The sequence below is a fragment of the Hipposideros armiger genome, unplaced genomic scaffold (genome assembly GCF_001890085.2).
Source record: "Hipposideros armiger isolate ML-2016 unplaced genomic scaffold, ASM189008v1 scaffold_137, whole genome shotgun sequence".
Lineage (NCBI taxonomy): Eukaryota > Metazoa > Chordata > Mammalia > Chiroptera > Hipposideridae > Hipposideros > Hipposideros armiger.
Genome location: NW_017731487.1, coordinates 2854957 through 2975835, shown reverse-complemented (window position 1 = coordinate 2975835; position 120879 = coordinate 2854957). Strand labels below are relative to the sequence as shown.

At 42.8% G+C, this 120879-nt stretch overlaps 4 protein-coding genes and 1 pseudogene across 5 annotated transcripts in view; 2 read left to right on the top strand and 3 right to left on the bottom strand.

Moving 5' to 3' along the window:
* The window catches only part of CPSF3 (cleavage and polyadenylation specific factor 3), a 33084-nt gene extending 29094 nt beyond the window's left edge, over positions 1 to 3990 (top strand). For both annotated transcript variants that reach the window (XM_019650034.1, XM_019650035.1), the window contains 2 exons: positions 1937 to 2033; positions 3795 to 3990. In XM_019650034.1, the coding sequence (XP_019505579.1) occupies positions 1937 to 2033; positions 3795 to 3896 (199 nt within the window). In that variant the 3' untranslated portion in view covers positions 3897 to 3990. The remainder of the gene's footprint in view (positions 1 to 1936; positions 2034 to 3794) is intronic.
* Positions 3991 to 6610: 2620 nt separating this feature from the next.
* Positions 6611 to 18746, top strand: IAH1 (isoamyl acetate hydrolyzing esterase 1 (putative)). The gene is made up of 6 exons (XM_019650017.1): positions 6611 to 6738; positions 8109 to 8161; positions 12009 to 12157; positions 14167 to 14328; positions 16947 to 17068; positions 18402 to 18746. Exons 1-6 carry the CDS (start codon positions 6661 to 6663, stop codon positions 18582 to 18584), a joined length of 747 nt encoding a protein of 248 aa, XP_019505562.1. The 5' UTR covers positions 6611 to 6660; the 3' UTR covers positions 18585 to 18746.
* Positions 18747 to 19481: 735 nt separating this feature from the next.
* Positions 19482 to 62270, bottom strand: ADAM17 (ADAM metallopeptidase domain 17). The gene is made up of 19 exons (XM_019650016.1): positions 61974 to 62270; positions 51338 to 51470; positions 48903 to 49033; positions 48004 to 48092; positions 44814 to 44982; positions 43648 to 43781; positions 41319 to 41408; positions 39371 to 39484; positions 36649 to 36793; positions 36451 to 36539; positions 35122 to 35274; positions 33082 to 33281; positions 31333 to 31436; positions 26774 to 26908; positions 25238 to 25368; positions 23911 to 23989; positions 22588 to 22676; positions 20998 to 21048; positions 19482 to 20527 (listed from the first exon to the last, which is right to left on the bottom strand). The coding sequence occupies exons 1-19, from the start codon at positions 62068 to 62070 to the stop codon at positions 20195 to 20197; spliced, it is 2466 nt and encodes an 821-aa protein (XP_019505561.1). The 5' UTR covers positions 62071 to 62270; the 3' UTR covers positions 19482 to 20194.
* Positions 62271 to 69505: 7235 nt separating this feature from the next.
* On the bottom strand, positions 69506 to 71042 carry LOC109386647 (40S ribosomal protein S11-like; annotated as a pseudogene).
* A 5885-nt stretch (positions 71043 to 76927) lies between these two features.
* On the bottom strand, positions 76928 to 107295 carry YWHAQ (tyrosine 3-monooxygenase/tryptophan 5-monooxygenase activation protein theta). Its single transcript, XM_019650045.1, has 6 exons — positions 107188 to 107295; positions 106380 to 106735; positions 83033 to 83156; positions 80425 to 80588; positions 79691 to 79786; positions 76928 to 78018 (listed from the first exon to the last, which is right to left on the bottom strand). Exons 2-6 carry the CDS (start codon positions 106671 to 106673, stop codon positions 77959 to 77961), a joined length of 738 nt encoding a protein of 245 aa, XP_019505590.1. The 5' UTR covers positions 106674 to 106735; positions 107188 to 107295; the 3' UTR covers positions 76928 to 77958.
* Positions 107296 to 120879: the final 13584 nt, after the last annotated feature.

Genomic DNA, 120879 nt, shown 5'->3' with positions numbered 1-120879 from the left:
GATTCATAACAGTAGCAAAATTACAGTTATAGAGTAGCAACGAAAATAATTTTATGGTTGGGGGTCACCACAACATGAGGAACGGTAAAGGGGTCGCGGCATTAGGAAGGCTGAGAACCACTGTTCTAGACTCTTCTCAGATAGTAAGTCAGTAAACTACAGATACCTTCAAATTCAGTATACTAGGTCTGTACTCTTTAATCCTGATTTCAGAATATCTTTCCAAATAAAATAATCATAAAACTGCTTCTCAATTGAATTTGAGATTCCACTGTGTTTAAACTTTCAAGTGTAAATGCAGCTTATCATTCCATTTGTTTAAATCCTTAGGATTATGTGGAAATAAATGTATTGGTATCTTTAAACAATCTGCCAAATACATGCAAATGAAACCTTTTTTCTATCCTTTTGAAAATATTTCTGTAGTTCAAACTCAGTAATTTTCCTAAGTCCCAGGTTACCCAGCCAGGTTTATTCAGATGTACAGAGGGTGCCATAAAAATGTTTTTTAAGAAAGGAAAAAACAGTATTAATTGTAATACTCAATATATACTGATAACAAAAGATGAATACAAGTCACGTTTGACTTCTGCAGTTACAAGAGGTGCTCAAAGTGGTTCCCATCAGCGTCCAAACACTTCGGATTATGGTGAACTACTGCTTGAGCATAGATAACGTCTCTTTTTTTTTTTAAGATTTTATTGGGGAATTGGGGGAGGGGAACAGTGTTGGGGAATTGGGGAAGGGGACCAGCCAAGTTGTTGTTCTTCAGTCTTCATTGTGGAGAGCACCAGTCGCCATCTGGCTGCCCGTCAGCAGCTCATGACCTCTAAGCTCAAGGTGCCGGTTTTGATCTTAGTTGTGGGTGGGCGTAGCCACCATCCCATGCGGGAGTCGAACCAGCAGCCTTGTTGTTAAGAGCGCATGCTCTATCCACGGAGCCATCCGGGCAGCAGCTCAGCTCGAAGAGCCAAGTTCAGCCTTAGTTGCAGGCGGGCATAGCCCACCATTGTACAGGCAATCTTGTTACACCAGCTGAGCCATCCTGCCACCTGTTGGCAGCTCAGTCACAGCTCAGCTCAGGCGCAGCATCTCTGGCCCATGTGGGAATCGAACCAGCGGCTCTGTTGCTCAGAGCTTGCGCTCTATAGCCAACTCTTAACCAACTGAGCCACTTGGCCGGCCCAGCATCTCTTAAAGTGTATACATTTTTTTAGCATCTCCAGTATTTATTAACATTAATGGCCCCCACCCCTCCAAGATAATGCCTTATTGTCAGTGCTCAGCTGCCGGCCAGCCAGCCTCTGGAGTTTTAGATTCACTGGCTCCTTGCCTGCGCCCAGCATGCTGATCGGCCTGCTATTTGCAAATGCCTGTGACTGATGGGGACAGATGTGGGAAGTAGCTCCTCAGCAACAGAGGCGAGGTCTTCATGGTTTCTGGATCCCAGCACCTGACACAGCACCTCGCTTGTAGGAGATGCTCAGTGACTAGTCTTAACTCAAAGGAGGTGTTTGGAGTTGATTAAAAGGAATGGACAGCCAGTGGGCATGGGAGCCATTGCAACCTGGATGCCTGGGTCTGAATCACAACCCTACTGCTCTCTAGCCATGGGGCGTGGGGCAAATCACTGTCTTGTTTTCCTCCTTACCAGAATTATTCTAGGTGATGTATGTAAAGCGCCTAGTACACTGCCTGCTGAATAGAGCATTCTGAATAAATGATAGCTGTGTATTTTACCTGTTTTGTAAGATGAATAAAATATATATGAAGGTGAATAATTACGTATACTTCAGGAGTAGATAGAAGTATAGGTGTAAGTATTCTTCAAAACTAGGGCCTATCTTCAATATCATTTTTCCCCAAATATATAAAACTCTGCTTCACAAATTTTTAAATGCACTTCCACTAATATCGTGTCTTTGTTTATCTTAAGGGACATATTTGGAGAAGACTGTGTAAGTGTAAAAGATGGTTCTGTTCTTAGTGTCACAGTGGATGGAAAAACTGCTAATGTGAACTTGGAGACGCGGGTATGTAGCTATTCCTATGTTTCAAGACATTTAGGAAATAAGGTAAAGGCAAAAATAATCTCTGATCCCACACCTAACAAATTGTTTTTGCATTTTGGCATTCCTTCCAGTTTTTTCCTACTAGTTTTTTACAGATTGTGTTTATATTATTATATGTGAAGTTTTACATTCTTGTTTTTTATTTCCCATTCTGTCGTAGTGTTTTTCCATGTTGCTGCATAGTACGCATTTCCTGGGTACATATCACTCCATTGTTTTCTTTTTACATAATACACCTTAATCCACCACAGTGTTTCTCTAATTTGGCATCCAGTTGGTTCCAGATTTTTCAGAGAAGCTGCTCTTCTGTTTATACCAGCAAGATCCAAGTGGCTTTTCCAGACAATAGGATTCACGAGTCTGGGGCCAGCTCTGCACTCATACCAGTAAAACCTGTATAATTATTTCACAAGCATGAATCAATAAGTATATTTCCTTGCAGAGTTGTTGTGAAGATTAGAACAGTTATACTAGACAAATAACATGTTTTAGATTTCTTTTGTATGTTCCTTGACTATTTAGGTGCTTTGAGAAAACACTAGATTTATTTTACTTCAATAGAAAAATAAGAACATAAGCAAGTAATTCACTAGAGAAGAAACATAGATAGCTAATAAACATATGAACCAAATGTTCAGATCCACTAATAATTAGAAGAAATACAAGTGTAAAGTATGAAATATCACTGCTTGCTTATCATATTGGCACAAATTAAAAAGAGATTGCTCTGACCCATTGATGGCAAGACAACCAGGAAATAAATTATTCTCAGGTGCTGTTTGGGGTACGGGAGGAGGTTGTAAATTAGGTGGTACATCCTTTCTGCAAGGCAGCTTGGAGATTGTCATCAAAAGCCTTAAAATGTAAATACCTTTCTCCACCATCCCACTTATAATATTAAAGTAATTAGATAAGAGAGCAAAGATATATATACAAGGATGTCTATTTTAGCATTGATTATAACATGAACAAAATTGCAAGAGCCCTAAGTATCCTAGAGTAGGAGATAATAAATAGAACAAATGAATACATAATGTGTATGGTGTATCCTCATACATTAGAATACTATAAATACAGCCATCAAGGATGATGATGTAGCTTGATTAACATGCAATGTTGTCCACCTACACTATTTAGTAGAAAAAAAGTTACACAACAGCAAGTGTGATAAATTATCCCATTTTTGTTTTAAAGAAATATATGTGTATAGCCATATAAGGTTAGAAGGTTATACACTAAAATGTTAATAGTAGTTATTACATCATAGAATTAAGGGTGCTTTTCTTTCCTCAGTTTTTATATGAGGAATATTTAAAGTATGATAAAAAATATTTAAACATCCTAAAGTATTTTATAGTTGAGAAGAAACTAGAAGATAGTGAGTCTAAATCCATTTTAATACTGAATGTTGACCAGATGAGTAGGTGACCACACCCACTGCTTACCAAGTAATTTGTGGTGCACAGAATGAATTCCTTGGAGTATCATTTACTGGATCAAAATATGGGCTTTGAAGTAAATACACTTCACTAGACTTTCCATTCTTTTTTTTCCAAAACTACTCTCTAATTAGACCCAGTCATTGTGCTGTCAGGACTCGCTCCACAAGCACTGGGGTGACCACCCCGCTAGGAAATGATTGTTCGAAAGTCTTTGTTGATGGTCCATGTAATCATTGTAGATTCTTGGAGTTGAAAGGCATGTTTGTGCTTTCACTTTCAGTCGGTAGAATGTGAGGAAGGAAGTGAAGACGACGAGTCTCTCCGAGAAATGGTGGAACTGGCTGCACAGAGACTGTATGAGGCCCTCACGCCTGTCCATTAAGAACCTGATGTCTCTGTGTTATGTTGAAAACTTTTGTTTAATTCTTGACTTTACTTCTGTTACTTATAATAAAATAACTAATTTCTCTGGAGTACTTTCGATGACAAATGGCCATTATTCGAACAGCTTGAATACTGCTAAGTTAGCAACTAATTTGTCCCATTACTTTAGAACTGCTAAATAAATTGCCTGTTATTTTAGAACTTAATTGGCTCTACTTCTAGGCATGTACTGACACCTTAAAAACCTGCTCATGGCAACTGAATCAGAGTGTCTTCTTGTACTTTTTAAGGAAAGAAAATAAATGATTTGTATTTTTATATTCATGTTCTGAATTTGAATAATTTGAGATTATCATTTAAAAGTTTTAAGCCCCTTTTCTATTTCTTCCCTCCTTATTCTCTTGCCAAGTTCCTTAATTTATACATTTGTAAAACCATGACTTTGGGGGTTCAATAATATATTCTTTCTTTAATAGCTATTCAATTCAGAGATATTCAGAATATAATTTTTATGACTCAGGTTTAAGGGTATTCAGGTGTCGGTTGTTGAAGTGTTTCGTGTGTAAAGTAATCATTAGTCCAGTTTCCTGAAGTACATGTGATTCAGACTTGGAAATAGCTGGACACCAGAGCGGCTGGTGCTGGTGCTGAGGGAGCAGACTCTGCTGGGGGCTAACTTGGCACCGACCTGGATGAAAGGCCTGATAGTTACCTCTGCCGAGGGAAAAGCATGTGCCTGAGCTAGCTTCTCCCCCTCACAGCCTAACTGAAGAGTTGCTGACACTCACTGTCAAGGTAAAGGCATCAGTTATCGCCACTGAATTCCCCCGACACTATTTAGGCCTCATCCTTGCCTCACCTCTTGGTGACTTATAACCATTGGCCACTCCTTCCCTGCGCTTTAATAACAAACTTCAACGTGTGAGCCTGACTTTTCACATGAAACGAAATACACTTATTTGTATAATATAGCCTACTTGGTCTTTGGCCCAAACCGAAGGTCTACATGTCACATAAGATTTTTTAAATTTATTATGATAGCTTTTAAAACATTTTAAAGTTACAAAAAATACACACTTGTAATATCTTAACAAGCAGAATATGTACAGGGAAGAGGGCGAGTGTCCTTTCCCTGGCCCTTCTCCCTGCAGTAACCAATTTAAGGGTTCTAAATGGCTTTTGAATCTGCCTGTCATGTTTCCCTGGGGCTCTGAGTCCGAGTCTTCCTTTTTCCTCTGGTTCCTGCCACGACCTCCCTTCTCTCCGTCCATAGGCATGCCTCAGAGATACTGCAGGTTTGGTTCCAGACCATATTAAGCAAGTATCAAAATCTTTTTGCTGGTGCAGGGTCTTGCTTTCAACTTGTAAAAAAAGTGCAACATCTGTGGAGTGCAATCAAGCGAAATGAGGTATGCCTCTGGTTGATTTCTAAAACATGCACAGCTGCCCTCAAGCCTCCCCTGCTGAAAATCCTTCAGGGCTTCTTCATTGTAATTCCAATGAAGTCCAACTGGGGAGCATTAAAAATATAGTGATGCCCACGTGTTACCATCAGAAGTTATGTTGGTTGGTCTGGAGTGAGGGTCCTTTATCAGCACGTTTTTAAAGCTCCCCACGTGATTCTAGTTGAAGCCAGGGAACTAGTGGCCCAAAGATTTGGTCACGCTCTGCATCTCCCTGCCTCCACGTCCAGCTCCAGCCTGTCTCACACCAGACGCCCCACACCCAGGTCACAGGAAAGGTATGTCAGCTTTTCTGTCATGCACTGCTCCCCTGGCCCTACAGGTTTTCACCTTAAACTTAACATGTTTCAAGACAGACTTCTGACTCGTTCTCATCATGGCCATCACACTTCATTGCATGGTTGAGATGACAAGGACTCCCCTTTGAGCAAACTTGAGTTGCCGCCTCTGAAAGTTCTCTGAGGCGGCCCCCACCTTAAGCTCTGTCCTTGCTCCCATAGTCCAGTTTCAGCAAGAATCCTGTTAGGTCAAGGTAGCCAAGAATTTCCCTATCAGTAATTTTACATCCACCTGTCCCCTCACCCTGCTCCTTGGCTCTAAATCCCCACTTTTTGTTGTATTCAGAATTGAGCCTAATCAGCCTCCTCTACCGCAAAACCACCACGGCAGTCGTCCTTGAGTAGTCCGCTGTACTGTCTTTAGCGGGGGTCATGAATGTATTTCTTTGAGGTCAAACCTTCAATAAATAGTTCAGTTTTTAACAAGAGGTGGTCCAGTGATGAATGAATCCCTTGGAAGTACTTCCTAACGTTTCTTCTCACTATTGCCATTTGCTGAATATTTGCACCAGCCTGCGAGTGGCGAGTGATGCTGCTTCTGGTGACACCACCAAACCACTCTCGTTTCGGGGATGGTTTCCACCTGGGGAACTGAACAGCGACAGTGGCCAGAGGGCAGTTCAGGCCGACCTCAGGCCTATCCTCCTCCCTCCGGGGGTCAGTGGGCTCCCGGAGGGCCAGGTCGCTGCCGCACTTAACGACTCGGTATGAGTGAATGCAGGAGGCCGAGCTTTCGTAAACGGGCCAAATTGAGCTTTCCAAGACCCAACAGCCATTGCATGTCTTAAAGATGGCCCGTGGCTGACAAAGAAGCCCTGCTCAAGGAGCCCCGGGAGGCGGGGACCGCGGGACAGGCGATAAGGCAAAAAAGACATCAGACTGCGCAGGCGCCGCTCGCCCCGCCCCCGCTCGCCCCGCCGGGCGGATATCCGGCCTGCTCCGCTTCACAGCCGTCGGGGCAATGGCGCTGTGCGAGGTGGGCTGCGGGAGCGCTCTGGTGTGGCCTCGGGTGTTGCTCTTCGGAGACTCCATCACCCAGGTACCGCTGCTCGGACCCGTCCTGTCCGCAGAACCTGGCTCGGCCCTCACAAGGCCGGGTCTCAGGCGTCCTCGGCGACGCCCCCCCCCACACGCCCCTTCCCGAGGGTCGCGGGCCTGGCCTCGCTGACTCCCGGCTCCTCTCCTCACGCGGCCCCCGTTTCTCCCTTCTGTCACAAGGTTGTCGAGGCCGTCTTCCCCCAGCACCTGAGGCGGGGTCACTTCGGTAATGCCTGCCGCCTCCTGCAGCGACCTCAAAAGAGCGTCGTGTGCCCAGCGCCCCCCGAGCCCCTCCCTCTGTAACACCCTCGCAGCGGTTCCCGTTTCTAGTTGTTCGTAGCTTCGAGATAACCGTACGCGACCTGCCGCCCTCGCACAGGCTTTAGTCTTAGGCCCGTTTCACAGGTGCGACAAGCGGGGAGAAGTGAAGTCCAGGTCACGCCCTGGGAGTGACACAGCCTGAGGGCGCTGCTCTGCTCTAAGTCATTTTTCCTGGGGATTTTAGGAAGCCCTGGTAGGCGTGGAGGCGCATTGTTTTGTTGTTAGTATCTTCCTGGGCCCGGCCAGTTGTGTTGCGCCGGGCGTGCTTTAGTGCGTTGTACTCCCCGGAGGGCCGCCTGCACGGACCACGCTGGCTGGCGGCGAGTCACTTCCAGCGGCTCTGCACTGCCGCTTCGTGCAGAAAACATTGCAGCCAGTTCTCCGTGCTTCCTCGGGTGGAACAGGTTGGTCTGGAATAAAATGCCTCCAGGAATGAACTAGATCATCCTTTCACCCAAGAGCATGTCAACTCAAGGAAAAATGTTGGGAAATACATTTTCTTCAGGGAGGGAGCACGTTTTAAAAATGACTTTCCCGTGGCCCTAAACCGATTTTCTGTGTTTACGGCAATAGTTGGCAACACTCTTTTTAGGCATCTGGGCAGTGAGGGCTTTGCAAATTCCATAGGAATGTGTATCAAAGAACGTCCCCGGAGTTCTGTCATTTTCTTAGTCTTTCAGCTGTGGAAAGGGAGCCCAGCACGGCCTTCGTCTCCTAACTGAGTATACAGTTGATTTTATCTCTCACAGTTTTTTTTCCCCCACCCCCAGATTTGTTAAAGTCACTTTTCTGGATAACAGCGACCCGAATATTAGGTTTCAATAAAATGGAGACAACTGACTCAAATCCAATTGATAGAGAAAATTGCTTCTGCTTTCCAGAGGTGCTGAGGTGTGGCGACAGTAAGCCCTAAAGCGACCCCCTCAGAGCAGAGCAAGGGATGAAGGCCAAGAAGTCAGGAAGAGAACAGAAGGGGAGTTGCCGACCGAAACTGTCCCTCACTAACATGTCCTAGTTACACCAAGGAGTAATGGGGTTTTCTTTCTTCAGTTTTCCTTCCAGCAGGGTGGATGGGGAGCATCACTGGCTGACAAGCTGGTCAGGTGAGAATAGTTTCTAGATTGATACTTGAGTGTTTATTGATGGAAAATATAATTGCCTGTCAGGAGAAAAGAGTGAATGGTACAGTTTCAAACAGTAAGCTATGGGGTTGGGAGAGGAGGAGGGGTAGGCCACAGGGTTCAGTAAAAAGGACTTTGCCACCATGTGAAATCAACCCCTAAGTTATGAAAAACATTAGGGGGTTGGATCCAAAGAAAAAGACGACTTTTCACCATCTAAAGAAGACAAGTTCTTATTCATTCATTATGGTGGGTATGGCTTAAACCAGCGGTTCTCAGCCTTCCTAATGCCGCGACCCCTTAATCCAGTTCCTCATGTTGTGGTGACCCCCAACCATAAAATTATTTTCGTTGCTACTCTATAACTGTAATTTTGCTACTGTTATGAATCGTCATGTAAATATCTTTTTGTTTCCCGATGGTCTTAGGCGACCCCTGTGAAAGGGTTGTTCAACCCCCAAAGGGGTCGCAACCCACAGGTTGAGAACCGCTGGCTTAAATGATTAGCGAGGAGTTAAAAGAATATAGTCTTAGCCCAAAGTTGGATTCATTTTGGATAGAGTTTCTCCCCACACCAATTTTGTTTATAAAATATATCAGAAATAGTGATGATTTTGGTATTTTATTTGCCAAACTTAAATGTATGCTAAGAAAGTCATTAAAAGGGAAACAGTGTTCTAATTGAAAAGGTTAAAAAATAGAAACATTTTCCTCATTAAAAACAGGAGACACAAGTATTTGTGTTAGGGTATCAGTAAACTGGTCAGCAGAAGTTTTCTGTTCCTCTAGAAATAAAAAGCTGGGTGTACTACCAATTTATCATTACCTGATAATTTTTTTTATCAGTGTTGGCACACCAAGAAAATACATTTTATTTCTAAATGTAAAATGTGTTTTTAAATGGCTTCACTTTCTCTTTCATTTTTATCCCCTAAACTAGAAATGAACATTTGACCTTCCAGCCTTTTCTATTCCCAAATGCTTTCACTGTTTAAGTGGACTTAATCTAAAAACATGAAAGTATCATTTCGTTCCTAGTTTTCTCTTCTGTAAAATGGGGGGCGGGGGGCGCAGGGAGGGGAGTTGTAACAGCTTTTATTTAATGTTCACCAAGTGCCAGAGATTGTTTTAAATGCTTCATGTGTATTGTCTCATCCTTCTACCCATTTTAAATCTGAGAAAAGTAAGGTGGAGTGAGGTTAAATAACAAGGTCACACTAAGAAGTAGCAGGTGGCTTGGCTCCAGAGCTCGTGCTTTGAGCCTCCGGTGATAACAAGGGTGCCCGCTTTCCTGCTGGGAGAGTGCATAAGGTCCTGTGTGCTTGGTCAAGTGCCTGGAACATAGCAAGTGTTTTATTTTAGTAATCTAATAACTGTTGAATTAGTCCATTAACCTTTTCTGAGCAGATAGAAGACATTGAAAAACTAATTATTCAAATAGCCTGAAAGACTCCAGGCATTTCATATTCACCAACATGTAAATGTTTCATAAATATTAATAGTTAAATTTAGCATGAGAATTTTGTCAGAATTGATAGTTTACAGGTGTGAGTGCTAGAAGACCACTTAATTAGAAGCTATTTTTCAGAATCAAAGAGTAATTACAAAAAAAGACAAAGTTGGAAACATGTATGGTCTGTTGTGCCTTATTATGTAACTTCTTAAAAGCCTCATGCTGAGGTACAAAGCACAAAACTGAGTGGCTGCTGGCTGACCCCCACAAAGAGGCCTGACCTGGGTGAATTCTCCCCCATTCAGGCTCCACCCACAAAGTGCCTCCCTCTGTCCTGGGTGCACACACCTCAGCCAAGCTCACAGGAGCCTATTATAAACTAACACTACAATGGACCAAACGATAGGAGCTAGGCAGAGTGGATCCTCACACAGGTGTAAGGACCCGTTTCTTCCAACAGGCAGGTCACTGGGAGAAACTAGGAGGCTGTATGGGGCGCAGAGGGCTACATTATAGGGACGCTGGAGGGGTGACTGGCGTCAGATGCATCATCTGCTTTCACTACCAAGGGACCAAACAATTCTAAGTGCACCCTCCTTTTTATGTGCTGGACTGACACTTTCTCTTCCACACTGGCCAACTGCCCTTGTGATGAGCACATTCAGTCTGCAGCCATGTTAATACTCGGGGTGAATGTTTTGTAGACATAGGCCCCTAATGTCTGTTTCAGCCATCTGCACAGCCCTCAGCTGACTTAGTTTTCATTTAACCTAATTTCCAAGTCTGAAAGTTGAGACACTACTGTAACTGCCCTCCTGTACTGCCTGCCTAGCTAGTGATACATTTAAAATATATAATTGAGTGTACCCATAGTGACATCTTTGTTTTATATTTAAATAAGATATATGCTCATTACAAAAAGCATTTAACAATTCTTAAATCCATTTAAACCTTCTAAAATTTATTGATATTTTCATAAAAATTTTTAGCCTTATCAAAGTATTTCTTTAACAAAAAAATTACTCACATTTTTCAGCTTTTAAAAGCTTCCGCTATGTGCTATTTGCTTTTAAAAAGGTCCCTTTGCCTGTTGTCATTTATAAAACACCTAATTTCTATTTTTTCTGGAAGGCAATCTTTCAGAGCCTAGATGTTTGAAAGAAATCAATTCCATCCTTTTCCTGTCTTCCCCTGAACTTGAATACCTGTTATTAGGCATGAATTTATGTAAAAGCCTTTAGTAATTTTTCCATTTCTCCAGTGCGTTTAATAACTTAGGCACTGCCGATTGTTACTCAGTCCAGAGAAATTCAGGTATTCTCCCCCTTTCAGAGGGAAAGTTTCAGTTTCAACCCTGAGCCTCACTAGCGCTTTTTCCTGGTTCACAGCCTTTGTAAGGATGATTTTTTTCAAAAAATCTGTAATGGCTGCCATTTGTTGAGTTCCTTCTATTTCTTTTAATCTTCACACAACCTGGTGGATTAGGCTTGAGTATTTGTCTTTTACAGTTGGGGACAGTGAGGCTCAGAGAAATTAAGTAAATGGCCATGGCCTCATTGCTGGTCCAGGGCCGAGATCCCAGCATGAGCTGCTCTGATACTAGAACTTGAGCTTTGCTGTGGGCACCACACCAGCCCCAGGGAGGCGGGCCTGAAGGAGGACACTGTTGCGCCTTTAGTTTTGTAAGTGCTGCACTAACCCATTGGATGGGTGTAAGGGAGGACTCACCTTGTCAAAACTTTCAAGTATTCTATTTGTGAGTGTTTTAAGTGGAGTTTTTTAAATGGCTAGACAGCTTTTTGTAATCATACATAAAAACACTAAATCTGGCTGAATTTTTTTGCTGTTCTCAGGATTTATAAATGCTGAGCGCTTTCCGAGTAGCATCAGAACCAAGTCGGTCCCGCTGCCCTCTGGTGTCTGTCGCCTGGCCTGTAGCCTGCAGCTACTCTGTGGTGCCCTAGCTTCTCGGCTTAGTTGGTCATATGTAGGAATTTGAACCATACACCAAAATTAACCACATCGTTTGCTAATCATATACTGAACTCCCGAGATTCATTTTTAAAATACCTTTTTATTGTGGACAATTTTAAACATCTACAAACGTACCAGTGGTCACAGGTATCTAATTGATGGAGCTGGGATTCACACCCAGGCAACCAGCTCAAGATCCATGGTTGGTTTTTTCATTATACCACACAGGGGCCTGTGAACCAAATAGTATATTTTTAAGAAAGAAATAAATACCTGCTAATGAACTGGTTTAAACTGAAACAATATATTTACTAAAATTACTTAAAGTAATTGGTTGATAATGATAATGGTCAAAATAGGTTTGTCACTTGTAACACCTTCCTTTAAAATTTTTCATTTCAGAAAATGTGATGTTTTGAATCGTGGATTTTCAGGCTATAATACCAGATGGGCCAAAATTATCCTTCCAAGATTAATCAGGAAAGGGAACATTTTGGACAACCCAGTAGCAGTTACAGTTTTCTTTGGTGCCAATGACAGTGCGCTAAAAGGTAAAGGTATTTTTGTCTTTTCCTAGTTCATTTTTCAATAATTTTTATGTTAGCAAACTTAAATGTATATAATGTTTACTTATCTCCTAGTAGATAAAATTTTGCTGAATTTGTGAGTTCATTGAGTACTTTTGTGTATTTCTTCTAGTTTAACTTATTTTCTGCATGCCTGGGTGGTCAGATTTAAACTTGCAAACACTTGTTTTCTCCGGCCCTGTGCTCAGTGTCCGGTGCTTTGCTCTTTAGTTGAGGTAGGTGGCAGCAAAGGGCTCAGACTGCACACCTTGCAGTGTGAATCACACTGATGAAAAAGTAGCTCACGCCGGCAGCCCCTGGACCCAGGTCCAGACGGGAATCCTGGGTGATGGTGAGCATGTTTGGAGCAGAAAGCTCATCCCTCATGTGTTTTTTGGAAGAACTGGTCCTGCAGAGAGGACTTTGTCTTCCCCTCCTGCTCTGACAGGAGCCCTCTGCATGCTAGGAAGGAGAAAAGTCAGCCTTGATTTTGGAAAGTTGGGTAGTCAGCTTCCAGAGGTTTCTCTGGGGCCCTCACTTCTCACAGCAGTGGCATGGTCTGCTATTCAGAGGCATGCTGCGGGGCGAGACATCTCAGGGGAGGCTGGAGATGAAGAAAGACTGCCCCGTGAATGCGAGGGATTCTTGCAGACTACAAGAAAGGAAGTCATACCTTCACTTATATCTACACCAAAAGAAAGAAAACTCCAAAAAGTAGAATTTTTTTGAAAGGTGAAGTTTTATCAAACTAAGGACAGGGAAAAACACTTTCTAAACATAAAAGCAATGGAGAAAACTGCAAAGGGAAAAATAGGTTTGTGAAATAAAATAGCTTATGTAAAAAAAAAAACAAAACTAAAAATGACAGGAAAATACGAAAATATGGCAGACAGAAAGTTAATGTCTTTAATGTAGAAATCGGTAAGAAAAATATTAACTGCAATAGAAAAATGGGCAAAGACAAGAATAGGTAATCCCAAAAGGAGGAATTGAACCACCAGTACGTAACAAGGGATTTTGGTTTTTTGATTCATATAAGACGCAGTTTTAAGCAGTAATACTTACCAGCTGACAGGTATGGAGTAAGACGGACTCACAGCTTCGGTGGGCAAGCTTGTTGACTTTCTAAAAGCTTTTCGGTGTTGTGCATCAAGAAACTTCCCTCATCTAGAAATCCTTAAGGAAATAATCAGGTGTCTTAAGGAAATAATCAGGTGTATGTTCTTTATAACAGCAAAAAAAATAGAATGGTGCATAGCAAGGAATTAGAAGCTTCAACTATGTCACCCTAACTAAATCTGTTGTTTTTGAGGCCTGTTTATGGAAACAGAAATGCTTGTAATATGTGAAAAAAGCGCAATATGGTCATTTATTTTCAGTGTGATCCCAGTTTATTTTAAAGTATACATATCTCCATGGAAAAGACTGGAAAGAAGTACATCTAAGTGCCAGCAGTGGTTTTATGGGTGGTAGGATGAGTGATTTATGTTCTGTGATTACACTTGTGTGTGGTCCGCACACGGCCTGCAGTGAGCGCTGTAATGCTGGTGTGGGGGCCCTTCCAGAAACAGTGCTTTGCAGCCCCACGAGCAGTAGCCGCAGTAGCCTGTCGAGTCGCCGAGTGCTTCCTTGGTGGCAGGCACCTTGCTGCAAGCGCTTAGTATACTTAGCTGACTTACTTTCCATAGGAGCCCTATGAGGCTATCATCCAAGGGCATGTGGCTGATGAGTGACAAAGCCAGGATAGAACCTGATACTCTCACTCCACAACCTGGGCTCGTTTCTTTACCAATTCCAGCTGCCTAATAGCCCATGGCCATGACTTTCAAGGTCCGGAGCCAGAGCCTTTGAAGTCTGTTTGATGAAGTCCCTTCTCTGTTCTTGGTGTAAACAATTCCCCAGCAACATCATGAGTCATACGCATTTGTGACCGTGTGTCGTCTTAACCGTCACCTAAACCTTTGGGCTGAAGTACCGGTGTTCCTCCTTAACAGAGGAGAACCCCAAGCAGCACGTCCCCCTGGATGAGTACGTGGTGAATTTGAAGAGCATGGTGCAGTACCTGCGGTCTGTGGGCGTCCCCGAGGACAGGGTCATCCTCATCACGCCGCCCCCGCTCTGCGAGGCCGCCTGGGAAAAGGAGTGCCTCGTGCAAGGTAAACAGTCAGCACCCTCATGGGGCCTGGTGGCCAGAAGCGGGGAGGACATGGATGGGGCGGTGTTTTCCAGCCTGTGGGCCTCAGGTTCTTAGAGGTCCATAAATCCATACTGGTCTGTTTTCAATCAATTAAGGTTAAACAGAAAAAAGTACAGCCTCCACTGTGTCATAACAGAACTTTTGGCACAGAAAGGGGAGTGTCACCTTGGGTGCGTGGGTTCTTTGGCCTGGCATTTGCTGCCTTATTTTCCAAACTGCAGGGTGCTCACAGAGCCACTGAATTTCAGGGCTAACGGCTGAGTGAGCGTCTCAGAATAGCCATACACTTGGTTGTCTGCGTTGGGCTGAGGCTTCCGGAGTCTGTCCCTCTGGCCCTGACATCCACAGTTGGGGTGCCTACTCCTCCTTGCTGTGCCCATTTCCGTCTGCATGTGGCCCTTTCTCCACTCTGCCTCACCTCACCCTGTTACCCACTTTTCCCCCCAAGCAAAAGCTCCTCTGCAGACCACTGACAGGCGCACACGTGCAAGAGCACTTCCGCCTCACTTGTGACTGAGTGACGGAGTGCAGCTCTCGGACACCTTGCCTTGCCAACACCAGAGGCACATCTGTCCCCATGAACTGTTCATCCTGGCACCTTTACAGGTGCTCAGGATACAGAAATAACTAGCAGCCCTTTCTTGCCTGTTGGGCTAGTGAGGGAGACAGTCGTGTAAATAAGTATTTGCAACAGTGGGATAAATGGTGTAAGAGGGATTTATCACGGAAGGTCTGTGGCAAGGAGGGAAGCAGAACCGAGCGCTGCCCAGGATACTCCCAAAGGAGGTAAACAGGGAACATTCCCCTGGAGAAGAGAGTACAGGGCGGAGGAGGGAGGGTGACAGGCCCTGCTGTCGCCAAAGCAACGGCCCCAATGGTGTCTTCTGCTAATGTCCTGCCATCGTCGAGGATGGCTCGTCCGGTAAGTCCCGTCGCAGGACACGTTCATGCCAGGATGACTGAGGTGTGCAAGGTAGAACTGTTCGTGCATCTTAAATCGCAGGTCACAACCCTTTCGTGGCTCATGAACAAGTTGCAGCACACTTTTTTTTTTTAATTGGGTAATTGGGGGGAGGGGAACAGACAGGTAGATAAATTGCTGTTTTTGTTCTTCAGTCTAGTTGTAGAGGACGTCGCTTCACTGGCCCATGCTGATATTATCATTGTGCTCTTCTCGGGTGAGGCAATTGGTCACCGGTCATTGGTCGGCCGCTCACGGCGGCTCCCAGCAGCTCACACTGGCTGCCAGCCACTCACATAGCTCACAGCAGCCCACTGCAGCCCCACTGCAGCCTACACCATCGCCAGCCGGCGACTCACAGCAGCCCAGCAGCCTAGCTCCAGGTTGAGCTGTTGTTCAGCATCTTAGCTGTAGAGGGCAGTGTCACTGGCCCTCATATGTGGGATCCGAACCGGGGCCCTGCTGCTCAGAGCTGGCGCTCCCAGGTGAGCTGTTAACCAGCTGAGACACTCGCCCGGCCCTGCAGCACACACTTTTTAATGGACTATAATGGAAAAATCAGTATCTAGAATGCAGGAGGCATTGTTTTGTGAGACTTACTTCATTTATGTAGTTTTTGTTTTTTTTTAATTTTAAGGTGAGCCATCCTGCCACCTGTTGGCAGCTCAGCTCGGGCCGGGAATCGAACTGGCAACTCTGTGGTTAACAGCTCGCACTCTTGAACAAACTCTTAACCAACTGAGCCACTCGGCCGGCCCCTCATTTATGTATTGTAGATATGAGTGTACTGAATGCTGGTAAAACCTTTATTACTGTTTTTCACCAGCCAGGGTTAGAAGCCGTCAGGCTGGGTTCTGTGTGGTGCTAATTAGCAAATCAGCATCACCTGGAAACTTGGTAAAAATGCAAATTCTTGGACCACCCAGACCTACCGAATCAGAAATCTCGGGGTGCAGTCCAGTACATCTTCCCAGTGATTCTGACGTCGGCTTGTTTGAGACAATCGCCACATTAGATTGGGGGTCGGCAAACTGACTCACTGGCTACCACTGAAGTTCAAGGGGAGGACAGGCAGGCCCGGTGGTTCCTGTCCTGTGACTGCCTTTGGGTACAGTGGCAGGTGGAATAGGTGCCCAGAGACCACATGACCCCCAAGCCTGCAGTCTACTGTGCAGCCCTTCGCAGAGGAAATGTGCTGACCCGCATTCGCCCAATGACCTCTGTGCGCCCTTCCTGCTTTCACCATCTCTGGTGCAAAGTCCACGTGATGTTCCCTCCTCATGTGAAAATTCAGGAGTGTTGGCACAGCATTCCTCTAGCGTGTACCCCTTATCAGTCACCAGCTCGGTCTCCCCGGGCCTTTCCTGCCTCTGGTCCTCTGTTCAGTGTCCTCAGGAGGCAGTGGTGCCTTCTAGGGCTCCCTCCCCACCGTCCCATGCTGGCCTGTCCTTGTATGACTCCCCACACACCCCCGCTGGCCTAGGTCAGGTCTGGAAGTCCATGCCTGTCTCCTGGAGCCAAGGAACTAACTGTCCATCCGGGTTACTAGTGCCTGCACCAGGACCAGGCAGGACTTGGCGTTTATCAGTCGCCTCCTGATTTTCTCTCCCCAAAAGGTTGCAAGTTAAATCGCCTGAATTCGGTTGTTGGTGAATACGCCCGTGCGTGCCTACATGTGGCCCGAGACTGTGGGACTGACGTGCTTGACCTGTGGACCCTGATGCAGACGGAGGGTCAGGTAGGATGGCTTGCTTGGTCTTATTGGGGTGCGTAGGATCAAACAGTGTGGCTCTGAGTAGGCAAGCAAGTTGTCCCTCTCACCAATTAAACTTGGAGCAGAAAGGAGTGGCGAGGCCTTGGGACAGCTTGCAGAGCGCACCCTCTCTGGCCTGGCTCCTTAGCTGCAGGAAGCAGGGGCCCCTTTAAGTCCCTGAGTTAGCACAGTGAAATGAGCGAGAAACGGCTCGTTTGAGAACATCTAGGCCAGGCTCTTTTGTAAGATGGAAGGGGGAAACTTGTTGCCAGGCAAAACACTGAACGGAAGTAGAATAAGGTATCAGCTAAAATTCGTATAGTTTCATATGTGGTTCCAACTAAATTACTGGGTTTAAAGCCAAAAAGGCCACTTACAAATATGAAGGGTAAGAGGCCAATCTCCGTGCAGAATGGAACAGCCACACAGGAACACTGACCACTTCCGATAACAGTGAAACATACGCTTACACAGGACCCGGCAATCTCACTCCTGGGTGTTTACACGAGTGAAAACTGTTTCAGTCATCCTTGGAAACCTTGACTAGATTGGACCGTTTCATGGATTCCCAGTAGGAGCAGCCCTGGCAACTGGAGTGCTGCAGGGGACAGCAACCCGAGTTCTGTTTTTGTCTGCGTTAGGCTTCCACCTGAGGTGGGTGGGAAAAGTGCAGCTGAAGACAAGGAAACTGCAAACCACGGGGCCAGCTGCTCTTACAGTCCTTTTAGATTTAACACTAAGATTCTAGAATGAGAGGGTCTTACTTAGCAGTCCTCTCATCTACAACAGCAGCGATGAGAAAACGAAGGCCCAGGAAAAGTGCCTCTAGAATTGGAATCCTAGTCGGAGAAAGGCTAACAGGGATGGGGCAACTGAGCTGAGGGAAGGCTCTTCCCAAATGCGAAAGGGCTCTAATGGGCAGTGTTCCTGAGCTCAGGGTATGGGGGGACTGGACTCCTGTTCTAGCCTGGATGGACGAGTCAAAAACGGCACACTGAGCTTTAGCACCAGATTTCTCATTTTGTGGATTAATGTGCCATATTCGCTCATTAAGCCTCTTCTCTGAACGGATGACCTAGAAGGACGTCTCAGCTCAGATGCTCAGGGGTGGGAAACTTTATGAAGCTCCACCTGTAATATGCACGTAACTTGCAAACGGTGTGTGAACTTGGGTACACTGAGCACGAGCTGCTACACCACTGTCCCAGGAGACTGTTGGTCGGGCTGATGATGTGCCAGTCGGGGCCACCGCTGGGGAGTAGGACACCAGGATTAGAACACACACACCTTTAACTGAGTCCTCTCTTTCTCCTTACAGGACTTTTCATCCTATTTGTCAGACGGGCTACACTTATCACCAAAGGGAAATGAGTTTTTGTCCTCACATCTCTGGCCTTTGGTAGAGAAGAAAGTCTCCTCCCTCCCGTTGCTGCTCCCTTACTGGCGGGATGTAGCAGAGGCCAGGCCGGAACTCAGTCTTTTGGGAGACGGGGACCATTAGTCACAGATGAAACCCAGGCTGGCTGTTTCTTTACAGCACAAGACGTCACCATGCACAGAAACCCCCAGATAAGCAATCAAAGAATATTATTTTCTCCTGACTGTGGAACAAAAAACTCTGACGTTTGCTAACAAGTTTAATAAAAGCATAATTTTTCAGGAAGCTTTGTACCTAGCTGTGTTTTGATACTTGACTGATGCAGGTGTCATCAGTGCCACAGCTACAACATACACCCTGAGCAGCTTGTTTATTCTGTAAATGGAAAACAGGTAAGCACAGTTTTGTTTTTTAAAAAGTTATAATTTTATTAAAAAAAAGGGTTTCTTGCATTCTGCTGGGAGCTGCTTCACTCATACACCCACACATCCCACTTATCAGATTCCAAAAGTGTAATTAAAATATAAGAATATCACAACTAGTTAAAAGACAGCCAATACCACAAGGTACAAGTTCAAGTATTAGTGTAACAGGTATCTGTGTCACAAACATCCTTAGAAAGTAAGACACCATTTGTCACAGGTTTGGTTAATTGCCCTCAAAGTTGACCAACTCTCATTTAAAACGTGTTGACTGGTGAGCACATTTCAGTACTTACAGGGAAAAAGCTTTAACTATAATTTTAAGGAAATCAGAATTCCAATGATTGATCCTTCACACAGTAAATGCACCCCGCCCAGAATCTGAAGCACTAAAGCAAGAAGTAATGCAAAGCCCCACCTGCAGGTCATACAGAGGAGTCTTAAGATCAATCACTTGTGTAGAAATCAAGCCCCAGGGAAGCAGCAGTCACACCTCGGCCCATTCAAAACCACCTGTTCTTTACCATCTGTTCTTTTGAGGTGACTTATCTACCTCTTAGGCTAGTGTTGAAAAAGAGGCGACCATACTCTTATTTTGAAGTAGTTTGTTTACCCAGCAAATTAGGGCCCTAAAGAGTTGGCAAGGTTCTGTAAATTCGTAACTCAGGTAAACTAAATTGGTTTAATTCTAGAGCATACTAACCTTAGAATTCTAAGAAACATTAACCCATACTCGTCCTTAATTTATGTGTAATTCTCCTTGCTGCTGAAAGCTCTGGGTAATACCTAGAACCAGAACCCCCATTATGGAGCTAATGTACAGCTTGGTTTTCTCCTGTCTTTACTTGAAGGCAAAAATAAATTATGTGTTCCAGTTGTCCTCACAAGTAACTGCCAAATGCCTCATTATGTTCAGCGGATCATTACAGTGTATAAAAAAGAAAATTGACCGTTTCCCTAATCAGTGCTATTATCAATATAAAAGGTTAATTTACAAAAATGTAAATATTTATAACCTAATCCAGCTATATTTTCTGCTTTTGCACCACAGGTTGAAGGATATTTTAAAGATCAAAAACACTAAAACCTGAAAGCCTCAAAATAAGCTAGATTCACCTTACCTGTTCCCAAGGAAAGGGCCTGACCACACAAGTACGACACATGGGAGGGGTCCAAACAGGGCCAGCATGTGCTGGCAAGTCACCTCCTTGTTCTCCCAAATCTTCACAAAATACATGCAGTGATTTTAGGTCAAATCTATGAGAATATTTTGCACACTAAGTCCAACAGCTCAGAACGTCAGTCCCTAAACTAGCACTCTGTCTCTTTGCTGTCAACACGATTCTGACGCTGCAGCTTAAATGATGAGGCCTTTTCGCTTCTCGTGACCGGGTGGTCCGTGAGATCCTCAAAGGACTTGGCGGCTGTGCTGCTGTTCGGGAAGGGGTCCTTCTCAAAGCCATCCTCGTCCATGTGCGAGTCCATGCTGGGGTCTTCCTGGATGGTGTCCATGCGCTGGTGGTCCAGTTTCGGAGCCACAGGTATCACGGGGGCGGGCTGCAGGCGTCCAGGCGTCTGGGGTCCAGGAAAGGGCTTGATGATGCGAACCGATGCGGAGTCCATGCTGCTGAGCATCTCGACATTCTGGGAAGACATGGCAGTGAAAGGTGGGTAACAGTCCTACAGCTCCCACGTTACCAACCAAATGGCCTTACACTTGGTGCCATGACCCCTCACGCTAAGGAAAGCGCTAGGTGAGGCTCCCTCAACTCAGAAATGACTTGAGTAATTAGCTTTCAAATGTCCTGACAACGTGGCATTTGAAGACCCCCAAAGAGAACTCATAAGAAATAACTCTCAAGTTCTCAAAATATTAACCACGTTGGTGCTAACAGCTAAGTCCCTCACGGCTAAGGGGACGGGCAGAGCAGCAGCGTTGTTACATCTCCACCGTCACTGTGTGAGGACTTGAACATCCAGCCTAGATCCTTCCTGCTGCAACATGGTCTCCACTAACCAAAGCAGGTGTAGCTGGGGGGCCAACGGAAGGCCTGCACTCAGCAGGGGCCCACGGTGGAACCCACAGGCCCATCTCCTTCCCGTAACATACTTACACTGGGGTGAAACAGAGACAGGGACTCGTACTGCTTGTCCAACTTCTTATCCTAGAGGGAGAAGCAACAGGGAAAAGGTCATTCCCACAAACGAAATTCAGTTAAACACCTTTCCTTATCGGCTCGTCCTAATACTGAGTGAAGAACTTAGAACCTGAGTTCGAGATATGAAGGTGAACTTGACATAAACTGAGTTCTGCCACCAGCTCAGAAGTGTTTCCTTTGTGCTTGTAAGACATGTTTTTTGGCCAGGTGTAAGTGCTGTCTTCCTGATCTCCATGGCAGGAGGGTAACAAGGGCATCACCCAGTGTCTTAACCCTGCCTGTGCCAGGATCGGCTGGCCTCGGGGCCGCTGGTGGAAGGCTATAGGGGCTGTGCTTGCTGTCACCTGGCTCTGGCTTCGGGCCCGGGCCACCACATCCGGAATCCTATTGGCTGTTTCAAGTTTCTGTGGCCCAAACTTGAAGAGACTGGGCCTCAGAACTGACATCCTATTTATGCAAAAGGCTGCAGACACATTCCAGCCACTGCCCCCAGCCTCTGCCTGTGGCTGACACTAACCAATGACAATGGGCACCAGGCAAGGGGCTGAGCCTGCAAGTCTAGGCCTGGCTTTGAGTCCAGCTGCCCTCAATGTATTCTGTAGTCAGAAACCAGCCATCACCCTCACTCCTGTCAGCAGCTTTGCTGGTAAACCAAGGGTCAGGCCTCACGGTTCCCTGGAAACAAAGTAGGTTCCACTCCCAAGTAAAAGCACCCATAATGGAGGACACTGTCACCCATCTGTCAAAGCTTCTACCACCTCGTCGCTTTGCTTTAGCAGAACTGCTCGCTCCCTGGTGACTTGCCTCCCACGCCCACTGTGCTCATAATCCTGAGGAGCTGCCCAGTGAGGCAGCGCAGGCAAGAGAGGCGGAGCGGTAAACACTCGTGAGAGTTGGCTGTGCTGGAATTTTCCAAGCGCTCACGTGAGGGCCATTGCAAGAGTGCCCGAGTAAAGTCTGGAATCCTGGGTCTGATTTCCTTGTCTTTACAGCAGACAGAGAAGCAAGGCAAATGGATTTGTAAGAAGAATTCTGAAAAAGCCCCAAGTTTATCAAGTACTTGGAGTTCCTCAAAGCCTAATTCAGTTGTTAGCAATTACTCATTTCGAATGAGAATAAGAAAGAGCTCACTCATTAGCCTAGCTGGAAGGGTCTGATAAAGCCAAAAATCAGTGTGGCACAGGGTGCCATCTGGGGGACGTTGATGTTTGCTGTTTGCTCTGTTATAACCATGACAGCCTGAAAATACTCCTGGCAGGAGCTTCACTCAGCAGACAAATCTAGTCAGTCTCCTGCGCTTACAAGTACAAAATGCCCAGACACTATACATGAAACATCAAACATCCACACACAAAAAGTGGAATTCTTTTAAGAGACTATCGGCTAAGCTTTTTACACGATATGCTTTCCTAGGGATAACACCAAAAAATGTGATTGGAAACATCAGATTCTGTTAAGAACAAATTTATCTTTTCCAAAAATTATATGGTTGGAGCTGCTCAAAATTTTAAGAAAATGTTTTGTTACTTAAAAATGGTGACTTACCACACAATGGACAAGTATGCTGAAAGGAATCCAAAATATCAAGGAGAAAACCAGGACGGAACCTACGATGTTGTCTGCTAAAAACTTCCCTGTGAACAATTTCAAAACGTGAATGTCTTGAACACTTTACAAATCTAAAACCAAATGCTCTTAGAATGTTATCATTGTGACAAATGTTGTGGACTGGCTACAAACTACTACTGACCCGGTACACAGAGGAGTGTCTGTGCCACCTGTATGAGACCTGATCATCTCCCCACACCACACAGGTCCTTCCAGAAATAACCCTGACACACAGACTATAGAGTGTTCAACACGGTGCCTAAAGTTACTGTTTGAATGGAGTGATCGCATAGTAGTAACTGGCAACGATGCTTATGAAGATACTGTTGTTGCTATCTAGGGATTTTTGTGACTAAACTCTAAATTATAGGCCCTAGAGGACATAATACGTCCTTGTTTCTGTAAAATCTGAGGCCCCCCCCCCTTTTTTTTTTTTAAGATTTTACTGGGGAATTGGGGAAGAGGAACAGTGTTGGGGAATTGGGGAGGGGACCAGCCAAGTTGTTGTCCCTCAGTCTTAGTTGTGGAGGTGCAGATAGCTCAGCTCCAAGTCCAGTCACCATCCTGCCACCTGTCGGCAGCTCGTGGCCTCTAAGCTCAGGGTGCCGTGTTCAGTCTTAGTTGCAGGTGGGCGTAGCCACCACCCTATGTGGGAGTCGAACCAGCAGCCTTGTTGTTAGGAGTGCACGCTCTATCCACTGAGCCATCCAGGCAGCAGCTCACCTCAAGGTGCCGAGTTCAGTCTTAGTGCAGGTGGGCACAGCCCACCATCCCATGCGGGAGTCAAACTATAAACCTTGTTAGGAGCACATGCTCTCACCAGCTGAGTCATCTCGCCACCTGTTGGCAGCTCAGCTCCGGCGCAGCTCACTGGCCCATCTGTTGCTCAGCACTTGCATTCTTAACCAACTGAGCCACTTGACCAGCCCGAGGCCCATTTTTAAATAAATAATTCTTACATCAAACAGGATTCGGATTTACAATCTATGGGACTGAACCACACTTATGATATTACATGTCCATTTCTTAGTAAGAAAGAAGCCAATATTTTGACTAAGTATTGACTTCCCTGGTCTGAAAATTTATATACACGCTACAAAGGGGCAAACCTATGAGTCCATCTGTTTTGAAACAAAAGCAGTGGTTATTTCCATTTCCTGCTGCAGGATTGGAGCATATGTGTCTGAAGCAACACTATTCAAATGTCATCCCAGAAATCGGCTCGGTTCTACGCAGACCGCCACCAGGGGAATCACCTACCGAAAGTATTGATGCTCAGCTGGTCGATGAAGTCCCAAAACCGCTCGATGACGTCCTGTACTCGCTTCTCACATTTGCCCTAGTAACAGAAAACACACAGCATTACCCCAGAGAACATACATTCAGAAGCAACATGGCTTTATAAAAGTAACTAATATGTGACAGGCCTCATTCAATCAAACATCGGGGGCCCATTTTGACACAGGCAACAATTCAAGTGTAATGAGTGCCTGAGAGAGCAGGGTACTGTCACTGCCACTCCACAACCAGTCCATTTTTATTTTATTTTTTTTATTTATTTTTTTAAAGATTTTTATTGGGGAATTGGGGGGATGGGAACAGTGCTGGGGGATTGGGGAAGCGGAACAGACAAGTTGCTGTCGTTTTGTTCTTCAATCTAGTTGTGGAGGACGTTGCTTCACTTGCCCAAGTTGGCACCATCATTGCGCTCTTCCCGGGAGAGGCAGATCAGTCGCCGGCTTCTGGACGGCCGCTCACTGCGGCTGCTGGCCGCTCACGCTGGCTGCTGGCTACACACGGTAGCCCATGGCAACCCACTGCCACAGGGACTGCAGCCTACACCGTCGCCAGCGACTCACGGCAGCCCAGCTCCAGGTTGAGCTGTTGTTCAGCATCTTAGCTGTGGAGGGCAGTGTCACTGGCCCTCATATGCGGGATCCGAACCGGGGCCCTCTGGCATCCCAAGCGAGTTCTTAACCATGGCGCCACAAGGCCGGCCCACCAGTCCATTTTTAAATGAGTGAATTTAGAATTACCAGGAGACAAAACCAGTTTGTTAGACGGGGCACTCCAGTAAGGGCTCCACTCATCGCACACGCGCACACAAGGGCACCCAACCAGGCTGCCTTGGAGAAGCCGCTAGCCCTCGTCCGTGTTCTGCACAAATACAATTAGGTTTCTGTACAAAACAAAGGGCTGACTTCAGTGAGTCGAGCTGCCTTTAGATGTTTCCTACTCACTCGGCACCTTGCATTTTCACAACCCTAATTTTATAATTAACCTAGAAAACCAAATAATCAGGACCCACAGCCCCAAACCAAACTCTGCCAAAGCCCCCAGAGGTCCTGCGCAGTCTCTGGGCTCGGGTGCCCTGCTCTGGAGGAGTGCTCGAGCTCCCTGAGCGCTCGGCCTTTCCTCTGAGGTCGTGCTCACACACACCTCACCAGACTCAACACAAGAACAAACGGGGTTAGAAGGACATGGCAGCATTTGCGTTTTCATGTTCTTCCATTTGCAAAACCAAGTGTTTACAATATAAACTTTTCCATGTGACTCTTACAGAAAAAAGCTGTACATAAATACTCACATTCATGTCACAAAATCCTACTGTACAGGGCTTCCCTTTCCTCAGAAACAAGTTCTTCTGTTCGGCATCGACGTAGGGCACGCACCGGCCCGAGGGGTCCCGGCAGCACACCTTGCATGAGTTGTCAGTCTCTGAAACGGAGCGTGGCGACAGCTGGGGTTTGCTCAGACACATGGCGCTCCTCCTCCCCTTCTCTCCGCCCTCCCCTGCTCCCAAGCGGGAAGGAATCACATTGATTCGTTTCAAAAGCTAACACTATCCATATTTCACCCCTTGAGAAACAGCTGCTGCGTTCACACTCCTTGGTCCTGAGTTAGGCCACAGGTAAGTATTTACACAGAAAAGTGTCCTTCACGGGTAAAAGCCCAGTTATTCTACTTTAAACTTCCATGAGGCTGAATATTTCCCTTCGTCCCAACGTTATTACCCTGCTGCCTTCACGCATGCGCTGGAAAGCCAGGGCTCCAGCTAGAGCCGACCAGCTGAGACAGAGCTGGAACCTCCCGGGCGTGCGTCTGAGTGACCCGCGTGCCAGGAGCACCGCAGCCTGCGCATGACGACTTGCTCCATGGAGGCCGGCCTCTGACGGCACGTGGGGGACAGAACCAGCTGGGCCTCAGCTAAGCCACTGGCGCCGATATGACAGCAGTCAGCTGGCATGTGCCTCAGGGCGGTTTTCACCTCACCCAGGGCAAGTCCACGTTTACACGGAGGGGAACTCAGAACCCACCAGAACACCAAAACAGGAAAACCACAAGGAAAACAAAAGTCTCTCATCGCACCTTCATTCACCAAGTGTTTCTTGGGCATTTACTATGGCTGTCCAGGGCACCCAGGGCTTCCTGCCACTCACCCAGTAAATTATTTATTTGGCTTCTATTGTGTTATCGTCTTTATTTTCATGTTCTCCCACCCGGAAGAGCTACTGACTCCGTAGTATGGATTCTGAGTTCCCAGCCCAGTGGTTCTGACTTCTGGGCTTTTTGCTCTGAAGCAGCAACTTTCTCTGAGGCCCCTCCTCAGACCCAGGGGTTCCTTCGAAACATAGCGTGGGAACCCCAGGACAAGCGTCTGAGAGGCCAGCATGATGCCGCCCACCACTGCTAGGCGAGGCCCGCCCAGGCAGGTGGCAGGACACAAAGGGCGGCAGGCCAGCCCTGTCGACAACAAACAGTCCCAGAATCAGCTCTCTCCGGTGATGTCTTAAAGGAGCATCACAGTTCAATGCCAGTGGGACCCAGACAGCCCCCGCTGCTTTCCTGACGAGTATGACATTGTGGGGGGAAGGCATCTACTCACTCTAACAAACTCCCCTACTGCCCCCCACACCCGCCGCCACACGGTCTGCAAATGTGGCAGAAGGAAGACTGGTGGGGCCGTCTGCAGAGACCAGCCTGCACTCCCTATGACCCCACGAGGTCCTCACCACTATACGGCCCAGCAGTGAACAGCTGACACCGCCGGGCCCCCGAGGATGGGCCAGGGCCAGGGCCCAGCAGACACGGACTGCAGGAACGTGGCAGGGGAGTCGCTCACCATTGCATGCGCAGGACTCCAGCTGCTGTTCCCGCTCACAGAAGGGCACGCACTTCCCATCTTTACACTTGCCCAGGTCCAAGCACACCGTGTCGTCCTCAGCGTTTCCAGGAGGGGGGCACTCACTGCTGTTACCTGGAAGCACACAACAAGCACACAGGAGCCTGAGTCATGGCCCCCAGTTCTGCAGGGCGGGACACACCACAGTGACCCGCACAACAGTGAGCACCAGGCAGGCAGTCCAAGGTGACCCACAGGAGGGGTACAACCAGACAGGCGCTGAGTACAGGGCTGTGCTAAGCTCTCCCAAGTGTCTACTCAGGCTCCATGGCCTCACCTCTGTAACTAGCTACCATCTTCCATGTATGCTGCTTTTACCTTTTACTGTGGAATGTAACATACACGTAAAAATATGCACGTACTGTTATCACTGATAAGACAAACGCCTAGTGCCTCGGTTCCTTAGACAGAGCGAACTCCTCTGGAGGCTGACGAGCTGTGACCTGGCCCTGGCACCCTGACCTCAGCTACAACGGCTGCCTTCAATTTCTTCACCCCTCCAAGGTCCTCCTCACCTCAGAACCCCAACATATCCTATTTCTTCTGCCCCGAATGCTCGTTTCCACTTTTGGGAGGGTTGGCTAGCTTTTTCCCACCCTTTAGATTTGTCTCACAGATCCCGAGAGCTCCCTGAAGACCTGACCTCAGCTGGTGACCCCTCACCCGTCATGCTCCATCACTACACACTACTTCTCACCTTCTGGCACGTTCCCAATCAACGTCTATTTGATTATCTACAGTTCTTTCCTATTTCCCCTTCACCTTTCTCGGGTACGCTCCCTGAGAGCACAGATCAGACCTATCAATGATTCAACTTACGTCCAACCCCATCACACTGTACATACACCAAAAATGTTTCTTGAATGAATCAGTGCGTCTTAAGGACAAAGAAACATCATCAAAGGATGTTAAATTCGGGGGAGAGGATGGAATGAGTGACTCATTCTGGAAAATGAGCAGCACAAGCAGTTAAAAGTCAACACAACAAGGGAAAAGAAAAATTGCATGAGAACAATGGACTGTGCCCAGAGCTCTGGAGGCCTGGCCGCTCAACTGAGGCATGGAGCCAATCGAAAGAATTCCAACTTCAAGGTCTATGGAACAGTGACACAAAACTTAAGGAAATCTGCCCTATTTCAAACAAAAGCAGCCTTTCGTTAAGAACCTACTATATATACACTTCCTTGGGCATTTCACATTTGCCTCTGGTCTTCTACAACCTTTTACGGGGCTGGGCAGTCACTGTGTCAACAAGACAGTCACTTAACAAACCTGCTCCTACTAAAAGCAAGCTCCAAGTTTGGGGAAGGCTTATGTTACATTCTGTATCATCCTTGTATTTTCAGTTATGATGCTGCGCTCAACAGATACAGAAAAAGGCTGAATGGATATCTGCTGACCTCTGTTCTGAAAAGACTGAAAGTATCAAACGTGGGAAATTCGTTAAAAACACAGCATCACATTTATTGTGGTTCTCAAAGTTTAGCACACTGCAGCTGACCTGGGGACGCTGTGACACAGATCGCTGGGCCCTGTCCCCAGAAGTGCTGGTGCAGTGAGCCCAGGGAGGGGACCAAAAATTCCCATTTCAAGCCAGATTCCATTCCTAACATGACGCTGACCTGCTGGCTTTTTTCACCCTCTGTTGCTGCTGCTCCACATAAAACATCAAGCGAACAAAAGGCTGTTGACAAAACAAGTTTTTTTGAAGTGTTTTACTTGTGCTTATTTTAAAAAATAAAATCGTTCTGAACCTGTTTTATTTTTACAGTAAAGACCGAGACACTGAGCACAGCTAGAATATGCTTTTTAAAGCCTGCCTGAGATATTCAAGTTCCTGATGTTTCACAAACTAATGCAATACCAACAGATCTCAGAACATAAAAATCACAAGTAACATTTTATAAAATGCACCTTTAAAACACAAAGGAAAAACCAAAAGGAGATACCACTTCCCCCCAACTTTGGATGGCTACAATTAAAAAGACAGTAACAAGTGTTGGAGAGGATGGGGAGAAATTCGAACGCTCATACACTGCTGGTACGAATGTCAAATGGTGCAGCCGCTTTGGAGAACAGGCTGGTGGGGCCTCAAAAAATTAAACGGAGTTACCATATGCCCCAGGGATTCTACTCCTGGGTATACTCAAAGGGAATGGAAACATGTGTCCACACAAAACCCCGCACACAAATAGTCACAGCAGTATTATTCATGATAGCAAAAAAGTGAAAAGAATCTAAAAATCCATCAATTAATGACTAAAACAGAATGTGGTATATATCTACACAATGAAATATTATCAGCAACAAAAAGAAATGAAGCATTGGTTCATACTACAGCGATGAACCTTGAAACATTATTCTGAGGGAAAGAGGCCAGACACAAAAGGCAGCATACCACATGATCGATTCCATTTATGGATGACTCCATTTATGCGAAATGTCAGAACAGGCAAATCCAGAGACAGAAGGTGAGTGGTTGTCTGGGGCTGGGGATGAGATCTGGAGTAATGCCTAAAGGGCAAGGGGTGTCTTGCTGAGGTGATCAAAATGATCTAAAATTGATTGCCATGGTTGCTGCACAAATGTGAGTATATTAAAAACCACTGAACTGTACACTTTAAATGGATGAATGCTATGGTGTGTTGATCATATCTCAAGAAAGCTATCTCAACCAACCAACCAACTAAAAGATAAAGGTGGAAAAATACGAGAATGGAATAGATATAACAGACAAATAAGACAAAAAAAACCCTCATGTAGCAAGTTGAATATTAAATAAAGCGTCGCAAGGGTCAAAAAGTAACATCACACACTTGTAAAGGAATAGCAGACGAAGGTGTGAGAACGTGTACAGCTATGCACCTGATAGTATAGCTTTGAAATGTTTAAAGGAACTGACAGGACTACAGAAGATATGGGTAGTTTAAAGACTAGATCAAGATGGATTAAAGTCCTAATGTAAAAAATAAAATTGTGGGTGACTGGTTAGCTCAGTTGGTTAGAGCGTGGTGATGGTTCGACCCCCGCATAGGCCACTGTGAGCTGCGCCCTCCCTAAAATTCAGCTATGCCATTGTAGCATGAAAGCAACATGTAACCAATGACCATGGCCGTTCCCAATAAAAAAAATTTTTTTTTTTAAAGATATTATTGGGGAATTGGGGAAGGGAGACAGCCAAGTTTTGTCCTTTAATCTTAGTTGTGGAGGGCACTGATAGCTCAGCTCTAAGTCCAGTCACCATCCGGCCACCTGTTGGGCGCTCAGGGCAGCTCAGCTCAAGGTGCCATGTTCAATATTAGTTGCGGGTGGCCATAGCCCACCATCCCATGTGGGAGTCGAACCAGCAACCTTGTTGTTAGGAGCACGTGCTCTCACCAGCTCTCAGCGGCGACCGTGTTGCTCAGAGCTCACCCTCTTAACCAACTGAGCCACTCGGCCGGCCCAAAAAAAAATTTTTTTAAAGGTAAAATTGTGAAGCTAATAGAAGAACCTGTGAAAAATATCTTTGTAACCATCCACAATTCAAAAAAATAAACACATACGTAAAACAAAATGACAGATATGATTACATTAAAATTTAAGATTTCTTTTCCAAGAAGGACAATAGACAGGAGTAAGGTAGATGCAATGTTTAAACCAACTAAATTATTAATATTCTACAAAAACTCCTCCAAATTGATAGCAAAAGGAGATGAAACCCAATTTTTTAAAATGGACCAAATATATGAACTGGCTGGCTATTCACAAAAAGAGAAATCTGAATAGCTAATATAAACAGATCTTCAAGAAAAATGTAAGGAAGGATGAAAAATCACTTTACAAGCATTAGGTTGGCAAAGAATAAGACAGCACTGGCAAGGACGGTGGACCTGATGGTGGCGTCCTGACGGTGATACTGACCCCAGTACTTCTGTTCTAGAGACCAACACAGTGCTGCCCTCGTGACCAGGCGACCCCACGCCTTCAGGCACCCAGGGAACTCTGACAGCCCCGGGGGGCGTCGTATCGAGATGAAGGCAAGCCAAGCGCTCGGTGAACAGAGTAAAACAGTCTCGTGACTAAACATTCGGCAGGTGCCCCAAACAATGAACTAGATGCCAACAGACACTGTACAGCTCAAGGGAGACGATTTGGAAAAGCACGGTACTGAGTTTAAAAAAGATCTAAGGTAGAATACCACTGTGGCACGTTAAAAACACACAGACACAAAGTAACACATGTTGCAAGGACAAGCCCATATCCAGACAAATGTTAAACACATTAGAATGGATCCTATGAGAGGAAGGAGCATGAAGTGGTAAAATGAAGTGAAGGAAAGGGAAATAAACAATGAAAAGAAACCACAGACCAGTGATGAGTGTGCCACAAACTAAGGAGCACAATCAACTCAATTCTCCACAGGGTTAAAAAGGGTTGCTCTGAACCAAGTGAAACAATCCTGCCTCCCAAACACACATACGCACTTGAGGAAAGTATTGCACGAGAACAGGACGTACCTGTGCAGTAAGACACGCCTTTGCAAGTTGCATTAATAGCCTCTTGGCACTTCTTCTGGGCAGTCTCGAACTGACAGTTTTTACAGCAGGGACTGTTCCTATCACTGCAGGAGAGCAAACAGGGGTGGTTTAAGTCAAAGGACAGTGCCACAGCTCACACCATGAAGATAGCAGGTCTGGCTGGGTCACCCACTCCCGCATAAACAGATTTCCCAGGGGCTGGCGCACCCCACACTCTGTCTGCCCTTCCTAACGTGGAATCAGGCAGCAGCAAAGCAGAGTAAGTACAGGGTGGTCTTAAGTGACTCGTCCTTAAAAAACATCTTGGGGGCCGGCCGAGTGGCTCAGTTGGTTAGGAGCTCACGCAAGAGTGCGAGCTCTGAGCCAACAGAGGTTTGAGTCCCAGCCCGAGCTGAGTTGCCGCTGAGCTGCCAATAGGTAGCAGCATGGCTCAGCTAAAAAAAAAAAAAAAATCTTGGTGTCCTGAGTTTTCATTAACTTAACATAATAATTAAAAGAAAAAAGACACAGGGCCGGCCGAGTGGCGCGATGGTTAAGAACTCGCTTGGGATGCCAGAGGGCCCCGGTTCGGATCCCACATATGAGGGCCAGTGACACTGCCCTCCACAGCTAAGATGCTGAACGACAGCTCAACCTGGAGCTGGGCTGCCATGAGTCGCCGGCGACGGCGTAGGCTGCAGCCCCTGTGGCAGTGGGTTGCCATGGGCTACCGTGTGTAGCCAGCAGCCAGCGTGAGCGGCCAGCAGCCGCAGTGAGCGGCCATCCAGAAGCCGGCGACTGATCTGCCTCGCCAGAGAAGAGCGCAATGATGGTGCCAACTTGGGCCAGTGAAGCAACATCCTCCACAACTAGATTGAAGAACAAAACGACAGTTCTTCTTCCCCCAATTCCCCAGCACTGTTCCCATCCCCCCAATTCCCCAATAAAAATCTTTAAAAAAAAAAAAAAAAAAAAAAAGACACAGGCCTAAACAACAGGTGAAAGGCAATGGTCAAGAAACTAGGCAGCCGAGCCCTATCCCCATCAGCCCTTACAATGCTCAGGCGCACGGTAGGCAGTCAAACCTGTCATTCACACGAACCAAAGCTTCCCCTCCCACTTCTACAGCAGGCGCTGCTCTCTCAGTGCACATAAAAATGGAAATACAGGCACCTTCTAACTTGTGACCTGCTTTCTGCACATTTAGTTCATGCCATTCAACAGTTCTCCCCATCACTAAGCTACTGCAGACACACAATTGCTTTATATCCCAACTGTCATTTTGTTTCCAACATTTTTGTTTGTTTGTTTGTTTTTGTGGAGGGCAGTGTCACTGGCCCTCACATGTGGGATCCGAACAGGGGCCTCTGGCACCCCAAGCCAGCTCTCAACCATCGCGCCACTCAGCCGGCCCTGTTTCCAATATTTTGCAGTTATAAAAGAATGATGCTGCGAACATCCTTGTTAATCATCTTTCCTGTACATCTGTTTCCTTAGGAGATTCTTTGAGCTGTGGGATTGAACTCTGTTATCAAAGAGCATAGAGATTAAGGATTTCATTACATAATGGCCAGCTGCTTTCCGGAAAGCATTTCTCTTGCTGTAAGGGCAAAGGAGAGGACACACGCACACACATATGCACACGTGCACAGACCACACCCTCTCAGGGACTCCAAAGCCCCTGTCTGCACTTTCAACTGCCATGCCCCGGGAGCCCTGCCACCCGGCTGCCCGTGGCGCAGGTCTCACCTGCACTGGACGCCCTCCTTCAGCGTGCAGTTGTTGTGGCAGCAGGTGTCGTTGTTCAGGTACATGATGCCGGGGTCGCACTCCTCGCCTTCATCCACCCTGGAGTTCCCACACACTTTGTTGCTGCGCTCTTGGAAACACTCCTGGGCCTTACTTTCAATGGTCTTATAGATGGACTGTTTACTGCAGTTTGAAAACATCTTAAGAGAAAAAAGGCCACAAAGGACCCAAACTAACATAAAAATTCATTCCCATGTAAGTGTTTATACCACTTCTCTAGGAATAAACCCTTAATGTGAAAGTCACAACCAGAGCCACCTGAAGGTTTGTCAGGTTCCACTGCTGTCACTTTAAATGCATTTACATGGAACTGAGTTATCCCCTCTGTCAGATGCTAAAAAGCTGGTGAGGATCTGGTGAAGAGCCTAAAGTGCTTCAGAGGAAGGGAAGCTACACACAGGCTGAGGCCAAACATCCCTGCCAGGTTGAGAGGACAAGCGGTCCAGTATGAGCAGACAGTCGTGAGCTCCACCAGGCTCTAAAGCGTCCCCTCCTCAGGCATGGCATGCTGAGGTGACATGAGAATGGGGCACAAACCACTGTCTTCCTAAACATAATGATTCGGGCACACAGAACAGGGTCTGTTTCCGGTTCACCTCCTCTTTCCCTGGCTATTTGTATGAATGAGTCATGTTTAAAGTTTTTAAATAGTTGGGCTTACTAAGAGGCATAATATTACATTTACATGTAGTCTATTATAGATTAAATTCCAAACTGTTACCTAAAAGTTTTCATGGGTCCCCAAGATTTTAACAGTTTTTCTGAGTTTTCTAAGGTGACCAGTGTCTCAGAGGAGGTCTCTACCTCACCTTCCCCACTTGCGGTACAGAACCACGGAAATGGCCCCCTTCTAAATTTGGTAAGTTTAACCAAAAGCTCTGAAACAGAATCTACTTTCCAAACCACCTGAAATGATCAAGAAAAGGGCTAAGAGACTCGGAGAAAACGTAGTGTGGTTATTTCTTAAGGTAGGGTATCCACAGTTCTCAGCAAATTGCTAAAATGGTTTTCACTTTCACCCCAGACAAGAGCCACGAGGCCCCTGAAGAGCAAAGCGCACAGGACCCTCCACAGGTGACTGTGACCACTGATGAGATACCAAAAGGGAACACTTTCAGGAAGATTATCCAAGACCTCTCACCCTAAAAAGAAATACTAACTGGACTTTTTAAAAAGGATCTTCCAATTAATGTTTATAGTGAAGACATTTAAGGTGCCTGGCTCAAAAGAGAAGTCAGGACAAATAACATTACCGTCTTTCCTGATTGGAGACAGACTCTCCTAGCCCCTTCCCCCAGCCCTCTTTAACTCAGCAACGAAACCAATGTTTTCCTTACATTGCCTGGTGCTGCTAAACTTCAAGTAAAATGAAAGGACTAGACATCTATGAACACTTTTAGTTCAGATTCTAAGATCACAGCCACTCTTAAAGTCTGAAACTGTTGCCAAAATCCCAAGTCAACTAGTATACCCTATCAGAAACGCTCAACAGTAAATTGTTCACTCATTGACTCGACACAATTATGAGCCACATACCCTTAACCAGACACTGGAGACAGAGCTGTGAACAAGAAAGGCAAAAAAAAAAGCCTTCCCACGGGAGGCTTTCAGCTGGCAAATTATGTATTTTGTCGCAATAGTTTATGAAAACATGCAAACTATGACATAATAGCATTTAAATGAATAACTTATAAATGAAATGACAGGAAGTTTTTAACTTAAAGTTGCAATCTAGAACTCCAACACAAGCTATCACTAATTTTCCATCTAGCCCAAATCTCTACATGATTAATCTTAATACCAAACAGTCTAAATGACCGTTTTAACCAGATTTAGATGGATCATGTTTCACTCCAAAACACCAAGTTTCAAGGTGCTTTGTCACTTACAGTTCCATCTCTAAAACAGAGCTTTTCTGAGCTTCCATTATAATTAGCCTCTTTCATTCCGAACCACATAAAGACACTCCAAGACACACACCTTATTGTTCTCGTGGTCTCCACTCACAGCGATGGGATACATAACGAATTTTCCTCCCTGGTCCTCATTTGGGGCACATTCTGCTAGACCATCCGGATCGTGTTCTGCTCCAAAATTGTGCCCCAATTCATGAGTTGTAACCAGGTCAGCTTCCTAAGGACCATGTAAAGAAAACATTGTTTCCCGATACCCAACGTTCCCCTGCTCGGCCAGTTGGGCCCTGCTATCTTAAATCGGGTCCTGATTAATCAGATCTTAATTAACCAGATCCTGAAAGGATCCTTAATTCTGCTCAGGCAGCAATGTACTCAGCTAAAATAGCCACCTTCCCATGTTCCCTTGAGGATATGGGCAGTCTTGTGACCTGGCTCTGTCCACTGAAATATAAACAGAAGCTGGTGGGTGGGGCTTCCAGAGAAGCTTTTTAAAAGGGACAGATTACTCTTTGTCCTCTTTTCTGAAAAACAGAAGGGAACCATCTTGTGACCCTGAGATGGTAAGCATCAGGCAGAATGGCTGATAGAGTGGGGAAGGTCCTGGACCCCAGGGCATCACCCAGCTGCTGCAGCCCCCACAGGATGCTATCCACAGACTTCCCGCTGACTGAGGCAAATATACTCCATTATTTAAGTCACTGCTTATTGGATTTTCTGTTACGTGGATTTTTCTAGAATATGCCTAACACACTCCTAATGGATATATCTGGGCAAAAACAAGATCCTAAAATCTTCCAGAGGAAAAAAACTGGTCATATACAAAGGATAAAAAAATTGGGAGTGACTTCAGAATCTTTAATAGAAAAAAACACTAAAGGACAATGGAGCCATGCCTTCCAATACGGAGACAACTGAGAAGACACCCAGCTAAATCCTCAATCAAGGCTGAGAGTTAGGGTAGACATTTTCAGATATGCGAACTCTCGAGAATTTGTCTCTTATGTGCCCTTTCTTAGGAGGCTCCTGGAGGAAACGCCACACCAAAATGATGGTGTGAATCAACAGGAGGAAGAACACGGGGTCCAGCAAGTAGTTTAGGGAGGTCTTCAGACAACAGCAGCTACACTGCGGGGCCAGGAACAAGCAGCCACAGGGCAGCTGCAGGACGAGAGGCTCCCAGGGGGACGCTGTCAGGAAAAACAATGATCCTGAAGGGTCTCAAAAGAAGTCTGACAGGTAGCTTTTATTTTCATATTTTCCACCAAAGAACACGTGTTTTTAGACAGAAACCAACAAAAAAGCCAGTATGTATTACTTTTTAAAAAGATACCTACATAAATACACAACTATAATAAACACAAAATCTATCCTTTTAAAAAATAAAAGAACATACCTTTGTAAGGATGGTTTTACCATAATTTTTTGTGCTGGTCAAACCACTATTCAAATAGATATTTTTCTTTCCAATTTGACTATAATATGCTAAAGGAGAAAGGAAACAGACACATTGCTTGTTTAGTACAGAATTCTAACCCAATCAGCATGCTAGTCACACATGTCACATTTGTCACACAACAAATGGAAAGCTTACCCTTTGGACAAACACCTCCGTGACTATTTGCTCTGGGAGAACCAACATAAGCTAATCCAAGAGTCCCCATATCAAAATCCTGGTATGTGAATAGATGTGCTAGGCAGACTTTAGATGCTTCTTCAGCTATATCAAAGCTAAATTGCTTTAAGAAAGAAAGTATTCTTAATTAGATTAACAATTCCATGAAACTGAAAGATGTTTCCTAAGTCCCATTCGATTGACTGCAGGTCTGCACCAACTCGTGCAGTGCAGTGCAATGCTCCCTACCCACAGTTCTCACCCACCTACACAGGTGAAGAGCAGACTCTCATCTGATTTGGGGGGTGGGGGGCACAAAAGGGAAATGCTTGGGAGCTTTTTATAGCACTTTTAAAAAACTAAGAGTGAGGGCTGGCAGAGTGGCTCAGTTGGTTAAGAGTGCGAGCTCTTGAGCAACAGGGTCGCTGGTTCGATTCCCACATGGGCCAGTGAGCTGCACCCGAGCTGAGCTGCCGCTGAGCTGTTGGCAGGATGGCTCAGCTGGTGAGAGCATGTGCTCCTAAAAAGGTTGCCGGTTCAACTCCCACATGGATGGTGCTGTGCCCGCCCACAACTAAGATTGAACACGGCACCTTGAACTGAGCAGCAGCGAGCTGCCGACGGTTGGCCTGATGGTGACTGGACTTGGAGCTGAACTAGCTGCGCCCTCCACAACTAAGATTCAAGGACAACAACTTGGCTGTCCCCATTCCCCAATAAAAAATCTTAAAAAAAAAGAAAGAAAAGAAACTAAGAGCCCAGCCCTCGGAGACCTTACAGTTCTGTCAGACTCGGCGCTCTGATATCTCCTTCCAGGGGGTCTCAGCACCTCATAGCAAAACAGATCCTTCTGAAGTACTTGAAGGATTCTGTCGGTCTTGTAGGGTTTTTTAAGTTTGCTTTGGTTTTATAATGTATAGGAGTTATAAATATCAACTCATAGGAAAGCATATCTATCTAGTTTTATGTTACTAAAATTTAGATTAAAATCCATTTAAGTCAGCACTGTTGCTTTTTTTTCTTAAAAGGGCTCCACGTCGTACTTTAAAAACCTCTACTATAACAAGCCAGAGCCTCCAATTTAAAAAGGCCCTGATGCCTTGAAACGTGCGGTCAGGAAGCCCTGTATGAGGAGTAAGGTACTCCCAGGAGATGCCGCCCTGGTCACACCGGGATTTAGATGGTTCCATGGTAACAGGATGAGGCTTCCGGGAATCTGCTAGGAGCCTTGCGGAAGAGAACTGGAGGAGCATCTGTAGAGTCAAATGCATCCCTTTTGCTCCTCCCCAGAAAAGCAGAGAGGGGCAATGGTTCAGCTGTCCTAGGAGTCAGGAGATCTGGCCACTTGACTCTGGCTCTGTCGTTAAGTTATATAACTAACCATGGACAAATCATTTAACCTCGCTGTTACAGGCTGAACTGTGTCCCCCCCAAAATCCGTATGTTGAAGTCTTAACCACCAGCACTGTGGAATGTCACTGTATTTGGAGATGGGGCCTTTAGAGAGGTAAGGTACAGTGAGGTCACATGGGTGGGCCTCATCCAACAGGACTGCTGCCCTTATGAGACTGGGGTACAGACAGACAGAGGAAGACCACGTGAGGACACAGGGAGAAGACGGCCAAAAAGACCAGACCTCAGAAGAAACCAACCCTGCCACACCTTGATCTCAGGTTTCCAGCCTCCAGAGCTGAGAGAAAATAAATGTCTACTGTTGAAGCCCCTGGGCTGTGGTACTTTGTTGCTGGCAGTCCTGAGTCTCTTTAGACGAGTAATGGTGCTATCACAACCTACCTCTCAGGGTAGCTAGTGGGTCAAATTAGATAAGGTCAGAGTACTTACTATACAGAGTATTCATTCCATGGGGCTCAAACTGGATAAAGAGTTGATAACATCCCGTAACTCCATTCAAGCTTTGAAATCTTGATTGCACCTTATGAAACTCACTAGAGAATCCAGATGAGCCCAGCTCTGCCTAGACTAATCCAGGAGACTATTAGATAAACAAAAGTGTTGTTTTAAGCTGCTAAATTTTGGGTAACTTGTTAGAGCACCAAGAGGAAACTAATATATTACCAACCTATTAAAACATAAGCACAATCACTTCATAGAAGGTCATGTTACAACGAAGCAAGAGGACACACAAACTCATACACTGAAATCACATGGCAAAAAGGATAAGTCATATCATATTGAGGAAAGAATCCATACGCCATAGAATGTTTAGGTTAACTATCTTTAGATTTATTACCAGAATAAGAACACAAAAACTTAAAATTCTTGGAGAGAACTTTCAGCTCTCCAAGTTATATTTCTACTATACATTTTCATACCATCTGATAATTACTGACCTGAGAGATCCACTGAAAAGTTTCAGAGACCTGAACTAACAAAATGGGTGTGAAAAATTTATATAGTGGGTATCCACCTATTTTCTAAAGTCCCATTACTTCATTAGGTTCTCACAGATATCTTGGATAAGGAGCATTGCTTTCTAGCATTTTTTGCTTTCACAGCTTTTCTGCACATGGTACTGTGCCCTGCTGCAGGGGATAAGGTCACTGTTGGGGCAGCTGGCTGGGCCGCTCCTGGTTTTCAATCACCTTTTCTAATATGACCCTTTGTTAATGCAGACATGACCCACGCATTAGAAATCACAAAGTGGTGTTAACAGCATCATATCCAGGATTCCACAACCTACCTCTAGTAACATCTTCACATCCCAAGCATCCTTTTCTTCATTTGGATAACTTTTTGCCATATTGTAGTGCTTTTCACCAGGTTTTACCTCTTGTGGAGACTTAAGAATGCGAATCTATACTTAAAGAGATAATATACTCAGAACACTTCAGAAAAATTCACAAACTCTGAATACTGTATTGTTTTAGATTTTTTTTAAAAAAGTGTGATTCTAGAAAAAATGTTTAGAACCAAAATTCCATAAAATTCTTCAGCTCTAAATATTCAATGCTTAAAAACAAAGTGAAAAGCATATGATATGGAAAACATATGTCAATGATTTATAAATTTATAAATGTACTCCCAAATTTTCATTTCCTCTATATTTAATTAGAAAAAATGAGGACTTGGGTTCCATGAGCCTAAAACATTTATTTCAACTATAATCAATGACATAGAGATACAGAATAAGATGCACATCACTGTGTACCACAGGAATAAAAGATTATAAAGAACAGGGGCTTTTCCTTGCTCGTATAGTGCAAATACATATTAATCCTGCTTAAAAAAAAAAAGAAACAAAGGCTTTTCTCCAAAGATGAACTATATCAACTGGCGAGTTTGAGGAAAGGAGCAAAGCCGCACTCAGCCCAGCTGTTTCTGGCATCTGTTCTGGCTCTGCCTGCCTGCCTGCAGAGGGTATATTCTGATCCACTCTGCTCACTGTGCTGGGCTTTGCAGCTTTGGTGGTGCGTGGTCAAAGTCAGTTCTGGGATAAAATAGGGGGAAGCCCACAGTGACTGCACAGCCAAACCACATCTTCCAATCCATCTGCTACCATTACAGCTGATATTTTTATCTCCTATATCACACCTATTTTTTGAAGTGGTTCTAAGTTCTAAAGCAAAAAGGAGCTTCATTTATTGGTCCCCTAAATCTCAAACATGTTGCAGCTATTTTAAACAAGTAAGGCAGTTTTATATGTATCATAATGGAATAGTCACCAGCATATTCATGAAATGAAAAAGCAAGGTCCAAAAGAGTACAGCATACCACCAATGTGTCAAATATACATACATACATACACACATGCTATACATGCATAATTATCTCTAGAAAGATACACATGAAACTAATGACATGGATGTCTCTGGGAAAAAAACGATTTGACAACGGGCAGAGATTGAGGAGACTTACTTTTCACTGGCTTTTGTACCATGTGTATCTATTACCTATTTAAATAATAACTTAAAAAAAGAAAATGCAAAACAGTAAAAGAATGGAAAAGGGAAAAATAATTCTTAGTTTTATGCAAGTGCTATAAAAGTTTAACATTTATAAGTTCGATGCATGATTTCATGTTTTTTAATCTTGAAATTCTATCTACAGAATCTAAAAGAATATGGTTAATTTAGTACAGAGCGCCTAGAAAAAAATCAAAACAATAACTTCCATATCAAAATGTCTGTCCAAAGCAATACCCAATTTCAGAACAATCATTTTAATTAGTCTTATCAATTTGGAACTATTTTTACTATGAGATATAATTAAGATGACATTAATATATGATTGGACATACTCTATTAATAGATTGTAAGAAATCAGGAGATTTGGGGGGAAAAAAGATCTAATGGTTCTATATGTATAAATGCCTTGCAAAGTACACAGTATTTCTGAGTAACTTTTCTAAGGATTCAATAGCACATGCTAGGATTCTAACTAAAGACAAAGTATAATCAAAGAAAAAGAAAGGAATGCAGGTAATAAAAAGGCCATGAATTCAGAGAAAGGAGAGGTCACAACAGCATAAAAAGGCTTTCTACCAACAACAACTCTAAGGACAGAAAACTTCATAATCTATTTATTTATGATTAAAGTTGAAGATAAGTTTGGGGGTTTGAATGTAAGTGACAAATATTTACATCACATAACTCAGCTGAATAATCTAAGCCACATCCATTGATAAATACCTGCTCTATCTGTATTCCATAACCTTTAAAACCTGCATTGTCCCACGAAGTGTTCCGGTAGATGTCATCAACTCTGTCAATCAGCTCTATCTGTGTGTATAAAAGAGAGAGTGAGAGAAAGACATTATGTGTATCTTCACTACTCTGCAATGTTACAAGTTCTGCAGGGGTTTAAAAAAAAATCAGTTTAGAAAAAAGGCCATGGTAAAAGTTTCTACCAATTACAAAAACTAACTTTAAGATGTTATTCTTTATCACTGACAGTGCTAACAAATGATTCCTAGCCCCAAAGTGTTGTTACTAGAATCAAACAGTGGAACAGTTTAACGCAAATCCAAGTAATCAACTGTATATGGAACCAAAATACCCAGTAACAGGCTTTCTAAAAACTGCCATTGTAGTCAACTATGAAAGTGCAAGTTAATAATCAATTAACCTAAAATAACCTCTTCTAAAAAGTATTCTGTCTTTGCGCTCTCTTGACAAGTTCCTCCAACACCTTCCCCAGAAAGAGGTAAGGAGCAGTGCCAGACACTGCTGACTGTTCCTGGCCCCTCACTGGACGAAGGTCAGCACTGAGGACCAGGTAAAAGGAGAGCCAGAGAAATGAGGTTTCGATTCCTTCTTTCTTCTGTGCTCTGATTTGGAAAGAGGGAAAGGTGGGCAGAGGGACAGTACAACAGCAAAGGACGGCTCACGGCACATAACAAAATGCTCATTACCTATCATCTCAAAGAGAATAGTTTATTGCTCAAAACTGGGAAGATGAGGGCCGGCCGAGTGCCACATTGGTTAAGAGCTGGCTTGGGACGCCAGCTCTGAGCAGCAGGGCCCTGGTTCGGATCCCACATGAGGGCTAGTGATGCTGCGCCCTCTACAGCTAAGATGGTGAACAACAGCTCAACCTGAAACTGGGCTGCTGGGAGTCACTGGTGACGGCGTAGGCTGCAGCTCCTGCTGCAGTGGACTGTCATGAGCTACTGTGAGTGGCCAGCAGCCAGCATGAGTGGCCGGCAGCTGGCGTGAGCTGCCGTGAGTGGCTGTCCAATGACCGTCGAGCGACTGCATCACCCGGGAAGAGCACGATGATAATACCAACATGGGCCAGTGAACCAACGTCCTCCACAACTAGACTGAAGAACAAAAGGACAGCAACTTGTCTGTTCCCCTTCTCCAATTCCTCAATAAAATCTTTAAAAAAAAAAAAAACTGGGAAGATGAGGTATGTTCGGGCAAATGGGAAGTACATTATAGGTCTAGGGAACTTCTTTGCCGATAGTAACTGCAGGACTAAGAAATGCAATTTTTAAGACTAAACCTCTCATTATATTCATATTCTTGGTGTAAGGAACAAAGAAATAAATTAAGAGGAGCTCCTAATACAAGGCCCATATTAAGAAACTTCTTCAAGCAAGAAAGGCTCTCTCTTACTAAGAAACGAGAATTACAATGACTTCACACACTACTTCTAACCTCATAATGAATTCTTTCACTCACATGGAAGAGAAGGGAAAGAAGGGTGAGGGAGGGCACCAGTAAACACAGAGAATGGGAAAAGCAAGGCAAAGAGAAAGAAGTCTTAACTGCACTGGGCTCTAGGTTCGTGAATAGCTGCATTCTCTTTTTTTTCCTAAACAGTATTTTGGTCAGTGCCAACTTATCATGACAAATGAAGTCATACCAACAAAAAATGGCAGCGCAATATGACGCCCCTGACTTTTAAAATTACAACAGTAAAAGCTTAAAAATCCAGTGTCAGTACTTCAGTAATCTTTCCTTCACATCTCTGTCTGAAAGTTAGTTATGACCATGAAAGTCCCATCTATTTCACACAGTTATAGTCCAATAATTAGTTATTTTATATGATATAAACCAAACTGACCATCTTCTCTGAAATTTACATGTAAGCAAAAATAATATACAGGTTCAAATACTTTTTTTTTCCTCACTCTAGAGCATTCACCCATGCTCTAGAGTCCAGTATAGATCCCTGCCACTATTGCAGCAATGTTTTCAAAGAATTCACTTGTATAAAGAAGGGAGGCCTATGTTATGAACGCTCCCTAAACCTAAAAGGCATAAAAATTCTAATGTGCAGGAAATAATAGTTCAAAGGTAAAATGTGTTTTCAAAAATTTGAAACTAGAATCGCTATGCAGTAATGTAAGAACCTCAGGGGATAACCCTCAAATACTTTACGAAATAATATAGCATCTGAAACAGATCTGGTTTCATTACGTTTCAAATTACAGCAGTCTTCTCTCAAATGGAATTTGTCTACCTACATGATTATTTTGTCCAATTAGCTCATCCAATATCAAATACTTACTAAGTAATTGGTAGTGGTACTCTCTTCCCCTCTGCCCATGTATTTGTAAAAGCGATGATCTGCTACCACCAATAATTTACACGTGTTCTTCATGGGATTAGGGTCAGCTCTTCTCTTCACCCGATGAACAAGCTCTAATATGAATTTGTATGCACTATTAAATCAAAATTCATCAAAACAAGGAGTTTTTTATAGTAACACTTATAAATCTAGAAAATTTATGAAACAAATATTATTTGAGTTTAGTATCCTTAAAGGTATCTTGAACAAAAAAAAAAATCAATTTGGAGGAAGACAGAAAAGGGAAAAGTAATATGAGGTTTTAAAATTATACAATGCAAAACCAAGGAAAAGTCCCTCAATTTTTAAAATGAGAAAACTTTACAAAGTACTTAAGAGTAAAATAATCACCTATTCGTTGCTGGCCTATGAGGCTGTCATTTTATTCTAGATGAAGTCCATGAATTAACCAAAGTTAAGGGTAAAAGTATAAAGATAATCAAACATTAAAAGTGAGTTGGTGCTAATAGGTCATTTTTCTTAAATAATCAAATTTTTAAGTATTTCTTTATATACTAAAATGCTACTAATATTTTCTAAGGTTTTCAAAAATGAACACAGTACAATATTTCTCCAAGATGGCTGTTTATATATGATTCTAAATTGATCTGTCCCAACACTGATAACCTTCTTTCTAAACAGCATAGAACTCTCTTGCTACCAACTATTTCTTATAAACTTATCTAAAGATTGTTTTTCAAAAGTATTATTTTTGTCATTTTTAAATACCAGCAAATCAAAAATATTTTCCCTCAGATTATTCAATTCCCCTTTCCCCAATCTTATTTTCAGTCCTATCTTTATTGTTACCATTACGTTCCAGTTTTCATTATTTTTTTTTGAAATTACATTATTTTATTAGTTTCAGGTGTACAAAACAATGTGATAGACATTTACACCCCTCACAAAGCAATGACCCCACTTAGTGTTTTAATTTCTTATATTATAGACAGAAGAATTAACTTAAGAATTTCTTAACAAAACTCTATTTTTAAGCCAAACACTATAGTTACTTGATAATCACATTATTTTTTCATCCATTAACAACCACCCCTATTGAAGACAGATGTAATGCTTGTTTCTCATGAACATTTTTTAAGTCTTACCATCAGGGGGCTCGCTGTCTTCTAGCCCATATGGAAGCAAATCTTCGTTATTGGCCTTAATATAACCACACACTTTTGGAGACTGCAAACGTGAAACATTCTTGATATCTTCAGATTTATAAACTAACATTCTTCTGTCTTTAGTATCATTAATTAGTCTCCAAAGTGGCTAAAATAGAAAACATACATAATTTAGATGGAAAATACAAGAATTCCTAAACATTGTTTTTAGATTAACATTCATTTCCAGGTTAAGTACAGTGACTAGTCATTTTATTGAAATAAATCATTTCAATCTTTATCATAGAGTTTCTATGCTGATAAACACATGGATTATTTACTATTTGATTTTACCTGCATATGAAGAAAAACATTATTTTGCACAAGTTAGAAGATCCAGAAGAGAAATTACATATCCTTTTCCATTCATTGATTCAAAAATATTTACATTAACACCTATTGTATGCTGGCACTGTTCTTAGCTGATGAACATACAGCAATGAAAGTTAGACAAGGTTTCTGTTCTTGTGCATTTTCATTCCGCTTTCCTTAACATCTTTTTGTGTACAGAAAAGAACAAACACATTTTCATGAGAGAAGACTGAAAACTTTTAACAATACGCCTAAACTTATTAGTTTCATGGAAAGCAGTTTTTTAAAAAATCTTCACTTACAATATTGCAAAGCCACAGTAAATCTGAACTAACATACACGGAAGGTTAATACCCAAGTAAAAAGGAAGTTTCTGTTATTTCAAAAACAAGTTTTTCTCTGTGAGGACACCAGTCTCAGAACCGAACAGTTTGTGAGAAATGTACAAGAAAAGATATGAAATGTATTTATATCTCTATCTCCATCATGGAAATGAAAATCAAAACCACAAGATGCTACTTCTCTTCATACCCACTAGGATGGCTGTAATAAAAAATACAGATAACAAGTACTGGCGAGGATGTGGAGAAATTAGAACCTTCATGTACTGCTGCTGGTGAGAATGTAATATGGAATATAAAATGCAGTACATCTAAAATGGTGAGATGTAAAGTGCAGCCACTATGGGAAACAGTCTGGCAGTTCCTCAAGAGGTTAAAAAAAGTTACCATATGACCCAGCAATTCCACATCTACTATATACCCAAGAGAAATAAAAATATATGCTCACATAAAAACTTGTTCACAAACAAATCTAAAAAGACAGATTAGTGGTTACCTAGGGTGGGGGTGGAGGGTGGGGTGGGCTGCTAAAGGGTCTGGGGTTTCTTTGGAGGTGATGAAAATGTTCTAAAATTGATCATGGTGATGACTGCATGATTATGAACCTACGAAAACTCACTGAATTATATACTTGCAAAGGGTGAACTATACAGTGTGTGAATTGTATCTCAATAAAGCTGTTAAGTGTGTGAGTGAGTGTGAGAGTGTGTGTGTGTGTGTGTGTGTGTGAGTGTGTGTGTGTGTGTATCTTCTTTCATAATCCACGTATGAGGCAGATTTAAGAAACAACGGTTACAGAACCTCAGGGCTAACAGAGACCTCAAAAAGTTAACTACTGGGTTGTCAGAAAAGTCATGACACATTTTTGCAACGAAAAACATAGAAAAAATACCTCATGATTTTTCCGACAACCCAGTAACTCCTCGGCTGCAGAAACCTTCATCTGGCCCACAAGCAGGAAAGCAGGAAATTTTTCTTTTGGATCACAATAATAGCTTCCTAATATAGCCCACTTAGCACAGAGAGAGAGAGCAAGCTTTAGGATTAGACACCTGAGTTCAAACCTCAACTGTACTCCATCATGTGCCTTGGACAAGTAACTTGTCTAAGCATCACTTTTCTCATTGGATAAAGTAGTAATAATGTCTATCTTGAAGATAATGGATCCAGTTATCTATTTGTAAAATAATGAATACAGTTATACATTAAGATTTCAAACTAAAGGTGGTTACTATTACTACTAATAAAAGCAATCCTATTATCATACTAGTAAGTTGCCAGAAAAAAAAAAAATCTGATGAATAACTAAATAGGAAGCAAGAACCTCAGCTAGACCCTAAATTAGAAAACCAAAAAAAATCTATGAAGGAGATTTTGAGGATAGCTGGAGATTTTTTTGATGATGCACTGATTATCAGCACTCAAATATACTTGAAACTTTCACTTTACCCAACCTTATTCCAGTTTTCCCACAACTGTTTTATTTTGGTGATATCACCACTACCCAGAGTATTCTCATTTTCCTAGAAACAAATCACTCTGATCCACAAATTTGTGGCAAGTTGTGTTTTCCAGACTAGTAGCCAATACATGGCTATGTCTCGCACAAATGTGGCTGGTACATTACGGTCTTGGTTTCTACTGATAGTACTTTCATGAAAGAGTGGCCAGGGCCTGAGTTGCCTATAGTTTCCTCTTTTAACCTCTCAGACTATAAACTACCATCGTTTATGGATCTTGCATTTCCAGAGCATCTAGGAGAGAAAAGGAGAAATAAGACCTTGCCTTCACCCTTATGAATGTTTACACTCACAGTAGGATTATTAAAGAAATAAGGAAAAAATGAGTCAGGAGGAAAAGAAAGTTTTCTCTTCCTATTATCCACCCCACATGTGACTTTTTCTCAACTATGGTACTTAGACACACAGGGTGGACCTTATGACAGCTTCTTAGCTATTTATAAAAAATGTCTCCTTTAAAAAAAACAACTATCGACTTTCCTGGTTAAAAAAGAAACTTTAACTACAAAGAGAAAAGAGATGTAATTACAGACTTTTGTCTTCTTAAAACAACTGAGAAATAGCTTTTAAAAAATCAGAGATGTATCAGTAAAATAAGTCAAACAGAAAAGAACAAGAACCATATGATTTCACTCATATGTGTAATCTAAAACAAAAACAACAAATGAACAAATAAAACAGAAACCTAACTCATATATAGACAACAGAATGGTGGTTACCAGAGGAGATAGGGGATGGGGGGAGGACAAAGAAGGTAAAGGAGGTCAAACACATGGTGACACAGAAAAGTAGACTTCCGGTGGTGAGCACACAATTGGCATACAGATGCCATTCATATTACAACGCTGGACACCTGAAATTTGTTATTAACCAATGTTACCCCAATAAATTTAAAATAGAAATTTTAAAAATAATCAGATATATGTTCCTAAGAAAAAAATTCACATGTAGATTTACCTCTATATTATATTCTGCCCCATCTGTGTTGATCCTTATTGTAATATCATCATCTCCTATGTGGGCTAAAACCCTAGAGTCAGGCTCACCTGAAGAGAAAAAAATTTTTTCATTATTAAAAAATATTTATATCAAAAAATAAACTCTGCATTACTGTCATTAAAAATCAACCAAGCACTTCATCGGAGTGAATCTGCCTAGAGACCATAGAAATCTACCACCATGGAACACAGGCCCCAGGAAGCAGCTGGATGTTCTCACTCCTAAGATGTAGCGTCAACTCCAGTCATTTGAAACCTCTCTCTTTCCCTCGAGCCTGTTATAAGAATGATCTATAGTGTTATACAATAAAGCAAACAAACACACAGATTTCCTTCTGGAATAACTTTACCTACTTTTGGGAAAGAAAGAACTAAGAGGAGGCAGAAAGCATGATTTGGAATATACACGTCCTCAACTATACTATTTGAGGATTTTAATGCCCTTTTTTTCTTATTGCAGAAAAAGTTCCGGAAGTAAACCATAATTGCTTGATATATTTTCTTAAATAAATACATAACAGGATCATAAAGTCAATTATTTTTTCTCCTAGCTTCCCTGTTTAAAATCTCATAAGGGAAGCCTGCATTCCTTCTCTGGACACAAGGGGTTAAATGCTCATCACTTGAGAGGAAATTCATTGTAATCATCAAAATAGCCAGCTAGTAGGACATGCTGGATAATACCCATATGCTTCTGTTTGAATGTTTCTGCTTCCAAACTTAGCTCAAGTAAAACAAAGAATAGCAGCTCTTTGGTGCCCCTTCTTCCTCTCCCCCAAAAAGAATACATCATCAAGTTAGATCCGGACACCTAACACCCCCCAGACACAAAGGCAAACAAGCAAGCTCCATACTCACCAACCACATGTCCACTGAAGAAGTCCTGCCACTTGACGCTGTACTCGTTTTCATCTTTACCATCTACCACCACGACTTTGAAATTCTGGGAAAAGCGTTCAGTACTTGATGTCAGGTATAATTTAAAATGCCTAAAGAAAGAAAGCATCCATATTTTACTCTAAGCACATAAAATAGAAGACTAATTTTCATTCACGTAAACTCTCTTTAAAATCTTCTTTGACAGAAGAGTTGACATTAATAAACACTATGCAAGTTTTAACCACTGCTTTACTTGGTACTTAGAGCATTATATTTCCTGTAGACAAAGACAAAGAGACTAATTTCTTTAGTGGTAAGAATATGGCAGACCAAAAGAAACTAGAAGTGGGGGAAAAAGATTCAAAGAGCTTAGGCATTCCTCTTTTCTGGAGACTGAAGAAACACACACATCTGGATAGCATAAGTCAGAGGCCTGCTTGTCTTAAAAACATATTAAAGACTGGTATTATTACATACCATTTATTGAATACCTACTCAGTGCTAGATGTTCTGTATATGTTATCTCCACACAATAAAAATTGAGGCTTGACAATTAATCAACATACTCAAAGTTACACAGCTCGTAAATGGTGAAACTGAAAATTGAACTTGGTTTATTTCAGAAGGCTGCTGAAATAAACTAGACTGTCTCTAGCTATCAAGCTGGACTTAGTGCTGTGCAAAATTGATAAATGCTACTTTCTTTGTTTAAAAGGGTTCATATTTTTTTCCTTCTACAGAGAACCCATCTTGAAAAAAAATAATCCACAATACCATGAGGAAAACAACTACACGGCAAATACAACACAGACATTAAAATATCCACTGTTGCTTAATCTTCTTTTGTTTTCTATGAGTTTCAGTCCTCACATAGAAACTGGGCATGGTGAGCAAGAATTTTTCAATTATTATTTACAAAGTCCTTTCAATGTGCCTATGACCACCAAAGATAAAGAAAGGTATGTTTTTTCATCTCAGCCACAGGAACAAATTTTGTCAGCTGTGGTGTTGAAAATACGAAATATTACTTCCCCATGGGTTTGCATAGGTCTAACTGCCAGAAAGAATCTAGACTGTCTCCATGGTAACAAATATTTTTAACTTTTTGAGCATAACAAGGTAATTTTAGCTTGCTTGTGGTTTCTTAATGGTCACAGGGAAAGAGACAATAGAACATTATTTCAAAAAACCTTGGAACATTTTCGCCTGCTATCCCAAAACACATCTTCCCACACATTCACAGTTATAATTTTTTTCTTCCATCAGTTATGCTCAGAACTTTTAAAAGAAAAGCATCCCTATTATAAATGCCTTATTATTCAGTTTTAGAGCTCTCTAGGAGTCTCAATATTACTTTTACTTAATGTTCTTTCCAGAAAAATCACTGGAATTGTACTCTTCATTTTCTACACTAATTATCTGCTCTGTTGTAAAGTAAGGACCAAGTGATGGTGAAGTTCCTGTTTGTTGAGTTTCCAATCTTCAACTCTGAACTATAAAACCTCCAATACAATATGTCAGCCAGAACTTATATTTTATTCTATCCTTCCAAAATCATGTCAAGTCATGTACTTACAGACTTCTTTTAGCATTTTCATTTATCTTTCTGACTTTTGGTTTAAAGAGTTACAGTAACTACAAACTGGTATTAATCCACCTGAATTAACATTATCTTGATTATCTTTTTTTTTGTATATACCACAAAATGATCATCACAATAAATCTAGTTAACACCTGTCGTCCTACATGTCATCATACAGTTACAGTTTTTTTTCTTGTAATGAGAACTTTTAGGGTCTACTCTCTTAGCAACTTTCAAATATACACTACAATATTACTAACTATAGTCATCATGCTGTACATTATATCCCCAGGACTTATTTCATAACTTCAAGTTTGTACCTCGTATCTATTTTAATGGTCCATTTAGCTGGGTATACATCACTTTCATTTCTTTATCAGTTCTAGCCCTCTTCAAATAATTTGAGATATTTCACTTACATGAGGAACAAATACCTAACTTTTTTTAAAAACTAACATTATCAAAGGTATCAAAACAATATTTGTAACCTTTTCATTACTTTAGAATAATAGTATTTCTTGATTTATTTAAAAGAGAGAGAGAGAGAGAGAGAGAGAGAGAGACAAATGTAACTTGTGGGCAAATTTCAGCTTTCTTTTTTTTTCAATAAAACTACTTTTTAACTCATCATACAATCTCTTGGTATTTCCATGCTTTTTCAACCACTAACAGTCACATCCAAATTTCATTTAATGATCTTAGTTTAAATTACTTTGCCCTCCACTACTACCTAAAGACAGAAAAGCTAATCATTTACCATCACCATCAGGTAATGAATGGTTTCACCAAGTCCCCCTTGCCCCAACATTTTTCTTGGAGTAATTCAAATTACCTTTGCAACGCTGAAAACGTTAGTAGGGTTTCCAAATGTGTTGAGGCCTGAAGATCCCTTTTTCTTACCGAGTGCTGTTGGATGTTGGATAAAGAGAGGATATCGTAGTCTGAGAGCAAGGAATCAAGTTTTTCTGAAATAAAGGTTAAAAGGTTATTAACACCTAAACCCAGTGATCAATTGTAATATTACTAAAATGAGAGTCAGACAACAAACTCTTCCTAATGTAGCACGTTCTGAAGTGCCCAGGTACAATACAACCTATGAAGTGTTCTTACCAAAACACAAAAAATACACTGAACCTGAATCTAATCAAGATCTAACTTCTAGTTTTTAAGACATAAATGTCAAATGTCGCCAAATTAAATAATAACCTTAGGAAGCAATCAGCCACACCCAGAATGTCAGAATTCGTGCACAACAAATGACTCAATTTCTTCAGGAAATAAATGGCATGAGAAAGAAGGGAGGGGTGGAGACAAAACAGACAAGGATATAGAAAGAAAGGCAATGTGTGAACCTTTTAAAATCCCAGGTCAAACCAACCAATTGTGGAAAGATGCTTGTGACCATTAGGGAAATTCGAACATGAGTCCATGTTCATATTACCGATAATTTTGATATCTCAAAGAATATCATATAATGCAGGAGCTAACTTGTAAATTAAAGGCATTTCTGGCTTGTATGCTTAGAATGCCTAAGATCAAGGTCGCGACTTGCCCATTACCAAGCTGGGCAACATCAATTCCTTATCAGCTGATGTGTAGTAAGAAAGAACAACAAATGTAGGAGTGGCCTGAGCAAGCCAAAACTGGGAAAGTAAATACTTTATAGAAAAATCACATATGCCAAATTAAAGAGCAAAAAAGTGGTAATATCCCTATTACTGCTGCCCTCAACAGGGTAGAACATCAACCCATTGGACACTAGGAAGTAGAAGCGATAAGACCAAACTGATTCCTGGAAAAAATCAACATTAATTACTTTACCAGACTGACTTAAAACCCAAGAAAAGCCAAGATGCACTGCCCCAAAGACAGAACAAGCACAAAAAGGGTTTATTTGGTATAGAGCAAGAACACACACTATGAAGTACATGCTACCCCTATAAGTCACTTTTCATCAACGACAACTCTACTGCCTCTTCCAAAATCAAGAGAATTTTTGGAATAGAATTTTGGTGACTGAAGTCTCTGTAGAAACTGTCTAAAAATATCTGAGCTGATACTTTCCTCTTTTCTCAACAAATATCACTGCAGAAGCAATGGTATTTAAAATCATTCCACTGGATTTAGAATGTCCTCAAAATATAGCAGCAGGAGCTTAAAATACAACTGTACTGCTTCAGAGGTTAAGTGTGCTCACAAAACCATGTTTAAAAGAAAGAATCGGGGCCGGCCGAGTGGCGCGATGGTTGGGAACTCGCTTGGGATGCCAGAGGGCCCCGGTTCGGATCCCACATATGAGGGCCAGTGACGCTGCCCTCCACAGCTAGGATGCTGAACGGCAGCTCGACCTGGAGCTGGGCTGCCATGAGTCGCCGGAGACGGCGTGGGCTGCAGTCCCTGTGGCAGTGGATTGCCATGGGCTACCGTGTGTGGCCAGCAGCCAGCGTGAGCGGCCAGCAGCCGCAGTGAGCGGCCGTCCAGAGCCGGCGACTGATCTGCCTCGCCAGAGAAGAGCGCAATGATGGTGCCAACTTGGGCCAGTGAAGCAACGTCCTCCACAACTGGATTGAGGAGCAAAACGACGGCAGCTTGTCTGTTCCCCTTTCCCCAATTCCCCAGCGCTGTTCCCATCCCCCCAATTCCCCAATAAAAATCTTTAAAAAAAAATAAATAAAATAAAAGAAAGAATCGACCCAATACTCTTCTCCTTCCCTAAATTTCCTTAACTACGTAGTTCCTTCATCAATTCACTCATTCACTGCTATGTGCCAGGCTCTGATCTCAGTACAGAGACAGATAGTCAATAGGACAAAGTCATTTTATTTTATTTTTATTTATTTATTTTTTTAAAGATTGTATTGGGGAACTGGGGGAGGAGATCAGCATTGGGGAATCGGGGAAGGGGAACAGACAAGTTGCCGTTCTTTTGTTCTTCAGTCTAGTTGTGGAGGTTGTCGCTTCACTAGCCCATGTTGGTATTATCATTGCGCTCTTCCCGGGTGAGGCAGATCGGTCGCCAGTCACTGGACGGCTGCTCACGGCAGCTCTTGGCAGCTCACACCAGCTGTCAGCCACTCACGGGAGCTTACGGGAGCCCACTGAAGCTCCACTGCAGCCTACGCCGTCACCGGCGACTCACGGCAGCCCAGCTCCAGGTCGAGCTGTTGTTCACCATCTTAGCTGTAGAGGGCGCAGTGTCACTGGCCCTCATGTGGGATCCGAGCCCGGGCCCTGCTGCTCAGAGCTGGCGTCCCAAGCCAACTCTTAACCAACACACCACTCAGCCAGCCCAGACAAAGCCATTTTAGTGTGAAAGAGATAATCAATGCACAAGAAAATGCATGTCCTCAGGGCTGTGGACATTAAAGCAGGATAGCAGAGAAAGGCACCAGGAAGGGCCAGTTTATAAAGAGTGGTCAAAGGAGGAAAAATGCCTCACTATGCAAATCTGAAGACAGCAAGGGGTAAATTTAATCAAAGTCCACTCAAGGGTCTAATTCAGGATAAGATTAAACAAGTGGCCGCAAATTTCACACTTGCTGGGCACCACCCATTTTCTGTTAAATTTTCCTTTTAAATTTAGTCCAGAAGATAGCTGTTTCAGAAGGCATGAATCACTTTTATGCCCCTGAATAGTTTGTGGTGATCTGGCTTTGTTAATTGCAATGCTTAGCAGTACCAATGAAAAACTTTCAAAAAGTTTACCATTTACCCAACAACTTTTCAATGTTTGTTTGATACAAGACTGGGTGTTTTTTATGTAATCTCCACAACACCCCTGGGGTATTACCCCCATTTTACAGATGAGGGAACAGACTTAGGGAGAAGACTATCACAAAGCTAATGTAGCACAGAACTGGGATTTGCATTTGGGCCTGCCTGGGAGAAAACCCTAAGCTTTATTGATGTCACACTTTTGAAACTCCTTAAGAACAGCCTAGCTCTTCCTGGACCTTCTGCTCCTTGGCCTCCTACTTTTTGACATGTCAACCAAACATGACCTCGCCTCCCTCTGCTTCTGAAGCCCTTTGCTTGTACCTTTCTCCTGGCACTTTTGAGTTATATTTGTTTTATCTCACAAATTTACAGACTGTAAAATGGCCAAAAGGGATTTGTTTTATTCATCACAATATCCTAACCTCACAATACCCAGCACAGAACCTTGCACAAAGCAGCACTCCTATGTTCACAAATGGCGCGAATTCTCAATGCCGAGGTGCTGATACAACCCTTCCCTCTTCCACTTCCTGAAACAGGTTAGTACATGAACTCAGTTTCGATCAAGATCATAATCACTCCTTCTGACTGAGAACCAACTTCAATACGTAGTTTCATTGTCAATATTATAGACCAGTTGTTCTCAAAGTGCTCCCTACACCAGCAGCATCAACTGAGAACTTACTAGAAAGGCCAATTTTCAGGCCTCTTCTTTTCCTCCTCAATCAGAAATTATTGGGGTGGGGCCCAACAATCTGTGTTTAACATGCCTTCCAGGTGATGTTGATGTACACTCAAGTTTGAGAACCCTTGACCTATGCTAAAGGAAGGAAAATCGCTCAAAGACGAAAACTTATAGACACAAACATAGTGATTGTTCAGCCTTGCATTACTTTTATAAACAAAAATCGGAAACAAAGTGATAACTGGGAAACATAAGTTAGAGCACTTCTAAATGCAAAAAAAGTTGCAATCATTTAAAATTCTGTTCAGTTTTTAAGGACACAGGAAAATACTTATGCTATAAAACTAAATAAACAAAGGTAGATTTTAAACTATTCAACTGCATGATCTTAACTATGAATAAAATCAGGCTTAGAAAAAAAATAATAAGGGCCGGCCGAGTGGCTCAGTTGGTTAAGAGCTCGCTCAAGAGTTTGAGCTCTGAGCAACAGCGGTTCGAGTCCAGCCCGAGCTGAGCAGCCGCTGAGCTGCCAACAGGTAGCAGGATGGCTCAGCTAAAAAAAAGAAAAAAAATAATAATAAGAGATAGTAACATTACTGGTTATCTTTAGGTATATTTTGTCTCTATAACAAGCTTTTTTTTTTTTTAATTTATTGGTCCAGGACCTATCAGCTCCAAGTCAAGTCATTGTTTTCAATCTAGTTGTGAAGGGTGCTGCTCACTGGCTCATGTGGGACTCGAACCAGCAACCTGGTGTTATGAGCACCATGTTCTAACCAATTGAGTCAACCAGCTGCCCACCAGTAGCTCAGCTCCAAGTCAAGCCATGTCTTTCCATCTAGTTGTGGAGGGCACAGCTCACTGGCCTACGTGGGAATCGAACTAGCAACCTTGGTGTTAAGAGCCTGTGCTCTAACCACTTTAGCTAACAGGCTGCCCTTATAACAAGCACTTTTTTTTGTTTTAGATTTTTATTGGGGAATTGGGGAAGGGGAACAGCCAAGTTGTTGTCCTGCAATCTTAGTTGTGGAGGGCACAGATAGCTCACCTCCAAGTCTAGTCGCCATCTGGCTGCCCGACAGCAGCTCGCAACAGCTCAGCTCAAGGTGCCATGTTCAATCTTAGTTGCGGGTGGGCGCAGCCCACCATCCCATGCAAGAGTCCAACCCACAACCTTGTTGTTAGGAGCACGTACTCTAACCAGCTGAGCCATCCTGCCACCTGTTGGCAGCTCAGCGGCAGCTCAGCTCGGGCACAGCTCACTGGCCCATGTGGGAATCCAACTGGCAACCCTGTTGCTCAGAACTCGCGCTCTTAACCAACTGAGCCACTTGGCCGGCCCCAACAAGCACTTTTTAAATGCAGCTTACTAAAGCACTTTAAAATACTTAACTAATATGTTTCAATTATAATTTATCCTCTTTTAATAACTAGATGTCCTGGAGCCATTGCAAACAACATGGTAAAAGCACTCCTCTTGCCCAACAAACCGACCTGATCTTGCTTCTGTCCCTTCAACAACAAGTAACCTCTCAGATACTCAATATTTCCAGCACTTCACTTCCAAAACTTCAAGCACTGGTAGTCTGTTTCCTACAGCTTTTTAAACAAAATTTTTATTTCCCCCACTTCCCAAGAGTTTTTTATTCTTTATCCATATCCAAATCTCTCAATATACTTAAGTATAAACCACTTAACTATCTTTCTTAGCTCAGTGTATGGTCATATTATCTTTTTTTAAAAACTCCACAATGGCTGCCCAGCACTCCCTCCAATAGAACACCTTCCTTGATTTGTACAAATTACTCTGGCAACCAACCTAAACTTCTGACCTTTTCTCATTCCAGCTAGCTACAAACACAAATCAGAAAACAGACAATTCAAAAGGTCAGCCTAGAGTACTGTATCGCTTCGGTAGCCCTGCTACGGTTTCCCTCCCTCAGCCTCCTGTCCAGTCGTCCTCAGAGACCCTACCCTGCCCCACTGCTTTTGTATCTTTTCCACCTCCACCCCTCCTTTCGTGCACACACATTCTGCATTTAGTTTTTTCCCCTTCCACAAGATCCCACGTATTCATTTATTCAATGAATATTTATTGAAAACCTCCGGCTTCTAGGCTCTAGCGGCACAACAGAGAGAAAGAAATACATTTGATATTGTAACACTGGTGGAAAGACCACCACACAAAAAATTATTATAAAGTATGTCAAGTGCCAAGGAAGAGGAAGTTAGGGAACTAACACAGCAGGAGCACGACCCCCGCCTGTGAGCCAAAGATGCTTTCCCAGGGAAACAGCATTGAAGTTAACACCAGATGGATGAGGAGGAAGCCAAGAGAAGAAAGAAAGAAGGTTCGAAGTAGAAGGCATAACATATGCTGAGGTCCACAAGGAACACAGAACATAATTATACTCAAAAGAAATGAAGGCAAGTCAGGCAGGAATGCAGAACAGCACAGAGGATGTGAAGAGCTGCAAGGCTGGAGAGGCAGGCAGAGGTCAGGTCACTAAGGGCCATGGAACTAAATTAAGGACTTTGGTCTTTGGAGAAGAACAACAGCTGTAAGTTAGAAATTGGAGAGTGGGCTAGAGGGGAACAGACTGGAGTCTGCGAAATCAGCTAAGCTAGTAAGCTGCTGAGCAACTCCAGCAGAGATCATGAAAAGACCCCCAGGTTTCTGTCTTGGGTACCTGGGTACACACTGGCACCACACTCACCGAGATAAAAAACAAGAATAGAAGCAGGTTTGGAGAGGGGGTTGATAGAAGAGGACAGCTGGATGCTAGAAGCTTCTGGAGTTCCACACTGCATCTTTCCTCATATACAGTTTACAATTACACCGTTCATTTACACAGGACTCTTGCATTAGGTCTTATGTTTGCAGCTATGTCAGTGGTAAGTCATATAAGTGATTTTAGGTGGAAGAGAGCAAATCTGTTATTGTATGACTTTCAACACTGACATCAGTGGTAAAAAGCAGCTGATACTTCGTTCCTTCTATATGTCCTCCAAGAACAAAGAGAAAGCGGGATCTTCAGGCCTGCAGTAAATTGGCTTTCTGGATGTAGATGTAGAGTGGCCTACAGAAGACTTGGTAAGCCTTCCACTCCACCCTTCTCTTCTACTTAAATTGTTTCATCTCCAGGATAAGCTTTTAAGGCCATTGACTTTGGTGCCATGACATAAAGTATACTCATATTAATGTCATCAATCCCAGGGTCAACATTTTTAAGATAAAACTGGCTTTTAAACAATGAAGTGTTGTATGAGAAGCATCTCGGAACATTTGTGGACTTTTTACTTAATGTCTCTTTTCTTTTTGCAATAAATTGCATTTCCTAGAATTCAACTGGCAAGTGTAACGCAGAGCCCGGTAGGGCTTTGTTCACTCTCCACTGTTCTGCTTTATGGAGAATAAAGCGTTCCCTTTAAAATGACACTGTAAGTGTCATTCCCTACTTCTGGCGTCAGAAGTGGAAAAGATAAAGCCAGGATTGCTGTTACGTGCTTATTCGGCTTGTGCAGAAGACACATGAACCTGACTGCTCTTCAGCACACCCCAAAACACGCAGGACAAGGAGATGGCCTAGCCAGGTTACTGTGCAATACACCCTACGCGTGGGAGAATCCCTCCTTGGGACTAAGGGATGAAAAAAGGAGAGCAGTGGACTCTGCTGAGCAGCAGACCCCAGGGCCTGGGCACTAAAAATTTAATTTTGTGGCTTTATACCTGTTAGGGAGGATGGAGGATGAGCTGCCTCTGATAATTCCCTCTCAAGAGCTCTTTACCAGGGCTGGGACTTGACCTGGGCCAAGACTCTCTAACAAGACCAGCCACATGGAAACTGAGCCCAAATGAAAGTCAACACAGCCCAAGGGAACCTCTGAAGAAACCTGGATTGGTCCATAAGGCTCTATGGCCGAAACAAATACAAATTCAAGTTAGGCAATGAGACCACTCCCACAATTTCCAGCAGCCCTGCCTATTCCTAGACTAAACCCTGTCTCCTATACTCATTCTTCTAGTCAAATGAATAGGTAATAAGTAATTCTGGCCATGTTATATTTGAAGTGCCCATGAACACTGAGGTGGAAGCATCGCCTGGGCAGCTGGATACACGATGTGGATGGAACACAAGTCTACATCAGACACATATTTAGCAGTGATCAGAATACAGGCAAATGTAAGTGAAACCAGGGCAGCAGATGAGACATGTCAGAGGCTACAACTCATGGTAAAAGAGAAGAAGAAAAAATAAAAAATAAAAAAACCAGAAGATACTCATCTCCTTAGTTACAGGACTAAGTAAGGGATATATGAAAAAGGACTTCACTTCCTCACCTCGGTGAAGCCTATTTCTGTTCCTCCTTCCCTACCAATCTTTACATACTTCCTTTGGAACAATTAGGGTTGTTATGTGTTTGGGTTTAGAAAGAAAACAGCCTGTAAGCAAAATTAACATGGAAAGAGGAAGCCAGATGTCAAAATACTGAGCAAAATGGTGCTGTTGATAATGAGAAATGTCCACTGCAACTTGGAGAAGCCCCACACCAATAACCTCAAGGTGAATTTCTAAATGTTTCAGATACAAGCTTTCATCCTCGACTGTGACCTATGTTTTTTTCCTTATAGCCACTACATCCTCTTTTAATAAAGCAACACAAAGGGAAACCACTTTTGAAATCAAAGTGAGACTTATACACCCCAGCTGCAACTTCAACAAGATATCGTGACTAAGTTCACATGACTCATAACTTTCCTAAATTGTGTAATTCATAACAGTTCAATTGAAATCATTTTGGGTGACGTATGGAGTACTCCAAAAGCCAGGGTTCTAGGATATACTTTTACCCTTCAGAAAAATGTAGTCAAATCCCTAATCAGTATTTGGTACTGCAGTCATGGTTAACATTTATAGTGTAAGCAGAGTAACAAACAACAGACCATGCTCTTTAACTATGAAATTATTCACTGGTCTTGACCAATTTAATCTAAATAATGGTAAGGTTAAAGTTAAGCAACAAATTACATCCTGAGCCGTCAACACACACAAACTCAGTTCTCTTCAAAAGAAAGAAACCCACAGACATATATTTATCACTGTGTGAATCTGACAACTCATTACACCTTTCTGAGATTCATTTTCCCTGATGCTTTTTAAAAAACACTAGACACGATCCGATCCCTAAGGTTCATTTCAAATCTAAACACTCTAAGTGTCCCCATCAGGAGTGTCCTTATTTTCCCTCTTTACATACCTGACCTTAAATTGGGCTCAAATCTCTCCTCCTTCAGGGAGGCTTGCTAACCTTGCCAGGCTCGGTTCAGTACCCCTTCATGATAATACTACCTGCCACATTGTGCTCTATTACTCTCCTCCAGGTCTGTTTAGATTGCACTACTCCACTAAGCCAAAAGCGTTTTGAAGATGGGTTTTGTCTGATCTTGGTATTTCCAATGCCACACATAATACTTGCACACCATATGTGTTCTTCAAACATCTCGTGAATAAATGGGTAAGTCTACGCATTTTTCTGGCACTGGTGGTCTGCACTTTGCAAATAAAAACACATGGTCATAAAAAAAAAAAAAAACCTTATGATCTCTCAATGTTGCTGATAATTGATCCAGAAAGTAAGGTTTTCTGTACTGTGTGCGTCCCTAGGAGTCATGCTACTTATTTTTCCACCTATGAACAATAGAATAATAAAAGTGAAACAGCTGTGTTAGAGTGGTGAAAATTTTAATATCTCAAAATACATGTTTATTCTTTTTATTAGGATCAATTCCTATGGAGCACATCATTACCCTATCCCTCCCCTCCATTCTGACCATCTCAAAACTTTCCTTCAATTTGTATTGACATCACATCTCAGCACTTCCTAACAAGCTCCCTTGCCTTTCATTAAACTAGTCACCTGTAGTTCACCTGAATTTGAGATAACCACAAAGCAGTTGTTCAGGTGAGAACACTCAGCACCTCAATTACAATCTCTGTCCATTAAATAAGAAAAAATAACTGTCACATAAAGTAATGCAAAAATTTTAATTAGCCATAAAACTGGTGTCTCAATCTGCACAATACTATTGGGTTGTTGGAAAAGTCATGACGTATTTTTTCTGTTTTTCGTTGCAAGAATGCATCATGACTTTCCGACAACCCCAATATTTGTTGAATCATAATGGGATTTGGGGACCAACTTTACTAATCAATCAAACTGCTTTATATGTCAACTTTTGAAAACTAAAAGACCTTAACAGTGTAAGTTTACACTAACTTGCACCAAACTTCGAATTCCTTAATGTACCTTCATCCTTAAAATCCAATCGCTTTAAAAAGTCTAAATAAAAACCCTCTACTTTCTACTTTGAGCCTTTCTAGGCTCAAAACTGATCAAATTGGTCATCCCTGATGATCTTTTTGTTTAAAATGGCAAGGAAGGCATTCACAGCAACATCAAGAGTTGGCTTGGCAGATTTAAACGCCCCTCGCCCACCCCAAGCACCTCCAATAAATTACAATTTAAATCACTAGGTGCATGCTTACGATGTTCACAAAACGCAATTCCAGGATGAGTTTTCCAGTCCCCGCCTCCAACTATTGTAGATTACTGCGTAAGTACCTCCTACGATAGAAATTCTAGTTCTCCCCTTAGAGCCAGAAAGAGCTGTGGAGCCCTGGGCGCTTCCTCTCCTTCCTGAGTCTTAGTAGGTCAGGGACCTGCACTATATGCCCCTCTTCACACACGAGCCAGCAGCCCCGCTTTACCTCTTTCCGGAGCACACTCCCCAAACACAAACCCATGAAGCGAACCCCTCCCCGGCCCTCAGTTACTAGAGGTCCCCTCCAGGATCCCTTTCCCCTTCGGAGACAAGCCCGTCTCCAGTCTTGCCCTAAACTCTGAGTGCCACACCCCCTTTACACTGAAAACTTTGGGACGCGCCACAGTCGTCCAATACCCCGCCCCCAAACACCTGATCCTGCTGCCCGGCTCTTCCCCGTAAGCAGCGCGCGCTGCTCCAGGCGCGCGGCGCCGGCCTAAGCCAACTCCCTCGGGTCTTTACCGAGTCGCTGTGGAGAGCCGAAGCCCGGCTCGTCCGGAGGTCGCGGCGCCAGCACAAAAGGAACCAAGCTGGTCAGGAAGAGGAGACACTGCCTCATGTTCCCGGCCCGGCCACCGGCTCCACCTCTGGACTGCCTTCGCCTGGCGGAAGTTCGGATCACTGCTCACATTGGGAGAGGAGGGGATCCGTCCGGCCCGGCCGCTCAAACCTTTCCCCACCCGCGCCGCCTTCCGGAAGACTAAGCCCGGGTCGAGGCCCCGGAAGTGCAGGCAGCATTTCCAGAGACTGTCCAGCCCACTTCCGGCCTTGGCCGACCCCCGCACCGCCCACAGCCGGAATCCGAGCGCCGCGCGGCATGGCGGGAAATCCTCGCTCGCCCCGCCCCTCGTGGTCGCCCCGCCCCCCTTGTCGCCCCTCCGCCTGCCCCGTTCCAGCCGGGCGGGGTTCAGCCTGTCTGGACGCGGCCCGCGACGTCCCGGCCTGACCCAGCCGGGCCCCGCCTCTGTCCCCGGCTGACCGCTTCGAGGCGGGAACTCGCGAGCAGGCCTTCGAAGGCGCGTCCCGCCGTCTCCCTCGTCTAGGTCCTTCATCTGGTTAGGATCCCTGTTACCCATTTTAATAAACGAGCTGTAGAAACCGCCGTGGGGTTCAAGGCGGACGAAGAGGGGCGCCTGGCCGGTGTGCTTGGGGTAATGACCCAACAGCGAAGTGCTGAGAACGAAAGACCGGCTCCTGGGAGGAAGAGGCGCTGCGCCTGACCCCTGAAAAGCGAGCGTCCAGACGCAAGTGAGGTGTCCAGCTTGGCGTTCCTCGCTCAGCGTCTGACCACCAGCGACGTCTTAGGCCTCCGTCCACTGTAACGAAAAGATCTGATGGAGGGAAATAAACAGGAGCTTAATTTCTTAATGCACACTTGCTCCTTGCCCCCGCTGTAGGTTGAGGGTCTGCAAGCATTTCCAGAAACTAGAATCCTAGATCTAACTCATCTGTGTGACTACATGAGCTAGAATCTTGCAGCTAACGTTAAAATTCAACTCTCTGCATGGTCCCTTTAGCTTAGATTGCAAATTTCCCAAGGCAGTTTGTTTTGTTTTGCAATCTTTTGCATAATTTTGGCTCTGTGTAGTTGAGTGTTAACTGAATAAAACATTCTAACATCATGAGATGTGTATTACTATTTTGGTTCAACAAAAGTTGATGCAAGTAGGACATAACACATTTCCCACTTAAGAGTGAGTGGGACAGCCTCTTCACCATGAAATGGTAAATTGTTAGCAATAAAATATTAGTCCTGCCTGGTCAAGTGTCAAGGCTAGTTCCTAATAAAATACTCAAACTATGGTTCAATTTAGGTTCATTGTGGTATGCCTCTTTCCCAAAGGTTATTATCCATAATTATGGCCTATGTGTATTTTTGGCCTAACTGAACCTGTTCTGTTCATCTGAGGTATAAAATGTCTTCATTAAACATATACATACATGGATGGGGACTGCCGGTTTAGCGCAGGTGGTTAGAGCACAGGGCGCAGTGCTCCTAACACCAAGGTTACAGGTTAGATTCCCACATGGAGCAACTGAGGTGCGCCCTCCACAACTAGAATGAAACTGCTGGACTTGGAGCTGATGGGTCCTGGAGGAACATGCTATTTCCCAATAAAAATAAACAAACAAACAAAAAAAAACATATACACATGGATGGCATACCTAATCAAAACGTAAGTCAGGGCCTGCCGAGTAACGCATTGGTTAAGAGCGGCTTGGGACACCAGAGGGCCCCGGTTCAGATCCCACATATGAGAGCCAGTGACACTGCCCTCTACAGCTAAAATGCTGAACAACAGCTCAACTTGGAGCTGGGCTGCGGTGAGTTGCCAGCGACCGCATAGGCTGCAACCCCTGCTGCAGTGGGTTGCCATGGGCTACCATGTGTAGCCAGCAGCCAGCGTGAGCGGCTGTCCAGAAGCTGACGACTGATCTGCCTCGCCCGTGAAGCGCGCAATGATGGTGCCAACTTGGGCCAGTGAAGCAACATCCTCCACAACTAGACTGAAGAACAAAACAACAGCAACTTGTCTGTTCCCCTTCCCCCAATTCTCCAGCCCTGTTCCAATTCCCCAATAAAAATCTTAAAAAAAAAAAAGTCACATTTCACCTCTGCAAATTGTATACAATTTTTAAAAAATATAACAGTTGTAATACATATTCTAGGACTTCTCTACAGATAAGTAATGGTCTCCAAGGAAACAAGAGATGTATGGGAGAGAGCCACATCAAAGAGCTAAGAGTGAAGTTCTAGAGAAAGACACTTACTCAGTTTCAATCAATTTGTAAATGAAATTCACCTAGAGGGCAGACCAACCCCAGGAAGTTGATTTATAAAAGAAAAAAAAAGGATTCTGTATTCTTTGCATTTACAAGAAAGACACATTCCTTTTAACAACTAAAATGTTTTTAAATACATTTTTTTAAATGTTAACAGTTGTGTACAATTTTTTTTTTTAAGATTTTATTGGGGAATTAGGGGAGGGGAACAAGCAAGTTGCTGTCCTTTTGTTCTTCAGTCTAGTTGTGGAGGACGTTGCTTCACTGGCCCATGTTGGTATTATCATTGTGCTCTTCCCAGGTGAGGCAGATCGGTCGCCGGCCTCTGGACAGCCTCTCACGGTGGCTCACGGCAGCTCACACCAGCTGCCAGCCACACACGGTAGCTTATGGCAGCCCACTGCAGCAGGGGCTGCAGCCTACGCCATCACCGGTGACTCACAGCAGCCCAGCTCCAGGTCGAGCTGCTGTTCACCATCTTAGCTGTAGAGGACGCAGTGTCACTGCCCCCCATGTGGGATTGAACCAGGGCACTGCTCTCACTCCCAAGCCAGCTCTTAACCAATGCGCCACTCGGCCGGTCCTAAAGGGAATGTTTTAATGGGCAAGAAAATAACCAGGCCTACTTGAAACTGGAATATTTCCTCCAAGTTCAAAAAGAGAAGAAAACCAGCCATTTCACTGAAGGTATTATTTCAAGGAGATTCATTTCTAAAATATTAGTAACCACCCCTCTCTCTCTCTCTCTCTCTCTCTCTCTCTCAATTCATTTCTAAAATATTAGTAACCACCTCTCTGTCTCTCTCTGTCTCTCTCTCTCTCTCTCACACACACACACACACACACACACACACACAGAGTTTTTCATGACTCTTTCTTTTTGCACATCCTTGTCTTTATCACAGAATTACTGGCTAACCTAGACATTGTGAGCAGAGGTACCAGGCCTCCTATATATTGTATGCTATACAAAATAAGTAGCTACATTGGTTCTTTTCCTTCTTATAGCCCTTCTCTCTCCCTTGGGATCTCAGAGTAATTGAACCACATGAATAACTGAACATACAGAGTAGACTGGATAAAGAGAAAAATGGAAACTTGTGCTGGTTTGAAATTACCTCAGGTCTGAAGTGGCCAAAAGTCATTACTCCTGGGTTGACAGGCCCCAGAGGGGAGGCTATCACCAATTATCCTCCAGTTCTACAGTGGCCAGAGACCTTAATTGAAGATCTGTTCTACTTAGTACTCTTCAGAAAAACAGAACTCAGTTGTTGAATGTTTAAAATCTAATAATTCCAGCATTTTAAGAATAATGCCTCCAAAGGGAATGAAATCAGTATCTTGAAGAGATACTTAGACTCCCATGTTCACTGCAGTATTATTCACAGTAGCAAAGATATGGAAACAACCTGCATGTTCACGGCCAATAAATGGATAAAGAAAATGTGGTATGTACATATAATGGAATATTTTTTAGCCTTAAAAAGGAAATCCTACCATTTGCAACAACATGGACGAACCTGGAGAACATTATGCTAAGTGAAATAAGTCAGACACTGGAAGACACATACTGTACGATCTTGCTTATATGTGGAATCTTTAAAAAGTTAAACTCAAAAAAGCAGAGAGTAGAACAGTGGTTGCCAGGGGCTTGGGGTGAGAGGGGTGGGGATGGGGCATGCTGGTCAAAAGTACAAACTTTGTTATAAAATGAGTAATCTCTGGGGCTCTAATGTACAATATCATGACTGTAGTTAATATTACTGTATCATACACTTGAAATTAGCTAAGAGTACATCTCATGTGTTCTCACCACACACACACAAAATGGCAACTACATGAGGTGATGGATGTGATAATCACAATGTAGGTATATCAAATCATCACATTATACATTTTAAATATATACAATTTTTATTTGTCAATTATACCTCAATAAAGCTGGAAAAAAATAATACCAAAGAAACACACATACCTTTACCCCCAAAGGACTTATATTCTAAAGGATGAAAGATAGGTACAGAGAAACACAATGATATTGGCCTACAAAAAACTGGAGTCATACATTTTTTATATTAATTTTTTAAACTAAAAATGTCCTTTTGGAATAATTTTAGATTTACAGAAAAGTTGCAGCAAGTTCCCATATACTCTTCACTCAGCTTCACCGAAAGTCAGTATCTTACACAATCATGGTGTATTTGTCAAAATGAAAGCATTAACATCAGATTTCACAATTTTTTAAATGTCTTTTTATGACCTTTTAACAATTGTGATAAAATTTACCATTAGTGACATTAAGTACTTTCAAAGGGTTGCACCACTATCACCACTATCTAGTTCCAGAACATTTTAATCACCCAAAAAGGAAACCCCGTACCCATTAAGCAGTCACTCTCCATTACCCACTTCTCCCAGCCTCTGGCAACCACTGATTGGATCACGCAGTTTTGCCACTAATATTCTTTTTCTGTTCCAGGATCCAACGCAGGATACCACACTACATTTAGTCAAATTAACTTTTTACTCCTTAGGTCATAGAAACCTGTATCTAAATATATCATTGCAGAGAAGCACTAGTTAATAGGATGAATCGGTATTCAACAAAATGGTCCAGCTCAGTCCCACCCTCTCTCTCTTCTCTGTACTTACTATTAATAGCCTAAGAGCTCCTGAAGTGACTTTCTGGCCTCTGGTTTCCTCTCCTCCAACATCTCTACTTGCTTTAGATATAATAACACTGGCTAAATGTCTCCTCCTTGGCACATTCTTGCTTCTTTTACAGTCTGTCCTTCTGTTATCCTGCATTGTTGTCCCTTGATGGTATCTTGCTTTTCTCCCCAGAGCATAAGTTCCTAAGGCAAGAATTCTGCTGCTTCCCACAGCAAGTAACAGTGCCTGAGGCAGTCAACAATACTTATTAAATAAACACCAGCAAGTGGTCTGACAGCCAGATATCTCACAATTTTTCCACTTTAATCAAACGAATTAGACAATTTAATGCTTGTACTTGCAGTGGGTAAGTCATATCCCCCTCCCTGCCCCCCTAAAGATAGGTTCGAGTCATAACCCCCAGTATCTGTGGACATGACCTTGTTTGGAAATTAAGTCTTTGCAGGTGTAATCAAGCTAAGACGAGGCCATGCTGGGTTAGGGTAGACCCTAAATCCAATGGCTGGTGTCCTTAGGAGAACAGAAGCACACAAACACGTGATGATGCACAGGCAAAAACTGGAGTGACGCTGCCACAAGCCAAGGATCACTCAGGCTTGCCCACAACAACCAGAAGTTGAGGGTAGGCAAGGAAGGAGTCTTCCCTAAAGCCTAGAGAACAGCTCAGCTGACACCTTGAGTTGGGCTGTCAGCTTACAGGACTGTGGGAGAATAAATTCCTCATGTTGTAAGCCACCCAGTTTGTGAGAATTTGTTACAGCCCTAGGAAACAGACATGCTCACAGGACACACCCTGAGGTTTCCTCCCGCTTCTGCCTTTCTTCTGAAATGCAGCTTACCTGGATTACATTTCTAGCTATGAAAAACCTAACCATCCTTCAGTGGCCATCTGAAGATATTATTCTAGATTCCAGATCTCCTTCACCATGTTTTAGTAGTTGTTGCCTTTTGAAGGTCCCATGGTAACTGAAAAAGAGTAGGCAGAGATCTGTTAACCAGCACAATCTTAGGAGACTTTTATTGGATTCAAAACATCTCAGCAATGAGAATCAGACAACCCCCTAATCGAAGCCCAACTCAGAGCAGCTTTCCTGCAGTTTTAACAAGCTTCAACGTGATATTCAGTATTGTCTCCAAGTTCTTCCAAATACTGTATTAATACCTCGCAGCCCCCCTAATAAAGAGGCAGAAGGATTATTGGCACCTGGTCCAGGGCCCATGTGTCATCCTTTGTTAGTCCGTAAGTTATACTCTAGTCTCTAAATTCTGCTGTTCTTGGAGGATTTCATTATGATTTAGAAGCTAAAGCATGGACTTTGGAGCCAAACTGCCTGAATTTGAATGGTCCACCAATCACTTTGACAAGTCGCTAAACCTCTGCTGGCCTAATGTTTAAAATCAGGGAATTAAAAGTACCTACCTGGTAGGGTTAAATGAGAGAGGCTTTGTCCAGTAGAGGTGTAAGAAAATAACTGTAGCATTTTAAATCAACAGGATAATCAAAGAAAAACCAAAAAACCCACATATTAGGCAAATATTTGGTCTTTCAAAGCCATTCTGACAGAGGGTGACAATGTCAGGTAGCCGGCAGGGAAGATAATTTACATTTTCTTCTATTCCTGTCTACTTCTAGATTTTAATATTAAAGCTCTCATGATTTAATCATTATCCTCAACTGATCCCATTTTCTCCATAAAACCCTGAGGCCAGCTCATGTTAGACATGAACCCAAGTTCCTTTCCCCTCAAGCTCTTTGCTTCAGTTGTTAGTTGGGGGAAAGCTCTCCTCCTGGGCTGAATACACTGTTAAGAGAAAACGTGTTAGTGGGCATGGGGGCTGATTCCATTTAAGGAACTTTATTTCATACATCTGTTCCCGGAAAAGAAAATAACTGGTTAGCAGTCTTGTTTTGTTTTGTTTGTTTGTTTGTTTTAGCTGAGCCATCCTGCTACCTGTTGGCAGCTCAGCGGCTGCTCAGCTCGGGCTGGACTCGAACCGCTCAGAGCTCAAACTCTTGAGCGAGCTCTTAACCAACTGAGCCACTCGGCCGGCCCTTACTGGTTAGCAGTCTTGAATGATTTGCTCTTTGCTTTTTGGCAAATTCCAGTTTCTTTTTTTTTTCTTTAAAGATTTTATTGGGGAATTGGGGGAGGGGAACAGCGTTGGGTAATTGGGGAAGGGAACAGACAAGTTGCTGTCCTTTTGTTCTTCAGTCTAGTTGTGGAGGGCATTGCTTCACTGGCCCATGTTGGTATTATCATTGCACTCTTCCCGGGTGAGGCAGTCACTCACCGGCCATTGGACAACCGCTCACAGCGGCTCATGGCAGCTCACGCCGGCTGCCTGCTGCTCACGCTGGCTGCAAGACACTCACAGTAGCTCGTGGCAACCCACTGCAGCAGGTGCTGCAGCCTACGCCTTCACCTGCGACTCACAGCAGCCCAGCTCCAGGTCGAGCTGTTGTTCACCATCTTAGCTGTAGAGGGCGCAGCGTCACTGGCCCACATGTGGGATCCGAACCAGACAGAGCCCTGCTTCTCAGATCTGGCGTCTCAAGCCAACTCTTTTTTTTTTTTTTTGACTGAGAAAATAACTTTATTTTGTTCAGTGGAATGGGGAGGTATTCAGTCTTGGAACTTTTGGAATTGCTTCTTGGTGCCTGCAGCCTTGGTGACCTTGAGCACGTTGAAGCACAGTCTTGCTCAGGGGACGGCATTCACCCAGTGACAATGTCACCGATCTGGACATCTCTGAAGCAGGGGGACAGGTGCACAGACATGTTCTTGTGATGCTTCTCAAAGCGGTTGTACTTTCGGATATAGTGGAGGTAGTCTCAGTGGATGACAACGGTCCTCTGCATCTTCATCTTGGTCACCACGCCAGATAGGATGCGCCCTTGGATGAAGACATTACCGGTAAAGGGGCATTTCTTGTCAATGTAGGTGCCCTCAATGGCCTTCTTGGGCACCTTGAAGTCCAGACCAATGTTCTTATAGTACTGCGGAAGCTTCTCTTTGCCAGTTTCTCCAAGCAAGACCCTCTTCTTATTTTGAAAGATGGTCAGCTGCTTCTGGTACGTACACTCAGTCTGAATGTCCGCCATGTTCGCGGGAGCCTGAGAAAAAGCCCAAACCAACTCTTAACCAATGTGCCACTTGGCCGGCCCCAGTTTATTCTTATTTGAGGTGAACAATAATAAAAACCACAGGTAATTCCCACATTTCCAACCTAGCCCAGCAATATAACCTCCTTGCTCACTTGCCAAAGCTCCTATCAAGTAGCTGTGTGCTGGGCCTCCTGTCCCTTCTCTCCTCTCCCTGCCTTCCCTGCCAGCAGAGCGCCTCTGTGGAATCACAAAATGACCAAGAGATCTGGCTGCAAGAGACTCTAAGAGAAGCAGCAACTAGGTAAGCCCTGAATGAAAAGTGTCGGGATCTCAGGAGTACTTTTTACACCTTTGTAATAGCTCAGTCGTTTTCCAGAGAGAGGTGGGCTTGGGGCCAGGGGTGTGGTGCCTCACCAACAGTTGGTGCTCAATAAGTTTCAGGTGTGGGGTATCTGCAATGCAGACTCCTTGCTCTAAAGGGGCAGCATTTAGGTTGTAGCTCATGTGAATGGTATCCCCGGAGTTGGGCAGTGGGTGGTCTGCACAGCTGACCTGTGGCATCCCTGCAGGGAGCCAAAACGTCAGGTTCTAGGGTCCCGATCAATGAGATCTTATAAAGACCTTAGAATCCAGACAACAGCAAGAAGCACTCTTGCTTTTGTGTTGTTCAGGCAATGCATGAAAAAGTCAGGGAGAGCTGGTCAGACAAGTTGATGTAGAATTACAATACATAACTGGCTCATTCCCAGTACCATGGACAGCCCTCGGTATTTTCTCACTGTGACTATCCAGCCATTAAAAACTCCAACTAGTGACACAGATGTAAAATTTAAATACACAAGGGAACCTGGTTGTTGAGGGGGAGCAACTTGCCACACCCCAAAATGCCTTTTGGGATACTGATTATTTTAAGCTGGTTATTTTTTTCTTTTAAAATTTTTATTGGGGAATTGGGGGAGGGAACAGCATTGGGGAATTGGGAAAGGGGAACAGACAAGTTGCTGTCCTTTTGCTCTTCAGTCTAGTTGTGGAGGACATCGCTTCACTGGCCCATGTTGGTCTTGTGATCATTGCACTCTTCCCATTTGAGGCAGATCGGTGTCCGGCCATTGGACGGCGCTTACGGTGGCTCACAGCAGCTCAAGCCAGCTGCCAGTCACTCACGGTAGCTTAACGGTAGCTTAACAGCAGCCCACTGCAGCCCCACTGCAGCCTATGCCATAGCCAGCGACTCATGGCAGCCCAGCTCCAGGTCAAGCTGTTGTTCACCATCTTAGCTGTAGAGGGCGCAGCGTCACTGGCCCTCATGTGGGATCTGAACCCAGGCCCAGCTGCTCAGAGCTGGTGTCCCTTCCCAAGCCAACTCTTAACCAACGAGCCATTCGGCCGGCCCAAAGCTGGTTATTTCTAAGGAACAAAAGACTCAGAAGGAAATTTTAACCCTCCCCCTTACCTGCCTAAAGGAATTCAGATAGAACAACCTGCTTAAAGGAAGGAAGCTTTCACTCTAGCATCATAACATAAGCAAAGTGTGGCAGGCAGGGAAGAATCCAGCAACCTGTTAGACTCTGTCCCATTGTTTCCGGATGACCCAGCAAGAATTGGTTTACCCCATTTGCTCCTCATCTCCCTGTGAACTGCCTGCTTTCCCTTTGAAATCTCAGGCCGCTGCCTCCCTCTCCTTAGTCCAAAACAGCATATAAACCTCAACTGCTTGATTTGTCCTCGGGTCCCATATTCTTAGGAAACCTCCATACATAACTATGTAACAAATTTGGTCATTTTCTTCTGTTTATCTGTCACATTAATTTGATTATTAGTCTAGCCAGAAGAATTTAGAAAGGTAGAAGAAAAACTTTTTCTTCCCCCACATCGTCATGAAGTCCAGTGATGTTTTCAAGCCTTTTTGGGGGGTTGTTGTTTTTAGGTGTAGCACTCTATCTTCAAAATAAATCTTTTGCAGAAATGTAATGCAGAAAACAGATCAAAGCAGACCTACTGGGTTTGAAGCACTCCTGAACCATCTTCAGAGTCCCTGCACCTTCCTGGAGCTTACAGAAAGCTCAGTGATTTTCGCTAAGTACCACCCTTTCTCCACACTTCTCCAGGCTGCACTCTTCTCCCATTCCTATACTCAGACACTTCTGTTAACGTATTGCACATATTTTACTGATTGAATTTACTCATTTATTGAGCTGCTACATGCAACAGACACTGTGTTTTGGTATGTTTGGTGTTTCCTGTGTTCATTATGAATGTCTCCCCAGACAGTAGACTCATTTTTGAGCGGTGAGGCCAGCTCTTTTATTGGTGCCAAACATAGGACTGGAAATAGACCAGGTGAGCAACGAAGACCTGAATATCTCTATCCTTTTCGTTATTTGACCTATTAGAAATTTAAGCAAGATTTGCAAAGACAACTTCAGAATATCTCCCACCTTACAAGTAACACTTGTGGTTTGGCCTGAAATAGCATTCTGATCCTTTTTCTACAGCCCTGCACCTTAAAAGCAAATGAAGTTGTCAACACAATGCAATACTAAAAGCCTACATAATATTTCTTCTCTTGCATCTTTAAAAAAGAGAGGTTTCCTTTCTGGTTTTTTTTTTCTTTTTCTTTTCTTTAAATCAATAATTTAGGAACTGGAGGGATTGGTGAATAGGAATAGAGGAACTCAAATGCTTCACCGTGTAAGAACAGCTTGACCAACATGACCCAGTAGCACACGTTGTAACAAGTTTCTGGACCTCCTGCCCATCGGTGAGATACATCCCTGGCTTCCTGTTTTAAGCTTTAGGCCAATCTTCCATCAACACTGACCTCCCATTCATAATGAACACAGACCACTGACCTCATATCCACCAACGATTCCTAGCCTCCTTACCTAAGCTAAGACCTTACAGACGTTTTTTTCTCAACTATCCCTTGGTATCTTGTCAAACCATGAAATCTGCTTGGTCAAGATTAGAATAAAACTGTATTGTATTCTTACTTTAATGCAAAACCATTTTGCAATGACTGAGGGCCAAGGCAGTTAACCTGAGCCTCCTGTGCTCTTGTGCATATACACACACCCAATCGATTTCAGTTGCTCAGAAAGCCCTCCCACTCACTAGCTTCAGGTGGGCACAAATAAGTGTGCTACCTGACCCCAGAGTCCTTTCACTGACCTTTTACTCCCCTGCTGAGACACTCACCTCATCTTTCCTTTGGCCTTATTTCTTACATCCTTAAAACAGAGGTTCTCAAAGCACAAGTCATGGCATCCGCATCACCTGGGAACTTGCTACAAATGCACATTATCTACTTCAAAAACTCTTTTAGCAAACCCTCCAGGTGATTCTGAAGCATGCTGCCGTTTGATAATTATGGCCCGGAGGCTCTAGCAATCACTTACCAAACAGTTTAACTCTTGAAAAATAGGCATTTCTTCTTGGCACTTGTTCTCTGGGTCTTGATTTTTCTTCACTTTTCAAAAGAATGACCTTTCCCCATTCTATTCCACCAGAGAATGCTAATTAGAAGCAAAACCATTGCTTAATAGTTTTTTTTTTTTAACTTTGCATTCCCAAGTTACACTTGTCATTTTCTTTTTGTGTCTGTCCTTGAAAATCTAGGGCAATAGGTCTGCCGAAAGTGTGGTTGATTTTCTTATCCACAAGACTGGTCTCTTTTGTATTTTATTTTTGCCTTAAATCAAAGTTTTACTTTATCAGAACTTTCCAATTCTGAAATTAGGCTGTCCTGCTATTCACTTCTTTCCTGAGTATTCCACATACATATATTCCACAACTCTTTAAAATTGGAAGTACTTTCACACATTGGCTCAGAGGCAGGATAGGTGTCTAAAGGTGCAAATTCTAGCACCCAGTACAGTCCTTGGCTCCTAACTGGCACTCAATATATTTAAAAGTGAGTGAATGAATGAACAAACATGGAAACTAATCTTTGACTCCTAGGGTGCTATTCCTTTTACTAGGTCACACCACCTCTCAGGTTTGTGGTCGTGGGAACAGATAAGGCTAGCTCAGAAGAGTTCATAATCTTGCCCTATTTCTTTTCCTAGCTCCAAAGGAGTGGTGTGGCAACCCGTCTCGGAACACAATAGTCCTCCGAAATCTTTCCAGGGAATCCTCCAAGGTTCTAACCAAGTTCCAGAATAGCTGAAAGAACACATTTCAAGGAGAATGGCTGAAACAGTCTTGTCTAAAGACCCACAGGTCTAGAAGAGAGAGTGCTCAGTACCAATTCCAGATGAGTGATACTTGGTAATGGCAGCAGAAAACGAGGAACAAGTATCTGGTCCCCTCTAGGGGCCCGAGTTATTCAGGTCAGATGGTGTGGAGTGGAGCTCACATGATGACAGGGATTTTTGCAATAAATGCCAACTTCCAATATACACATACACACATCCTCAGAAAAGAGGTTATTAACCTGAGCCCCATTAAGTGGGTTTAATTCCCCTATATCTCCACAGCAGAAAGAAAACCAGGATGCGTGCTAAATTTCAGTTCCCACTGAAACTTCTTGTTTTCAACTATCTCATCTAGGAAACAGCTATAGCTGTGACATAAAAATGATTTCTACTATTAATAACAACAGGACACTTCTGAACACTGAAAAGCCCAGGTGATGGTGGAAGCTATCAAGAACACTCAAGAGCAAAGCAAATGCCCGATTGAAATAGAACTAAGCCCACCTGCTTGCCATAGTCTAGCATTTCAAACAAATGAATTTGTATCATTTCATTTGTCTGAATTAGCAAGGAAACACCTAAACCTTTAAATTATAGTAAACAATCCTTTTGATAACCATTTGAGAACCCAATATTCCTAGAAGAGCTAAATTTCAACCCATTCTTATTCAGGGCTCAACCCAGTTTCAAACCCGCTTAGTTAAGTCCTATCCCACAAAAGCCCGAAACCCTAGAAACCCTAACTCGGCCATGCTTGCAGGTTTTAAGTACCTCCTCAGTAGCCTTAGGTCAAGGCTGTGATATGTTGCAGAAATAGTGTCTGAGGCCAAAAATATAAAAGAATTAATCTTTACATAACTCTTTAAGCAATGTAGAATTTGAGTGTCATTCTGAAAAAAGGAAGTCTCCCCTTTTTTCTAAAGGGCAATAAGGGACTCATTGCTCAACTCGTTCTTAAGGTAGACAGTGCTGCCATTCTCACAATGCTCTAAGTGGAAGGGACCCAACAATTTTACATCACAACCCACTGTGCACATACACAAAAACAGGTTTCACAAAGCATTACCGTTATAATACAGATGTATTTTCCATTGTTTCACTGGTGTTTATTTTTACTGATAAATATTTATGTCAGACATGAGGGTATTCTACCAATCCTGTCCATAAAAAAATGTAATGTTCTTTCCCAATCTAAGATCAACAAATCATTATGCATGTACAGTATGTTGGTAGAGAAATCCCTAATGCTTCTATTTAGATAGCATTATAATCCCCACCCCAATTATTTTAAGTTATTAAAATCTAAATGACATTTTATTTTGTTATTTTATTTTAGCTGAGCCATCCTGCCACCTGTTGGCAGCTCAGCTCAGGCCGGGAATCGAACCAGCGACTCTGTTGCTCAGAGATCACACTTCTTGAGCGAGGTCTTAACCAACTCAGCCACTCAGCCAGCCCTCTAAATGACATTTTAAAGGAAAAACTGCCAAATAAATTCTACTACAAAATAGATGTAACATTTAACAATTCTGATCTCCTAAAGTAATTTAAAAAGTTAGAAGCTCAAACATGGCTTTGAACCCTCCTTCCACCCCCAAACTTTATTTACTTACCCCCTTTTCCCGAGGAAAGGTGTCCTCTCTCTCCTACTGAGTTCTCAGCAGTGTTCCATAAATATCCTCTACATCTAGTGCAAGGAGGCCCCAAACTCAGAGGGTCATAAGGAAATACAACAGGCTGGGCCCCCTTTTAAAGATGCTGATTTCTCCTAAAGCAAGGAGATATTAAATTTGTGACTAAATGATGAGAATAATCTGCTCTTTAAGAAACTACTTTGGTATAGCTTACAATGATTACTTGATTCAGTACTTAATCATTTTGTTAAGATGTGATAATTTTTTCTAATTCACAATGTTCTTCCCATGTTTACTGAAATTTTTTTATTTAAAAAGTAATCTTACTGATTTAGATTTTTGGGGACCAGTCTTAGTAATCTTATTTAAATGACTATTTCCCCAAATCCCATTCAATTCTCTTTTCATTTCCCCTCAGGAAACAAATCAAGTACAGATGAAACCTTGTTTCATAGTCACATTTTAGGAACTAAAGGATAATCTCACAGTTTATCTTTTCAGATTATCTTTTGACTTCAAAATAAATTCTCAGGCTAATACTTAAGACAGGTTAAGCCATTGTGATAATATAAAACTAAAATTATTTGGAACTCACTAATGGTCAACTGAATGCTTAAAAAGGGAATTATTTGAAAACTAAACAAGGTATTTATGAACTGACATTGTTTGAATATCCACTGAAGTATAATTCTAATAATTCTAACACCAGCCAAAGCATTCACAATCACATAATTAACTTTTCTAGTTTTAAAATGTCCACTTTATTCCATATAACACTTAACTAGATATCATTTACATCTGAGGAAGAGATGGCCCACAAAACTGATCTATGGATAAAACACTAACTCTAAGAAATGTAGTCCAATTTTATACATTCCAGGCATCCCTAGACAAGGATATCACAATGCAGAAATATGGTATCACTACTAATTTTACATAAAAAGGAAGTATCAATAAACTTCAGAAAGTAGCAAATTCACCTGCCCCTTAAAATATGAGTATGCAATTGTTACAAAGCCATAGTAAATGGTTTATAAAATGTAATTTTATTTTATGTTACTCTTCTGTTACATAGAGCATAACATTTTCACAAGGCTTTTTTTTTGGACTACAGTCAATGATTAGCAACACACAATAGTGGTCCAACTTCCTAAATAACAATCACTAGACAAACTGGACACCCTCTCACATGTGCACAAACCTGCATGGAAAAGTACTAAAGTTTTAGACTTGGACGTGTGTACTTTACTTCCCCTTTCTAGTGTATTAAGAAATGACATGCACTTTAATTTGCCAAAAGCAATGCTTGTATTCTGGGAGCAACATGCTACTTCTATTACATAGTAAAGTGAATACCAGAACTACAAAGGCAGGAGGTGTAAGTGAATTTTTATTGGGAAGGGAAATTGTCAACTGAAACAGCAGCAAATTAAGAGCGAATAAGGAAATTCCCTGTTGTCACAGATACATAAGACCTCCGTTATATATGATACAGGAGGCGTTTCAATTTGTGACCGCCCCCAGCTCAGAAATGTCAAATGCTTTTCCATTCAATCTAATACTCCTGGATTCCTACCAAAAAAGGAATACATTAAGAACATGGAAAAGTTGTTTACTGAAAGGAAACCCCCAAAGAAGAGTAAGGGAGGGAATGTAGAAATTAAGAAATTATGTAGAACACCCTTTAAATTGTAATTAACTACATTTTCATATCTTCACAGTAATACAAAACACAGTCACTTGCAGAACTGGTTCAGATTACTTAAATGCCAGATACATTTTTAATCCTCTACGTAAGTGTTTGGAAGTTACTTCTGTTTATATGAAATGAAGCTATTAATACTTTTCTACAGCAGTAACTGCACACCAGGAAGGCCAAGACAAACACAAATCAAGGAATGAAGTTTTCCCAAAGCTGCAGTGTGAAAAGACTATAAACGGTTGATTCCATACACATGAATGGGTTTCTTTGCTATAGGAAATCCAAATGGAATAAGGAATGGAGATGTGTGAAAAGGTTTCTTGAAGGAAGAAGGATGGCGCCCCATGTGCAGTTAGTTTTCTGCCCCTTCTGCCGCATCACATTCTTCTCCCGCACTGTCTGATGTCCATAACTAGGAAAAAAACCATATTAAGTTACTATTTCTAGATCAGACAATTATATAAAGTCTTGTTATGTCAAAATGTAATTCTGAGAGAAGTCAATTATTCAAACAATAGATTACTAAGACTAAAAGTTGTATTTCTCAAAACCCCAAACACCATCAATTCCTCCCAAGTGTATCCCTATATACACTATTTGCATTTTCAAAGTGACGTAACACACATTTTAAAAGTTTACTCTTTATAAGTACAATTTCAGAAAAAAACAAGGTAACAGCCGTAGCATTTACTGCTCCTTCCATTCCAAGCTTCCCAAAGCTCTTCGTGAAAGTACTAATAAAATATAATTTGAGATTAATAAGGCAAAACAAATTTAAGGGGGGAGGGAGAAACCATGGTCATCAGAATTGTTTTCAAGTATGTGAAAAGCTATCATATAGAAATAGAAGTTGGTTTACTTTGTGTTGCTGCGGAGTTAAACAGGAGTGGGTGACGTAAGTTATAGGAAAGCAGCATGTGTGCATGAAGATATATAAATAGTTCCTGAGTTAGGTAGGATGTTAAAACAAAGCTGACTTTAGGATGGAATGATGACGTGAAGAAGGAATAGTGGATATTATTGACTATAATCAATAGCTCATAAAATGGATTTCTACTAGAACACCAAGACACTCCTTGGAATTTCAGAAAAGCTGGAATCTTACATCCTCTTTAGTGCACAGTATTATCTGGGAAGAGGCGTATTGCTCAGTGGGCTTTTCTGCTCTACAAGCTCTCTCTATGGTGATCGTTCTACTGTTGTTACCTCACAACTACGGGATTTCTAACGACAGGAAAGAAGTGTTTCCATAACTTTCCTGGTCAGTTAAGTTGAACAGCTATGGTGCTAATATTAAAAAACAAATAAATAAATAATCCTATCTAACAAAAGATAAAACACCAAATTGAGGGGCCAAGAGAACTACATTTCTATTAAAAGATGTGTTCCCTTCTTCCACATTTTGTCTAAGATTTTGACATATCAATTTTACTTGAACCTATAAAAGAAGCTAAGTAAAGCTGTATTTTTTTTCCCCCATTACTTTTTCTTTCATCATCTGCCTGTCCAAGAAGTAGGGAGAAAAACGAAAGAAAAAGCGAATTCATAAAGAAAAATAAAGGAGAGGTTTGGGCCTAGAAGCAGAGGTGGAGTGAGTTGAAGCACAGGTTTACTGCCTCTAACAAATACCTACAGAGCATCATGTACAAATAAAATGTTATAATAAGGCACTTCACGTGACTTTAGAAAAGCTTAGAGACTTGCAGTCCCTACCTTCCTATAGCTACTTTACCCAAAGGACGAAAATACTGAAACTACATAAATTCTCCATCTTAACATAATTTATTAACATCCATTTTCATCCCACTGAAATAGTAAATGTTAACTGATTCTGAGTTCTTCCAATCTTAGTAACTTCTCAGGAAAGTCTGATTCAACACCTATTCAATCTGAAAACCTGCCTACAAAAGAATAGTTGTCCTATATAAAATACCAATTAATACTTTTATTTACTTATAGGTCTGTATGTTCATTTTCTAAGAGAAATGGCAGCTGTTATATAACTGCCCCAAAAGACAGGGAGCTCGAAATAAAACATAAGTACTTTTATTGCTGAAAAGGAAATAAAAGAACGAACAACTCACTGTTAGGTTGTCTCTAAGCAACTGCATGATGAGGGTGCTGTCTTTGTAAGAGTCTTCATTCAGTGTATCAAGTTCTGCAATGGCTTCATCAAAAGCCTGGTAAAATATTATCCACGGTAAACAATATTTGCATCAACACAAACTGGTTAGTCTACAATTAGCATTTTGACAAAATAGGTAAACATTCACTTTATGTTCTATTATCAATTAAAAAACAAAACTCAGTGGCATCAGATTCTCAGTTTAAGAACTCCTGAGTATGGCTTGAAACTTATAAAGCTGTATGTACTCAATCAGTAAATAAGCATTTCCTAGTTCTTTCACAGAACACACAGCTCAGTAGCTATGCTTAATATACTTCTTACCAATAAGAACTAGTATTTATTTGCAAAATACCCTCCAGTGCTCTCCCTTTTTGAAACACTTTGAGGAATGCAGCTATGCTAATGACCAAACCAGGCTGGCCTGACTTTCCAATCCTTGACATTTCTTTCGTACTTCTTTGATTACTCAGACCACTTGCTCTTTAGACTGATATTACTGCTTATAACCACAGTTGGGAGAGAACAAGGTATTGAGAGGGGTAGAGGTAGGTGGTCATGATGGTTAAGAAAAAGAAGATATCCAAAGAAATAGTAGAAATCAATCTTATGGATAGCCAAGTAAAATACCTAGAAATTAACTTACCTCATATAACCTTTACTAAAGAGGACATTTCTAGAAACATGTCTTACCGTTTTAGCCAGTGTGCAGGCAAGCTCTGGGTTATTAAGGATCTCATAGTAAAATACAGAAAAGTTAAGAGCCAGCCCCAGACGAATTGGGTGTGTGGGTTGCATCTCTTTCTTGCTTATATCAAAAGCCTCTTGGTAAGCTCCTTGGGAATTATCTATCGTTTCTGTGAAGGCAAAAAATGAAACAAAACAGGATACTGAAAATATCCATCCAGTATACAGCATATTAACACCTTTAACATATGCTACTAGCTCTTGGTAGAACCAGATTTTTCTCTGTAGCCTTCTTTTAAAATCACAGTAGCACACTAAAAACACTGTATTGGGTATTTAAAAACCAATTTATAATGTTGCTGGCTTATAATCAGTTTAATAAACCCCCCCCCCCAAAAAAAAACAAACCAGGCCGGGCGAGTGGCTCAGTTGGTTAAGAGCTCGCTCAAGAGTTTGAGCTCTGAGCAACTGAAGTTCGATTCCCAGCCCGAGCTGAGCAGCCGCTGAGCTGCCAACAGGTGGCAGGATGGCTCGGCTTATAAAAAAACAAAACAAAAAAAAACCACGAGGGAGCATGTCAGATTTTTCCATCTCTGGGGCTAAAACAATCTTCTTTCTTTTTTTTTTTAAATTGGGGAATTGGGGGGGATGGGAACAGCGCTGGGGAGTCGGGGGAAGGGGAACAGACAAGTTGCTATGCTTTTGTTCTTCAGTCTAGTTGTGGAGGACGTTGCTTCACTGGATCAAGTTGGCACCATCATCATTGCGCTCTTCCCAGGCGAGGCAGATCAGCTGCTGGCTTCTGGACGGCCGCTCACTGCGGGTGCTCACGCTGGCTGCTAGCTACATACGGTAGCCCATGGCAACCCACTGCCACAGGGGCTGCAGCCTACGCCGTTGCCGGCGACTCATGGAAGCCCAGCTCCAGGTTGAGCTGTTGTTCAGTATCTTAGCTGTAGAGGGCAGTGTCACTGGCCCTCATATGTGGAATCCGAACCAGGGCCCTCTGGCATCCCAAGCCAGTTCTTAACCATCGCACCACTCGGCTGGCCCCAATTTTCTTCTTTCATGTCTTTTATTACTTGAAAATGCAGCAATTAAAAATAATTTGACTGGTATTTGCCAATAATATCTCAATAAAGCTGAGAGGAAATTGGCCATAATACTCCTTCCCAAAATCGTGAAAATACTTTACAAAGATCACCAGCATCCAACTCTATTTTTGTGACTTATTTGTAGAAACAATACCAATCTTTGGTATCAACATTATGTGACAGGTAATATAAAAGTGCCAACGTATCGTACAAAATCTGCTCTGACCAGAGTTTGATTACTGGCCTAATAAAAATGTCACCTTCCTGAAAAAACAGTTCAAAAAGTATTACCAACACTAACCTGATTATATCCATGTTTTGAAAAGGGTAGGTTTTCTGAATGAGGCCACTGATCCATTATAGCTTTGGAAATGCTGACCTAACAGGAATTAAATTATCCCTTTGTGGCTCAAGTGTGTACATTTTCCTTCCTCTGAAATGGCACATTTATGGATCTAACCATGGTTGGTTTAGCCCTACATGCTAAGAAGCTCTGGCTTTCTGGCACTTACAGAAGTGCTACAATGAGCAGTAGTAAAGTACCTCAGCCCCTAGGCTGTAAATACACATTATCCTACAAATTTCAGACCAATGGAGTATTCTATGCACAGGACTTGAACATGCCAATAAGCCAGAAAGACTGAAACCAGATTAATGGCCTATGTACCAATCTCCCAAAGACATCCCACATCCCTTTGACTTGCTGATGTTTAAATGTTCAGTTCTGGGCAAGTATTGATCACGTTCAGTTTTGCTTATTTTTATGGCAACATAAATTATACATCAATAACACAGTAAGTTTAGTATACAGGTTTTGTTATAGCAGGGTATAACAGTTTTCTCTCTGTATCTACAATTACACTGATACTTGGATGGTAAAACTGTCTCACCATCTCTGTGGGGGGTATGTACCCTTTCTGGATGGGGCAAATTAAGAACAAAACAATAGACATATTCAAAAATAAATAAATAATGAAGTGATACATCTATCTAGAACTTGCTTGATAAATTTAGTAGCAGGCACGTACACAAAATCTATAAGGGTCTATATTATACTCAGCTACCAATACTCTAGGAGATGGGAATTCACTGCTAATAAATTCACTTTAATTTTTTAGCAATCAAGCCAGGCAATTCAGTTAAGTTTTTTTCCCATGTCTATGTTTTTTATGACAAACTATATACCAGTAATAACACTCTTATTTCACCTCTCTTCAGAAATTTGGTTATATAAAATTAGTAGCAACTTTATGATCCTTCAAAATAAGTAGTTAAAAAATGAATATGTCAAACACAAATAGTACAACATCCCGTTTCAGGCACATAAAGTAAATTCATGACTATTATTTTCATTTTTGAGAACATACTGTAACATTATTAATTTTTGTGATCCAAATTCCAAAATGTCTTTTAAAGTTACACAGGGCCTGGAGACTACACAGAAACTACTGTCATAGTGTCCACTTTATCATCCCTTTCATTTCTACATTTCAGCTTTGCTATAAACCAAATATACCTACGTTTTCGATCATCACCACATGCAACTTCAGCAAGGTACCGGAAGTAATCTCCCTTCATTTTCAGATAGAAGACCTTACTCTCTGGATTAGTTGCGTTGGCTATTAAATACTTATCCAACAATTCCTGAAAAAAATAAGATAAAACATTAGGCACTAATAAGAGGCTATTCCAGTCAAGAACTCACAATGATATGCAGTTGAATCATTAACTATCAGTAACTCTATACCACCCCACCATGGACTTGAAGCATGGGTTGAAAGCAGGGGTCAGGTGGCAGACACTGGTTGAATGCTTTGGCTCACAGCAAGTTAGTTTCTAATGGTAAAACTGGATTACACCAAACACTAATTAGAAAGAGCTTGCCTGTTCACTCATCCATTCATTCAGCAAGCATTTCCTGATACCTGCTAGGTGCCAGGCACTGTATCTGATACTAGATAAGGTCCTTGCTCTCAAAGAGCTCACAGTCTAAGAAGAAAAGAGGTTAAGTACACCATTAACTATACACCAGGTGTTAAGAGATATGTGAATAAGGGGCTATGGAAGCAAAGAGAGGAGTATTGGACTCTGCTGGAGACGGCCACTGGTTAGACAGGCTTCCCTGGGGAAGGGACATTTGACTTGTCAAGAAGGAACAGGAGGAATGCAACTATTAGAAAATGAGGATGTGCAACCATTTTAGAGAAGAGGAAACAAAATGTTTACGACACAAGTCTGAAGAAGAGTACAACCCCAGAGCACGTAAGTCACCCTGGCCCAGAGCAGGGCTGCGCAGTGTCCTTTACAGACCAGTGACCATCCAAAACAAGGGTAAGTACAGGCATGAAGAGTAAGTAGTCTAGAAACTTACACAGCAATTTTGAAAGTCATGTCTATGGAATATAATTATTTTTTAAAATTGGGTTAATATTTAAGCATGTCTGCATTTGGAAAAATAGCCACAGATATTATCAGTAATGTTACATAAAAATGCCAACAATGATACAAAACTGGGAAGTTTGGAGAATAACCCAGTAAGACTGTTCCAAATTCAAATAAATCTATTACTGAAGAGAAGTAAAAGGAAAATTGTTTACAAATAAAGTTTAGAAAATGCAGTTCTAACTCAAGAACTTGTTTATCTGAATTAAAATGGCCTAAACAAAATGTAGTGATTTTATCTGTAAGTTATTTTAAAGGAAATAAACAGAAAAACATTTTATATGTTTTAAATCCTTAAATTTAATCTTTTAAAAAATGTTTAGGTTAAAGTGTATTTTAGAAGGGCCCAAAGCTCAGGGGAAGTTAAAAGTTAGTACTACAGTAACATTATATAATGAAGCCCCAGAACTTTATACATTATTTATACTGGCAAGTATCAAAATTGTGGCTAAGCCTGTAAGTTACTGGGCCACGAATGCAGCAGTAGATGCCATTAAGGGCTACACCCAAACACTAAAGGCAACTGTAAAAGCAAATGCTGCCTCCGAACCACCATACTTTCAAGTAGACAAATAACTGAAGGATCAGACTGTCATAATTTCTTCTGCTTACCACCACCAATACAATTTCGGTAGTTATTTATTAAAACAAACTGGAACAAGTCTTTCCTAGAATCTTAGAAAATCATACTACTTTAACTTTTCCCTCTAATACCATTTTTATATGTACTGAGATAGCCACAAAAAGTTCACTTGTTTTTAAACCTCAAACTGACTCAGTCACCACTATCTTGGAAAAAAACCCAAAAAACCACAACAAAACTGGATTCTGAGTAGGATCGAATAATGCAAACACACTATTTATACTGTGGGAACCACCACCTCTACCAGTACTCATACTAAGGAGCTGTATCGTAAAATAAAAAGCCTCACTTTTTTGTTCTCCCAAGTGAGTCAGTCAGTTAAGATGAGATCCCACAGAGGATTTCCAAAAAGGTGACAGTTCTGCTGAAGACATTTTTTATAGTCACAAACAAAGCTACTTGGTACCTTTGAGGCCTAGTGCTTTGTGATTAAACATGGTAGAAATGTGGTGGCAGAGGCAGAGAAAGTCTGATAGAATGAGGTGTTGGGGTGAGGAGAAAAATGTCACGAATCCCTCTAGGTCACTCGAGTCAGACAGGGGCATGCTCACAGGACTGTCTTCCTCGCAGGCAGCACACTGGCCTTCCAAGGATTCGGGATGCTGCTCAGCATTTGCTGCATTAGTAACTACACAGCACTTATAAGCGAACTGAAAACTTCCCTTTCTAAAATTACGAACTCTGGTTACTAGTTTGCATACAGCCATTACGTACGATTTACAGTGTTGGCTTTTGTAAAGTGACTTGTGCATTACTTCCATCCTGGAGTTTCACCCAGGTAGCATGGTTCTTTGTCAGATGCCACTAGCTCTCTATGAAGGAAACAACAGGTACAGAATAATTGTCTTTCCACAGGCTACCAGTAGTAAAGATATCAATTTTAGCCCAATTAAAAGACAGTGCAGGACCGCCCGAGTGGCGCGATGGTTAAGAACTGGCTTGGGACGCCAGAGGGCCCCGGTTCGGATCCCACATATGAGGGCCAGTGACACTGCCCTCTACAGCTAAGATACTGAACAACAGCTCGACCTGGAGCTGGGCTCCCGTGAGTCGCCGGCGACGGCGTAGGCTGCAGCCCCTGTGGCAGTGGGTTGCCATGGGCTACCGTATGTAGCCAGCAGCCAGCGTGAGTGGCCAGCAGCCGCAGTGAGCGGCCGTCCAGAAGCCGGCGACTGATCTGCCTCGCCCGGGAAGAGCGCAATGATGGTGCCAACTTGGGCCAGTGAAGCAACGTCCTCCACCACTAGACTGAAGAACAAAACAACAGCAACTTGTCTGTTCCCCTTCCCCCAATTCCCCAGCACTGTTCCCATCCCCCCAATACCCCAATAAAAATCTTAAAAAAAAAAAAAAAAGACAGTGCAGGGCCAGCCGAGTGGCTCAGTTGGTTAAGAGCTCACTCAAGGGTTTGAACTCTGAGCAACAGCGGTTCGAGTCCGGCCCGAGCTGAGCTGCCAACAGGTGGCAGGATGGCTCAGCTTAAAAAAACACAAAAACAAAAAGACAGTGCAGGAATCTAAACCACTGAATGAATGAGCAAAGTAAACAGAAGTGGTCTCAGAGATATAGAGGAACAACTGATGGCTGCTAGTTGGGAGGGGGTGGAGATGAGGGAGATGGGGAAGGGGCTAGACAGCATAAATACATAACTACAATACTGCCACAGGGACATGAAAAACAGTTCGAGGAATATAATTAACAATGTTGTAAATATTTTGTAGGGTGTCAGATGGTCACATGTCTTGCTAGGGACACCACATCATGAATGGGGTAGAGGCTTGATCACTGCACTGTACACCTGAAGCTGATGTTGTATAATATTGTATGTCAACTATATATATAGTCATGGGATGTGGAGTATAGTGTGGGAGTGGAGTCAAGGGAATTGTAATAGATATGTATGATATTGGGAGGGGTGGGAGTGGGGCGGCAGATTGGGGGAAGGAGGTTGCCACCTCGAGGGGTAAAAAGTATAAATATTGCACTGTGTTGTACAACTGAAACTAATTCTAAAAAATGTGTATTTCACAATAAAAAATAATTTTTAAAAAGTGCATTCTGCTTCATGTTTTACTGAAATGATCATGGCTGTATCAAGTATTATCAATACCAGTTATTATTAATACTAAAGATAAAAGAGGCAATGAACACTTAAAATATATAGCCTTATGTATACAATTTTTTGTAAAAAAAAAAAAAATTATCAATACATATCAGAGACAAAACCAAAATGCCAAGTGGCTCCCTGAGTAAGAAAATCTTTCCACATAAGGTTATTGGTAAAAAGTCAGAAGAGAGGAAGGGAATCAGTTTCTTTTTAAAGATTTTAATGGGGACTCGGGGAAGGAAAACAGCGTTGGGGAATCGGGGAAGTGGAACAGACAAGTTGCTGTCCTTTTGTTCTTCAGTCTAGTTGTGGAGGACGTCACTTCACTGGCCCATGTTGGTATTGTGATCATTGCACTCTTCCCAGGTGAGGCAGATCAGTCGCCGGTCACTGGACGGCTGCTCACGGTGGTTCTTGGCAGCTCACGCCAGCTGCCGGCCACTCACGGTAGCTAATGGTAGCCCACTGCAGCTCCACTGCAGCCTACATCATCGCCGACAACTCAAGGCAGCCCAGCTCCAGGTCGAGCTGTTGTTCACCATCTTAGCTGTAGAGGGCGCAGCGTCACTGGCCCTTCATGTGGGATCCGAACCGGAGCCCTGCTGCTCCGAGCTGGCGTCCCAAGCCAACTCTTAACCAACACGCCACTCGGCCAGCCTGGGAATCAGTTTTAACATTTACATAGTTAAAAGTACCCCCACTAATTTCTCCTGTACATTCTTCTTGTCAGTTAAATAAGAGATCCTGTTGTAACTTTTTAACCAGCAAATTTTACGATCCCAGGAGGCTTGGAGAGCTAAGATTAGGGCTCCCTCCAGCACTGACAGTTACTGAGAATCCGACAGATTTGTGAAGAAGTCAGTGTACTTCCTACCCAAAATTACAATGGACTAGTAACTGAGGACATTCTAGACCAAAAAAACTCAAACATGCGCAAAGTCAGAGGAAAGAATTTAAGTTACTTATACAGGTCGCTTTAGGGGAAGACTAAAGGTGATGTTATATATTATAAGGAGCAGTTCTTTCTTTGAATATTTTTTTCTTTTTTTAAACAGAAAGTCACCTTCTTCATGTGTCAAATGAACAGTTATTAATTTGGACAACCAATTGTAGATATTAACTGCATTAATGCCAAAAAATGAAATCAAAGTAACTTTAGTAGCAATATTGTTTTTTTTTTTTTAAGCTGAGCCATCCTGCCACCAGTTGACAGCTCAGCGGCAGCTCAGCTTGGGCTGTGAATCAAACCGGGGACCCTGTTGCTCAGAGCTCAAACTCTTGAGTGAGCTCTTAACCAACTGAGCCACTCGGCCGACCCAATATTGACTTTTTTGAGCTTTTACTTTTTTAAACCTTTGCTCGCCTTTCTCTGCTATTCACTTATCATTAAAGATAACCCCTTTTATAAGTAATATTGTATAACTCCTTAACTACCCTAAAATGAAATTAGTGGGTAATAATACATCTATACACAATTTAAAAATATATTAATATCCTAATTAAGATATTAGGGAGAAAGAAGTAATTTGTAATAAAACAGTATGTATTTCAGTATGTAAATGCCCACATGTCTAAAGTATAAACATTATAGTCAGATGTTTGCCTCTAAGAATTACCATGAATGTCAAGAACCTTCAAATATGGACTTGCATGGTCTGTCCAACTCTCATGAATAGCCTGACCAGTAGGGTTACAAACAAAACAAAATGCAATGTTCCCTTGATTTTTACATGGTAGAGTTGCATTCCTGGGTAATTTTGTATGCTTTAATACCATGAAAAGAATAAAGCTTTGTGTTTAAATACAGAACAGAATTAAGTTTGGGCCTTAAAAATGTAGACAAGTTTTCTGCCTAAATGGCAGCTGGACAACTCATTATATAGGACTGTCTATGCATTAAGGGACGTGCAGTGCCATCGACCTCCATCCACTCGATGTCAACGCTGCCCTCCCCACACCTGTTCGGAAACACTGGGTGGGCCAAAGGTATATACAAAAGTCCTTTGGGAGCGCAAACGAGGAAATAACTATTTTGGTTAAGGAATCGGAAGAGTATTTCTTAAGAAGGTATCAGGGCCGGCCGCATGGCTCAGTTGGTTAAGAGCGCAAGCTCTGAGCAACAGGGTCACTGGCTCCATTCCCACATGGGCCAGTGAGCAGCGCCTGAGCTGAGCTCCCGCAGCTGGTGAGAGCACGCGCTCCTACTAACAAGGTTGCTAGTTTGACTCCCACAGGGATGGTGGGCTGTGCCCACCCGCAACTAAGATTGAACACGGCACCTTGAGCTGAGTGGCCGCAAGCTGCTGACAGGCAGCCGGATGGTGAGACTGGACTTGGACCTGAGCTAGCCGCGCCCTCCACAACTAAGATTGAAAGACAACAACTTGGCTGTTCCCCTTCCCCAATGAAAAAAACAAAATAAAATAAAATAAAAATAAAAAAAAGGTATCAAGTGAGCTGCGTCTTAAAGGGTAAAATAGGATTTTACAAATAAGCAGAAAGCATGGGGGAAGAAGGCATCCCAAGACAGAGGTCCTGTGACATAGGAAAAGGCACAAGTACGCAGAGGTAGAAAGTCACTGAACATGGTCATTTTCTTTTTTTTAAAGATTTAATTGGGGAATTGGGGGGGGGGACAGCATTGGGGCATCAGGGAAGGGGAACAGACAGGTAGACAAATTGCTGTTTTTGTTCTTCAGTCTAGTTGTGGAGGGCTTCGCTTCACTGGCGAAGTATGTTGGTATGAACATTGTGCTCTTTCCGGATGAGGCAGATCAGTCGCCAGTCATTGGTCAGCCGCTCACAGCGGCTCCCGGCAGCTACACTGGCTGCCGGCCGCTCATGCTGGCTGCCAGCCACTCATGTAGCTCATGGCAGCCCACTGCAGTCCTGCTGCAGCCTACGCCATCGCTGGCGACTCAGCAGCCCAGCTCCAGGTCCAGCTGTTGTTCATCATCTTAGCTGTAGAGGGCCAGTGATGGCCCTCAATTTGGGATCCGAACCGCAGCCCTGCTGCTCAGAGCTAGCGCTCCCAAGTGAGCTCTTAACCAGCTGAGCCACTGGGTCGGCCCGAACATGGTCATCTTTTAAAAAGAAAAAGAAAACAACTCCCCAGATCACCAAGAGTACATTTTTTAAAGCCGCCAAATTTCCTCATATCCATCATGAATGACACTGACAAAATTCTGACTACAGCATGTCAAGCCCTTGGTACAGTGCCTATCACACTACCTTAAAATGGTCTAGCGTTTTCCTCGAATTACTTGTTTTTCTAACTCTCCACTTTCTATCAAGACAGTAACATGTAATAGTTAAGTATCACTCTAAAATTTCTAAAGTCTCCCCATTCTGTTCTCTCAGCTTTGCTCCTTCAGCGAAGTTCTTTTTTTTTCTTTTTGTAAAATCATTACCTCATCCTGGTATCTTCAATTCAAATTCAACACCACAGGATTCTTCCTCCCTTATTTATGTCTTCTCTTCACACACAGCAAGACTCTGGTTTGCATTAAAATAACAGGCCACACATGTACATCACATAAAATTCAAAAGTGAAAAATAAAGTTTCTCTCCCTTCCCCGTTTCTATTAATATCCAGTTTCCCCACTTCCTCAAGGCACCATCATCATTACTTTCTTGTGTATTCCTCATTTTATACGTTTAAAATCCATGTATGTATGTATGTCCCCCTCCCTCATGTTAGTATACTACACACACTGCTCTATACCATGCTTTTCCTATATAATAATCCCTGCGGTCATTCCATATCCATACGTTATATTATAACTGCTTCATCTTATATGTAACCCGGCACAGTATTCCACTTATGGGCAAACTGTAGTTATTTTAACAGTCTCCTCTGATGAATATTTCAGTTTCTTCAAACCTTTTGATATTTCCAGCAATGCACCAAATGTACACTTGATCATAGGATAAATTGTTAAACTGTCCTCGCTGGAAGCAATTTCTATTTCCATTCCCACTAATGTATGAATGTTCCTATTTCTCAACATCCTTCTGAATGTAGAGTATTATCAAACTTTTTTTGTCTTTTGCAATCTAACAAGTGAAAAATGTCTTACTATGGTTTTATTTGCAATTTTCTAATTTTATAAATTGCATATTATAAATGAAGTTGAACAAGTATATGTCCCTTTCTATTAATTGTGTTTTTATCCTTTGCCATCGCCTAATGAGTTTTTTCCTTACCAATTTATAGGAACTCTTTATATATGAATATTAGTTCATTTTCCAGATCTCTCTTATATGAACTTCATGTATTTAAAGATTCTGTATAGCAATAAAACTGCATTTATTAATATTTTTCTATTATATTAAATCAGATATAGATACTACCAACATTTCTGACAAATATGAGAAGCACAAGTTAACGTGACTATTCAATTTTAGAAATACATGAACAGAAGACTTGTAGTTAAAGCACAAGTCTGAATGTGTACGCGTACTTGGTGCACTGTCTACCTCACCACATGAAGTGGTAACACATTTTAAATGTTACCTGAAAGCAGTATACCAACTTAAAATACAAACACACGCTGCAAACACACACCTCCCTCATTCTCAGTATGGAGTACTTTTAAGAAATTTGTGGGGCCGGCCGAGTGGCTCAGTTGGTTAAGAGCTCACTCCAGAGTACGAGCTCTGAACACAGCGGTTCGATTCCCGGCCAGAGCTGAGCTGCCAACAGGTGGCAGGATGGCTCAGCTAAAAAACAAACAAAACAAATAAATAAACAAACAACCTCATCAGAGAAGTACATTTAAAAAAAAACAACACTCATCAGAGAAGTACATTTAAAAATAAAATTTGTGACTCATCACCTTAAAATAGATGGGTAGAACCGTGACTTTCTGGTTCTAGCAACACAGTAAGACTGAGCAGACTTTCCCTTATTCTAAAAATAATCAAAATACTAAATAGAAATAGGCAAAATAGAAGAAAAAATATAACAGAGCACCGAAGGAAGAAGGGAAGATATTCAAGTGCTAGAAAGGAAGATGAAATAAAGAGCAAAAAGTGAAAGTTACAACACAATGACAGTGGTGTGAAGGGGGTAGGAACCCTAGAAAAACTCTGTCCATTGTCACTGTGAAGTAGCAAGAAAGCTATTTCCTGAGCTTCTTTAAGGGGAGTGGTCGGGAGGAGGGAGGTGTAGTCTCCCATGAAAAACTGAAACCCAAACCCATGTTCTGTGTAGGTGCTATTCAAATTTTTATTTCATACATGATGTGTGAAACCACAAGCTCAAAATGTGTGTAAAGATGGGAAAAAGCTTAGTGCTCCCAGCAGAAACAAATCATCAAAACCACTGTTTAAAAACCCTTCCTTCCACAATCCAAGGCACACACAAGTTCCATAGAAAAAAGATACATCCGTATTACTAAAAATAACAAAACTACTCAAGGGACAGATCTACCGTAATGAGAGATCAGCAAATCAACCAATTGGTTAGTACCCAAGTACTATCTAAGTACCCAAGTATCATCTAAGGCCATCCTTTCATTCATTTAGGCCAAATACTGCTGCTTGAATTATTTTCCAAGTCAGTTGTTTTCCATCACATCAGATGTCTCCTAAAATATTTTGTATCACTCGCCCACTACCATTTTAATATTAACTGACAAAACTTGGGTTCATTTGCACAACTTTAACCAATATCTACATGCTAATGACTCACAAAGCTGTCCCTTAAACCTGGTTGGGCAATTTACTTTCACAGCTCTGTACTTCAGTTTACTCATCTGTAAATCAGAGTTAATGACAATCCCTAATTCACGGGTTGTTGTGAAGACTGAGTTAATGCAAACTGCTCAAAACACTGCTTGGTATATCAACCTCAATCACCACACCAATCTTCTTAAGCACCAGACAGCGGGTTCCTGAATGGGCCATTGGGGCTTTAAACTTGACTCATTTAAAAAACATTAAAGTTGCCTTCCTAACACATCTACTGTTTATTCCCCTCCGTCATGCAATTTTGTCTTAGAAAAGCAGTCAGTTGCCCTAGTTAGAAACCAGGGTGCCATCCTAATGCTTCTTTGGCCTCACTCCCCTGGCTTCCCATGTTTAGTCACCCAAGCTCCTGAATGTAATTTTCTCCAAGTCAAGACTTTGGAAAACCTCTCAGACAAATAAGCACAGTATACTTTGGGAACATACATCTCCATCCTCTTAACTATAAACCACTGAAGGAAAAACTTTACTTTTTTAGATTTGAGATATATACCGATATATAGATTGTACAGCAAATTAACAATGCAAGACTTGACTATAATCTGACAGTATGTAAAATATACTTTAAAAATAAGGATGAGTCAATCAAAAAATAAGCGAGAGAGGAGGCATGGGAACAGAAAAGTAACACTGAAGGAAAGGGATCTTATATATAACCTAGAGGTGTGTGAATCATAGTCAGTCAGTCCATTGACAAATCCATGCCCTACACCGGAGATGCTAGCCATTACACATTTGAGCAGCCCTGCAATTTCTCTTGTTATGATGTGACATTTACTAAGCAACTTCCTGATTGTGATCTGATTCCCTCTGTGAGTCTATCTGCCTCTTCTATTGGTGAGAATATATTGGTCATGCCAACACAACTATTTCAATCTTTGTGCTAGTTTATTCCTCACTGTTCTTGGTTTTATAAACGAGCTTGTTTTCTGTGGCTCTATCTCTGAAAGATGGCTCCATGCTAGGGTGTTTGAGTCTGCAAAGCTAAAGGCCATACTATAAATTGCAATAAACTCACAAAAGTAATGAACCCCTACTACTACCCAATTCCACACTCCCAACTTCTCTGTAGCATTACATGAGAAGAGTATCTGTATACATTTTGAAATACGAATATCTACTAGACCTCAATATGCCCTAAAGAGAAATAAATTTATTTCCAAACCTGTTTTTCTACTAATTATTCCACCATCCTTCTACCTCCTAGCATAGCAACCCAGGCTCATCAGCACTATCTTTGGCTTTTCACTCTCCATTTCCCATTCTAACACCAGCTGTCAAGCCTATTGATTTTACCTCTATCACAGTATTTTGATTTATCTTCTCAATCTCATTATTATTTCTATTACCTGAATTAACCATATCATTTCACCTCAACTAATCCAAATCCTAATTAATCTATCAGGTTTTAGAGTTCTTCCTCTAATCCATTTTATACTCTGCTGCTAGATTAACTTTATTTAAATTGCATTCTGGTTATGTTAATCCCCTGCTCAAAAATTGCCATGGCCTGTTAAAGAATTAACTTAAAGCCTAGCACTCAGTCTTCCAGGATCAGATCAACAGCTTCCAATTAATATAAGTGGTAAACAGATATTGATCCCTATAGCCATAGCAGGGTGAAGCTGAGGGAGAAATCCATTTTCCCCAGTGCACCATACAAATATGATTATTCTGTGTGTCATAACATAACAGATGTCTTAACTGACAGATATCCAACCTTATTACTAGTATTACCATTCCTGCACCAATAGACGAGATGAAGCAACAATGATTGGCCTTCCAAATGCTTAAAGTGCCACTCTAAGAAGCAAAACAACAGGTATTCATTATGTTAGAAGCTGGGAATACAGCAGGTCTTGGGGGGGGGGGAGGTGAAAAAGCAACTACTGATAGTATCTCCAGCACTACTAAAAAGAACAGGGTACTTGGGTCCATGAAGTCTTCAGGTGAGGTACCTACAAACTGAGGCTGGGTGCAGCAGCAGCAGAGTCTCTAGTCATTAAGACCACCCAAATGCTGCCTCTTATTTCTGTGCTCACCAAACAATCTTCTAAATGCTAATTTGGTTCCTCCTGTAAATTTGCTGGCAAGCAATAAACATGGCCAGACCATAACTTTCCGCCCAATTTATAATTCTTGAAGTTCCCCTCTCAGTGTGCCAACCAACTAGATTTGGAGCCCATAAGGCCAGAGGACAAACCCTGGACCATGAGCATACACTATGGTTTTACTCATCTGGCACTCCTACCAAACAAACACACAAACAATTCTTCCTTGTCCTGATTTGAGAGGGGAAAATCCCTGAAAAAGTGTTAATGAGCCTTCATATCTCTTATTCCTATCTACTAAAAACCATACAACTCTGGAGCATTCATGAATGTGAATATGCCTCCCTAGGAGAAAGGGTTAATTAACAGCAGTATTTGTGCAAACTGAAAACTACTTTTTATAAAAAGTGTTCAAACTTTTGAGATATTCTGAAGGTAATAAAAGACATAAAACCCAACAGTGGCTGGAATTATGTCAAATTAATAAAATTAAAATTAATATGAATTAATGTGTCATGACTTGTCATCACAGTCAGAATTAATACGGATTATTAGGCAGAGGGGAAGGGGCAGAAACAGATGAAAAGAATCCAAGGCTCTCAACAAAAAGCGAAAAAACTTTAACTCTCTTCCTGCCCGAACTATTCATAAACTTTCTCTTGGTCCACAGATCTCTGGCCGCCACCATCCCATGACCCCGGCAAAATCATCACCTATAAGTAGTAATTGCTATCAGCATCAGCTAGAGCACAGTGGTGCTTTTTAGGGGGCTAGGATGGCCCTTTTGTGAGCATAGTGCACCCGTCTCCTCTCCTAAACAATTAGCACTTAAACCCCAAAACAATAAAAATGTTTTTGTATAAGAATCTTCATCCTGTCTTCCAACTTTAGCTACAGAGCTCTTCTGACTGCAGTGGTGAAGACACACAACAGAAAAGAGTTTTAGCCTCTGGCAAATAATGGAGTGTGTGTGAGCTGTAATGTGCCAATAGTAACCAGTCTTCGTCCCCTTACTTCATCCACAGCAGCTGAGCCAATTCCAGATATTATTAGAAACAAATGTAATGCCCAGTCCTTCGTCTGACTGCTGCCTATCTCCCCACATCTTAGTAGCTGGATACTGAGTGGCCATAATGGCAATACAGAAATGTTACACCTTCTGCTCAAAGATTCCCAACTCTGGCCAAGATACATAGGTTTTGAAGGACAGTTTAATACACCCACTGGTGACACTAATACTCCCTTCTAAATTTGTCAATCTGCATCAAAACCATTACACATACACAACCATAATCTACCAACATTTACAGATCAGTGCTACCAAAAGAACCAAGGGAACTACAATGTCTATACTTCCTTCCCCTTAGAGAACTTGCAATTTACTAGTTAGTCTCCAGAAACTACTTTAGCCACTGACTGATGAAGGAAAAGACAAAATAAAACAGAACAGTTAAGTCGTATCTCAGCTTGATCATAGGTAATCCAAGTGAACAGACATCCTGATAACTAATAGGAGGATGTTCTAATAATTAAAAATAGGTCAAAATTGCTTTGCTAGCTTAGCATATAGGTCAAGTTTTGCTATATCTGAGGAACCCTATTAAAAATAGATAATAGCTTATACTAGTAAAGACACCAGTGTACTTCCGTATTTGTCTTTGTAAGTCTATGACAAATTGAATTAAGCCACTTCTACATCGTAGAAATTACATAATTATTTGCACATGATTTTTTCCATCTATGACTAACCCATGCCACATACATTTGTATCTGCTATCATTATATACAACCCTCTAGTCTAGCCTCTAGTCTACCAGCTGTTATAGGACACAAAGGAAAGAATAGGGTCAAAAGGAATTTAAGAGGCTATGGTAAGAACATTATTCTTCATTTGCAACTCAACTTATATAGGTTACTGCTTATATTCCACTGAACTACTTACTGGGTACAGCACAAAAAATAACCTTGAAAAATAAAGTAGTGCTTAATAGTATATAAAAGAAAAAATAAAGATGAAGTCCTTATTCTTACATACCCTTAACAGCTTACCAATATTGATGTGAATTGGGTGCAATTTATTTTGGGGACAGGCACAAGAAGAACTCAGGACACTCGTAAACTCCAGACAATACGAAATTGGGTCTCATTACTAGACTAGATGAGAAAGAAAATACATTAATATAATAACACATTCTTATAAATAGGAGAATTAGAGAAAAGGTAAGAAAGTACACAATATAGGAAAAAACCATACGTAGTTCCACATGGCTAGAGCACAGAGAGAAGAAAGGAACGAACAGTGAGGAAGGAGGCTGAAGAGAAAGGCTGGAAGGTTTTAAAGACCCTGATTCTCCCCCACTTCCACACAAGAGAGAATTCAGAGAAAGGAGAAACAATCTCAGAAGAATGGGATCTGTAAAGGAAGGCTTTACAATGAAGGGCATCGGGAACGGAAAGAACACTACTCTAGAAAAGTTGAATTTGAGTTCACTGCTAACTGGATGAGTAAGTCAATCAATGTGCCTTGGTTTCCTTACAGGTAAACACATGTCTCACCTACCCATAATTGCACATAGGACAGTACAAGGAAACAGATCTGAAAGTATTAACAAGATGTAATTTGTAAGTGACTATGGAAGGAGTGCAGTGACACCTAAATTATATCTTGTAGGATGGTTGTGATTTCAACACACAGAAAAGGGAGAGGAAAGGCTTTTCAAATGAGAATAGCAGTGAGTAGACGGACAGAAGCAAAATACAGAGTGCTCTGGGTGAACAATTTGGCTGGAGCACTAACAATGGAGTAATCACAAGTTTTCCTTAAGTGAACTTAGGCCAAACCACTTTTGATTATATTTTCCACGAGTTGAGAATTTCAGATTAAGGATACATTGAACGAATATTTCAAATGGTACTGGGCAACTGGATACCCACATGAAAAGAATGAAGGCTGGACCCCTTCCCTCATACCACATGCGAAGATTAACTCAAAATGAACCAAAAACCGTAACATAAGAGCTAAGCTAATAAAACTCTCAGTGAAAGCATTAAGTGTAAATCTTCATGAACTCAGATTAGACAACGGTTTTTTAGATATTACAACAAAAGCACAAGCAACCTAAATAAAAAACTAAATTGTACTTCAAATTTAACAACTTTAAATATCTTGGCAGATGTGGGAAAGGAGACAAAATAAAAATTTCCACAGGACCATCAGTACAGTAGTCACCACCATCCGCAATTTTGCTTTCCTCATTTAGTTACCCACAGTCAAAAGTAGTCCGAAGATATTAAATGGAAAATTCCAGAAACAATTCATAAGTTTTAAATTGCATGCTCTTCTGAGTAGTGTCATGAAATCTCGTGCCATCCCCTTCCATCCCACCCAAGACATCCAATCATCCCTTTGTCCAGTGTCTCCACCCTATATAAGCTGCCTGGCCATTAGTCACACAGTAGGGCATCTTGGTTATCACACTGATCAACTGTCACAGTACCGCCATGCTTGTTGTGTTCAAATCACCCTTATTTTACGTAATTATGGCCCCAAAGTACAAAAGTAGTGATGTTGGCAATTCCAATATACCAAAGAGACACCATCAAGTGCTTCCTTTAAGTGATAAAGTGTGTATGTTTAGTAAAAACATAGTATATATAGGGCTTGGTACTATCCACGGTTTCAGGCATCCACTGGGGGCATCCACTGGGGGTCTTGGAACATAATCCCTGTGGACAAGGGAGGACTACTGTAGCTTCATAAAGACTCTCAATTTGTTGAAGAACATACTTGTTTAAAGTCACTTCAATATATTGTTTCCTATTTCAAATGTCAGTCCTTGGCTATTTAAGTATTATATATATATATATATATATATATATATATATATATATATTTCTAAATACATTAAAAGCTAAATTACATAAAAATTAACTTTCACATAGCACAAATGTTAATGGAATATTTAGTACTTCCAAGCTCTTAAGTTTTTGACATTACCAAGAACCAAATACCTGGTCTCTGCAATCAGCTCCTAAATAATCTCGAGTATTTTCTGATTAAAGGATACATAAACCTTTACTGTAACCTTTCTAACTGTTTCACTCGTCCATCAGAATCCTGAGAGAGCAGCACAAGCATTGAAGATCTAAAAAGTACACATATTGCCAAATACTTGGAAACAGCACCAGGCTGATAAATCAGAACACTTAATATGTATGTTTCACTGCAGTGTCTCAATACTAGTTTTTGAAAGGGCAAACCTTTTCTTAGCTGTGTTCAAGTAATGTCTGATGGAATGAGCAACACAAGAAGGAAAACGGGGATACTAATTCTAAATGAGTAATATCAGTAAGTTTCTTGGGTAGTAAAAAAGTCTGATCTGAAAATGAATATCGTTATGGTTTTCAAGCATTTTCACATACCTTACCACTTATTTCCCACAATCACCCTGACTTTTACAAGCAGCAACCTAAGGCTGCCCTTTAAGAAAGTATTTACATTAAATTTACAGAAAAGTCCTTATAGTCACGGTCTCACCAACTATACCATTGTTTCTCCACTTCTCTAAATAAAGTCTGCAGCAAACATCCAGAAGAGAGAACATTCAAAGTCAGAGTTAGTAAACTAAGGATGTTATACAATACTTAGTACCATGCTATGTCAAATTCAACTGGAGCAAAAGGTCCAGATGACTAAGATTATGGATTACTGCTCATCTGGATAGAAAAAATATAATTGGAGAGTCAAGATCTGTGTGAAAGACAAGTTTCACTGCTTCAACCAATGCTGGCTAATAGCTAACCTGACTTACTATCTCCAAAAGCTGTATAATTTGCAAACCTAAATAAATGCAACTGGCTCCAAAAGACTCCTTATTTCATTCATGCCAACTCTGCTTTCGGTTGGGTATTGCGAAATGAAGAGAAAGACCATATGAACCTTACATCACCATTCTCAATACAAGGAAGCGGAAGCCCTTCCAACATACCAGCTCTTAAGTTTTCAGGGTTTAACAGGGACTTTTTATTACCAAGTATCTAAAATCAACTTTTAAATTATCCAGTCTGTGATTTTTGTCGTCTCCAAACCTGTATTCCTAGAACAATTTGGAAGGTAAAGGGACGGGACAATGAGAAGGGAGGACCAGGCTTTATAGACTCATTATCACCACATAAAGACTCAGAAAACTGCTCAATCACCCAGCACAGTGATGTTGAGCAAGTCTCACAGAATTTCCCTAGAGCAGCATTTTCAAAGTGTGGTCTGGGGACCTCAAGGGCCTTTCCCTACACCCTTCTGGGTGGGTGACTGGGGCACAAAGTCAAATCTTTTTCACAATGCTAAGATGCTATTTGCTTTATCATGCTCATTATCTCATGAGTAGTTTCCCAGAAGCTATAAGAGATGTGATAATGCAACAGACAGAATGTAAAGCAATGCCACTAATGCTCACTCGATTTTGTTTATTTTTAAAAATGTTATTATTCCATTTATATGAGGTATCTAGAATAGTTAAATTCAGAGACAGAAAGTAGGATGGTGGTTGCCAGGAGGGGAGAATGGGGAGTCAGTGTTTAAAGGGTACAGAGTTTCAGTTGGGGAAGATGAGAAATTTCTCAGATGGCTGATGGTGACGGTTGCACAACAATGTGAATATACTTATTAATGCCGCAGAACTGCACACTTAAAATGGTAAATTTCACACTATGGATCTTTTACCACAATTTAAAAAAACCACATGCCATGTTAACTTCCAGTGGGTATATTATTCTAAATGAATTAGTAATTATTCATTCTAAGTGGATTACAAAATTCTCAGTTTCTAATAATGTAAATATCTATACAGATAATCACAAACAAAAGCTTTTGGGTTCCACATTTTTTTTTTTTTTAGCTGAACCATCCTGCCACCTGTTGGCAGCTCAGTAGCAGCTCAGCTGGGGCTAGGCACCGAACAGCTGTTGCTCAGAGCTCTCACTCTTGAGTGAGCTCTTAAGCAACTGAGCCACTCAGCAGGCCCTCTCTGGGTTCCACAATATTTGTAAGTGTGCAAAGGGGTCCTGAGACCAAGAAGTTTAAGAATCAGTACCCTAATGTATGGTCAGTTATGTAAGTCTTACACTGCACCCTACCCATCAATCTAATTAGTATTCACTACCAAATAAAAACATGGTGCCAAGTCTATCAGTCCTATCTTCTAGGGGATATCAACACTTTTCTATGCATTCTCATATCTTGAGGTCAACAAGACATAAATTTCATGGTTTTTCTTGCTATAGGTACTAAAGACATTCAATCAGCAATGGAGAATATTGTATCCTTAATACACTGCAACCAACAACTACAGTGAACACCCACATACCCACCACCCAGATCCTACCATTAACCTTTGACCATACTTGCTCTATCACATATCCATTTCTATTAGTTTTTATATAAACTGAAGACATCAGTACAGGAATATTGATCATTACGTACAATGAAATGCACAAACGTTAGGTGCGTATTTGTGGAGTTTGGACAAATGCAATACCTGCGTAACTCAACCCCCTATCAATACAAAGAACATTACAATCACTACAGAAAGTTCCCCCCTCCTCCTTCCCAATCGCCACCTCCATTCCCACAGAGGCCACAACTCTCCTGATTTTTCACCCAGACTACTTTTGCTTGTTCTATAATTACATATAAATTGAACCACACTATGTGCTTTCTCATGCAAAGCTTCTTTCACTTAGCATGTTTTTGAAATTCATCTATGTTGTAACATGTGTCAGCAGTCCATTCCTTTTTACCACCGAGTAGTGTTACATTGTATGACTATACCAGTCTGTTTATCCATTTTCTTATTATGGATTGTTTCCAGTTTTCTGCTCTTAGAATAAAGCTCATATGGACACTCTTGTACAGGTCTTTTTCTGGACCTAAGTTTTCATTCCTCTTGTGTAAATACCAAGGAGTGGAATTTTTAGGGGGAAAAATAACCTTTTAATTATGGAAAATCTCAAACTTACGTAAGAGAACAGTATTATGAATTCCCATAAAAACCAGCTGCAACTATATTAATTCACAGATGTTCCCACCATTATTTTGAAGTCCTAGATATCATTATCATCATTTAGTCTTTAAATACATCAATATGCAAACATTGTTTTCAAATCTAGTCAAACTATTTATCATGAAATACTCAAGAAACCTTCACCATTGATTTATCTATGGATTAAGAACTTAATTATGGGTGGTGAACACATAATGTGATATATAGACAATATATTACAGAATTGTACACTTGAATCCTATGTAACTTTGTCATCCCAATAAACTTTAATTTTAAAAAAGCTTAATTAAAGCAATGAACTATAATTTTTCTTCTCTTTACATCTTTAAATAATGCCTCTCTAATACACTTCCTTGATACCTAGAAAGCCAATGGTACAAAGATACTTTACGTTGTTACTCTGAAAGAACTAGGGCTAAATACAAAAATTGGTATTGATAAATATAAAGGAACATCGATATGACCAAGCAGATCTCCCAACTGTCAAGCACCCTGAATTAACTAATGCTATGGTGTCATTTTATGAATGAAACTGTATGAGACTTTAAAAAAGTCTGGTACTTAGCCCTTTGTGAGAACAAAGGTAATCTTCATTACACCCAATATTGGATACCAGGAGGTATCTCCAGCAGCTACCATGCATTTAGGGCCAAATGTGGTTCACTTTGTTTAGAGCCACACCACCTGGGTTCAAATTCTTGCCCTGCCACTCATTAGCTGTGGGATATTAACCAAGTTACTTAACTTCCTTACGCCCTAATTCTCTCAACTTTAAAACAGAAACAATACTGTATCAATCCAATTTATGGGGACAAAGTGAGTATATAAAGGCAGGCGCCATCATCACCAATTTATAGATGAGGAAACGGAGCCTGAGAGATTAAGAAACTTGTCCATGGTCACAAAACTGTAAGGTTACGGAGCAATGGTTAAAAAACAGTCTGTCTTGATTCCAAAGCCCATAATTTTTCCATTATGTCAATAAAATTAAATTATGATTCATTAACTATCAAGAATATCAGTCTTACTTCAAAATAACCAGTATTACATATTTTCATTAAGAGAGTAATTTAGAACACTTAAATAAATTCAAGCATATTACTGAATTAAGTTTACAGAGCTTTTACACACCGACACTGACAACTTTCAGTTTCTATATGCTATTTTAAATGATTTTTATTTGAAAAGTCAGAACATAGACCTTAGTCCCTGAAATTGTTTATACATTATACCAAAGCAGTCTACTGAAATTAGTCTACTAAAGGACCATCAACATAAAAGGATAACACGGGGTTGAGACAAAGGTTATCTTGCATACATTTTCTAAGTGTCTCTTTCTTACTCCAAGGCCACTGACCCATAAATGATAGATTTTGTTCCCAAGTCCCAGAACACCCCTGTGGACCTCTTTGATTTTATCAATTTGTCTTTGCCTCACACCCAAGTTCCTAAGGACTCCCAAACATCTTACACATGCTATTTAACCACTGCCCAGCTGTCTTACAACTTATTAATCTTTTTCAACTACTATTCCTAACACTCCATATTAGGATCACCAATAATGTCTGTACACCCCTTCCTGAAATCATTTCACTAGTCATTAGTTTTTCAACTTTTCATGTACCATTAATGACGTGTACTTCAACCTGGACTTCTTAAAAAAAACACAAAAAAACCCAAAAACACTCATTTTAGAGTTGGGAGAAAGTCAGAGTAGAGGTAGAACAGCTAAGACCTACATAACTTTATAGTTCCAAAAAATCAGAATTGGTGGAAGAGACCCGGAAATTTTAGCCCAACCCTCTGGTTTCACACATGACACTGGGAGAGTGATAACTTAGTAAAATCTTCTGACTTCTCTCAGATTCTAAGACGATTTTGCTTGGCCATTCGGGCCCTCTTATTATCCTTTGCTTTACAGATTACTCATTTGGATTTTTAACATTTTTTTCTGCCCCTACAGTTCTATACCCTTTTCAACACAGTGATTATCAAAATGGTTGCGTTGTCCACCATATTCATTTTGAGTAAACAGTCGAATTCCACCCCCAACCTATTCTATGAAGGGGAAAGAAGAGGCTGAGACTCTGCTGTTTAGGACCAAAATTTTGCCTATCCTCCATGTTACTTCTCCTAGTCTTCTATAACAAGTCAGTTTCACCTACTTCCTCCACACCAAATGAAAAAAGAAAACCTCACTGTAGTACTAATGTTCTGAAACTTCAGGTTTTACTCTTCTTTCCTCATTATTTTGATAGACTCCTTATTAAATTATCAAACTCTTGTTCACTGGTCTATCACTTTTGTTTATCAGTTGAGATTACAGACTGGTAGTTATTAGCATTCAAACCATGAATTCTAGATGGTGCTACATGCACACCATTCAAAATCATTAAAAAATCATCAATGTCTCCCCACCGACAACCAAATGAGGAGAAAACTGACATTCTTATATAGTTCCTACCTTCCTTTCCAGGCTTTTCTCCTGCAACAGCTCTATACATGTTCTGCTCCAGTCACAGAAATCTTCCCTGCATAAGGTCTATCCTGTATATTCTTTCTGCCTGGACTACTGACCCCATCTCAGACCCTCCTTCCTCAATGTTCATTTCAAGAGCCACTCTTCGTGAAGCCTTTCCTGAGGTTTCTGTTTCCTCAGAACTACAATACATCTAGCATTCTGTTCATAAGCATCTGATGGGAATTATATGCACATTTGTGTATTGCTCACATGTACTCGTTATAAATTACTGGAGGACAAAGTCTATGGTTCTCAGCTTTGTTCTTCCTCACACTGCTTATCAGCACAGTGCCTTGCTCACACTAAGTTCTCAAATAGTTGCCAACTTGAAGATGCGCTTTTCTAGGGTTTGTTTTTTGTTGTTTTTTTTTAACAGGTTGGCCATTAAGTCAAAATTAGTCTCAAGCCATTTTACCAATAAAAATATTTTATTTATGCCTGTCTCAGGTTAATCAAGTTAAACTCTAATTCACTTGGTATATATAAAAAAAAATGTCCTAATTTCAGGGGTTCTCTCCTACTGAAATGATGGTCTACTCTAAAATACCTGGTTTCTCTTTTGAGTAACTCATCAGCTAAACAAACTGTCGTCCATTTATGCCATCATAAAAACAAAAAATTTATAAGAGCCACAGAATAAAACAAATATTCCTTGTCTCAGAGTTAACTTGCTAGAGAATAGGAGAAATTTTGTGGTAATTCTGAATTACTGCAGGGTAACTAACAAACTGCAAAGTAATAACTGACCAAAAAGAGACTGGAATATGCTGTCTGACCCCCCACCCCTTCATATCTAGAAAAGCTTCTCATTAACATGGAATTCTTGAGAATCTTCCCTGATAACAGAGTCAATACTGAAAATAGCCATTACCATATGCTACTGAAGTCTACTATGGCTTTCAAGCTGGTCAATTTCTTGAATACAAGCAATTTAGTTCAAAATCCTTTTATAAGTGCCTCCTCTATGCCAGGCAGGGAGTGGAAGCTAGGAAGAGCTAGATAAATAAAGTCTCGCCTTCATAAAGCAAATAATCTCAATAAAGTCCTCTCCACTTAGGACACACTCTCCGCATTGCCTTCTTTGCCCCTTTACCAGCTATCTCCATCAGCCATATTTTTGTTCAGATCACCTGTTATTGTATTGGAAAAATAGGTTAAAGTTAAAATAAAATTTCTTGCCCCATCAATCTGATGGGGAAAGGAAGAGAAAGTTGGAAGGGAAAGAGGCATCTCCCCCTCTGTTCTCTCTTGAAAAATCACAGTCTAGCACATGCTTGTCCTTAAAACCCACCTAAACTACAATGAGGAACAAACAGGTCAAAAACCAGTAGGCCTCTTTAGAAGTGGCACTTAAAAAAAAGGCAACTGATATTTCTTCTTTTATTGGTAGAAATGACTGCAGTTTTAAAACACTTGAAAACACTCTAAGATATTATGCAGGCATTTAAACTTTAAAAGCTTATCTTACTGACCAAAAGGTCTATGCAATGACAAAGCTAAAAATGTTCTCTCTCACTAATAAGGGTGAATCACAACAGTCACCTACTCCACCCAATAGCCACCCTTGCTAAGACTGGACAGTTCAAAACCTGGAGAGCTTGCCTTGCCTACTCCACACCAGAAAGGAATTCAATTCAATACAGCGGTGTTTAAGTGCAGCCATGTAGTATCAAGCACATGTTATTAAGCACTGAAATTTACTAGGACATTTTGTTCTTTAGATTTAGCTGTGCCCTTTCCATATTTACCCAAGTTTCCCACTTCCCCCATTTTTAACAGAGAAAAGCTCAACAGACACTCTAACTTGAAAAATTAAGTTATCTGTTCAGATTTCTGGAGTAAATTTCCATTACTAGTTTTGGGAGGAAAACCGCATACATACATTGTTTGTACGGAAAAGGTATCCGTCTGCACCTTCTTTCAACTGGGCCTGGAGTCTATGAATTGATTAAACGCATTTAAAAGGTTCCCAAATATCCTCAATAAGCTTAAAAAAAAGTTCAGTCTGGCGGAAACCTGCTCGGGTGTTTCGAAGCTATATTGTGCGGTAGCAACCTGGGAAAAGATCTGCTCATCCTGGAAAAGCAGCTCTGGAGTCTCCACTGAAACAGCACGTTGAGAAGGGCAAGGCTAACCTCCTCAGACCCTGGACGTCGGCAGACGACGAGGTACGTCCCGCAGCATTTCTTTCCCGCTCCCATGAGCTTCTCAATGAAAAGGCCTCACACAAAAGCGCCGCGGCGCCCCAGGGGCACAGTTCCACTCTCCCCCCACCCGGATCGGCGCTGACTCACCAGGACCGTGGTGCAGATGGACCTCAGTTCGGACTCCACTTTCTCCCGATAGTCCTTAATCAGCTGCAGCTTCTTGTCGGAGGTGTCGGTTTTCTGCTCGATGCTCGAGATGACCCTCCAGGCGGACCTGCGGCCCCCCACCACGTTCTTGTAGGCCACCGAGAGCAGGTTGCGCTCCTCGTTGGACAGCTCGGCGCCCTGCTCCGTCACGGCCTTCATGCAGGTGGCCATGTCGTCGTAGCGCTCGGCCTGCTCGGCCAGCTTCGCCTTCTGGATCAGCTCCGTCTTCTCCATGGGGACGGGGAGGAGAGCGAGGGCGAGCACCGACCGGGATCCGGAGGAGGCGTGCGGAGGGCCTGCGGGAGGGCAACAGGCCGGGCCGCCGACAGCAGGGCGGGGGCGGCGCTGTCAGACAATGAGCCCGCCACCCCGGGCCGCCCGCCGCCCGCCCGCCGCCGCCCCTTTTGTCTGTCCCTGCACGCGCAGCCCAGTTGAATTTCCCTCCCCCGCCCACGCTCCCCGCGGGGCGCCCGGGAGGCCTGGGGGCGCCTGCAGAGGCGGCCAGAGGCGGGGGGGAGGCGAATGAGAAGGAGGGAGGAGGAGGGAGGAGGAGGTGGAAGAGGAAGGGCCGCGCCCGCGCCCGCCGGGCCCGGCCCAAGATGGAAACGGCCGTTGGCCCGCACCTTCCCGCCGGAGCCGTCCCTGAGGAGAGCGGCGTCGAGGCCGGCCGCTCCCGGAAGCCGGCCTCCCGCCCTTCCCTCAGGCCCGGCCAGACCCGACAGGGGCCGGGGGCGACCCTGACGCTCACCTTCACGTCTCCGCGGCCGCGGCGCGAGTCCCACCACTTTGATCTGCTTTGGGCTTTAGCCGAGGACCCTCCCGTCTCAGCCTACCCCGGAGCCGAGGGGCGGGCCGCCGCGCGGCTGCCCTCGCTCCCGCCGCCCAATGACGCGCCGAGATGCCCCCGGGAGTTCCGCCTCCCACCCCGCCACTGGCCAATGGCGACCGAGCGCGCGGAAGGGGGCAAAAAGGGCGGGGCTGGAGGGGAAGCGGAGGCTAGGAGGGTGGGTCGGCTTGGGCAAGTTCGGTTGGCCCGCAGGCTGCGGCTTCGGCCACGGGGTTTCCTCCAATTAGATCCAGGGTAAAAGGACGTCACTGTTGCCATGGCGATGCTGTTACCAACTCCCCTCATCCTCCCTGCCACCCCCGGCACTTGTGGGTGCGGCACGGGAGCTGGAGGCTCGCGCGACCTCTCCTGTGGTGGCGGCGTCTCCTGCAGCAGCATTTGTGCAGTTGGTGCATTGCATCTTGTAGACTTATGCAGCTGCAGCTCTACTCGGCCCTGGTGAGGCCAGTCCTGGGTGGGTGACACAATCGGCTGTTTTGTTGCACAAGCGCCTTTCTTTCCTCCACCTTCCTATTCGTGACAAAGGTTTGGAGCTCAATACACTGAACCCAGCCTTTTTAATAACATTACAATTGGGGCTGCGAATTCAAAATAATCCCATCCCCATTAAAGAGGAATTAGCTCCTGGACAAAATAGCACAAGTATGGTTTTACATGATACATTCAAGTTTTCAGATGGGAACCTAAAGCTGAAATTTCCCTGTACATTACCCGCAAAAGTCCTGACAGGTCTCTCTAGCAATGCCAGCTATCATGATTTTCTTCAAAATGAAAAATGACATTAAGGATAATTTGGAGCAAAACACCCATTAACATCCCCCTCCCCACGCCCGACCCCCCCACCCACACACACACACAAAGCAACTGTTTGTATATTTCCTTCTGGCCTTTCCAGGTTATGCATCTAAATACATATTCTTCACATCATTGTCTTATATGTACTTTTTATTTTCTGGTATTTTTGACAGTACACTTGAAAAGCTAAACTTCTTTCCCTAGATGTTGTGACTTCTGATTTTCTCCTAGTGAACACCCGTCTGAGGTGAGAAAGATTACCCCAGATGCCTTTAATTTAGGGTCATCATTTGCACTTCCTCTTTAAACTAGACACTCCCTTCCAGCCACTCCCTTCAAATAAAGTGGGTGTCCTGGGAGTCTGGAAAGTGGCCTCTGTGTCATCTTAAGGTGAAAATTGCCGTCTGGGCTTATGCTACCATGATTCCAGTTCCAGCACATCCAAGGGAGAATGGATCACTGAAAGCAAAAAAATGCCTCAGCCGAGAAAGAATTTCAAATTCTAAATGGAGATGGAGCAGATCTGGAGAATCTCTAGAAAGAAAGATCTGAATGCACACAGATAGCAGGAGAAGGTGCTGACTTTCCAGAAACTCCGACTCCCTTCCAGCTGCCCCTCCCTGTCCCGACTTGTAGAGGTTGCTTTGTGCTTTGACAGACAGGAGAGGGCTGGGCTGGAAAGGGCCTGCGTCTTAATGCAGAAATGCCTTACTATGTTCTAGCGTTCTAATGGAGGGCCCTGCTGTTATTTCTGGAATCCCTGGGGCCAGGCTGCAGACATACAAGTGTTTATGGCCATGTGGGCTGGGGTGGAGTCGGACACCAAGAAATCCCATTGGAAAGAATTTGCATGTGGAAGGTCAGATAAAATGTTTTCTGTGTGACCACTGAATTAGAGACAGGCCGAGCATGGGGACAAACCAGTGGAGGTGGATGGGAGATGGCTACTCTTGAGGGGAATTGTCAGGACTGAACCTCTGTGGTAGGGAGGGAGGGAACCGGCAAGCACACTAATTCTTTCTCAGAAAGTCCGGGCTGTACTGCCATCTCCCCGGGTGACCTTGGGCAAGATGTTACTGCTCTCTGTAAAATTTCTAAATTTTACAGTCTCTAAGATTTCTGCTTTCATTCAATCATCAAATATTTATTGAGCATCAACTCATATAGTTATGATCATCTGGAATCCTGGGTGAAAACTGCTTCGAAACAATGGCACACTATGAAATTAAGTCTTTTATGAGAGACCAGAAAGATCACTGCATAGCTAAAGGCCTCTGCACCTGAAAGGACTTCGGCTGAGAAAATTAAAGCTCTGGGAACTTGGGGTCCCTGGACACATAAAGAGCTAACATTTATTGAATAATTACACGTGTCAGACACTATTTTAAGTCTTCTGCAAGTATGTATTAACTCACTTAATCTGCCTATGCCTCTAGGAAGTCGGTACTATTATGAGCCATGTCCATTTCACGGATGAGAAAATTGAGGCACAGGGAGGTTGAGCAGCAGACCAGGAGTCACACATCTAGTGAATGGCAGAGCCTGGATGTGGACCTGGGCATGTGGCCTCCGCACCAAAACCCATCCATGTAACCACTCCACCATATCTTGGCTCGGTGCCGTAGGGACTCGAGGAAAGATCAGATTAGGTCTGTCCTCTAGGAGTTTCATCCTAGTAAACATGAAATGTGCTAAATGTTCACATTCAACGTGCTGAGAGGAACTCTAGGGAACAGACAGCTAACAGAGATGAAGTACTGAGAAGTTATTATTTAATTTGTATGATGTTCTTGTTATTTTATGTTTTTCTAAATTACTTAGTGAGAAGAAGCTGCTGGAGCAGGAGGGAGCGCATAGAACGTGGAGCCAGAAGATCCCAAATCCCAGCCCTGCTATTTATTTGTGGTTTGATCTTGGACACAGTGATTCTCTCTGAACCTCAGTTTCCTAACCTGTATGAGAATCCCTACCTTTGAGTGGTTGTGGAGCTCTCACATAGCCAAATGCTGGGCCTATAGCAAGTGTTCAGTAAATACTAGTTTGTTCCCTTCTTTCGCTCTGCTTGGGGGTGTTGTGCTGGGGGAGGGAGGGAGGTGTCTGTCATGCTGGAGGGAGTCTTAGAGCCTTATAAAACGTTAGTGAAGGCTTATCTCCTGAAGCACTGTTGTAATTAGTGGAGTTAATGGTCTGCAGAATGGCCACATTCAGTGTACATTTCAGAATGAATGAGTCCTCCTGGCTGAGTTTACTCTCATAAATTGTTTTGGTGGTTTATTTGCCCAGAGCAGTGAATCATCAGAGAAGAGCTTCTTTCTCTCCTGCCATATGGCAGATATTTTACTCACAAACGAACATTTGAGTGGGACTTTTCACCACAAATTCCCATATAATCATTCTCAATACTTCTGTTTAGTGGGTAGTTGAAGAGTTGCCCCTCACGATCCACTCCACCTGGAGGTGCTAAATGAGATTCAGAGAGAGCCCGTACAGGTGCGGAACTCAAAGGTGCCTGGTCAGGGAAGTCTTCCTGCACGTTTCCCGGCTTGGGACCGGGTCAGTCCTGTAGAATTCAGTCTCCCCACAGGCCTGCAGCAGGTGAGGTTGATTCTTGCCATCGTAGCAGCCCTCTGTGTCCGCAGTTGCCCCACTCCTGGCATCTCCTGGACACCTCTCAGCCACACAGCGTTCTCCAGCTCTTACTGTGTGCTCTCAGGAAAAAATCTTATTGGATCATTCCATCATCAAAAACCAGAAAAGTCTTCAAGCAATATTTCTTTTGCCAAGATTTGCATATTAAGAGGAAAGAAAGTTCTTATATTTAATTTTCATTCCACAATGATATGATACATTTTAATTGCTTTAAGTATATGTCTAGGATATAGCAGTCTCTCCTCTCTTCACTGCCACACTGTGAACTTCCTGGGGGCATGGGTTTTCTTTTTTGATTTGTATCCCAAGTGCCCTCTCAACTAGGTATTGTGATACCCACTGTACGGTTGAATAAACTGAAGCTCAGGGAGGTTGAATTACCTGTTGAAATTGGTAATAGAGTTAAGATTCAAAAAGAGGTCTGTGTGGTTTCAATCTGCTTCTGCTACAATAAACAGGATTCCGTGCTATCTGTAATGGAAGATGGGGGCTCCAATGTTTGCTGGCCCAGAAACAATGTTTAGTTATTTGAGGCTGGTAGGTGGCTAAGTATATATCCACCAGTGAGTCAGCCACTGATTGCATTTTCATATGGAAGTCTCTGTTTTTACTGTGAATGTATCTGCAAGCAGAGGGTGCCTCCTCCTCCCTGTGTGTTTCCTTTAATTAATTATGTGTCTGTCTCTCCCCTCTTCTCCCAGCTCCTCCATTAGACAGTGACCTTCTAGTGGGCAGAGCTTCATCTGTGCTTGTGTCCCTGGTGACTCTGACTGGCCCGTAGAAGGCATTCAGTGAAGGTCTGTTTTGAGGGTGGACCCAGGCCATCAAGGGGACATTTCCAATGCCAGCAATTATTTGCATTACATGCTTACTTTGTGTCCAACTGTAAGTTCACAAAGGAAAGCACACAAAGTAGCGCTATCAGTTCCGCAGGTATTCCATAAACATGGAATTGCGTCTGCTCTGATGAGTACACTAAGAACCTTGAAGTTAGCAGGGAAGGTCCCTGAGCAGTCAGAAAAACGTCTAGAGTTCCCGCACTAATGCTCACACACAGTTCACTCAAAGGAGCACTCCAATTCAATTTCCTGTTAGTTTGTTCAACAAAATATTTAAGGGTCTACCATGTGCCAGACACAGTGCTAGGGGCTGGTATTCCACAAATGATTCAGATACCCTCTGTGCCTGCAAGGAGCCTGATGGAGAGCACGGAGGTGGGGCGTCTAACTCAGAGCCCAGGGAAAAGCCGGGAAGACCTCGCTTTTTTTTCGGTTCTCAGATGCTCCACTACGTGATTTCCAAGCCCACAGTGGTCTAAATGTGGCTGTTTGGGAGGTAGGAAGAAAATTGCTCCTGGGAATCCCTGAAATCCACTCCACCTTCTCTACATCCAGATGATTCAGTGTAGAGGAAGAGCTGAGTGGGGCTTTGGGACCAGCCCAGGCGGGTCCCCATGGGCTGACCTGGGATACAGTCTACTTATAAGATCTATGCAAGGTAATCAGTTGTCAGGGCAGAGACAACAAACCCACAAAAAGCCAGTGAAAAAGCCCAAAAGTCTGGTTCTATTTAGTGGGAGGACACATAACCCATATGCCTCAGGCAGGGTCTAGGTACGTAGCAATCAATGAGCCTTAATAATCATCACAAAACATGTTCATTACATTCTCTTTTTTTATTGTTGTTGTTGAAGTCAGTTATATATGCATACATATATATATATATATATATATACACACACACACACACACACACACACACANACACACACACACACACACACACACACACATACACACACACACACACACACATATATATATATATATTTAAGTGTAGAGAGAGAGGCATTTCAAAAAAAGTTTTGGTGCATAAAGCAACAAATCTTCAACCTTCTCCCAAATTATGACTCATCTGTAGACAATTCAGGACAGTGGAATGGATGAATGAACACAGAACAGTTAGAACAATGCACACAGGAGTTGATTGTTTGGCTCTCACAATAAGTGCTATGGGAATGGAGAGAAGGGAGATGTGAGTGTGGGTTGGAGTGACAACAGATGTCGAGCACCAGAAGGCGACAGAGAGAAAGGGATCATGGTAGGAATGGGGAGAGCCACCGAGATGACGATGGTCTGCATTTCCGTCCTTTCCGCTGCTGGGCAGAGGCCTCTGGAAGGGCAGGAAGGCCAGAGGTGCTCCTCCTTCGGTGGGAGTCAGCTTTGGACAAGACTGAACCCCGAGAAGATGGCTCTGGACCACAGGCTGGCGTGCAGACCACCCAAGGAGAGCGAGGCATCCGTAGTCTGAGGTGGGGTCCCTCCTGCCTCTTCACCCCCTTCTGCTATGACCAGCTTAGCCACATGATCAGCTTAACAAATGCAGGAGCAGACTGGTCACATGCACCTCCTGGCCCCTTCAGCAGAGGTGATCTTGTAAAGACATGCAAGAGCTGACCTTTGTGTTACTTTCCTGCTTAAAACCCTGCAGCTTCCTTTAGCTGCAGCTCAACATATTGGTTGGACTCAGAAGCTGGATGGCCTGAGTTCAAATTCTGCCTTCATCTTGGGCAGGCTACGTACATAACTACTCTGTGCCTCAGTTTCCCCACTTGGAAAATGGGATGATGATGATGATGATGATGATGTTGATAATAATAATAATACCTACCTCATAGGGTTGTTATGAGGATTCAGTGAGCTAATGTTAGTCAAGTGCTTTAAACAGAGCTATATATGTGTTTCTTAGATTAACAGAATCAACTCAAAACCCATAAGCCCCCAGTGGCCTCACCCCCACTTTCCTCCTGTCTTAGTTCTTGGCTCTCTCCTCCTCTTGTGCTTTGGCCCTTTCTGAGCTTCGCTCCTGCTGTCTGTCCTCTCTTCTCTCACATCTTCCCGCGCGGAACTTCTCCTCTCCTGAGTCTTGGCAGAAGTGACACTGCCTCTCGGGGCTGTCCCTGAGCGCCTCTCCCCTCCCAGCGAGGTGAGCATCTCCTGCCTTGTGTCCTGCCGCTCAGCAAGAAGCACTTGACGTCACTTCTCCTGGGTCTCTTTCCCCACTGGCTGAAGCCACCAGGAAGGTGGGGCTGTGTCTCGTGATTTGCCTGGGTAGCCCCAGTGCCCAGCAGAGTGCTTGGCGGATACACTGGGTGCCAAGAAATGGACGACTGAATGGACAACTTAACAAAGAATGGATGGAGGAGTCACAGGCAAGCACACAGTGGCCGCAGGACAGGGTGAACTGAAGCTGCCGCTCAGGATGGCTGCAGGCTCTGGCCGGGGTCCAGCCCCCAGCTGGAGGCACCCGTGACTCTAGCCGGGAGGGGCTGAAAGCTCCAGGCAGACCCTGATGGCCCTCCTTCCCCTCAGTTCTGTCCAGTTCTGTCAACAAATTCTCAACTGCCCCAGAAGCCCGGTAACTAGGAGAACCCTGTAAAACAACATTTTGCAGAGGAAAGAACCCTTCTGAATATGAACAATCCCCTGATTAGTTTGGACAATTTCTCTTCTGGGTTTCCTTAAAGCCAGGGTAAGTCCAGGTAAGCAATTTGGGGGCCTCATGCATCTAAATAACGTAAATAGAAGGCTGTTCCATCTAAAGCTGCCCCTGGAAGAAAGTTGATGATGCCCTTCTGCTCAGCTATCAATATGCTACAAGGTGCCTGGAGACAGCAATGGCTTTAATCAATGTTAATGAGCAAATGATCCCCAGTCACTCTCTCTGCTCCTGGTTCTGAAATTCAGAGATGCAGTCAGCAAGACTGATGAACCCAGCACCACTGTGAAGGATCATACGTGGGCCAATTGTCGAAATGCGTTCAAATGTAACGCGGTCGCAGCAACTGCTATAGCTGTCACACAAGCTTCCTGACATAGAGGGGAAAAGGCAGCAACTTGTCACTTCTTGAGCCAATAGATTTGGAACACAAGGCCAAATAAGAGAGATTGCAAAACAAAACATATAGGAGGTTGGAGAAATGAGAACTTAGCTCACCAGGCCAAAGCAGGCAGTCTTGGGTCTTTGACAGAGTTGTAACTCCACCTAGGCAGCCCCTGAAAGGCTGGGGATTGAGGGGCTGAATCCGAAGCTCAGTCTCAACAAGAGGCAGAGATGCGGCAGCCCCTGCACTCTCACAGGTTTAGCCGGCTCAAACAAGATCATCACAGGGTTAGATGGTCCTCAGAGCTTCTGTGAATAAAAGTACATTTAGCATTATAGCCAGTAGGTGCTCAAAAAATACATGTTTCCCTTCCCCCCGCTGAAAACCAGGGACCCAGCTTGGTCAGGGTCAATTTCTACATCAGAGTCCTTAGTTGCAAGTAACAGAAACTGACTCTGACTTAGACATAAAACCATTACTTCTTACTGACTGTGAAGAAGGTTGGCAAATCAGGCCGCTAAAATGGACGGGCACCGGGGAGGGTGTGCAGCTAGAACCATGGCCCAAATCACATTGCAGACCTTGCCGGAAAGGTCCCTGTTGCTTCTGCCACTGTGCCCCAGACACTGGTCCCTACTGTACTGACTCCATGAGCAGCAGACCCTGGACCCTGGACCCTGGACACTACATTGCATCCATACTCTGAAATCCGAGACAACTTTGCTGCTCCCCCCCCCCCCCCCCCCCGCCCCCCGACAGAAGTCTTCACAATCTCTGCCTCTTTGGGTCACTCTCTCTAGATTCAAAATGTCAGGTGGGGCGTCTGGCCAAGCCTGAGTCAAGCGCCACACGTTGCCATAAGACAAGCTGAGGAAGTAGGTGTCTGGAATATAACACCTCCCACAGAGGCAGGGGTCTCTGCCTCCCCCTGTGACTCATAGAGTAGGGAGCTCCTCACACAAAGGAAGGGGCTTCAGATGCTGGGCACCCTGAACACAGCCTGTGTCCCCTGCAATCATATTGGGCGTCTGGTCTGCATAGTCAAGAAAAGCAAAAGCCATGGGGGACCACGTGAAATTTAAGGCCTGGAAAAAGCCTTACCCTGGACCTCATCTAACCCTCTTGGGAAAACAAACAAATGGGGGGGGCGGCTTTATTGTCATTGACACTCCTACCTGGAAGGCTTGTCCCCACTCAAACTTGACCTGATCCACAAAGATCTCTGTCTTGCAGAAGATGCTGTGCGATCTGTAGGTTGCATCATGCTTTTTTAGAAATGTATTACTGCATTTATGTATGTTTTGTAAAGATCCCCTGGGATGGAGACAAAAATCTTATTCATTAAACAATTAACAAACCCTTACGGAGTGTCCGTCAGGCCTTGGGGAGACTGAGGGGACAAAGACAGGACCTGTGCCTTAGAGAAGAAGGTCGTATCTGGTGCCAGGTGTGTGTGGAGGAGTGTGAATTTCCCAGAGGAGGTGACCCAGTTTATTTTATTTTATTTATTTATTTTTTTAGCTGAGCCATCCTGCTACCTTTTGGTAGCTTAGCGGCTGCTCAGCTCGGGCTGGCATCGAACCACTGTTGCTCAGAGCTCAAACTCTTGAGCGAGCTCTTAACCAACTGAGCCACTCGGCCGGCCTGGAGGTGACCCAGTTTAAATGGGTCTTAAAGATTTAGATGTTCTTGGCCACTGAAGGGAGGAGAAGCAGGTACTCCAGAGAGAGGGAACATCACAGACAGAAGCAAGGAAGGAGTCATGAGAAGGTATGGTGTGCTTGGGTAACAGAATGGGCAGGACGTGGGGTTGGGGTGGCTCAGGCTAGAGTGGGAGCACATCCTGAGGAGCCTTGAATGTCTTTCTGAGGAGTGGGTATTATATCCTAAAACCATTGGGAATCATCAGATGTTCTTTATTTTTATCTTTTTGTTGTGATAAAATATACATAAAATGGACTATTTTAACCATTTTTAAGTGTGTGGTTCAGTGGCATTAAGTACATTTACATCATTATGCACCAGTCACCACTATCCATCTCCAGAGCTTTTTAATTTTCCCAAACTGGAACTCTGTGCCCGTTAAACAACAACTCCCCATCCCCACTCACCGCAGCTCTGACAACCACCATCTACTTTCTGTCTCTATCATCAGATACTTTTAAACAAGAGAATGACCTGATGGGATTTTCTGGAAGGATCCCTCTGCCTACCATGTGAAGGGTGGGTTGGAAGACTTGAGGTAGGAAGGGGTTGCTGAAAACTCCAGAAGAGCTGAAGAGGCCATGTGATGGTGGCAGATGGGAGGAGAAGGGGCAAGAAACATTTCAGAAAGATGATGAGATGTATGAGTTCAGAGCCACCCAAGATTACTCCAAGGTGTCTTTTACTATTTTATTTTCTCTTTCTTGTATGAGGAAGACAGAAGATCTACTATCCTGTAAAATTGATTTTTAAATAATCCTTGAACCCTATTGGTTCACAAATATTTCAAAATTATAGTTTATGTAGGTGGCAAAATATATCCCCACATCATTACTGTAGGATGTGCGTGATGACTTTGGGATGTATTTGAACATTGCATGCTTTGATCCACTTTATAAAAGAGAAATAATTTACAAGAGTAGTTTATAGTCATAAATGTGCAGTGGCTCTTCAGAACAGTTTCTGTGCTGGGAAAAATTATCTGAAGCTTGTGTTCAAAAGACAGCTGACTACATGTAGGGTGAATCTCAGAAAACCTGGATTCCAGCCCCGTTCTGCCATTCACCAGCAAGCCCTGGGCAAGTTACCTAACCTCTCTGCATCTCTGTGTCCTCTTTCCTAAGGGGGCTGTTGATTAAACAATTTGATTTGTGTAAAGCACAAGATGAGAGAGGGAGCTGAAGAAGGAGGAAGGAGTAAGAACATGAACAATGGTAGACATTTCATATTTGCAGAGAGATCTGTAATTTACATGTCACATTCATTCAATTCACAATCATTTATTGGGTTTTTTTCTGTATGTAAGATATTTGTCTTCTGATTTTTCCATCAATCCTCCTTGACCTCTGCTGTCATTAAAGGAAGGGATAACTGAGACACCACACAGTCTAGACTCATTTTATAGATGAGGAATCTAAACTCACACTGGTTAATGTGACATCTGAGAGCTCCCAACTAGTCAGTGGCAGAACCAAGACTAGAATCCAGATCCCCAAACCTCCCAGTCCTGGGTCCCAGTCCCTCGCACTATGTGTGCAAAGCAAACGCTTTGGAGATGAAATGATGATGAGATGATACTCAGGGCAAAGAAATTCAGAATCTCGCCTGAAGTTCAGGAAATCAGTAAAACTCGTGACTTGTTGAACAGACTTCCATTGCGTAAGCATAATTCTTAGTTTGGGAAAAAAATGCACTTGTAAGCACTGAGCCCTCCTTCTGGGCTCCCTCGAAAGCCTTCGCTTTCTGAGGCCGCCTGCTCGTTGCTCAAGGTGATGCCAGTTTGCGCGCGATCCTCCTGCGGGGGTTGACCCCTCTCCTGATTCTCCCACTGACTTCACTGTCGTTGAGTGAGCTGTTTCAGGCCCCTCCTGTCCTTTTTCAAAGTCACCCTCAGATGCCATTGATCCCATCAGCATTGTTTGCAGGCTATCGCCCTGTTGGTTTGCAGAGACAGTAAATATTGGGAGGTTAGAAGCTGTATGTGCCTGGCTTTTCTGGAATGTGCCGGGCACTGCAACCAGATGGGGGTTGCCGAGACAGAAGTAAGGGGCAGACTGTGGCTGATGCTTGGGCAGAGCACATGAACAGACCTTTCCTGGGTGGTCTCTGGGTGACAGCTTCAGTCCTTCGAGCCTCCTTGGCTGCTTTAATACCAATCCTCCCTGCAGCCCAAAATGGTGACTGCATCTTCCTGCCCCTAGACCATTCCTTTCCACCCCCACCCCACCTCAGGCACCATCTTCTTAACCGAAAGTCAGTGGGCGGCCCCTCTATCAGCTTATGAGGGAGACTTGGAACCGGTCTCAGATGTGCACCCTTAGGCACGCTAGTGGTGTGGTAGTGAGCAGTGCCCACATTTGGTGTCAGACGGGCAAAATGCAAGTCTCAGCTCTACCAGTTACTAGCTCTTTGTGACTTTGAGAAGGTCACCTGACTTCTTTGAGCCTTTATATTTATTTATTTATTTATTTAAGATTTTATTGGAGAATTGGGGAAGGAGAACAGTGTTGGGGAATCGGGGAAGGGGAACAGGCAAGACAAGTTGTTGTCCTTCAGTCTTAGTTGTGGGGGCACAGCTAGCTCAGCTCGAAGTCCAGTTGCCCTCCTGTCGCCTGTCAGCAGCTTGTGGCCACTCAGCACAAGGTGCCGTGTTCAATCTTAGTTGCAGGTGAGCACAGCCCACCATCCCATGTGGGAGTCGTACCGGCAACCTTGTGGTTAGGAGCACGTGCTCTCACCAGCTGAGCCATCCTGCCACCTGTTGGCAGCTCAGCGGCAGCTCAGCTCGGGCGCAGCTCACTGGCCCATGTGGGAATCCAACCGGCGACCCTGTGGCTCAGAGCTCACACTCTTAACCAACTGAGCCACTTGGCCAGCCCTCCTGAGCCTTTATTTTTGAAATGGGTATAGGCCAGCACTGTTTAATGTGGTAACACCTACTGCATTGAGATGTGCTGTAAGTGTAAAATATGCACTGGCTTTCTTCTGACCCTGGGTCCAACAGTGACTGGAAACGTTGTTGGGAGGGCTATTTCCCTCATCCTAATGAGGCCTGGGCTGGAGGCCTGCACAACACCTGTGAGGTCTTTATGGAAGGCCTTCATCCTGACCATCATGCTCATGGGGACACCAGATGTCTAGGAGGTCAGGAGGGTGCTACAGATGGCAGCCTCATGGTGCTGGTCTTCACCCTGTACCTGGCATGCTTGTGGCGTGGCATGGAGAGAGCATTTCATCTTTCTACTCAACCTGGGCCCCAGGGTGCCACTCTGGGGGGTTCTGGGGTATAGATTGTACCCACAAGAGTTTCTAGCTCTGGCTCTGCCACCTACTGCCTAGGTGACCTTAAGCTCATCCAAACCTCATCTCTAAAATGCACTGACTTCCCAGAGCTGCTGCTGAGTAATTCTCCAGGCTTTTGGGGTGTTGTTGTTGTTTTGTTTTGTTTTGCCTCCTTGGTTTATAGATGCATTATTCCAATCTCTGCTTCTGTCATCACATGGCCAACTTCTCCCTGTGTCTTTGTCTACATGTGGCATTCTCCTCTCTTATAAAGATACCTGTCATATTATATTAAGGTCCCATCCATCCTACTCCACATCTGCAATGACCATATTTCCAAATAAGGTCACATTCTGAGGTACGGGGGTTTAGGATTTCAGCATAACATTTTGGGCAATATAATTCAACCCATAACACATCAGGAACAGCTGGGGTCAAGGTCTTCTGCCTGCTCCCTAGTTTGGCTGCTTCCCTCTACCAGAAGTCATAACTTCCTCTCCTGTCAGATGCCCTCTCTGAGTTCTGGTAATCATTGTTTCCCTTTGCTCTGTAACTGCATCCACTTCTTGTTGATTTCTCACCCTTGTCCACTACTCTATACATAGTTCTTGATTAAACTCTCCTCCAATTTCCCAGTTTGTGTACCTGTTTCCTCACACAGTGCCTTACTATCCACATCTACTCAATCACCCCTCTAGTCACCCACCCATCAATCCATTATTCATCCATCTATCATCCATCCATCCATCCATCCATCCATCCATCCATCCATCCATCCATCCTCACTGTGCAGAGCTCACTGAGGATGCTCAATATATTCAGCAAACACTGAGCACCTACACTATAGTCAATGCCAGGTTTTATACCAGAAATGTAGTCAGTAAAACACAGTCTCTGTTCTCCAGAAGCAGGTGATACAGTCCAGGGATAAGAATAAGATATACACATCTCATTTCCTAACAGTTCTCTGCATCTAGTAGCAAAAAAAAAAAAAAAAGCCTGGAGAGTTATGAGCTATATTTAGAGAGGACTTAGGGAGGTGCATTTTTGGGCCCTGTTATTTTAATTTTTTTTTATTTTTTATTTTTTTAAATTTTTTTATTTTTATTTTTATTGGGGAACAGCCATGGTCATTGGTTACACATTACTTTTGTGCTACAATGGCATAGTTGACTCTTTAGGGAGGACACAGCTCACAGTGGCCCATGTGGGGATCGAACCAGCAACCTTGGTGTTATCAGCACCATGCTCTAACCATCTGAGCTAACCAGTCACCCCAA

Excerpts from the sequence above, each read along its gene's own strand:
- YWHAQ (XM_019650045.1), bottom strand. The coding sequence starts at position 106,673 with ATGGAGAAGACGGAGCTGATCCAGAAGGCGAAGCTGGCCGAGCAGGCC. Across the intron at positions 83,157-106,379 it reads CCATCTGCACCACGGTCCTG|GAATTGTTGGATAAGTATTT; the intron begins GTGAGTCAGCGC and ends TATTTTTTTCAG. Across the intron at positions 78,019-79,690 it reads TGCTTAGAGACAACCTAACA|TTATGGACATCAGACAGTGC; the intron begins GTGAGTTGTTCG and ends TTTTTTTCCTAG.
- ADAM17 (XM_019650016.1), bottom strand. The coding sequence starts at position 62,070 with ATGAGGCAGTGTCTCCTCTTCCTGACCAGCTTGGTTCCTTTTGTGCTG. Across the intron at positions 36,794-39,370 it reads ATGTGAAGATGTTACTAGAG|CAATTTAGCTTTGATATAGC; the intron begins GTAGGTTGTGGA and ends TCTTTCTTAAAG. Across the intron at positions 25,369-26,773 it reads GGAGTCCTGCGCATGCAATG|AGACTGACAACTCATGCAAG; the intron begins GTGAGCGACTCC and ends GCTCCGTTTCAG.
- IAH1 (XM_019650017.1), top strand. The coding sequence starts at position 6,661 with ATGGCGCTGTGCGAGGTGGGCTGCGGGAGCGCTCTGGTGTGGCCTCGG. Across the intron at positions 6,739-8,108 it reads TCGGAGACTCCATCACCCAG|TTTTCCTTCCAGCAGGGTGG; the intron begins GTACCGCTGCTC and ends TTCTTTCTTCAG. Across the intron at positions 14,329-16,946 it reads AAAGGAGTGCCTCGTGCAAG|GTTGCAAGTTAAATCGCCTG; the intron begins GTAAACAGTCAG and ends TCTCCCCAAAAG.